Here is a 144,179-nt window from a genome sequence, read left to right as displayed (position 1 = left end):
AGTTAGAATAAAGAATTGTATAGAAATTTTATTTTTGATATAATGCAATGTTGCAATGTTATCTTTGTCACGTAATCTAGAAGTAAAATGTCGTAATTATTATTTCAACTCTTAAATATATTGATCCATAGCTTAAAACTGTCGTTTAAACATATTTTTATATCATTTTTTTAAATTTGCATTTTGTTTAAAAAAAAGGTTAATATTGGGTTTTTGACCACTGTATCCACCTAGTATGTTTTGTAATGCAGGAATACAAACAAAATAAAATATCTAAAGTTAGTTGATTAGAATAGTTTTATACAAGTACGTACGTACATGGATTTTTTGTATATGGTAAATAAATAATCTTTTGTTTACTTTCATGAATTATTTTATTGAATAGTTTAAGGTCGTGTGTATTATAGATAAGGTTCGGCTCAGTATGGAAGATTATGTATCTTCTTCCAGGTTTTGCTAGGATTTAAGATGATATTTTTAGTTATTTAATTAAAAAATGGTTAGTGCTCAATAATTTATTTGGTCTCATGTTCAGTTTTAACATTATCATGGTCTGAAATAATTAACATGGAGTTAAACGAGGACAATTTAATAATCTTTCCTTCTTAAAATAACTTAAACGGGTGGAAATAAAAGCTTTCAAAGAAGTATTTACGTGTCATAACTTAGCTGAACGTGTGGCTCATAACCTCTAAACTTATTGTTAGAGTTTTGCTATTGGGAAAAGTACATAACTTGGAGGTAATAAGTTATTATAAACTTGAAAAATCATCTTGCTTCTGTTTTTCTTTTTAACAAAGCTTTTGTCATATATATTGTAACTGTGATGTATTTATAACTGCGATATTGTACTATAAAAATCATTTGACATAAAACCAGTAAAGCACAGTTTATTGATTTTATTCAACATTTATAGCATTAAGTTGGGCATTTTCTTGCTATGATTTAAAGAAAAATTACTCCTTAAAATAAAACACACCCCTTTAACAATATGGATTGTTAAATTAAAACCCTTTGATGATAAATATAATTAACACACCATCCTGGCCACTCTTTCTTTTCGAAGCCAAGCTCATCTAAACCGGGATTTTGGTCGAATTAATTTCTTTTGTTTTAATTTTAATATTATAATCTCCTAATCTTACATTACATAATTTTAAACAATTTTTACTTTTAGTTTCTACGACCGTACATTTCGTGTTCTAAAGCTTTTATTTGGTTTACTTTGACAGAATTAATTGAAATAAAACACAATGATATATTATAAAACTGAATTGTTGGAAAAATCAGAGAACGTAAGCTTCTATTAAAACTATGTATAATAATTTTGAACAATGCTTCTGTTAATAGTTCTGTCAATTATCTTCTATTTAGTTACAAAATTGGCTACTTTAGTATCTAACCATTAATTATACTCCTAGGTATATTTCTAAACTTTGGTCTGACTATAAATTCCTACTTAAATAAGTAGGAATTTATAGTCATATTGTTTTTATATGGACTAAAATCTTTGGCGTACTTGTAAATACACTTTGTAAATACAAATAAACTTGTAAATATAAGAAACTTTTTGAGCAAAAGTAATGTAATTTTAGTCAGTAGTTTGTAATTTAGTGATGGAAACATACGCAGCTCATTTTTACAGTAGATCTAATGAAAAACATGACTATAATGTGGAATCAAAAGCAAATTGTAAATGTACATGGCCTTTCATTAAGCAGCTAAGGTCGAGTGAAGGGTTTTATTTCATTGCCAAGATCTCGTTTAGGTTCTCATTAGGCCTGGCTTCTCACGGTAAGGGTCTAGTTTCTCATTAATTTTTATCTGGAATTTTTTTATATAAGCTCTATATAGTCTGTATGATGGATCCTGTCTCTGATGATTATAAGACAGGTTGAGTCACACAGACTATACAAGACATTTAGGATTCGGTCTAGCATTTATCGGATACTGATTTGGGCATCTTCATGGCATATCAGCCGATATTTTAACAATAGAACATTGTTAAACAAGCCGACAGAGAAAATTCGCTGCTGTAAAAATTCGTTCTTGTTTAACTTACTTATATTCGATGACATAAAAGATATTTTATAACAAGGTAAAACATAGTACTGTCCATATTGTTACAAAAAGACCAATGAAATTGGGCAGTTAATTTAATTTGATAAATATAAACCATTGGTTTTAGTTTTCTAAAACCATTCCATGACAAATTGAAGTAAAGAATATCCCAAGTCTATGTTATTCAGGATGAGTTCTATTATGAATGAGGAAAATCCAATAAAAAAATTTCCCAGATGTTTTTAACTCATTCAACTTCAGGGAAATCCAAGAATTGTCACTTAACTAATCAATGATACACTCGACTTTGACAAGGCAGATCGAAAAGTATAAAGTGCTTATAAACCATTGACTCAGTCAGTTTCAACCATAAAAGTAAACACCGATAACTGTCCAGTCAGCCAGTCGTTTAGGTTGTGTACGAATCTTATCAGTTCTTATCACTGCACTAAGTGATAAGATCTTATCAGATATCAAAGATGATATCAGTGTGTGGAACAGTGGCAGTTTCTACATTGCTCTTATCAGCGTGTGCAGCACTTTCTTATCGGACATGCGGTGAGTTTAAACTTAAAAGTTTGTGTAACTATTTTCAGCTAATCTGGTAAAAAAATAAATTTAAATATATGAGGATAATCAAGTAATTTAAATGCATATTAATACTATTTTCCTAGTTGCCTTAACAGTGAATCTGTAACGTTTCTATTTTTAACTACAACAGTTCTTTTTTTTAAGTAGTCGTTCTTAGAATTGAAAAGTTCACCAGCATTGTTTACTAACATAACAGTATAGATGTAATTAACAACATGGGTAACGGACCAATAAGGTTCATAGATTGAGAGAGAAGAAGTTAAATTGTAAGGCTTTGAACTTCAACTAATCAGCTGTTTGCCAATTTTTGTTAACGATTGGTGCAATTAGTGATTGATAGTATGATTCGTTGCATCAATTTCAGTGGCAATGAAATGTTATAAACAAAAACATAACCTCTCATAGAATATTTGAATACTGATAATTAATAATTAAAAACCGGTCAGGTAAAGTAGTGTATGCAACTCGCGTAAATAGTGTTAACGACGCTCGTAGAAGTTTTTAAGGCTCTCGCCAAGGCTTGTACCTTAAACTTTCTACTTCTTTACTATCTTTACACGATCTTTGCTTAAACTACTATTAAAGCCAACAAATAGTTTAATCAAAGTTATTATTTCTAAATTTTAAGCAATAGGAAGTTTTTGCCCTATATATTTGTGATAGGAAAGTTCGCGGACTGCTAATGAAATGCTTCAGGGGTTGTAATCAATTCTGACGAGGGTGAAACCCCAAACACTACGATTCCTGTAATCAATGGAAAACCCCTACATTTCTTCACATACTAGCTCTAGTAAATTTATTTATTCTATACATATTCGCCTCCTAGATTGATTAATTGACATAAAATGAGGTTAATAACTTGCTGTCAATCAATTCTATATTTTATCGTGAGGACTATAGTTTCGGGGATAAAAACTCATTTTCAAATCTTCAGTAGTCAAATTGTCAAACATATCTTCTTTCACTTGCTGTTGTCAATAATACATTTCACGGAAACATATAGATTTACAAAATGTATGTATCGCCCTAGGCTGGCCAAGGAGAAACCAGACTTTTGGAAGTCTGGTTGAAAAAATGTATTATTGACAACGGCAAGTACAAGAAGATATGTTTGACGATTTGACCACTGAAGATCTACAAATGGGGTTTTAACCCCGAAACTATAGTCATAACGACAAAATATAGGATTGGTTGACAGGTCAGTAACCTCATTTTATGCAATATATGCAAATTGTGTCACAGTTTAATTGATATAGTAAATTGTTCCTAAGATCAATAAGTGATGGATGTCATAAACAAGAATAGCTATGCATTTTCTCTCCTTGAACGCTCTTCAAAAATATTTGCTAAATGTTTTTTTCATGTTGTCCTTGACCCCCCAGAATCTCCGGATGGAAGGGTGGAAGACATGTTCATCCCAGGATGCGAGGGGGTTGAGTCCTGCATCATGCGTAGAGGGGAAACCAAAGTCGTACATATACAGTTTATGCCTTGTGAGTATCTAGGAAAGCTCCTCTAGGTAAAGGTGTGGTTGTAAATAAATTAGAAACCACAAGGTTATCAAAAACTGCATAGGATAATATACGTTTGTTTATGACTTTTTAGTGGTAGTATTGCTTTTGAAAAGGCAGGCGTTCCCTTCTTACCAGTCCTAATGGTCTTTTAAGGCATATGCGTAAAACATTTGAAGCAAAGCCAAAGAGGAGCCATTACAGTATAAGAAAGAACTTGACTGATACATTTTAAGTGATTGCACTGGGTCATGAACCCTCAATATCACTACCTTGATTTCACAGTACATTGAGCTTCCGTCAGAGCTACCAACTCACCAAAATTGAATGATTTTTTTATTCAAAATCTTTTAAAATAATCTACAGTTAAGGATCCTTACAAAAAAATCTACTTACATCTTCATTAACAATTAATAGATAATCAGTAGCAATTATACCAAATAGAGTTCATTGATTTTATTACAAGTTTCAGCAAATAGCAAAACCATTGAAGCCAACGAGTCCTACATGACTGATTTCTAATTAGTAAGTTGAACAAGAACGGACTAAAAAAAGAACCCTGTGTCCCACCAGAATGAATGAATCTCTCGACTGTTACTGGTTCTTATGTTGAGGTCAACCATAAAGATGTAGGCCTAGTCCTTTAAAAAATAAACAGAGGTAGTTCTTGACATTTTTCTAGTCTAAAAGTGTCTTCAAATTCGCCATAGACACATGCATTATGTATTTTGCAGACAGACCTGTTGAGGCAGTGACTTCAATTGTACACGTCGAAGTAGGATGGTTCATCTTCCCAGTAACCTTGAATGAACCTAATGCTTGTCTACATAGTCTTCCTTGTCCTCTAGCTCCTTATACCAACTACGAATATGTCTTCAATATAACCATAGACGAGTCTTCTCGTACTGTAAGTATGCGATCGCAATCAATTTGTTAATTTACTGTGTACACTCTTCCTTGATAACGTCGTTTTAAGCATGCTAACCAATGTAATATAATTTTTCTAATAGGCTATATTATAAGTTATTCCTGGACTATTTCTTTATTACAATATTTCTCTATGGTTTTCTCTCTTGTAAGGACATTTTTCTATGAACTCCAAAAGAAGACCTTTCTTGTCCCTGTGTCTAAAATTATTAACTTGTCTCCTTGCACTGTATATGCCTTAAATCTTGATTTATGATTTCTTGACTTACTTCTCTTCAATTTAACACAGCTTGTTTGCACTCTAGTGTCTTTTGAACACACAACTTTAACAATTATCTCTTAATCTCTAAAAATCTTGGATTTTCTCCTAGTTGTTGCAACGTACATTGTTGTTACATTAAACAAGGTCCTTCATTGCCGAAAATCCTTAGACGATTCTCCCAGTAACAGCTTTCTTCTACTGTAACACAGTACTTCACTTGATCAAATTCTATGAGTTATATCACAATTTAATTTTTACTCCATTCTGTTTTGTCTTGACTTCTTGAAATCATTGCCTACCTTTTTGCTACAATCACAAGTTTGATGTTACCCTACCCTGTTGTCTCTTAGTTTGGAAAAGCTAACAAATTCATCTTAGTTTTCAGGCAAGATCAAATGGGAGCTGACTGATGAGGATGGAGAGGACCTCGCATGCGTAGAATTTGCTGGAGGAATTTCATGATGAAACAAATGGCGGCTGGTAAAATGGAGATGTCCTTCTTGGATAAAGAATATTGGACTAAGAAGACTATTAAGTAGTCAACTCAAGCACTTGACACATTAGACATTTTCTAGTTTGTTCCAAGGGAGCGGTTCAAACCCTGTTATTGCTTATAAAAATATCAACCTTTTGCTGCGTGTGGAAATGAATTGAGCTTAGTGTGGTCAAAATCCAGAATTGGCATTGCTACGGATTGGACAATCTTACTTTATTTGGTTCTTATTCCATCGTTAACAATTGAAGTTAAACTTTAGAATCGTCATGGCTCCTTTTCAGCCTTGTAAAGTGACAGGTAGCAAATAGTTGATTTATTATAATTTATTAAGTACGCCTAGACTAAATTATAGAGGACAATATGGCCAGTTGAAAATTAAAACAGGTGTTAGTATTTTTATTTAATTCTATTAAAATTCTTAAATTTATTCCAATAACACTATAATTTTTATTTTGGTCTCTTGTATTAGAATAAGTTTAAAAAATAGTTGTGTGTGTATGTTCGAGCCAAGCTTTATATTATATTAGTTTCCCGTAATAATTAATGCAGTTATGGGAGCTTTACAAACCTGTGTCTATATTGTCATAGACAAAAAGAATGAAATATAGACTGTCAGCCGTGCTGCAGTTACCATGGTTACCATAGGTTCTGGCGCACACCGCTGGAAACGCCGTGTAGTTACGTAGCGCGTACAATGTAACTACATGGCGCTTCCAGTGGTGTGTGCCAGAACTTATGGTAACCGCAGCACGCTGACGGTCTATATTTAGATCTATTTGTCTATGGTAATGTAAAATGATAAATTATAATTTTTTTCAAATTAAACAGCTATTTGGAATTATTTAAGTACTTAGTCCGGCAAATTCCAAATTTAAAATTAAATAAATATAATTTTGTAAGTTAAAATCAATGAAACTTTAAAAAATTATTATTTTTTTGTTTAGTATTTTTGTGATTTATTACTATGTTAGCCGTAAATTCATGTATACATTTCTTACGTTTGCTTAAATATTTTTATATATGCAGTTAACGTCACGTTAAAATAGTAACGTTAAAAATAAGGGAATATTTTAATTTTTAGTTTTGTATAAAATGCATTTTATTGTAATATTGTATTTTGTATTAGAGACCAATTATATATAAAAAAATAATTTTGTATCATGCTTAATTTAGTTGTTAATACTTAAAATAATACTTTGTGTTATTTCAAATGGATAAAAATTACAATTTACTATATTTATAAATTTTCGACTATCAATGATTTTACTCCTTTTAAGTAAAACTATTTATTCCTCCATAAGTATTGGTACGATCAAAATAAAAATATGAAATAGTTAACAAAATTGTGTCCAATGAGCAAAATAGTTTGCAATTTCACCAACACTAATAGGTGAAATTAGTTTATTAATTAATCTTATTAAGCAACTTGTGCTTAATAGGTTTGAGCACTGAAAGAAAAATAAACTTAATAAACGGGTTAAGAAGCGTTAAAGAAACTTTCGAACTTCTGGAAAGTTTCAATTACGAAGTGGAATTTCTTGTATTTTTACTTGCAAAGGAAATTAAGAATGTTCTCTGTTAGTTTTAGTGCAGGCTATTAAGAACTACTTATATAATTAGTTGTAATCAATGGTTGGATATTTATAGAAAATATAGTACATTGTATTTTTTGCATTATTTACAGATAACAACAGAAATATTAAAATGATCCTAATTGTATTACAAATGAGTAGTTAAAATAAATTAACAATATTTAATTTTTTATATATATTAAAAAATAAATTATATAATCTCAAACCTTTATGGAATTTTAAATTGACTTTTTACTTAACTAAATGGGTTAATTAGTTATCGATTACATTCCAAGTTAATCAGATGGAAAACGTAATTGTAAAGGCACAGGTGAATTCGTTCTGTATTTAAATGTACTACTGTAGCTTTAAATTATACTAGAAATCAGGTACCTCTGGTGTGAATAACCATGGTAACAAAATTATCAATTCCCCAATACTGTTTCTATAGTCAAAGGTAACAGCATAGATGAAGTAACATTTCACCTATGGTAATAGCTTGAACAAGGTATGATTTTATAATCCTTCGAAATTCAACAGTTTTTACTATTTTCAGATTGTTAAGTAACCGGTGGGGCACACGGAAGATTTCTCAGGTGCCGTTTGACGTCACTAACTGCTGACGTCACTAACTGCTGCGTCTGAAGAAACAGACAATTTTATAATTTTCTATTATTAAATTAAACTAACATAACCTAACCAAACTAACCAAACGTGCTGATAATGGAAAAATCTAATAAAGGTTTACTAATTTAAAAAATAGTTTTGTTCATAAAATACAATTATAATTGCCTAAAATTTAATTTTTTAATTATAAAATTAAACTGTCATAACCTTACCAAACCAACCAAACTTGCTGATATGAAAAAATTGTTGATAAAAAGTTAGTGCCGCCGGCAGGATTCGAACCCGGAACATTCGGAAAATCAGCCCGCAATGCTATCCACTGCACCACCGAGGCCCATGGCTCAATACCGTATCGTTGCGGTATTGGTGTTCCCTCAAAGTGACGTCAGCAATTAGTGACGTCAAACGGCACCTGAGAAATCTTCCGTGTGCCGTTTCGGTTAAGTAACCATTATGTTCAATGGAAGTAATATTAAACCCTTTTCAAGTTTTGTACTTCAAATATTTGTTCATACAAACAACTGAAATGAATTTCCCAGTAAATATTAATAATTCAGCAACAGTTGTACAACTGAAGGCAATTAATAACTTTTTGATTTGTTGGCTTTAGACGGAAGGAAGTGAGAGAACATCTAAATCGTTTTTAAAGTTCTTAGCTAAATTCTGTTTATTCCCGTGGGTAAAATCAGATATAAATTATTTTCTTGGCTGGGGAAGCGTTACTTGATAAATAACGCTGTTGCAAAAAAGATTTAAAAACTTGACAAAACTTTCAGGTTGCAGAACAGTTAACATAATATTTTTCACACGAGATATTTGTTTTTAATTTTTCAAAGAGTTTCGGATAGTGTAATACAGTTGATGCATGTATGTTTTAACCACACGAATTGTTTTTTTTTTATTATTTAAGCATCATCATGCGGTAAATGTAATTTAGAAATTAGGGGTTTTTCCTATAATTAGCTAATACAGTTTTAGTAAACTTCAAACCTTAATTAAACTCACAACACAATTATTAAATGATTTTAAGAAAATAATTAAACCTAAGAAATACGTAACGGAATGAACGACTATCAATGAATTTGTAGAACAAAATAACATTTTGGATCAAAAGTTTAAACGAATTTGTTAATTTATGTAAAATGCATACAATATTTCTTTCATAATGAATACAACTAGGAACTTCTTCAATATTGTTTGATACATTATGTATTACCTAATAAAACCACTATAAATTTATGGATCGGTCTTCTATGTCGTCTGGTTAAACATGAGTTTATATTAATGAATTGATAACAGTAATCTCTTGTTGCACAAACGTTGCATATTATTGTTTCATCCATTGTAATCAACAAAGCTTTCCTTTTATATGAACCAAGATTAATAACCTCAAAAAATTTAAAATTAAGTAAAAGAAAATGCTTATGAAAGTCGTTAAGACTCTTCGCTCCTTAACAAGGAATTATAATTTTAAATATTTTAAGGGCTTTATGTATCAAGTTAATATTAAGTTTGCACACTATCCTCGTACTCATATCAAGTGTAACACTAATAAGTAGATAACATTAAGTGATTTTATAGATTTTAGTTTTTGTAACATTACGAAAAAATATTTAATCCATTTGATTTGTGAAGAAATTTTGATATTGTGACATTGAAACTTCTGTGTGTTAGGTTAAGGAGAGGGGCTTCAGTTAATCAATACTTTAAGGTTAAAAGCACGGAAATAATCCAAAGATTAAACTAATTATTAAATGGATAAGTGGGATTTAAGTCTTAGGCAACATAGGGATTCAGGAAAGTGATAAAGAGTGATAAAGAAGCTTCAAAACTTTTAGAAAGTTTTAACTAACGGGGCCCGTTTATTTGTATCTTTACTTCCGAAGAAGATTCCGTTGAATAATTTATTCCTAGTTGATTTATAAGACTATAATTCTATCTTGAATACTAGAAAGTTTCAACAAAATGTAGTTTTATAATAATGCAACAGATTATAAAAATATGTATGAGTGAATCGAAATAATTATTTTAGTAATATTGTTTCGTGGAACTGTAAAACGATGACTAACTTATTGTTTTCACACTACATAAAGACTTGGAAACATAAATACAGCATAGAATACCCTTAATAAATATATATAGCCTTAAAATATAAAGGTGTACATACAAACTTGTTTCGGTTTTTTCATACAAATTGTCAATATTTATATTTACTAGATGTCGTCCAGTGGGCGAAATTCGACCAAAAATTAATGTACATACTTCTCTATTTTCATCCAACGCTGTAAATAAAACATGTGATTGGCATTTCGTCCATTTGTTCTAATTTTCTGTTTATATTTCATTGTTATTTCATCACCAGCTTAGCAACCCATAATTCCCATGTTATTTTTTATTTGGATTCATTTTTGTGCTTATTTTTGAGCCTATTTTAATTTATAAAGGGATTCTGCACATCTACAGGAAAATAACTTTCTAACAGTATGCATAAATTTTCTTTGCAATGCACACGAGCACGAACTGAGAAAAAAGGTTTTAAAGAAACGTGCTTGCCTATTAATATATAGATGCACTGTGTATGCAATACTCCCTGGTGTGGATTAACTTCCGCACTAGTGAGTACTACGACTATCCGCAGTACTATCCTGATAATTAGACCTAATCATTAATTACAAGGCAAAAATGTGTTTCACTATAAACTGTAGGTCCCTTAGTTGTCATTTTCTGTATGGACTATTAATTAACAGCTGTGTCAAAGGAATATGTCGGCCTTAATCACTAACAAGACTACAAGATCGCGCCACTCATCCTACACTCATCCTTCACTCATATTTGAGTTAAAATACGCACATAGTGGCGTCCTCATCTTAAATAATTGATAATTGATAATTGAAGACTACAAGATCGAGCCACTCATCATACACTCATCTCCATTCATACTTGGCTTAAAATACCTACATAGGTATGGTCGCCATTTCATAAGAAAGTATGAAAGTTGTTAGAAATCAATATTGTATCACGTACGTTAAATAGTAAAACAGATTATTAGCCAAGGCAAATTAGACTTGTACCTCCTATAATTTGATTGAAAATCAATTCAGACAAATGAAAATTCACTTAGTCTGCAGGTTTGCTGCGCCAGGGTATTAGTTTTTATCTGGATTTCACTTAGTAACTATCATATCACTGCTTCAAGTTATAATTCGATAATTTGTTTGATAGATAAATGATTTTGTAAATTATTCAAATAATTCTATTAAATTTTAAAAAAATTGGATGGGGTGGAATCGTAAGAATTGTGTCAAACATAATTCAACCCATTCAGTTCTTTCCGACCTGAATCAAAGGTTAACAGTTTTAAAAGAAGTATTGACTTACGGAACAAAGAGAACAAAGGAATCCCAGCTTCTTTGCAGATTCAGGCCATTCTTCTCTTTCAGCTCATTGCTTTTCGTGACCTTTAAAAGTTAAAGAGCATAATTAGATTCGACATCGAGACCAACCTTCACCGACACAAAGGAACAAAGAACTTCGCTGTGTTGAATTAATAATGGGAGAACTGGTGGGTTGACTTTTTGTTGAACAAGTTGTAAGTTTTACAATTTTATAGCTTAAAAGTTGATTTGGACCAAGATTTAGTATAGTTATGTCCACCTTCTGGTAAAAAATTGGCTTCTTCTTAAAATAAAAAAAGTACACCAATATAATTTACAGCATGGAAATCGTTTTTATGAATTTTTGACCGTTTAAAATCAAATTCATTCATATGTAACAGGATTAAAAAATTATATTTAGACTTCCCAAGAAATATAAAATTTTGAAGACAAAAAACCGTGGTGTAATCTGCTGAAATGGTATACCAACAACTAATTACAATATTACTATTTAAAGGTTCTTCCAAAGGAAGAGATACCATATAACATACTAATAATAACTCCTATGACTTTGGGTATGGGGAATATCTTATTCATTGAATGACAACCATATTTGGCAACTAACGCAATTAATATCATTATTGTTTTTACACTTATTACTCTTTAAACAATGCTAAATGCTCAAAATATGAATATTTCACCCGATTTATCGCAGTTGGATGAATTAACGTAAGGCTTGAAAGTAACCGTCGATTTCGACGGGTTTCACCTAGTTACAATATTTAGTGTCAAGTGAAAAATCAATCAGCTATTTGCTATAATATTACATTGACTTTTATAAAATGCACTAATACCCTCTAGTGAGATGGTCCCGAACGTTGTCTATTTTCTTAGCTTCAAATGTTTACATTACGTGGGAAGTCTATTCTGTCAATGGTATTACTAAATCCATAGTTACTGTGTTATATCAATATATCTGTGAGAACTCAAAAGGACACACTAAATATTGACCAATGGAAAACGTGAACGCATAAGCTTTCGCATGTCCTTAAAATCCACTCGGGCTAAGCTCCGTGGATGTCCGTGGATTAGATGAAGCTTTTGAAAGTAAATATTGATTGGTCACCATGTCAACTATTATAAACGATCGCACTTGACGTTAACTTTGTTTACATTTTGTTTGATTTAGTAATTTCGTTCTGCACCAAATATGTTTGGTCTTAATCAAAAAATATCCAAAAGATTTTTTTTTACTAACCCTATATTAAAAAGTAAAAATCTTTGTTAATTTGAAAATAAATTTATTAGTTTGTGAAATAATACGAGTTGCGTAATTATAGCAAAACAAAAGGGGAGCTAAAATGTAATGAACAAAGATTAAAATTAGCAGAATTAGTAGAAAGTATGGTGAAGTATGAGGAAAGATGTAGTACTTCACATGAGCCAAAACATTTTTCAATCCTTGCTCAGAACAGAAACAGTTTTGCAGTCATTTTAAGCCATAGTGATAAAATATTATATTACTACTGTAACCCCAAGATCGCACTACTCATCCTACACTCATCCCCATTCATACTTGGCTTAAAATACCTACTATGTATGGTCGCCATTTCATAAAAAAGTATTAAGAACATAAATTGAATTTCGTCCTCATTTATCATGCCTAAGTTCCCACAAATGTTGTCTGTAATATTAATATTTGTCTGTATAGTTGTACTAAAACCGAACTACAACCGTTAGACCAACTAGAAACTTGGATTACGTTAAAACTTTGACAATCACCGAAGAAAAAGTCCACTTTATTCACAATACACTATGTATCCAAGCCAGATAACATTTTATATGTACAAAATCAACTTCGCATTTGATGTTAATGAATAAAAGTAAAATAAATGTGATTTAAATTAGCTTATTTACAACAAGCAATTTGTATACTCATATTATAAAACTATCTTTTTTGTCTGAATATTATCCATGAACGTTGCAGTCCCACGTTCATGTCTCATGAGACAGTTCAGAATAACAATTAAATTAGTTCTTTTAAATAAGTTGACCCACCGAGTGTTTACTCTAAAATACTGTTTTCGTCCTTAAGTACTTTCCTGTTAAAGAGGACATACATTATTACCGACGATTTCTTTTTGACATATTGATAATTTTGTTTTCGTTTACGATTCATATTACTTTTGTTTTAATATCTTAAAACGCATTTAAATTACAAATTAAGATCTAACCTTGTATAGGCAAAAAATAGCCTATATATTGAATTGAGAAATGAAACTATTCTAAACTAACCAAACTTGCTATAGGCTAAGTTACCGTTTCAAGACTTGGCCTAAGAACTGGCTAAGACCTGGACCCAGGACCGATTAACTTTTTCGTTTTGAGGTCCCTTTGATGAATTTGGTACAAACGTGTAAACCTCCATTTATTCGAAAGAGTTCGCGAACCAGCATGATCTGGCTATGGGAACGAGGTTTTTTCTTTTTTTATGGAGAATAAGTCAACTGTTGTAGTTTGCTTGTTTATGTACATATTTTGATCAAATTTGGAAAATATATTCTTTTCTTACTAAACTACAGTAGGCCTATTATAATTTTACAACAAAAACACTTTTTTACCCTCCCTGTTGCAGCAAACCAAAATACTCGTCAACCTAATTCTATTTAAATAGGGAATAAATGTGATATTTTTAAGGAGAGATTTTAGTTTTGAACCCACGACACCAGCACGAATTCTTTACGCTTGCTGGACCAGGCAATATAAAAAACTAGTTTTGTTTGTGTTTGGTAATTTCTCCTCCATCCTTAAAATAAAGCCCATCAAAAATTTAACTCTGAAGATTTATAAAATTTTAAATATAAGTTTACTACGGGTTATCTTTGTAAGATAAAATCCTTTTTAGGAAACAGAGTTTAATGTAAGTAATGAATTAGGGTAAGTACAAATCACGAATATTAGAACAGAAACGTAGTTATTTCAAATCTTTGGGGGTAATTCCTTATCTTTTATAAAATACAACCGAATGGAAATATCGATTATTCGATAAATCAATTATTTTATTCGATATATCGATCAATATTGTCATTTGGTTGCTTTTGACAACAGATATAGAAGTCTACCCATCTTTAGAAGAAATACTCACATTATTCATCGTCCTATTAAATTGGTCAAAATCTCTTCACAGCATTGTAACTACTTTCTGTATTTCCACATCTTCAAAATAAATTGTCACTTTGACTTTTTGGCATGTCCGCACTACCCCGTAAAATCAGCAAATATCAAAACTGAAAAGCACTAAACAAACGTTGTATTTGGTTACAAATCAAAACAATAACAAAGAACAAAAAGAATAAACAAACCTATTGGAAAAATCAGCTGATCAATTAAATTTACAAAGAGTAATCAAAGACATGAGATCATAAACTTTGAACAATTACGTCACTGACCCGAATCCTACATGAAAAGAAACTAATGGTTGAAAAATAATGGTTTTCACGTTTTCTGACAGTTTCTTTAAATAATAATACAAACACAGTTACTTTTGTACCATTTGTTTATGTTTATGATCCATACAGATTTTGTTCTAATATACGGTTAAAGCAACGAATTATTTACCTTGTATTACCTGCAATAGCAAAGCGGCAACCTCTAGGCAGTAATGCATAGTGAATCGGTCTAGTTTTTGCAGGCGCATTAATTGTTTATTTTAATTGCAATAAAGGCTCTGTATGTAAACTACATAACCTTACTTAAATATAATCTCATAGATTACAAACATTTTATTTTTCTTTTCCGAGTCGTTTAGGTCTTATACCTGACCAACTTTCATGATTGAGGTCTCAAGTTGTGAAGTCATAAACGCACAAATTTCACATCAAGCAATTTCCATTTACCTTACTGCAATTCCACTAAAATGTTCCATTAAAATTGATCGATTTGATTTAAATAACAACGATTTTAATGAGTACTTAGGTTTTCTAATACAAAGAATATAAGGCATGTTTTTTATTGAATTTTTTTTTAAATAAACAAATATGCATAACTGCATTATCATAGATCCATAAACAAGCAAAATACAACAGTTTTTTTATTCTCCATAGGAATAACAAGGGAATTTTAAATTTACTCTTTATTTAAATTTTTCTGTTCGTTGTTAAGCATAGACCAAATACGCTTCAATATACAAAATTATTTATTTTTTACGCAAAACAGTTTGGAAAGAAATACCAAATTTCTTCAGCCACATCAAACCTGCAGATGAATTCCATTTGCCTGATTAGATTTACACTAAAATACAGCTTTAAAAATATTTTATTATGGCACACAATGAGAACTTTACTTCTTTCTATGCTTTAGTTGCAGTAGTAGAACATTATGGCTATGGTAGATGTGACTATAGCATTCTGTAAAAAAGAACAAAATTTTCTTAAACCGTTTTCTCTCCCATTGCAAACGCAAAGCAAAAGTATAGCTGCAAAAACAATTTTTTACTTATACGCCAACTCTGTACGAAAGACGGGTACTCTGCTAGTTAAAATTAAAATATTATTAAATAAATTACAAGGGTTCTAATGTTTTTATAATGTGTTCAACTATAAATGTAAATGTACTAATTAACATTTAAACTAGCCCTCATTGATGTAAATACTTATAATTTATATATATATATAAACCATATATAAACTAGAGGTCATTCAATGGTCGAAAACTCGACCAAATTATTTTATGTACAAACCTCTCTAATTTCACCTCACACTGTAAATAAGAAATGTGATAGCAATTTCTTTGATTTCCTGTTTACGATTTTTTTTATTTTTAAATGAAATATGCAAATTTGGCTCGAATTAAATTGAGTTGGTGGGAAAATATGCCTCCCGAAATTGGAGTGGAAAGGGATAAGGAAAATTCGCTAAAACACGAAACCCAATTTTAACCCCATAAATCACGTTTCGGGTGAATTCGGATACGTTGATTTAACGTGATTAACGCTCTCCATAATGCAGATAGACGTAATCTATCTATCTATATATTAATAGGCAAGCATGTTTCTTTAAAACCTTTTTTCTCAGCTCGTGTGAATCGTAGGGAAAATCTACGCATACCGTTGGAAAGCTATTTTCCTGTAGGTGTGCAGAATCCCTTTATAAATTTAAATAGGCTCAAAGATAAGCACAAAAAATGAGTTTAAAAATTTGAAAAAATTAACATGGATCTTATGCGTTGCTATGCTGGTTACGAAATAACAACGAAATATAAACAGAAAATCAAAACAAATGGAGGAAACTCCAATCACATGTTTTATTTACAGTGTGGGGTGAAAATAGATAAGTGAGAACATTACATATTTTTGGTCGAGTTTCGACCACTGGACGACCTCTCGTTATATTTTAATACAAGGTAGTTCGTGTGGGTGACTGGTCGGTAGGAGATGATTAGGTATATAAGCCAATCATCGGTCTCAGGTAAGAGACACGACTCTCGGCTTTGCAAATAAAAGTTTTAATGAAATGTAGACCACAAAATAAGAAAAGACTGGTTCCTGATTGGATGTTAGTAGCTAGTCATGTTCTATAGTAATACCAGAAACAAAAGAACCCTGGGCCGTTTCGAGCCGCGCAGGTTTGAATGGTACACCCCACCTACCTGCGCGAACCACGTGATCTTTTCGTTTCTGCGCAGGTTGTTTTGTTCTTGGTATATCTATAGTTACTCAAACTTCCCTGCGAGTGTCAACGGATACAGAGGACTCATAGTAAACTACCGCGGCTTTGAAACACAATATTGTCCTATAGTTTATATTACACGAATGTTATTTTTCTTTTAGCTTAGAGCTAAATTATTTTCCAACCTTAATATTATTAAATAATTAATAAACTTTGGAAGAATTTAGTAGTATTTGTTTCACTGACATCTAGCGGAGAATAGGTGAACTGGCTACACTGGGTGGTGGCATCTAGCGGCGATTATGCGAACTGCAGCCAGTACCAGTATTCACATTCTTCTTCGTCTGAATTAAATCTGTCGAAATTTAATTTCTTCCCAGCGTTGTAACTACTTTCTGTTTTTCCATATCTTCAAAATTGTCACTTTGTATTCTTCGTGGCATGACAGCCACAATGTAAACTCACCATATATTAAAACTGAATTGGTTACAATCAAAACAATACAGTACATACAACAAAAACAATAAACAAACGTATTTTGGAAGTCAGCTGATCAATTAAATTAACAAAGAGTAATAAAAAACATTGGTTCATTAGCATTAAAAATACGTCACTGGCCTGGCCCGAATCCTGTACAGAAAACATGAACATAATGGTATCCACGTTTTCTGACAGTTTTGATTGAATAATTCAAACATATTTACATTTAAACCATTTGTTTACGTTTATGTTCGGGCTATTTGACGGTAAAATATGTCCATTATTATCCATTCCGTTTCTGTTCTAATATCCAAGGTATAGTTGCACGGTGCTATGCATAAAGGAACCAAACACCATCCTTAAAGATATTTTGATAAGACTGCCATCTTGTAGGGAAATATTAGAGCTAACTCTTAATTTAAATCTTATTATTGTAAATATTAGCATAATTTGTAAATATATTGACAACACCAATAATTAACTTGTATAGATTAGTGCAGTTTTAAAGGGGTCAAGTGAACCAACAGCAATATTTTTGACTCTTGGTTCTGTTATAAATTATTAAATAATATCCATTGTAACCTTTTGAAATGATAAATAATTGCTTTTATTATAGTAACAGATTATTTACACCGTGTCACCATGGCGCCTGCAACAGCAAAGCGGCAACCTCTGGTAGTAATGCATGGAGTCTGTTTAGTCTTTGCAGGCGCAGTTAAGTTGTACTTCTATAAATTCATACACAAAAAACATTTTTGAATAAAAATAAACAATCCCAATAACATTGGTTATTAATTGAGTTCTTACTGCTATCTATAATCTATAATATTAAAACGAAACTGTGTTTTTTATTTCACGATTCTGAATCAACCACTCGACGGATTTTCATGATGTTTGTGTTGAAAGAAAGACAATTTTGAGAACTAGGGAATGTCAAAGCCATAATTTTAGTTTATGGTCCCAGTTTTTTAGAAATTAGGTTTTAATTTTCGAAAAGTCTAGCAGCCGACGCTAACATTCTAAACTATCTTTTGGTGTAATATAATTTGCTTAGCATAACAGCTGTAAACATTCGGCGTTTGTGACACAAATTCAGCATTTGGATTATAATGGCATGCATAGGGTTGTATTATTTATACTATATGTAATGCTATACTCATTGATACGCTCATTTATTTGGTAAGAGGATGACAGGCTATTTAAATATACATGGTGAAATGCTAGATGTTCTGATTTATTTTTAGAGCAGTCTTTAAAATTTTAAGTTTGTTTTAGTGCAATATAATTTGTTTTAACTAACAGCTGGTGGAATATAACAATATTCTATAGAACTATCAGTTTAGTTATTATTATGTGATTTTGCCATTGATTATAGGAGATAAGTAAGATTCTATAACCACTGATGTATACAAATTAAAGCTCTGTCCCTGAGTCTTCAAATGACAGGTTTTTTTCAAATTATTTTTCTGTTCGACTTTTTAGGGAAAGAATAGGAAAATAACAAAATTTACATGTTTTAATTAATCTCGGCAGCTTTTTGTTTACAATAAATGTTTAACCGATTAAACTTTGCTCTGATTAGAAATGGAAATATTGACATGACTACAGTTTTAGTTGACTACTCAATTCCCGTACGTAGGACGGGCCAACAGCTTGTTTCGGTAAATTTGTTAAGAAGTAATATGGCTACTAAACAAAACATTGTTATACACATAACAAATTAAAACGTATAGTGTAAATGCAATTTACTAACTAAATTAATAGTTGCTAACAAAGATGGCATCCTTAATGTGATAGTTGTATATGAGTGTAGTTAGTGTGTAATCGTATTATGCATTGACTTTTTGTAGCGGACGGTTCTTAGCTTGAATCATTACGTTTACCTTTTTCCACTAAATAAAGCGTTGGGAAGGCTTCGTCGTATATTTTAATTGCAATAAAAGCTCTGTATTTTAGAAGTAAAATTAACAATTCAACATCAAAACAAGTATGCTAAAAAAATGTATGATAAATATTTTTAACGACAGTTTTCAGCTATGATACAATATTTAATAGTTAAAATAATCATTACATTTTACTTCTAGATTACGTAACAAAGCATAAAATATTAAATGTTATAAAAAAATTGATACAGTTCTATGCTCTAATTGTTATTAGCCCCAACCTCTTTAAAGTTCAATCAATAATAATTAAAGATTGGCACGCCGCTAGGTGCGTATTTTAACCCAGGCATTAGTGAAGGATTAGTGGCGAGATCTTGTAGTCTTGTGACTTATCCCATCTTGTTCCTTAGCCACAGCTGTTATTAATATCCCATTTATGAGGACGAAAAGAAAGATTATAAACTTGTAACAAAAATACAGCAACGCAGATTAATACGTGTGTCGCACATGTAAACGGAATAGTTATTTGTGCAACTAGTGAGCAAAGTGGCACTTTGCTGCACACGAGAGCAATGTTACTGATCTCGAGTGCAGCAAAGGCCTTTTGTACTCGTAAATAATTAGTCTTTTAAACACTATACAACACGTTTTTAGGTTCAGCTGGCAACACAAATAGGTGCCCTAGAGAAAGTAGTACACGGTCCGTATCACTCCGCTAGTTTTCCGCAATGTGCTCCGCGACTTGAGAAAATAGTTCCGTATGTTTTTGTAAGTTGAAGTGGTTTCTGCACTTAAAAAAATGCTTTAACGGTATTTTCTTGTTAATTAAGATCGTAGGAATGTTTTAAAAACTTGTAAAAGAAAAGTCCAGAAAGTTCAGAAATACCGAAACTATAAACACGAAATGACAGGTTAAATAGTAGTTATAATAGTCAATCAGCTGTTCATAGTATTATTATCTTTAAGTGTTGCCAACCTATTTCCAAGCGTACACGGATAATAGAACTACGCTGTTTTGTTGGAATCCTGATGTGCGCCAAAGTATAAACCGTACGACAAAGTATAAATATGCAGCAATTAGCAGCTTTCTGTACCATAAACAGTACAAGGAATCCAACTTTGTCGGGTGACTGTAGGAAAAACCATTCTCACTGTTTAAATATTACAAGTACAACACAATCCTGATTAATGTCAGAGATAGATGAGTAATAAGCCAATCATCGGTCTCAGGAAAAAGACACGACTCTCGGCTTTTCAAATAATGAGTTGTACTTGTATTAAAAATGGATTGGAGTTCCTCGTGATGTTAGCAGCTAGTCATGTTCCAGCTACTCAAAACTCCCTGCGAGTGTCAACCGATACAGGGGCTCATAGTAAACTACTGCGGCTTTAAATCACAATATTGTCCTATAGTTTATATAACACGAATGTTATTTTTCTTTTAGCTTAGAGCTAAATTATTTTCGAACCTTAATATTATTAAATAATTAATAAACTTTGGAGGATTTAGATGTATCCGTTTCACTGACATCTAGCGGAGAATAGGTGAACTAGCTACACCGGGTGGTGACATCTAGCGGCGATTATGCGAACTGCAGTCAGTGCCAGTATTCACATTCTTCTTCGTCTGAATTAAATCTGTCGAAATTTAATTTCTCCACAGCATTAAGGTTGTAGCTACTTTCTGTGTTTCCATATCTTCAAAATTGTCGCTTTGTATTCTTCGTGGCATGTCCGCTCCGCCACGATGTAAAATTACCATATATTTAAACTGAATTGGTTACAATCAAAACAATACAGTAACATACAACAAAAACAATAAACGGTACTTCAGTATTAAACGGAGGCCACATTTTGTCAGCGCGCTGCGGCGGTTATGTTAGGTTGGGTTATCGTAAATATTATGGGTGTAGGACTTTCCTCGCTTCGTTATGAATCGAACGATACTTTCTATTATGATAACCCAACCTAACATAACCGCCGCAGCGCGCTGACAAAATGTGGCCTCCGTTTAATACTGAAGTACCCAATAAACAAACGTATTTTGGAAATCAGCTGATCAATTAAATTAACAAAGAGTAATAAAAAACATTGGCTCATTAGCATTAAAAAATACGTCACTGGCCTGGCCCGAATCCTGTACCGAAAACATGAACATAATAGTATCCACGTTTTCTGACAGTTTTGATTGAATAATACAAACATATTTACATTTAAACCATTTGTTTATGTTAATGTTCGGGCTATTTGACGGTGAAATTCCATTATTATTATCCATTCCGTTTCTTTTCTTCCCAAGGTATAGTTGCACGGTATACGCATTAAAGAACCAAACACCATCCTGATTTGAAATTTTGATAAGACTGCCATCTTGTAGGGAAATAATAGAGCTAACTCTTAATTTTAATCCTATTATTGTAAATGTTAACATAATTTGTAAATATATTGAGAACACCAATACACTTGTATAGATTAGTGCAGTTTCATAAGGGTCAAGTGAACCAACAGCCATATTTTTTACTCTTGGTTCTGTTATGCATTATTGAATAATATCCATTGCTACAATTTAAAATGATAAATAATTGCTTTTATTATAGAAACAGATTATTTACACCGTGGCGCCTGCAATAGCATAGCGGCAACCCCTGGCAGTAATGCATGGAGTCTGTTTAGTCTTTGCAGGCGCAGTTAAGTTGTACTTCTATAAATTTATATACAAAAAACATTGAGTGCATACAAAAATAAAAAATCCCTATAACAATGGGTTTTCATTGAGTTCTTACTGCTATTTCGGTAAATTTGTTAAGAATATATACGGCTACTAAACAAAACATTGTTAGGCACATAACAAATTAAAACGTATAGTGTAAATGTAAGTTACTAACTAAACTAATAATTGTTAACAAAAATGGCATCCTTGATGTGATAGTTGTATATGAGTGTAGTTATCGTTTTATCGTATTATGCATTGACTTTTTGTAACGAACCGTTCTTAGCTTGAAGTATTACGTTTACCTTTTTCCACTAAATAAAGCGTTGGGAAGGCTTTCGTATATTCTAATAGTAATAACAGCTCTGTTGTAGTTAACGATATAACTTATCATGATAGTTATACTGTATAAAAAAAATTAATACACAATATTTTTTAACGACAGTTTTCACCCATGATACAATATTTAATAGTTGAAATAATCATTACATTTTACTTCTAGATTACGTAACAAAGCACAAAATATTGAATTTTATAAAAAAATGGATAACGTTTTATACTTTAATTGTTATTAGCACCAACCTTTCTAAAGTTCAATCAATAATTTAAGATTGGGACTCCGCTAGGTGCGTATTTTATTTTTAACCCAGACATTAGTGAAGGATTAGTGGCGAGATCTTGTATTCTTTTTGTTAGTGACTTTTCCCATTTTGTTCGTTAAACACAACTGTTATTTAATAGCCAATTAATGAGGAATAAATAGAAAGATTATAAAGTCCCTTGTAACAAAAATACAGCAACGAAGATGATACGCGCGTCATACGTGAAAACGGAAAACCCAAACACACTGGTTTAATGTTATTACAAGTTTTGCCCCGGCCTAACCTAACCTACAAACTAGTGTCCTAATACCTCACAGCACAGAAAACGTACTACTATCTATATATATATAAGGCAAAGCCCTCACTGACTGACTGACTGACTGACTGACTCACTCACTCATCACTAATTCTCCCACTTCACACTTACCTAGAAGGCTGAAATTTGGTACACTGATTCTTTAGGCATTAAATAGGAAAACTAAGTGGTTTTTATTCTAATCGGACTCTCGGGCTCCGCCCCAGTGGCTCTGGAGTTTCCCATGTAAACCTAATGAGTACCCATATTTAAATGGAATTAATGAATCATAACAGCTGTTTCAATTAAACAAGTTGGTTCTGTTCTATGATGTTCAATAGCATTAAAGTTACAAGGATTACCAACAGAGTGCAGCACTATTATTTTTTTTTATATATATTTGACAACAGCTAATTTGAAACCAGAAGGTGAGTGAGCGTAGCGAACGAACTTCAACCCGGAGGCGAGGTAGCGTAGCGAACGAGCTAACCTGAAGGCAAGTGAGCGCAGCGAACGAGCTCCAACCGTAAAGGTGAGTGAGCGTAGCGAACGAACTTCAACCAGGACGTGATTGAGCCATGCGAACGAGCTCACATATGAAGTTAAACGGGGCAAAGCCCGTTACCTATAAGTAGCCTATACCTATAAGTAGCCTAGTAACCTATAATAATATACATGTATATTATAATAATATACATATATATGTATATTATAGGTTACTAGCTGTGCCCGCGAGCTTTGCCCCGTTTAACTTCATATGTGAGCTCGTTCGCATGGCTCAATCACGTCCTGGTTGAAGTTCGTTCGCTACGCTCACTCACCTTTACGGTTGGAGCTCGTTCGCTGCGCTCACTTGCCTTCAGGTTAGCTCGTTCGCTACGCTACCTCGCTTTCGTAGTATATTTTAATTGGAATATAAGTTTAGTTTGTCGTAGTTATCTACAAAATTTTTCATCAAAATTTTTATTTTAAAAATTAATAAACAAATATGTTAAAAAGACAATTTTAAGCTATCAAAATTCGTCTTCTAGATTACGTAACAAAGCAGAAAATATATTATTTATTTTGTCAAAAATAAATTATCTAGACAATTCTTTATATTAATTGTTAACACCACCATTCTTAGTAACGTTCAATCAATCAATTATTTTATGATGGGGACGCCGCTAGGTGCGTATTTTAACCCAGACATGAGTGAAGGATTAGTGGTGAGGTCTTGTAGTTTTGTTAGTAACTAAGCCCAACTTGTCCCTAAACACAACTGTTTATTTAATAGCCCATTAATGAGGACGAAAAAAAGACAGATTATAAGGTCTCTGTAACAAAAATACAGCAATGCAGATTAATTCGTGTGTCGCACATGAAAACGGAAAAACCATTTTCACTGTTTAAATATGACAAGTACAACACAACCCTCATTCAAGTGAGTGGTCAGAGATAGATGAGTAATAAGCCAATCATCGGCCTCAGGTAAGAGACACGACTCTCGGCTTTACAAACAATTAAATAGTTTTCTCAACAATGGAGTAGTTCAACGTGCGATTGAATGTGAGAGGTTAGAAGGTAGTCATGTTCTAGCTACTCACAACTCCCTGCGAGTGTCAACGGATACAGAGGACTCATAGTAAACTACCGCGGCTTTAAATCACAATATTGTCCTTTATTTTATATTATACGAATGTTATTTATTCTTTTAGCTTAGAGCTAAATTGTTTTTGAACCTTAATATTATTAAATAATTAATAAACCCAGATGGATTTAGTGGGATTTAGTAGTATCTGTTTCACTGACATCTAGCGGTGAATAGGTGAACTAGCTACACTGGGTGGTGACATCTAGCGGCGATTAGGCGAACTGTTGCACGACTGGTGGTTCAGGTTCAACTAATGTGCTGGTTCTGCGTTCCTGTTTTCGGCGCGGGAGGGACGAGTTCGGTTCCTGACACATCCACTAAAGTATTTTTCAAGGCTGAAGAGATACTGGTCCTATAGAAACCCCAGTCATAATGTGAAACACATCGAGAAGTTTTGTTTGATTTTTTGTTGCATTTTTTTGTTTGATAAGTAGAAGTATTTAGATCTTTGGCTATCTGGACTGAAGTATCGCAATATTTTTTAGGTCTCATGAAAAGACCATGACCCGATACCGATTTACTTTTTCCGTTTGGATGTCCCTAGGGCCCAAAATGTACCTAAACATTAATTTAATACATTTAAATTGTGTTCTTGGTTGCAATATGACAAAAAGGTTCATCAACGGACGAAAAGTGTATTATCAACCCTCACTCATTTTCCGACCTCACAATAATTGTAGAAATTAATTTTAATTAAAATCAAATATTACCACTATAACCATAAACATTATAAACAAATTTCAATGATTACTAAATAAATAAATTCAACAACTAAATAACAATTGATCAGCTGATAATTATTCTTCTACCAGCTGATTGTCTTCTGCAAACGCTTTACTGATATGTTGTAAACAGTAATACAGAATTCTTGGTTATGTGTGGCTCGTTATGACTGTAGGCTAAATCCGAAACTGTTAGGTTTTCAGTAAAATGACAAGAGTAAAAATGTCATAGCATTTTACGTAGAATCCAATACTAACATAAATAGTTGGGAATGCCATTGAAAAAAATTACATGCTTAGCTTTGGTTCAAGCATCTTTCTAACAGAATGGAGTTTATATTATACAACCCTTAAGGTAAATAGAATAAAAGTAAGTAAATACATGTATTTGGTACGGATTAAGCTTATTCACTTTCTAACCATGTCACAAGTTGTGTTATTCAACAAGAATTCTTTACAAAATTGGGAGTTTAAACGTAGAGAAATTCAACTAATCTATATGTATAAAAGAGGAAGTATGTGTGTATATACCCTATGGACTCCGAAACCACTCAAACAGATTGTATTGAATCTTTCAGTCATTACTAAGCATTATTCAAGGATGGTTTGTGTGAATTTTGGTGCAGATCCGTCAAAAGGGCTCCGCCCCAGAGGGTTTTAAGGGGTCCAACGTCAGACTACAATGTTTACAAATAAATATAACTAGTGTACCTGTTGCTCGAATTCGAGCAATTGCGAAGCATTACAGGCGTTATTTTAAAACGAATAACGGTCATCAATTCCGATGACTTTTTTTGGTTGTGTTGCTAGCCTAGTGATTAGCGTCTCGGACTTCGGTGCGGGAGGGACGGGTTCAATCCCCGGCACATCCACTAAATCTTCTCTTGTAACTCTCTCATGGAATGCCACTGGCGTGGACCAAAAAAAAAGAAGAAAAGAAAAAGTCGACTCAAAGATTATGGAAATACTCACGATGTACACAACAGTTAGATATAATCATAATTGTTTGTAAATATCTTATCTTTTTTCAAAAGCTGATCTTGTTTTTTAGAGTTTTCTACAAATGTTTCCCACTCATAACCGCATTAGGTTCACTATAATAACGATTATAAATGAAGAAAAAAACATTATTTCTATTTCCTTTACTTGGTTGAGTTCTATGACTTTCTTATGTTTCTATTGTTTACAAATCGGCTCTTTCAATGATTACTCAAGAAATGTAGCACAGTGTTAATTCAGTTTTATTTTTTGTGGGCCTACATCAAATTGTCCAGGATTTCGCGCTTTTTTCCATTGTACACCAACCCAAGTATCGTCTACAGATGCAATACGCTAAAGAATATCATCTACGTGCAACACGCCTACGTACAATCTCCAAGAAGTAGTAAAAAAAAGGCAGAAACTAACCTTAACAATAGACATAAGTTGACTCCATAAAAAATAATTTTAAGAGTTACTGTGATATTAGGATTTTCCACTGATTTGGCAATAGAACATTATATTGCAAAACATGACACGATGCAGAAGAAAGTCGATTTTAAAATCAGAAAAAACCATTGCAAATTCTTCACTTTGACAAATTTAGTAAATCACAATTTAAATATTAACAGCTGTTTCATTAAAAAGTAATGTAAAATTATACATATGGTCATAATGTAAACAAATCTGCTGAGGGGACTTTAAAAGCCTCTGAGGCAGAGCCCCAAGGGAATTTACCTCGTTTCTCTTTTGATGGCTCATCTACAGACCAAGACCTTTCTTTAGAGACCCCTACCAATTTGATGGCTCATCTACAGACCAAGACCTTTCTTTAGAGACCCCTACCAAATTTCTACGCCCAGCCGTTCTCTGAAATTAGCTGTGACAAATGCCCGTTTTCCCCCCATAAGAATAACATGGGATGGGAATTTAAAGGCCACTGGGGCAGAGCCCCAAGGGAATTTACCACGTTTCTCTTTTGATGGCTCATCTACAGACCAAGCTCTTTCTTTAGACACCTCTACCGAGTTTCTACGCCCAGTCGTTCTCTCAAAATAGCTGTGACAAAGAAAAACAGTTTCAAATTAATATATAGATTCTCGTGCGCGCCTGGCGGTACATATAACAACTATAACCACGTGGTTGTGTTAAAATCCGCTAGATGTCGGGTAATATGAAAGTTTCTTACAAACCCTTGAGTGAACATTAGAAATCGTTAAATCTATGTTACATTTAGTGTAAATACTTTAAGTTTAGTCAAATACTGATAAATATTGACATTTTAAATAGTTAATTAAGATTTCAGTTGATTTCATAACATATTCGCGTTTCTTTCTTCGGGTATAAGAAAGGCATCTCGCACGGTCCTTTGATATTACATTAGGCCACACTTGGTATTCCTGTTCCTTGATGTTCACTTGGTTTAAAGATAAAGAAATTTTGTATATTGCATAAGCATCGTGTAATGTACAATTTTTAAAGGCCTTCTCTAATCAGGAGGCCAATAATAATAAATAACACTAGGTGAAACCCGTCGAAATCGACGGTTACTTTCAAGGCTTACGCTAATTCATCTAACTGCGATAAATTGAGTAAAATTATACATATTTTGAGCATTTAGCTTGTTTAAGGATTAATAAGTGTAAAATAATTATATTAATTGCAGATAAATAGATACATATAGATAGATTATAGTAAACAGATAAATTTAAATTTAGTCAATACATTTTATAAACATTTTCTAACATAATACCCATACTGCCTTACTAACCTAATGATCAAAGGAGCATTTGTTTGGACAATACTTGTTAAAGAATCTTCGTTCACAATTGGGACTGGTTATTAGCATTTCTTTTCACCAATGTCCTTTGTTCCTTTGTACTGGACGGAAGTCCATTGTGTTTCCCAAACCTAATTATCCTAAAAGCTGTAAAGATCTGGAAATCATCAGATTTACATTAGTAGTGGCACAAGTGAACCTGTAGGAAATAACTGAATGAATTTCGCTCTTCGATTTTTTTATCTATCTTCTATATTATTGAACGCTACATGAAACTTTGTGAACAATAAGGCTTTTTGTTTTAAGACTTAACCCCACATACTATATACCAAAATGTTCGTCTAGGTGTGTAAATTTGCAAACTGACATTTAATTTTTGAAAAAGTCCCTTGGGCTCTGCCCCAGTGGCTTTTAAAGTTCCACGTTATCCTTATGAACACATTTGTTTACATTATGATCAGCTACATAATATAATTGCTGTTATTATTTTAGTTGTAATTTAAGGAATTGTGTGTTACAAATGAAAACAAGAAAAACATTATTTTATAACCACTTATTGTACATTGTATAATTTCACCCAGACATGCCGGGTTTTTCTGCTAGTAAAAATTATTCAACGAAATGATTGTAGGACCCTATACACACACGGTTAATATTATTGCACAATATTTCATTTTTTCCAATATTATTGCACAATATTTCATATTTCCCAATATTATTGCACAATATTTCATATTTCCCAATATTATTGCACAATATTTCATATTTCCCAACATTATTGCACAATATTTCATATTTCCCAATATTATTGCACAATATTTCATATTTCCCAATATTATTGAACGTTTATTAGCTATATTGAAGGCAAAAATCATATTGTGCAATATATTGAGTAAATACATGTTTTGGAAATTATTGCAAAATATTCAAAATATTGAACCGTGTTTGGATAGTATTGCGCAATATCATCTCAGTTCATCTGTTCCAGGTTGGTTGTTTTTGTGGTAAAATCGTGTTTAACTTGCTTAATATGAGGCGCAACTAATCGTGATAACTTATCAAACTATTCTGCGTATAATCTGAGACTGAGGAAGTTATTAGAGTTACTTTGTTCACTTATTCGAAGCTCATTCAGCAGACTTTCATGGTAAAGTCACTCCTATTGTTCCACCACTTCTTCAACCACATCCTCTTCTTCGGCTTCAGCAGGGCGACTACCGCACACGCTAGCATCCAAATACGAATTGTGGATATTTATAGTCGTGTACTGTGGATGCGATACTCCCTGGTGTGGATTAACGTCTGAACAAGTGAGTACTACGACTATCCGCAGTACCATCCTGATAATTAGACCAATTAGTATATAAGGCAAAAATGTGGTTCGGATTCCACTATAAACTGTAGGTCCTTGCTATTAGCTGTATGGGCTAAATTAACAGCTGCGTTTAAGGAATATGTCGGCCTTAGTCACTAACAAGACTACAAGATCGCCACTTATCCTACACCTCTATACATGTAAAATCAAATGTACCTAAAATACCTACTTTGTATGGTCGCCATTTCATCGAAAAGCATCACACATGATAACCAATTTAAAACTTGTATCAGCCCTGTAACTAAACCAATATAGACTTTTCAACCGTGGGTTGAACAAATTTATTTGGTATATGGTCGGTTTGGTCACTCTTCAATAATATTGCGCAATCGTAGTCCTCTACAATTAATTGATCCTGACCGTGTAAGGCCCTTGAAAGACCCCGTTACAGTCGAAACATACTTTAACAACTACAACATTTCCATTCCACCATTCAATGCAACCGATCGTTTGACAGTTCAGGTGCACTTACAGCACCTGCAACTGATTACCAAACACCTGTTGTAGTTGCAACTGGCGCCGCCAGAGCGCTCTCGCAGCTAGAGCCATACGGGCCAGTTCCCCTTGCGGAGTACGTGGCAGACCGACCTTATGGTTACGGGACTGACTGACTGATCAGTGATCAGTTTCAGTCGTTTCAGTCTTCTCTTCAGTCGACAGTTGCAGTTGAGTGTGAGACGCGTCTAACCTCAAGGTCTATTGGGTGTTGAGTTGTTCTGCGAGTTTCCAGTGTGTGATTGTGTTGTGTTTAGGATTTCCTTGACTGTAAAGGTATGTTTTTACTCGATACTGTTATTCTATTATTCTTTCCCACCGTGGGATCTTCCCAGTTCCGCTGGTTGGAGATTCTAGGCTACTACAACAATGCGATTCTTGACCCCTTTGTTGTGACTAGCTTTTTTTTATTTTAATTGATTCCAACTATTTGTTGGTCCTTCTTTGATCTGTTGTTTTTGTGTTATTATTGTGCGTATATTATGTTTATTTAGTTGGTATGCTTACCTTGTTTTGTTTATGTTTTTGTAGTTATGTCAGAGGATTCTTAGTAAACCGGTTTTAATAACTATGGTTGAGTTTGCCTTCACTTTTGATTTATAACCTTTTTACAAATTTGTGATAAAATTATTATTTTCAAATATTTCATACTGTTATGTCTTATTATCGACCTAATGTGATAATAATGTAAACAATACTTTTTTTCTGTTACGATGGATGATTTTTAATTCGGAAAACTTATCATCCTAAATGATCATCTTGAAATATAGCCTACATCACAACAACGTCGTACTACGAAGTATTTTGTCATAAAGACTACAATTTGTAGGTCCATCGACCTAAAAGAAGAGATATATTTAAAATACATTTAGATTTCAAAGGACTATCTTGAGTCAATTTAAGATAATCCTCCTGATCTTCCTGAATCCAATCTTATGCATAATCTTTCCTGTAAGAGCTAAGGTAAATGCACCAGTAGCTGACAGTGCTCCAGAAGCTGACAGTTTGAGTTTCTTAACATTATAATGTGGTCTCTTAAAAATATTTACACATGATTGCATTGTTAGAAGAACATATGTTTATTCTTGATTTGTTTACAAAAACATCAGTTAAATTTAGCCCATACTCGCTGAATGGTGGTGGTTTGAAAGCGACCCTGTCCGTACACATCACATTTAGTCGATTCCCTTAATGAAATTGTTAAGAAAGTTAGTTTAGTTTTTTGTCATTTCGCTAAATTTCTTAAATAGTATTAATGATTAGGCTCATTATTTTTATCAATTATACCTTTGTTGACAATTTCATGAAAAAATTGGGGCGTTAGGGGTTTTGGATTTAAAATTATATCAATGTCAGGCTTTGGTACACAAAAGCCATACAAGTTCCACTAGCTGACAGGGGATATTTGCTACTTGCACAATATTAAATTGGTTTCACCCATCGAAATTTGCATGCTATTTATAATTTATGTGATCTCACATTTTTATAAAATGATTTTAATTTTTTAATTTATAAGCCAAATTATCTTAAAAAATGTATATTTTTTTAAAATATATATAAAATATATACAGGGTGACAAACAAGTCTGGAATCGGTTTAATATCTTTTTAAATAAATCCGTTAGAAAATTCAAACCTTTCACATCAACTTACATGTATGAAAACTACTTTTTCCAAGCATTATCATTTTTTTACCTCTATATGTCAATGGTTTACCTTATATGTCTTAGATTTAGAGATCTTTAAATTTTTCTATCCTGATAATTGCAATAAGGTAAACGCACCAGTAGCTGACAGTATAAGAAACTATACGCACTTAATAATCCGTGGTTTTGAATAAATAGGAACTAAAGAGATATTACGGATTTTATGTGATTCTAAATTTAGTGTAGTTTTCAAATTTGTCATACAAAAAGGGTTTTTTAAATATATTTTATAACATTTTTAAACTTAATTCAACCTTTGTACGTGTTCCAGTGGCTGACAGTGAAAAAAGTGCTTGTACCAGTAGCTGACAGTCAGTTGTCCCAGTAGCTGACACTGGAACTTAAATGTATTAGCTGCTAATCCTAAAGGTTTTATAATTTATAAGACGAATAAAATCTAACTTAATAATTAAATTATAAAATCACATAAAACGTTATTAAGAAAATTTATTTTACATATTTTAAAATAAATAATATTTACATTAAAATATATATACAAACTTTTCACATCAACTTATATGTATGATAACTACTTTTTGCAAGCATTACCATTTTTTGACCTCTACCAGGGGACGACCCATGAGGAGTAGGTACATAATCTTTGATGTAAGCATAGGTTGATATGCACATCATTTTAAAGGTCTGGTCCAGTGGAGTTCATTGACGGAAACCGCGTCAAAAAAGGTTCATCCGTTACAAAATGGCGGCTGTCCAAAGTTCTTGCGGAATATACCTGCACAGGCCTTAGTATTGGTAAATACTCATATTCAACATTAGCTGGGAAATCTGAAACTCGGTAAAATTTGTTTTGAAGATTTTATAATATTAATCTATGAGCTAGTTGACTTAAAAATACAGTTTCAGCTCTCAAGCTAATGTTTAATACGAGTATTTACCAATACTAAGGCCTGTGCGGGTATATTCCACAAGAACTTTGGACAGCCGCCATTTTGTAACGGATGAACCTTTTTTGACGCAGTTTCTGGCAATGAACTCCACTTGACCAGACCTTTAAAATGATGTGCATATCAACATATGCTTACATTAAAGATTATGTACCTACTCCTCGTGGGCCGTCCCCTGGTAGAGGTAAAAAAATGATAATGCTTGGAAAAAGTAGTTTTCATACATGTAAGTTGATGTGAAAGGTTTGAATTCTCTAACGGATTTATTTAAAAAGATATTAAACCGTTTCCAGACTTGTTTGTCACCCTGTATATATTTTATATATATTTTAAAAAAATATACATTTTTTAAGATAATTTGGCTTATAAATTAAAAAATTAAAATCATTTTATAAAAATGTGAGATCACATAAATTATAAATAGCATGCAAATTTCGATGGGTGAAACCAATTTAATATTGTGCAAGTAGCAAATATCCCCTGTCAGCTAGTGGAACTTGTATGGCTTTTGTGTACCAAAGCCTGACATTGATATAATTTTAAATCCAAAACCCCTAACGCCCCAATTTTTTCATGAAATTGTCAACAAAGGTATAATTGATAAAAATAATGAGCCTAATCATTAATACTATTTAAGAAATTTAGCGAAATGACAAAAAACTAAACTAACTTTCTTAACAATTTCATTAAGGGAATCGACTAAATGTGATGTGTACGGACAGGGTCGCTTTCAAACAACCACCATTCAGCGAGTATGGGCTAAATTTAACTGATTTTTTTGTAAACAAATCAAGAATAAACATATGTTCTTCTAACAATGCAATCATGTGTAAATATTTTTAAGAGACCACATTATAATGTTAAGAAACTCAAACTGTCAGCTTCTGGAGCACTGTCAGCTACTGGTGCATTTACCTTAATCCAACTTGCTTGTGTAGGTACTATTAACACGGATTAAATAATAGGATAATATGTACCCCTTATATGATCTATAGAATCAGCTGTTGAGAGTTTTAGGTTAGTTCAGTCAGGATCGTTTTCTTCTTTATTAATTAATTCTATTTTTTTTTTTTTTTGTTATTGAACCAGTGCGAAACTAACTGTTTATAACTAACTACTTGCAAAATATTACACGAAAAGCCCTCTGGTATTTTAACCTATAGCACAACAAATCGTGACATCTAGCCTTAAAAACATTTAGTCAACTCAAGGACACTTTGTGAACCCAACATGATCAACACCCAGAACTCATACTTAACAATATGATGAGAAGACTTTGCAATATAAAAAACCTATAAGCTAACGCCAACTAAACGCCTAGAAAATGTGACATTTCTTCTACAGGAAATGCAATTTTTGTTCTCAATTTATCTAGGCTACAAGGTTTCCCAAGCTAAAGGACACATAACCCAATTCTGTAAAACATGAACTGGGTCTGTATGTTTTCTAAACAAACAAAATTCTAATTAAGGTTTGACAACCTGTACAAATAATTAGTGTCATAGCTGTCTTAATTCCGGTAGCTGTAGTGCATTGACCTTGTGCTATTATACGGGTCATTTAAACTACAAACTATGAATCAACAGTCAAGTCCAATATTAACTTAACGATAGTATTGTTTGTCTATAATAATCGTTCATTGTCTATTCTTTGTCACTGGTCTTTTTGTTCAGTGTAATAGATAACAATTAAATATCCTACTCGTGCCACATAAACAACATGTTTTTCATTTTATACCTTCTGGATCAGCTGTAAATTGTATGTATTGTGATGTAGCTTAATAATTTTAATCTACACAAAGTAAGATTATTCCTCAAATAACAGAAATGCATTCAGTCGCCTTGGGCTCATTCGAATGAAAACCCTAAAAAACGAAGTTTGAAATGACGAGAAATCTTTTATCAGTTGCATGGTGAATAAACGGACGAGCACAATATCAACTTATCGATTATCGTTTTTCTACGATAATCGATAATCGGTTAAACTCTTTTTAACTTCTGTCACAAACAAGAGGGAAACAAGTACGTATACAATGTTTACTTATTTTTAGTCTTTGCTTCTGGTCAACTTGTTCAAGACTTTGTATCTTAATTATTAGTATACGAATCCTGAAGTGAGGTATTGTAGCTAAACATTATATTTATACCAGTTTGATTTTCGCAAATAAGCTTGAAACTATAGTGTGTACACCGTAGGGTGGCGCACGGCCCCACCAGCTACCTGGGTCGGTCCTTAAGAAATATATCTGTATACAGACTATAGGCTTCTGGTACATAAACACTATTCATCAACTTAGTAGCGAAGTAAGTGTCATTATATATTTTCTGATGCGTGTAGAAATGCTGTATACTTTTTCCAAAACCTGCAAACCTTCGCATAGGTATTTTATACTTCTTGCTTATTCCAAAACCTTTAAGTACTGCACCGTTATACAAATTTTGTTTACCAGTAAGCTTATAAGCTTACTGTGTCTTTGAGGTGTTTTGTACAGTTCTAAAAATCAATTTGAAACAATTTCCGTCGCAAAAAGTCTAAAAGCTATCCATTATTGAGACGGACGCCACCTAGGTGCGTATTTTAACCCACAAATGAGTGAAGGATGAGTGTACAACTGTGGAGCCTTGTATAAGACCAGCAGAGTGTCCTGCAGATCTCTTTCAAAATCCCGGAGACATTGCAATGGTTTCAAACCTAGAGAGGTTTTACATGGAGCGAAGTCCAGCACACAGCTTCTGTTATCTCGAAAGATTCCAAACCTCTCCCCCGAGATAACGTTATCTCCACGGGGCGCGGAATGTTACAACGGTTACAACCACTTTTACAACGCCGTTATCACTGATAGCGTTTATGGGGGTTTTGTAACTTGGTGCGGCGTTCCAGTTACACTGTGGCTTATTTGTTCAAATACTCGCTGTGCATTCCTGTATCGTCCCTGGTACAAATTAAAAGGATACCACCCATATTTGTTAATATTCTTTATATTAACAAAGTGTACTCAGGAAATGTAGTAGTAGTTGGTAAAAGAATAAAATTAGCTAAAAAGCAGTACAAGAGTGTAAGAGTGCTTTCCTAAAGAATATGGTTTTCCTAAAGAATCCCCTTTCCTTTTTACAGAAGTTTACAACATAAATACGATTATTATTTGCTGTGGTGGAAATGTATCTAAAACAAACACTCCCAATGGTCCACCAATATGATCATATTTACACCTACTTGAGTTCCAATATTGCTTAATGTGTGTCAAACGGCATGTTTGTGAGGCATACTGAAGAAATACGTGTTTCCGGAGACATTGTAAGGAATCAGCTGTTGTTTAATCAATTATTCCAGCAAGGTGTTTACTTCTTAAATCCATTATCATTAAAATAAGGGGACGAATTCGTTATTTTTCAGTAAAAAAAACAATTTGAGAAAAACTTTTGTGGGAAAATGTACTCAGAAAGTGTCTGATAGGATGATATGAGCAATATGATGATGGCATGATATGTACAGTAGGCTACTGCGTTAATAATTAAACTGATTAAATTATTTTGTGAAAGATTTTTCGTAAGAGAGTCCTTCATAAAAAACCCCCAGACAGATACAATCACCAAACAATACACAATTTAATTTCGCACTTGGAAAATATCATTTCTGCAATCTGTTCGAACAATAACAAAGAGGATATTTAGTAACGTGGATGTATTTAAACACAGGATACAGAGACAGCTGTGCGTTGTGTGCTTTACGCAGGATGTACGCGCGCCGCGGCACCTGGTCGTCGCGCATGCGCAAGCACGGCACATGCGCTATGGCTCTGGCTGGTCGTTGCGCATGCGCACACAACACATGTGCGCTGTGCCTCACTGGGAGTGGCGCTTAACCACCAGCTGTCCTTGTAAATGTGTTTATGTTCAACCAAGTCATGTAATTTGTGTGCTGAGAAGTCGATAGGTAAAGGATGTGGCTGGTGTAGTGGTTAAGATTGATGATTTTTGTGTTGAAGGTACAAGTTCAAATCCCGCCAATCACTAAAATGCTTCGACTTGGTGGTTTAGAAAAAACTTTGAGTGCAGGACCACTTATCAAGTGGTAGCAAGAAAAAAACATAAAGTAATTCAATCTACGAAAATAACTTTTTAGCTAGTGGATAAAGTGATCTCCTAATAATCAGGAGGCTACTGTTTCGATCCTGATAAAGTTAATTACCTTAGATCCATCATTTTGATCACTGAACCTTAAATAAATGGTACTGCTATAGAACGACGTGGTCTTGGTAAGTGAAAAAGCTATAATCTCTTTCATTCTACTATTTTTTCTACTCATCTTTTCCTTAGGTGAATCCAAACTGATCTGCGACTAGAGAGTAGTTCTGGAAAATCCAGACTGATCCGGGGGTTTGGTAGGTAGAATTGGTCAGTTCGGACACACGCTTCACATTAAACAACGCACCTTGATTTTTTGATGCCGTACACATTCAACATACCGTAACATAACTAATTATTTCTCTGTATTGGGTGATTTCCTTCACGCCACCAGAACTGCAATGCAGTCACTTAGCCTAAATTCATCTTTTCAAAGACATAATTTGGCTGAAGAGGACATAGTCCTAAAAACAACCTCAGTTCAGTTGGGTTTCAGCTCTCAGGACTGGATTGTCATATTACGATCATACATAATAATTGTATTTGTTGTCGTGATTTAACAATATAGAATGAGAACTATCGCAGTTATCCAGATTATTATTACGAACACTAAAAGCAATACTAAATGTATCGCACAGTTTTTGCACAGATTCGATACGATGGCGTGGGAGTGTAGCCAGTTATGAATGAGCCATGGATGTTACTGAATGGGGGGTTTTCTCAAGGAAGTATACAGGAGGAATGACCGGTAAACCGAGGCTTCGGCCACGCTCCATCGTTCAGGTCTCCCGTAGTCTCCGCAGAACACGTACTGCTGTACTGCAGGGGTGGTTCTTGGTCTTTTATACGATCAAGAATTGAGATGTAGAATCTCTGTTGCCACTGAACCATAGCAATACAGACATGGGCAATGTCAATAAACCACATGACTCAGATATCCCGTAATTTGGCTATCAATTAATTATGATTTTTATAACAAAAAGTTAACATTTGGTAAGAAAACGACCAGGATTAAGAACGTATTTGGAACTAAAAAAATGTAGCCTAATATTTCAATGAAAATTCCATACAAAACAATAATAATGAAAGATCAAGAGTGATGCCTAGACAACCTAGGTATACATCAATGAAATAAAATTAGTTGGCAAAAATAATTTGCATTAGGGTGTGCTGTGGTAGTAATTTCGTTGTTTGGGCATTCGTAAAATATGTTTAAATATGTTATAGGCTTCCAAGTAGGCTCTTGTGAAGATGGCCACGTCTTTGAATTGGTGGACTAATTTATTTGGAAAACTATTAATAATTAATTGAGCAATAAAGAGTACTGTACAATAATTGTTTTAACTTGAACGTCTGTTCGTCTATTATTGTACTAAACTCAAATATTCAATCCACAATTCCTATGCATTCTATAGATTTTATGGTATTCCTCTTCAACTTCAGCTGTAGCTGAACAGCTGTAGTTGTAAGTTGTAGCTCTGCAGCTGTAAGCTGTAGCTCTCCCGCCTCCATCCTCTCTCTTTGTTCCTCGACCTTGATCCATCCACACCTCGGGCTCTGCCTGGCGACCATGACTTCGACGACCACTGGACAACACCAGGCATGCAAATAAGTCTGTAGCGTTGAATCGTGAAGAAATACTTAAGACTTAATTAATTTTACCTAATGTCTGGGCTATAACTGATTTTTGTTGCCTTATCTTAAATTTACAGTTGAAAGGTTCCCATACGAGTCTACAATCATTTTGAGTAAAAATATTACAATAGTACAAATTATGTAAGAGAGTCAATCAAATCTTTTTTATGGTTCTTCCCTAATTAAGTTGATAAACAATGTTTTATCTAAAAATATAGATACACGATGTTTATTCTTTCTGATATGAAAACATTCATCGCTCAAATTAGTTACTCTACAAAAGTACTAAGCTAATAATGACTGAACAATTTGTATCGATTATTAAATATGAAAATTCTTACTACCTTCTTGAAACAAACTGGCCAAATTAAATTTTAAAACACGGTTTTAACTGAACATTACGAATAGTATTGTAAGTTAGATGAAAGATCTCTTAAAATAAGAAAGTTTATTAGAAAACAAGGTGAAAAAATTTGAGGGATCGTTGAGAAATGTTTTGATTTTGTATATCCACCAAAAATCTACACTGCCATTTTTCCAACTCAGTATAAACTTCACAGTACGTTTTGTAAGTTAGATTCAATTCCACAAACAATTATTAAATTCTTATTGAAGCTCCTATAGCCTAACTTATTCCTTTTATATGTCCCATGATAATACGAATTCACAAGTTAAAAAGACTATTTAATAATTTACAATGTATTTAAATTATTTTAGAAGGCTGTAAATGTTTTTTAGCTAACATTTTCCCCATATTTTCCCTACTAAGCAGGTGTTTTTCGTCTCATATCCAAGACGTCACTAAGGTTGTTTGTTTACCATCTCACCCTCAGAAGCATGTGTTTACCCACCTACTGTTTACAACGAGTCGATGTCTGTATGTCCTTGAACCTCTGCAGCGAAGGATATGCGATGAAGTCAGTCTTGCCTTTCCATCTTTCTGTCGTAGCTCCCTTCTCCCATACTTGCAATGCAAATTCACTTACTTGCATAATAGGTGAACATTACGACTTTGTTTACACAGGTTGGGTAAAAATGTTGATGATCGTAAAAGGTTCTTTTGTTGCTTCAATCACTCTATTTTGTCCTGGAGGGAGTTCTTAAATGCGTAGGAAGTTCTGATCGTAATAGAAACCTATCTTTCCAAGATGAAGTTTCGTAATTATCATAACTAAACGCTATTGGCCAAACTCAAACTCAAATCTCTTTATTTTTGACAGTTAAGAATTGCATTATAACGTCAACAAAAATGTCTCATGGACAGGAATTTCTCATTCTCATTTGTTTATGAAATTTCTCATTTCTCAAGGGCATGGTTTGAACCTCGGGCCTCAAAGATAGAAACCTTGGGTTCTAAATAGCTAGGACGGCCGTGCATTGGGAATGAAACCACACTGCTATAACACAAATTTAGATGTTTACCAACAAAATAATAATGTATCTGATAATTCAATTTGTGGGTTTCCCCAAAGATAAAACACTTTTCACTATAGACCTATCACACATTTCTTTATATTCACAGTAAATGCTTAGTTGGATTTAATCTAAGAATTTTAAACAAGTCTTCAAATGGATTACTGTGGAATCAGCATTAAAAAAGGAAACAAAGCATTGTTATAGGAATCTTAACAAAATTGAGTATCAACACAAATCTTCCCCTTATAAAAGTTTCCTAGTAGTACAAAAGTATCATCGTTGCTCATCATCGAAACTCAAAATATCTTAAATCCTAGAAATTACTTAAACAAATGTAAGTATTGTATGTATTAAATATTTACTGTAAAGCTTATATTGTTGCGCAAACAGTTTTGTTCTCTATGATGTTCAACATCGTGTTCAGCAACTCTACAGGTAAAACGTCTTTAGAACACTTGATGATTCAGGTGTCAGGGACACCATTGGCGTCACAGATGTCAACATTTCAGGATCAGGTGTCCCCAAGGTCATTGATAAAGTGATCCCCGTGATAAACTCAGTACAGTATAACCTTTACTTTACATGAATCAGCTGATTAAGAAAAATAGTGTGGAAATTACAAACAGCTGTAAAACTGTAACCACTGTGCATTATTACAAAACCCCGTTGAAGGAATCTGAACGCATGTTTGTGTATGCTTTATGAAATTCCCTCTAGGATAAAGGAATCTTTTAAGTAATAACAAGAACACTGACCTTCGATCTCCAAGGTTTGGATTAAAATCTGTTTAATCACTAATTTCTTTTAGTCAAATCGCCACGAACCGGTAAACCTTGCCTTTAGTTCAGGTTGGACCCCCTGAATCAGGAGAAGATTAAAAAAAGCAACTCGTCCCATTCCAATGGAACCCATTAAGTTATAACCCGTTCTGAAAAGTAAACCCGAGAATTATACATAATGTAAATAATATAAACTTTACACAACGACACATTCGTATATGAACATACATTAATGTTTTCTTAAAATCCTCGAGGTTGACTTTTCTAACAAACAAACAAATAAATAAATGTGTGAATTTTAACACTGTTCGGAACAGGTTTTTTCCTCGTGTGACGTGTTTTCCGCTCTCACTTGTTTGTTTCATCTTATGTTTCACATTAATATGTCTGCTTTGCTTATACAAACAGCTGATTGAAACAGACTTTCGGTTCTATAAATAACTGAGACAGTTCTGTTATAGTTGATTGTTTTGTATATATTTTCGATTATATATTAATTTGTAATTAATATTAGGCTTAAGCTGAGTTGTTATAATAGTCAACCTAGTAATCTGAAGATTATCAGGTTTGGTTGTGAAAAAATAAAACTAGCCAAGATAATTTCAAAAAGGACCCAGCTGCCCTTGATCATTGTACTTTTAATTGATGATTCTAGCTAAAGAAATTAATTCTCACTCAATCCACACTCATCTGCCATTTAAATCTGGGATAAAATACGCCTTCGTTGAGTTCCCATCTCAAAATAGTTATAAAATATCCAAAAACATAAGTTCTATGTGTATATTTGAACCATACAACCCTAAACCGCTTCAAAATAATTAAGAAACTGTCCAATCAGCTGATCGTATTATTGTTGACAATTAGTTGCAATCGTTCTTTAACCATCAGCTGGTATGATTATTAATGAGCAGGCTATCTTAGAAGGGATAAACCCAAACGAATAAATAATGAATGCGAGGGAAAGGCAAAGGAACTAAGGAAAATAGCGTGTGTTTAGTGTAGAAATAACAATTTACTAATCAAATTAGATTTACGGATTAAGGTTGAAAAATTAAAGTACAGAAAACTGTATGAAAAACCATCCCATCTTTTAGGTTGTTTCCCTGATTTTATTTTACTACGGTTTGGTTGTTGAGATTTAACACATACCGGATTTGAAATCAGGTAATCTCATCCATTATGAACACGTTTTTCGAATAGGATGCACTTTTTGAGCAATGTATACAATCTAAAACAGAATATTAATTTAAGATGTCAAATTTCGTTACTTATGTACAGTAAAAGAATATTTTTACTATTTTCAATTTTTTTACATAAATTTGGGGGACCTAAGAAACAGGGTGATGTGCTTATAATAATGATAATAATTTTTTATACCTTGGTTTTCGTGAATTACGTTAATTACATTCGTGTAGGACTCCCTCGAATTCCTATCCACTGGTATCATGATTAAGGAATTTTCTATTGCATGAAAAAATGTGTAGGCTAAGTCTAAACTATTTAATTATTCAATTGCCCTATGGATAATGGAGAACTCTTTCAAGGTTTCTTTTTATACAGGAAACGATATATCATCAAACTCAAAAAAGCCGACCATAACCGACTATTGTTTGAGAGAAATGCCTGTAACCCATTGTAAGAAACTCTTAGGCCTATTTCACGGTCATTCCGAAACATCTGGCACTAGCAACCAGATGTGACTAAGAAAAGAAATGTCACCGCGCCTAAAGTGCACCCTTGTGGTACTCCCCGACGGTCCTTCCAGGAACTCGGAGACGCTTGGGGTGCGCCGCTTTTGGCACGTGTGCCGCTGAATCAATCGACCTTGAAGTTCCAGAGGGTAAATAAACAAGGGAAGTGGTGGATATGCGGGTAATCACGAAAAAGAAAATTTGTGTTGTAACGCAACAACGAAAACTACCATAAAAATCTACCAATAATTTTTATTTTATTGGCTACCTCTCGATTTTCAGCCGAGCACTATATTTTATCCACTACCTACCGTAGCTATAGATTAAGTTACTGCACCACCCAAGAATATTAGAACAGAAACGGTATGTATCATAAACATAAACAAATTATGTCACTGGCCCGAGCGTAAACATTTTACTAATATTTGAATGGAACTTGTAAACCAGCTGTTTAGGCATTCTGGCGAGTGACGTAATTTATGTTTATGTTTATGATCCATACAGTTTGTTCTAATTATCGTGACACCACCTATGTGAAACGAAAAATTATTTCTTTAGCCAAGTAGTATCTTTTCAATTAAATCGACGATCCGACCATTAATAATAATTCGTCCATCAGCTGATCACTTACATGTTTTCATACAGTCTACAATAGTCCAGCTGTTTTGTCGATGCGACAAGGTCGAGCGATCAGCTGTTTTGTCGCTGACATAACCTCACTTTCGCTCGCGTCACCTGAGACATTTCACGCTTATTGATAAAGCATAGAGTCATCGACTTGTCAAGGAAGCCATTGCAATTGTCATGATACTCTGTGTATTTATTTTCCCACAATACATTACTCGAGTTACCTAATATTGTCAAATGATAAAGCGTTTCTAGGTTATGCGAGTTTCTATGTAAGGAAATGTTTAGGAAGATTTCTTTATTGTTGAATGTCGTGTTGAAACTTGAATCCTAAATTCTGTAATGAGTAAGGTTGTTTGATCTTTTATTTTAAAAGCGCGATTTTTCGTCTTTTTAAATAAACCTTTGAAAGTAAGACCTAGAATGTTCACAATGACACAAATTGCAATAAAAAAAATTGAGGATTTGAACTAAAACTTGTTTGGTAGAGTTTCTAAAAACAGAACGAATACAGTAAGCTGTTTTGGAATTCATCTGTTTACCGTTTTACCACCGTTTATCTACTGCACAAAAGAGGTCATCTGAATGTTTTAGCATTGTTATGACCTTTTTTAGGCACCGTTGCAGCAAACCTGCATCACAACACAATTAGCTTATGGAGAAACGTAAATATTTGCTTTGGACCGATTTATTTAGGCCTAAAATAGGATTTTTGTGAGTTCAGTGGAAGCAATCCTATGTTATTTAAGCTAGTCATACATAAACATCATTAGTGTGTCTGAAAATTCGTTAGTCCGCTAGTTAGAACTGGGATATTTTAATTTAGATAATCTGATGAGCTGATCAATGAAATACTTGTGTTTTTCGTACCCTTATCAATATCAATTAAAAGGTTTTTCGTGTATTAGGTACAATTTTTGTTTTGTAATCAGGTAGGCTACATATTCTATTTATTCTTAACTGGAGTTAGTTGTAATATTCCAAATTTTTTTTTGTAAAAATGCGAACATTTTAATCTTACAGATTAAAACTTTGTGTATTCAAAGCCAATGAATAGCATTACTCCAAAGGCTAGACAACCATTATTTGGTCTAGTTTGTTTAGTCCAAATGTGTTTGGCAATTAAACTATCATTTCCCTGCAGCATTTTGAATTCTCGCGTTCTATACGTGATCTTTAAAGCACAGCTGCGAATAAAATCCGTGTTTCTTCTATTCTAAACAAAATGTGTGCATGTATTTATAATTTTACATGTATAGTAACCAAAATAAAGCTTGCGAAATTTTTCATCTCTAAATTCATTGTCTAACTTTATAATGAAGATGGTTAACCGGAGCTTAACTTGTACAACTATAGTCTGTGAGATGGAACCTGGCCTCCGTCTACCCGGGACTAGCCAGATGAAATGTTTGGAATTTTAATCCAATGTGTTAGGTTAGCATTGGCCAGTCCTCAGATAGACCTAGGGCCAGGTGACAGGTTCCATCTTACAGACTATAGTTAACATTTCCAAATATTCTCCGATGCTACGGATTGAGTTGTTTCTAACAGAGAGAACGTAACTGTTTCACTATAGTCTGTATTTAGAAAGATAAGTGCTGTAGAGATACGGTGGTTGTAGCGGACCGTAACTGTTCACTCACGCTACAGACGGACAGACAGACAGACACAGACAGACAGACAGATTCTGTACTTGGTGATCAGTGAACGGACTAGAGCGAGTGGAAACAAGACTGTGGAAAAATAAGGAAAAGTTAAGTGAGTGTTTCGCAAATATATGATGTCGTAAGTGTTACAGGTGCGATTATGTTTTACGATTGACTTAAGAAAGTTCAAATACACTTCTCGTCCGGTAAAAATTTGACGTGTTTTGGTGAGTATTTCATGTTGGTTGTTGTTCTTGACTAAATTATTTTAGTAGCTTAATCTAGCAAAATTTGCTAATTTTAAAGGTTTTGTACGTGTTTTTACATAATTGACTTTGGTCTGAAAAACTGTTTTTGTTACTATTTTACCCTCATTTTAGAGTACTGTACACTTCACAGTAGACCTATTTACTTATGGTAAATAGATTTGAGATAAATTCATTAATAGATAGTCGATACAGTGACAAAACTAACTATAACATTTTCTGCATATGTACTTTATACCTCAAAATTACTTCAGCTGATCCTATAAGTATTACAAAATCGGCTATAGAGTATGAGTTAGGTATTGTTGGTATGGTATGGGTAGAGTATTGTTTAATCTATGGTTTTACCTGTATAGCGTGATTATACCGTTATTGTTTTAATTCGTAACAATCTGACTGATGACAGATCGAAACCGATCGCCTAAATAATGTCTTGGAGACCTTTTATGGTCACATAAAAAATCGTGTTTGGCAACGTATTTGGTTGTACGCATTAGTTTGAAAACCTCTGAAACTCAATGAAATTTTCTCATGAACACAAATCTAACAAGAACAAGGATTCTCTCTATTATTTTAATTCACTTAACGACTTCGCTATTATAATAATACACTAATTGCTGCTCGCACATTTGCCTAACAGACTCTTAGCCTAGATCCAGTTGGCCTAGAGGGGCAGTCATGTGAACCGGCCTTAGGTGCTCACTGTGAACCAGGCCGCGTGTTTACATTACGGGTAGTCTGGTTACGTGCAAGTAGAGCACGGCCTAGTAAGCAAGGACACTGGTACCTATAGTAATGTAACATGACTGTACCAGTATCACGTTTTTCAACACATGAAGTAGGATAAGGGTTTTTCGTAAAATTAAGTAATTCTGCCGTAAGCATTTTGTGTTTTTAGTAAGGGTGTAAGTAAAAGGGTGTGTTGGTTGAATAAGGGTCTATAGTCTGTATAATGGAACCTGTAAGCTTAATTCATCTACCTGGGGACTGACCAATGTAAAGGAACAGGTAGATGAAGGTCCATAAGGCAGGTACCATCATACACACTATAGTGGCTATTGGTAGGATTTGAACTCAAAACTTTAATACTTAACCATCCATTATTCATTTATATGAGGACATTGACCCATACTGATGTGTATAAGCTAAATATGATTGCAAGGATGATGTAGAATGAAGCGAGATGATCTGTGTAGCTTTGTAACTGTTTTTTCTTCATTTGAAACCTCTGAAAATGCGTCATTTGAAGAACAGCTGTTCGATGTTTTTATTGTTGTTCACCTTATCAACAACAAACATGATCTTGCCATTATTTATACAAGGTCTCTCAATTAGTGACAATGCCAACGATAACGTACATCGTGTGTGGGAAAATTATGTTTGGTACATTATAAAATGCATTACTTTCAACATAACACGGTGAGATATACAGGGTGTCCTGCAAGTAAACTGGAAATTCGCATAGTCGGCAGGTTTGCTGCAGCGGGGGTATTTTATTCTTGGATTGTTCCTTAACCGATGGATGTGAAACTGTTTGAGTTTGTTATTGTAGAAGAAACATATGTTGGAAAAAGAATTACTTGGTCTAATTACAAACAATTTTCAAATCCCGGCTATTTAAATTTTGATAGGCTAAGTTAAATTACTTAATGGCTGATTTCATGAAACAATTTGTAGAACACTTTTATTTATCACTTAAATTTCCTATCAAATACAATAAGTTCAAAATGTTCGAATGTTTAATGGATGGAACATTACGAATTTAATGAACTCCCCAATATTTAAAAAAAGCTAAAACCGTAAACTAGAAGGAAATACCTAGACTCGGGACCGATTTCCTTTTTCATTTTCATTAACCCCAGATACCAAATCAGTCGTTTAAATTAGAATATATGTATTTGTTGTATCTATATACTTAAAAAAAATAAACGTTTATCAGTAACATCACTTTTTCAGCTGTCATAATTGATATATTTTACAATTGGGTTCTGAAAATGGTTTGGCAAAAACCTGGTTGATTTTAAAACAAGAAAAAAGTACATACATATCGACGTCTCTAGCTGATTTTTCTTAGTTGCAATATAAATAACTACTTTAGCCCGAAACGCATATTAAAAACATCTGTTTAGCCAAATAATTATGAAAAATAATCGAACATGAAACAATCGGGAGCGTTTCATAAACTCCAAATTTCACAAACTCCAACGCTTAAAATATTAAATGAACAGAGCGGTTCATAACCTCCAAATTTCATAAGCTCCAAATCTATAACATTCAAATAATCACTGGTTCACAATGTCCAAGTTTCACAAACTCCAACGTTTAAATATTAAATAAACAGAGCGGTTCATAACCTCCAAATTTCATAAGCTCCAAATCTATAACATTCAAATAATCACTGTTTCACAATGTCCAAATTTCACAAACTCCAACGTGAAGATACCAAATAAACAGTGCGGTTCATAATGTCCAAATTTCATAACCTCCAACGGTACAGTCTGAGCCAGAAGTCTCTACAGTGGTTGCCACAGCTTATTAAACGGCCCCAAAACTCAATGTTCCGCTTCAAAATAACTCGACATTTAGCCTACTTAGACTTAAGTTATATGGTTGAAACTTCGTATGAGTGAAGTCAATAAGTCTATGACACTATTGGTTTTAATTAAAAGCTTAAAAGTTAGTATTTTCTATTTTAAATCTTCAAATAAAGTCGGTACTTTTAAATGAGTTTTAAAATATGACATGAAAAAGTTCGTCGGCTGCTAATTTTTTTATTTTTTGGTCAGGTAAGTTAAAAAACGGTGGATTTTGTAGCTAAAGAGTTGAACCTTTTGGATCATATTTTTTAAAATTTTTAGCTGGCGTAGTTTGGTTGTAATTTAAATTGTAATATAGGGGCTACCCGCCGCGCCGCGTGGCGTCATGCGGGCAGATTCTGCCTACAACGTCACTTGTAATACAGTTTAGATACTCAAATTTGGAGCTATACAGGAAAGTTACTAAACTAATTAGAAAAACACGGATTACGAGTCACACTCAGCTGTGTGACTCAAATATGTGTTAGCACATAATTTGCAAATCAAATTACATATTTATATTTTTAATAGCTTTAATTCAAGCTTTCAGCTGAGTTTCTTAACTGTTCCGTCTCTCAATTAAAAGCCATTACAAATATAGTAAGAGATTTTTTTTACCGATGAAAAATTTTAAAACATATAAATTTGTTTTATAAGTATATTTTCTATTAGCTGTTAAAATTTCATGATGATTACATCAGTAGTTTTTTTTTGTTATGTGTAAAAATAGCCCTTTGTTAGAAAAGTGCCGAAAACCTTGTACTTTATTTATTCTACCCACTAAAAGGACGAGAGTTAAAACAACATAAAAAGGTAGAAACTAAAATACATAAACGCAGAAATACATTTTTATAAATAGGATTTAACTTATTCATCATATTGTAGGTATACTGGTCAAGTTTCAATAAAAGTTCATACTCGAGTATTTACACTTTTTTACTCGACAGCAGTCTCGTTTTCTCCTTGCAACTTAATGTGGGTAGTTCAATAATGTTAAAGTTTTGACAAGGTGATAATTTATATTTGGATTTGCCTTTTCAGTGGAGAGTTAGGCATTGTATACCTTTTATTTACCAAAAAAATGCGTAATCACAAACAGTGGAGTCTTTGACTGTCGTATAAAATATTAAGGTATGAAGTTGTTGTTGTAACGATTATTGCATATTCTATTTAAAAATAATGTTCAATGTAAATAATTCAACAAGTTATTAGATAGGTACCTTTTATAGTTTTTAGTTTCTATTTAGCAAATTTCCCTATAAGGAAGTACAGTAGCTATTACCGTAGATGGCATGGTAAGACCTACGCCCGGGACCGATTTACTTTTTGATTTTGATGTCCCCAGAGGCCAAAAACACCATTCGTTAAAATTGTTATATATGTATATACTAGCTGTACCCGCGGGCTTTGCCCCGTTTAACTTCATAAGTATTCGCATGGCTCATTCACGTCCTGGTTGAAGTTCGTTCGCTACGCTCACTCACCTTTAGGTTGGAGCTCGTTCGCTGCGCTCACTTGCCTTCAGGTTCGAGCTCGTTCGCTGCGCTCACTTGCCTTCGGGTTCGAGCTCGTTCGCTGCGCTCACTTGCCTTCAGGTTAGCTCGTTCGCTACGCTAACTCGCCTTTTAGTTGGAAATTAGCTGTTGTCATAAATTTAAAAAAAAGAATAGTGCTGCACCCTGTTGGTAATCCTTGTAACTTTTATGCTATTGAACATCATAGAACATAACGACAGAACCAACTTGTTTAATTGAAACAGCTGTTAAGATTCATTAATTCCTTTTAAATATGAAAAATTATAAAGTTAACATAAAAGTTAACTAAAGAGCCACTGGGGCGGAGCCCGAAAGGATTTTTGAGATAAGAATATGCTTTAATGTTAATCGGGAATGTGAGCTATCATCATGCCAAATTTCAGCCCAATCCGTCCAGTAGTTTATGCGTGATTGAGCAACACACACACAAACACACACACAAACTCACAAACTTTCAGATTTATAATTAGGTTATTAGTAAGATAGATAGATAGATTTATATATATATATATATATATATATATATATATATATATATATATATACTAGCAGTTACCCGGCGCGCTTTGCTGCACTTAACAAATATTATTTTAAATGGCAATTAGTTCATTACGACGAATAATAAAAGTGTATACAAAAAAAACATATTTTACTTAATTGCTAGTGGATGAACAATGTTTTTTGTTTTTTCATTAGGTGTATAAATATATAAGTTTTCAGGCGTACCTACCACCACGTCAGCACGCAACATACAGCTGTCCGTGTGAAAGCATGCATATTCTAAATTTAAACCGACGACAGTCAGGGATTGCCCTGGTGTCTTAAAATGGTTATTGCGAAAGCAAGACACAAAGGAAATTTTAGTTTCTTAAATTCAGAGGGTAATTCGGATGAAATCATCAGTATTCATGTGATTAAAACTATTTCTCCTTTAAACTTACCACTGATAATTCTTGCTTCAATCATTTTTGGTGTCAATTTTAGCGAATTTCCCTATAGCGAAGTAAGCTATTACCGTAGGTGGCATGGTAAGACCTAGACCCGGGACCGATTTACTTTTTCATTTATTGATGTCCCCAGAGGCCAAAAACACCATTCGTTAAAATTTTTATATATGTATATAAATAACGATGTACGGATGGATAATGCTACTTGATATTTAGATTCAGTGATATCACTACCTGCCGTCCCCCCTCCGCGCCACTTCGTCACGCCACACGTTTTGTGAAGTTTTACGTTCATTTATACAATTTCCATTATGTACGGACTTTGTCTCGTTATTATAACACGCATATGACCTTTGACTATTAATACAATAGTTCTTCTGTATCCAATAGTGAATGATATAACATACAATTTCCCAAAACTTACTACTGTATTATTAACCAATCGTTTCAATTGTTTTAATTTAAAATTCTCATAATGCAACTGGTTAAATGATATATAAAATTCCAAAGTGCAAATGATAAAATCCACGTCATCTACCAGACAAAACTACTCTTAGTTTTTAACATTGCCGTTATTAACTCCGTTTAGTGATTAATTTCAAATGAATGTAGGATAAGTAAAAACAGTCGATGATGCGTAGAACCATTGCAATAATTAAATGCTGATAAGTTTCCTACTCTAAATACCCTACTCTAAAATATTTACCTAATGTTACTTTTTAAATTCCGATAAATTTAAAATGTGGACCATTAAAAAAATATGCCGGCACCACCCATAGTCACTGGGCGACAAAATCTCAGGACTGGGTGACACTTGTGTCGCCCAGTTAACATGTTATTGTATGCCCTGAGAGGAACCATACTACTCTTGCAGCGTTAAAATAATTATAATATCCAAGAAATGTTCAAATCCATGATATTGATTGAGTAATCCATTATCTTGACTTAAGGCTTCAAACGTTCAATGGCTCAAATTAAAGCCTATAATTTACTGATTATTTTGAGTTTAAAACATAGAAAAAAAAACATAAACAATACTAGAAGTATTGATTTTCAATGATAGAAAGCCCGTATATAAAGATTCAAGTTAAAGAGAATACGAATTTCACAATATATTCTTATATGAACTACATCATGTGAAATGTTCACAAAAATCCAATATTTTCCAAATGTAACACACTGTTACTCATAAACAAGGAAGTAGCTTTATAAAAAAAATCAACTTAAAAAAAGTTTTAATTTGCAATTACATGCTGAAATCACAATAAAATACAAGTTGTCAGATAGAAAATACTAAAGTTAATTTTAATAAGGGAAAATATTGGGGATATTTAAAACAGCGGATTTGTATTTGTTAAAAGAAAATAGTTCATGCTTCCTAAATGTTTTCTCTAAATCTAATAGTGTCTGAGAAAGCAACGTTAAAATAAAAACGTTCGAACCACTGCAGTTTCTAATTTTATATTAAGGGTATAGTTAAAAATTACTCGTACAGTAATCAAATAAACAGGGTAACGAATTGAAGGATAGGTACAACTATACTACAGTATAAGGACGCCAAATACGCGTAGGTACAACTAGGTTGTTGTCCCTAGGAATCGAGGTACAAGTAGACGGCGGTACAACGAGAGGGCATACATGTCTAGTTGTACCTACGTCTAGTTGCGTTGGTTGTACCTACGACTAGTTGTCCCTAGGTATCGAGGTACAAGTAGACGGCGGTACAACGAGACGCGTTCTCCCGATGGACTAGGGTTGGGACTGATGACTCGCCCAACCAAGCTAGCAGTGCGGAGTGTGGGAACTGTTGTGACAATTAGATTAATGTATCTGCAATCCTAAAATGCTATGGGAAGATAGGGGAAGATAGGGGAAGATAGGGTTAAACAGGACCACGACGTAGAAAGTAGTGAAGGAAGTAGTTAATGTGGCAGAGCAGAATGAGGGAACCGTTTGTGGCAGTTAGATTTATGTATCTGCAATCCTAATGTGCTATGGGAAGGGAGGGAAATAGTATGATTAACGTACAGAAATCTTGGGCAAATTAAAAAAACGATAAACAAAAACGTGTTTGGAAGCATTTAAGATGTATGCATGATTATACTTAGTCAACTGTAATTTGTACTACTGTATACAAATAAGGGAAACATATATTAAGATTTGTACCGTTGGCTATCGTTGAAAGTTGTCACAAAAATCTTGTTAAAAGCTGGTATGTATCGTACAAAACATGTATATTTGGCAAATATTTCGTTATTCAAAATTCGCAAACTGGCTCTTTACTCCTATATGGAGTGAGTTATCGAGTACAGCATGAATCACCCAAAGCACCAGTTCACCATTGGGAATATCCTTCAAGGCCTATGCAAAGAATTCATGTTGATTTTGCTGGACCATTTTATGGCCATTATTTTCTACTAATTGTGGATGCCTACAGTAAATGGCCATAATTTTAACCATTTGGTCCAGCAAAATCAACATGAATTCTTTGCATAGGCCTTGAAGGATATTCCCAATGGTGAACTGGTGCTTTGGGTGATTCATGCTGTACTCGTTGACATCCCAAACAATTTAAAGTCATATTCTCAATGTCTGCATCAATTTTAGGCCACCAAACATACGAACGAGCTAGTCCCTTCATGCGAACTATACCCACATGAGCCTCATGAAGTTCTTTCAAAAATTAATTCTTGCACGAAGTTGTTTGGGAATCACCACACGATTCCCTTTTAATAAGCATCCAAGCTGAATTGACCATTCTTGTTCGTTAGAAGACATCGGGTGATGGATTGGCTCCCCTCTGATTAGTGAGTTTCATAAGTTAAGTCTATCGACGGGATTTGTCTGAGTTTTCATTACCATGCTATCTCTAAAAATAGTGTTCTCGACTATAATATCGCGCTCAACGTACTAATTTTTATTTACCTTATGGCTACATTATTGATCATATTTGTAATAACCACATTGAAATAATAACCATGTGAATCAGCATTATTTGACGTAGGGGTTGAGACCGTTATATTTAAATTTGTAAACTGTGTAAATTGGTGCACGGTTACGTGTGCCAGGTTCGCTAGTTTTTATTATTTATAAAACATATTTTAGTAATACCAACCAGCTTAAATTGCTTACAACAATTAATAACAAAACTTCAATGCTCTATCAATGAATTTGTACATTGCGAACACTATGTTTTCAGTTAAAGATGTATTACAGCAGTTCTAATTACATTAACCTATATGTTTTGGACTAAAAACCTTTAGTGAAATACCAGCTTTCGTTTGAGCTATTCATTATTTACCTAAAGCACACTGCTGACTCACGATTCAACAATAATTATAATCGTTTTAATACTTATCTGCAATCAATGATACGTAAATCAACATTTATTTCATTTTTATTTGTATTTTATTCCATTTATTTTGCTAGGTTAAACAGTAATATCACGAATTTAAGGATACACATTGCAAAGGAGTTTTTTCCCGAATTATTTTACTTCCGTGTTTTTTATTGTGAAGTGTCACACAGTTTAATGAAAGTCCATCCTAGTGAATGAGTAGCTGGTGTATTATTGAACTGTTGAACATTGACAGGTTTAATTATTAAGACACCAAGAGTTTGAGATATCAATCTTTGGTGGGATTCCTGTATTGTGTTTGGTGATTTCAGATAAACTGTGCCTAATTTACAATGAAAAAATGCATCGCATTTAGTAAAACAACAGCAAACATAAGAGCTAGTAATTCTTAAATTAAATTTACCAATTGAAAAAACAACTACTTAGAGATGGAGAACATTATCTCTGGTCTTGATCTACTGAAATACGAGTTAAAGGATTGAATATCGATTTTATTTATAAAAAAAAAATAAGCGAAATAATTCATGATAAAATTGTTGTTGATTGTGTGAGTCTAACAGTAGAGGACGAAGATTATCTCAACTTGAACATAGTGCGTAGTATCTATGAGCAGAGGACTTGAAAAATTATATTTAAGTTTTGATATAATATCATACGATAATCAGGAAAAGAACCTGTATCCAAGAGAATAGTAAAAAGCTCACGCGCGCGCACTGTTTTAAGTATGTTGTGTACATTTGCGACTTTTCGGGTGCTTCATATTTGGCGCCAGAATGTGCCTTGTTGACCTTCATTATTTTTTTCTCACGCCCGTCCATAACGGATTTATAGTACATCCGCTTGACTAGTTACTGATATTTTAATTCACTCCACAAAATTCTGCCTTAGTACAGTATTTTGTTAACTCTAGACTTCTTTGATTCCTAACAGGACCAAACAGGTGAACAGGACAGTTAGGTGATAGGTCATACTGTCAATATACCTGATTATATAAAAGTAATATCGATAAATAAAATAAACTACAAATGTCATTTTTTATTTCCTGAACCACGAATAGGCAATAACAATACATTAAGAATGAGATAACAGCTGGCTGGAGTGTATGTAATGTATGTAACGCAACTGCAGGTTTGCTGCGGCGGGGGTATTTTCATTTTAAAACATATGTTTACGAAGTCTACAAAATTATTTTACTTTGTTTACATGTCTTCATATTTCAAGCGTATTATTGTGTTGAAGGAATGTTTAACAATCAATAGCCACTTTCACTAATTAATTATGGATTCAATATTAAATGGAAAACTCCTGCTTTGTTTTTATTTCAAAAACATTATAATGAGATGATATATTCTAAACGTTTCTGTTACACAAAATACAGTTAAAATACAGTTAAAATACAAAATACAGTTGAAGCATAGACATGAACATTTGACGCTTACTTTAGTGTTTAATCAATATTTTGTTTAAAGTGGAATGACCTCAACGGCTACTCTGGAACTAACCTGAGAATTAAACTAAAAAAGTTCGTAGAGACAATATATTTTTTCTCTAAAGCAATTACTATGACAAGTTCCAGTGAGCGGGATTTATTAATTTTGTTTGGAGAAGGTTTTAACTAGGTACATTCTGTTTCAAAAAGGAAAAGGGGTTAAGATCATATAGACTAGCATGCATAGTATGAATAAAGTACAGGGCAAAACCTATAACAATAATATTTTGAGGTAGTTTCCTTTTCTTTATATGCATGTCAATGCTGGAGAAACGTAATTTCGTGATTGGTTTCGACAAATGGGTAATCAAACCCTAACCATGCACTGCAGTGGCAAAAATGTTAGTCGTGAGCCGTTGATTAGCTTTTTCAAATATAGATGAATATAAACTCGTTAAATGTTTTAAAATAAAATTATAATATATCAATTGAATATAACATGTAATACTATCTAACAACTAAATGGCTAAAGAGGATGAAGAAACAAATAAATAGGTATTGTAATGTGGTCTCAACCATGGTCTCAACTATGAACCCGCTGAACGTTTTAAATAGGCCTATTTCGATAGAATGTAAAGTCAATCGCACTTTTAGCAGGAATTCCACCACATAAACTTAGAATAAGAGTAGTTTCTATTTTTGTTTCTATTATTTGGACCAGAACCAAATCTAGGGTAAAGTTTAGTCAAAGGGATGCATTTACACTAATTTAGTTTACCTTAACGAAAGGAGAATAAAAGTAGAAATAATAACTGGGCCAGGTCGCTAATTCAGTGGGTTTTACCAAGAACTTAAATTATCTCCACATTTCACGAAGACAATTTCCGAAATTACAATCGGGAAAGCATTTATATCAAAAAATTTTGTTAACTATAGACTACCGGTAAGCATTAAAATGCACAAACATACGCCTGTAAATTAAGTTACCATTCTTCGTAATGTAATGACATATTTGATGTAATATAATGATGATTAAATGCTAGAAACTCAGTTTCTATATCCCGCAAACTGATGCTGAGCCGGCCAAACTCCTAGCGCCAATGCCGCGCCAAGCGATTTTAGGCCTATTTTTAATCGCTTAAAAATGATACAAGCAGGCTCCGTATCAAAAAAAGCTTCAAATAAAAAATAAAATTCATTCTTTGATCTAAAACTTTGCAGCAGGATTTTTTTTCCTGACCAAAAAATAAAAAAGTTCCTCGCTTACTACATTTTTCATGTTTTTTATGGTGTTAAAAAACAATCATCTGTTTTAATTTGCCTAAATAAATTATAACAATTATGTTAAGGTAAAAACTAGCTACATAGTAATGAGCACTGGTTTTTCCAGAAAAATAATATATCAATTTGAAATTTTTATGTTAACAAATAAGTGCAGCAGAGCAGGTTGAGTGAATGTATGTTTGTGTAAAACAGAGAGGTTCATTCGGCCCGTCCGCCTCGGTATCCCGATTGACTTATGGCAGAGACTGTACCGTTGGAGCTTATGAAACTTGGAGGTTATGAACCGCTCTGTTTATTTGATATTTAAAAGTTGGAGTTTGTGAAATTTGGACATTGTGAATCGGTGATTATTTGAAAATTATAGTTTTGGATTTTATGAAATTTGGAGGTTATGAAACGCACTGTTTATTTAATATATTATCGTTGGAGTTTGTGAAATTTGGACATTGTGAAACTGTGCTTATTTGGAAGTTATAGTTTTGGAGTTTATGAAGTTTGGAGGTTATGAAACGCACTGTTTATTTAATATTTTAGACGTTGGAGTTTGTGAAATTTGGACATTATGAACCTCACCCAAACAATCAACCCATATGACCTTGATCCTTCGTGCAATCGTTGGTTATAATCCATCAAAGCAAGCACCATAGTCATACTTCATGTCTAATGTACATCAACCAACTCGCCGGTAATTGAGTTAATTAAGGCTAATTAATTAACGTCTATCGCTTAATTGGTTCGAGTTGATGCAAAGGCAATAATTGATTAGTCTGTCCTTACCCGTGTTTAGATGACCTGGTTTTGTGTTGTCCGTGAAAACAATGTTTTGATGAATTTGTGTACGAGTTGATGTTGACAATTTTTTTGGTTTCCAGAGACAAAATTTTTCTGTTTTTTATTGTTGTATAGTCTGTATGATGTGACCTGTCTCCCAACCTGTCTGGGACTGGTCCAGGCCTTGAACTTTTTATTAGATTCCAGGTAGATGGAGTCTCAGGAGACAGGTTCCATCATACAGACTATAGTTTATAATTTAAATACAGTATGTATACATTGGTTTGCCAGACATTTGGTTTTTCTGTTATTATAAAGTCTGCAATTTCGCAGTTTACTAGGAATTTAATTTCGGTGGCTTAATCTAGGGTGTCTACTCCTATCAAATAATATCCAAAGCGCTCAAGTCATTGAATTAATCAGATGATCGGGTTGACATTCTATTTATATTTACCAGTTGTATGAAATTTTTCATTGAAAATTCTTAATAACCCTCTCATCTATTTTTCTGTTGTCGAAATAGTATTTTCTATTTTTGTTTCCGATACATACTTCGATAATTATGACAAAAAAACATCTAGGACCTTTATGAGACTTCCACAATTAAAGTATTAAGTAAAAATAAGCAATAGAAGTTTAAGGTTACACCTCGGTACTAACCTAACCGAACCTAGCCTTAAATAACCTAACTCTTGACAGAATTTGTAGATTAATCACAACATTTCAAAACAAACTATCCTTTTGATCTAGTTTAGCTAAAAGTGTATTCGAAATCAGTAATTAATCGATAGCTTAACATTTGTGCGTGGTTCAGTTCAACTTCTCTCCACAGATAAAGCTTGACTTGTTTGTGACTAAATTATTATCGAATGTAGTTTTTTTTACAGCTGTAAAAGAAGAACCTGCAAAAGAAACACTTATAAATGTTGTTGTGTAAATCAGATATTTCAGCCCCATTTCTTCACTGGTCACAGATTATCACTGGATTTCTTCCACTCAACAAGTAGAGCATCTAAATATTCAAACCATCAAATGTACTAGAACAGCCTAAACGGTAGAAAACTGCGATTCCGAATTTTCTCCGTCATGCTTTCTTCCCCGGGGAACTCTGCATTGATAACATCAGTCATGTTCTGCTGCATATTCCGAAACACCATCAGGTCGGCGAACAGGTGCGAGTGAGAGGGAGAGAGATATAGACTTGGCAACGTCGCAGTGACGTCACAACCGGTCTTTCTCCAGGTTCTGGAGTCCAGCTCCAGTACAATGAGTCACGTCTGGACAAGTTTGAAGATTCTGGAGTATTCTGTTTACGATGTCCTGGAAATCTTCATTAAGATGATTCCGAAGAAGCTAAGTGTTCTTCTTCCCAAGCGTTTTTTAACGCATCCATTTGGGGCGTTGGGTTTAAAATATTTATATGGATTACAGCTTAAGCATGAGTCATTTACAAGCTCAAGGGACTTAGACTCCAGTATTCTACACACAACTATACTCTTTGAAAATTTACTATAGAGCGATTCAGAAGATAGAGTCAGAGGCTCCAAGTCATAAACTAATTTGGAACAGTAGGTTGGTACATTGAATCATTGAATGAACATCTGCAACCCCTTTCAAACAAACCCAATGGAAACAGGAAACTTAATTTTTTTTGTGTTTACGTCATCGGCACTTTAGTAAGGAAACGGTCCAAACCCTGGGCATCCCACTATCTAACATCAACCTGTCACATAGCAATATTATTTGGTAGTCCAATCCCGAATTGCGCCTGAATATAGAACTGGTCTCGATCTGGACCGAACCAGCAACCCTCAGATTTGAAGGTTAGTATTAACAACTGTGTTTTCCCAGGAGATTTAGAATCAACAAATTAACTGTGGTTCTTTTAAGTTCGTGAAGACAAAAATAACGCTCAGGAAAATCATTTTCACACAAAATTGTCCGTAAAGTTTTTTACTTTCATAGTCATCCGTATTTACGTTCTTCGTTATCGATGAGTTTGATTTATTTTATTTTGCTTTCAAAGCCCCAAGTGTTGCTGGCCAACTTTCTTCACAACGATTTAAATGTGAATTGTAATTTAACAGCTGATTTTTAGCTTTAATGTTTGTACACAGTGATATTGTAAACAAGAAACGCAACAGTTTATGAAAAATGGATTTTAAATAGATCACTTTTTTACTATTGAACCTGACACTTGAGGTAGGTAAACCACTCTCTCTGGTGTAGATACAAATTCAACAAATTATCTTTTAAGTAAATTATAGTAGTATTACAGTAGGTAGTAGTTTTATTCGTCTAATATGTCTAACCATAATCTTTGTAAGGTATTGAATTATCCGTTTTGTTTTACCTCAGAAACAAGGGTTTGAACCTTATTGTTGCATAATTTGGGCACGGGGGTACCCTAGTGTATTTTAAATATCTACGTAGGATTCCTTTAGCTCCAGCAAAAATCGTTGAGTTGGTCCAGAGAATGGGCACCAAGTGATGAGCAGGAAACGGATATAATTGGTGATGCGAATTGCTCAGAGTCCATAACCTTTCTTGCACCACAGCCTTGAACGAGTCAAAGACTCTTCTTTTGTTCACAAAATCTTCGCCAATCTTTGTTCTGCAAAGATTTGAGGTTAGTTGTGAGACCATTCAGCAGAAACTTTACTGTATGTCTATTATGGTATACAGTGTTGTCTAATTGTATTAGTGTACGCCTGCTCAGGACATTATTATACATTTGCATTCCCACTAAGTTAGTGGCCCTACTGCCTATCCCTTCAATTATCAATCTTTCTTAGCTTAGATCAATCCGTGAATTAGCCCATCTCTAGGCCCAGGAAAATCAGGTCTCTAGGCCCAAGGAACTTCTTCTATATTTGCGAATTCTCGCATATGATTGTTGTTGTATAGTCGTCTTTAATATTTTCACATAACTTTAATATATTTTGTCTCCCTCAATCAAGTCAAACCTTCAAGCATATATGTTCTTAAGCATTAATTAAACAATCCTCAAATTAATGGTTTTAACAGTTTGTCCAAAATTATCATTTTTTTCAATATCCAAATTGAACAGTGCTAAGGATTTCTCGTCATATTGTAAAGTCCTATGCGTATGTGTGGTGTGTATGTGTTCGATTTTGGATACGTTTGAGAGAGCTGAAGCCTACTAAATATTTCTCTCAAATGTAAGCGTATTGATTACAACGTATCCATTACTCTTTTGTTTATCAAAGACCAAAGGATGACTTGGAAGTTTACGAATGGATTGTAGCATTTAATCAAAATAGTTCGTTCGTAAATAAATAAACAATAAAGAAATGGTAAACAACAGCACGTTTATGTAACCTTTACATAAACACCTTACTATTGTCTTCAGCTGCTCCTTCTGGAGGATAAATCTACTAGAGTAAGTTTAATCAATGGCTTAACTCATTTGTAAGTTCTCGTTTCTTAAGTTTGGCAACACTGACTGTGTTAGCCAAGGCTATGGAGCCAGACAGTGTTGCCAATTGCGTCAGACGCAGACGTAAAAACCTGGTAATTGCGACAATTGGTCAACTCGCGCCGGCTTAATGTGGACAATGGTTGGTGGAAATCGTGTGAATTACTGTAATTGATTCTTCTTTGTTGCATCGACCTAACAGCTGTTTTGGGGACAAGCGAGGAAATAGACAAAGTCAAAATCTATGAATCGTAATATACTGCGTACACTGTTTCATTGCTAAATATCTAGTCTAACTTTGGAAAACATATTTCTTCCACAGATTTGCCATCATTAAATCGTTAAATGTAATCTTGTCTAGTATAATGAGTGCGTTTTTTTTAGTTATGTTCTTTTTATACTAACTGTAAATCTTTATGTCCAACTATTTTCTTCTCTCATGAAATTTAAAATAAGTTCTTGAAATTGCGCTTATGTAATTTAAAGTCACATTAACAAAATGTCAAAACGCAGCCCTCCTTTTCTACAGAGATAACTAAATTACAATTAATTGTCATCCACTGATGAAAAAATGACTATTCTATTAGATTATGTTTAATGTAGTGCAACACAGTAGTAATAAACTAAATCTTTCGATTTCGCATATTATTTTCAACTGAATACAAGCTGCTATACTCGTGCTTTGCAACGGGAAGAAAATGTGACCTAGAGAGCTAAAGTAATTCTGATGTGTGTTTTAAAATACTACAACTCTATGATTTAGTTTGAAAATATAAACTGATATAATAGTGTAAACCTACTTACTTTCCGGCAATGAACTCCACTTGACCAGACCTTTAAAATGATGTGCATATCAACCTATGCTTACATTAAAGATTATGTACCTACTCCTCGTGGGCCGTCCCCTGGTGAAGGTCAAATAATGAAAATGATTGCAAAAAGTAGTTTTCATACATATAAGTTGATGTAAAAGGTTTGAATTTTATAACGAATTTAGTTAAAAAGATATTAAACCGTTTCCAGACTTTTTTGTCACCCTGTATAAATTACAAAATGAAACTTTGATCAATACCTTACAAAACGTATAGAACCTTTCTTTAAAACCAAACATAACCCTCCTAAATCTACATAAAACGTCACACACATCTTTTTCGAGTAAATAAACAAACACCAGTTCATTGTACTGACCATCTAATTCATTAACTAATTCAATTAAATCATGTAAACTTTCGAAGCATGCCAGGCGTAGCCCTTTGGAAATCAGCCTGTGGGGCAGAGCCCTTAGGAAATTTGTCCATATCAATACTTTTTGGCAAATCTACACACTCTAAGCTTCATTTTGATGCGTCATATGCCTATATTTTTATTTGGTAAGTGGCCTTAAAAAACCGTTTACATAAAATTTTATTGTATTACTTTAATAATATAACAGATGTGAGCCATTGATAAATTTTGTTATAATTCCCAACGGTATAATCAATTTCGAAATCATATCTTAGAATTCAGTCCACATTCGTCGAGGGACCACATAAACCAGAGACTGAAAGTGTGAAAGTTCCAAGAATGTCGGTGTTGAGCCTGGATATTGTTTAGTTAAGGTGTTGTGATGGTGAAAGACACGGTAAAGATCCTACATCAAAGAAAGGGGAAGTGTTTGAAAGTGAAACTAAACTCTGAACTGCTCAGGGAAAATAAACTACCTGAGTCCCCTCGCTGCTGCAAACCTACGTGGTGGGTCGATTTTTTATTTTTACATTGCTATTGAATAGTGCAAGTAGACTTTTTATTCAATTGTAAAATCTAAAACTTGTTTAAAACTATTTCATGCAGGTGACGTTTGAATTAGTCGTTGAAAAAATGTTCTCTTTTATTTTAGGGTAGATTTTATGCCTTGTGCTCTACTCTTTGATTGTTACATGATATTACTATGATCAGCTGATTGACTATCATAACTACGATTTAACCTGCCATTTCGTGTTTATGGTTTACGTTATATTTTCGTTCAACGCTTGGTTTGAACATAACCTAAAGTGTAGTATTTGAAAGATTAATAATTGGTCCTAAATAATGAAGTCAGTGAAAGTGATTGTGAATATATGTGTAAACCAGAGGAAATATCAGAAACTGTAAAACAAGTTTCATTAAACCTGTTAACTGAAAAATCAAGAAAGAAGTATGAACTAGCGTACGAACTGTTTTCCTCTTGGTGCGTAAGTGTAAGTTACAAAATCGTCAGAAAATGTGTTATTGGCACATTTTGCAGAACAATCAACTTGTTTATTCTGTTGTTACTGATTATTACTGTTTATACTTGTACTCTTGAAAATAAGTAACACTTAGGCCTACTTAAAGATACTACGACTACAATCAGCTGGTTCATAATTTCCCATTCCATTCAACGCTTGGGTTAAACCGATTGTGCAACACGAGCGCAAATGTCCTTTCTCACTACAGTAGTTACACAAATAACTATTTCCATACACCTCGTCTTAAAATTGTATCGTTTTAAATTAGTGCATTACTAAAACAACTCTACGTACACTTAGCTAAGCACTATAATTAATCCATAGGGTGAACCATTGATTAAACCATTTTCACGAATTCTATAGTACTTGACGTATTTTATCTACAAACATATCAAAGGGTGCGCAAATCAAACAATGCAAGCTTATAAACAAAAAGTACCTGACAATCAAAACAATGTTTACTCAATCTGTTTCCAACTTCAAAGGTAACATACAGAGAATAACGATTAAAATGGCTGCAATGTTGACATCAGTCAAAACTGTATTGGCCCAATATTGTTCAACTCAGTTCAAAGAATCAAAAGAAATGCTTCATTGTTCAATTTGTTTGAACTGCTGTTTCTTTTACAAATGGAATACTACAGAATGCTCTGTACCTACTGCTACTATTGTGTATTCTGTAGTTATTGCGTATAAAAATACGACAGTATACATCCCGTCATGTTAAAGCTGTGGCATTAACTAATCATACTCCTTTAATTGACCTTTAACAATTTTAAGGCTAGTTTCATTTTGTTTTTAAGGGAATTCGTCGTTTACTCTGTAGTTTCTTATAGTCAATGTACATTTTGGAAATTGGCTGCTGCCGTAGGTCTCTAAGACGTAGACCCGGGACCGGTTTACTTTTTCGTTTTGACATCCCATAAGCCAAAATACTATCTGTTCAAATTCATATACGGTACAGGGTGTCCCTTAATAACTCTTAATTAAAAATCCAAACTGCGATAATTAACATTAGAATTAGTTCTTTTGTTTGAATTTAAATTGTACTACCAAATGTCACTAAGTTAAAAAAGAAATGGTTCTATGCTTCTACTATGTGGGCGTAGCACTCCAGCCAGATGCTACTGCCAACAATGACCCAACTTTCTCCAAACAGCTGATTGTCGTTTTGATTGTTGATTGTAAGGTCAACATGTGATTGTCGTAGGCGGAGTCTGGTCGTGATCTTTCTCTGTCTCTGTTCAGGTCATGGCCTGGTAGTTGTGTCTCGCTTACCGTGCCACGGTTCTCTACTTCATATAAGTAGAGAAAATAATTTGCTTTTAATTTCTCTGAATACGTTCTATGTAATCAATCTTTACAGTGAATAAAATATTAGGATAATGCCCTGCTATCTGTTCTGTACAACCCTGATTTGAAACTACGTATAATAATATAAGGATTCAATTGAAATTAAAAATAATAATTAATAACTTCTGATAGAGACTTTTAAATAGACTAATAAAGTATATATCTACATAACCTCAATTCTCATACATACAATCAAAATAGTGTAATAATTCCTAAAATGCTCTTTAATTTTTTTTTAGATCTTTACAGTTATTGTGTAATGTGCTAATTATCATTGAAAATTAAAATACACTAGTTCCCACTCGTTTTACCTATTGCCTCATCAGAAACATCAGTATTTAGGCTATTAAAAATTGAAATTGAAGCAAAGCAAAATAAGCTGTATCAATCTATTTTACTACTAACATTAAATAAACATAAATAGTCACAGAGATTGAAATAAATTAAGTGATTCGTTTGCTCATGCCTAAGTGGAGAGAGCATACAATTATTAATAAACTATAAACAATAATGGACATAAAAAAGGCCTATAAAAACTTTGCTTTGTTATAATAAAACGTGCAGCAGTATGAAAGTATTAAGATCAAAACCCTAGACAAATACATGAACAATCTATCTTTATAAATAAAATTAGAGTCAAATATAAAAGTCTTTACTTTTCATGTTGTTGCTATGGGTTATGGTATTGAAAAATTAATTATATACCCACCGTTAAGGCTTGGAAGGAATCCCCAAATCAATATATAAAATCCCTGTTGGTCATGTGTTGTTCTTGAGTTCATTTGCAAACTTTGTGTATAGTTTTAGATTAATTATTCCGGTAGTTTGGTCGTAAGAGCGTAAAAAATTCAAATTCCCACATGTAATATTGAGGAACTACTGGGCGCGCCTTCAATATAGTCAATGCAATATAGCAGCAGTGCTGTCCACATATTGCTTGCGCCGTTTTGCAGGCGTTAGTGTATTGTTGTACTATTACGGGCTGTGGAGCTTTCTATAAAAAAATATATATATAGATAATAATTTTTCATAAAGGTGAATAAATATTGCAATACTAGTTGATTTGTACAAACCATTGCATATATGATCGAATATTGTGTAATTATTTGAATATTTTGTCTAAGTACTTTCTTACGACAACTTGAGGGAAGGTAGGAAATTATGGCTTTGTTTGATTACAAAATCAAAAACAATAAATGATGTTATTCATGGATTTATAGTTTTATACATTTTTCTCAATGCACTTTTTTAAGATGTTATGTCGTATGTTTAACCGCCTTAAGCTATATTTTAGGGTCTATTAATTTATTAATTTTGTAATAATTCTAACAGTTTATACTTCAGTCATACTATCACATAGAAAATATTTCACCATGCTACTTCCCGTTTTAAATATAGAATCATAATGTATGAGCAAATTTTACAATAAGTTTAGTTTTTACAAATCATTACGTTTAAAGTTAAGTAGTTTAAGAATTTTAGTACTGTTGTCTCTTGCAAACATTACCTGTCAGTGGCACGAAGAGAAAGAAGAATATTTAATTTTGCTCCTCTTACATTTAACCTATGAAATATTTCATTTATGTGAACAGTTTTCAATATTTTTTTTACAACAATTGTTTTACAATAACTTGAAATTCGTGTACAACACGGTGGATTGTTGCAACGTATCGGAAACATAAGCCATTATTTTCACCGTACACTATTATCTTCGAAGACGAAGATTAAAATTCTTGACAAGTTGTCAAAGCATCCTACATTACCGAATCATGTTTACCATTTTACGGTTGTTTGTGTATAAGACAAAGGTATATACACAATTTCCTTGCACAAAATGATGGGCAAAGCACTCAAATAGACCATACTATGCAAATAAAGAAATTTATATTTTGTAAAAATATTTTAATACAATAAAAAAATGTTTGTTCCAGTGGAGATGCGATGAGCGGAGCAGACTTGGAGGGGAACAGGAGTGAGGTCCGTCCCTTGGCCAGTCTAGGAAACGAAACATGCTTCTTGGACGCCATCCTGGGGGAGATCCTCCAGCCGCAGCTGTCAGAGGCCGTGGCCCGCGAGAGAGCCTGGGGGCGGCGACGCGACGTGGCCCCCTCGGCACCGCCACTGGAGGTCGAGGAAGTTGAGGAAGTGGAGGATGTTACTCCAATAACTCTAGGAGAATGGGAAGTAACAGCTCCAGAAGAAACTCTGGAGGGTGAATCTCATGACGAAACCACCTTGGAAGAAAGTAGTTCTTCGGAAGCTACCAGCGCAAGACTCCTGGAGTTGGTCACAGCTTTGGCCGACACTCTACCTCCACCTCCTCCCGACCCTTGCGAGATGACCAGGTGCGACTCATGGCAGTTCTCCTCCCTCGTGGATGTCCCGGTTCCTGACCATCCCTCGGGAACTTCTAGCCCCTCTACGTGTACTAGTTTCGAGTCCCTCTCGCGTGCCCTGGATGGCTTGTCTACTAGAGCGTCCATGTATTTGCAGAGGGAGCATGCCACGTTGCCTCCACGGCCTAGGTCTGCGTCGCCTTCAGTTCCGGTTCCACCTGAGGAGGAAGACATGGATAGTTTTGTCACAGCTGTGGATGAACCTGAAGATAGCGAGGGGTGAGTTGAAATTGGTTTATGAGTTATGTTGATTTGTAGTAATTAATTGTTGTATGGTTACCGTTTTATAGGTAGTAGGTTTTACCACTGTTGACATTTTCTTCTTGTCCAAGGGTTTGGTTTCCCATTTTAGATAGCATGATTTTATATTTTTTTCTTTCATGTGCTTCATGAGTTTTGGTTAGCCCATAGGGGGACTGTTCTAGGACTTTGGCCTAATCAGCCTTGGGAAGTTTTGCCTTTATAAGTCTTAAGTGTAGGCTATAGCCAATGTTTTATTTATCTGCTAATTTTACTAGAAACAGTCTTCTACTGTAGGAAGGATGATGTAAACTCAACAAAGTAGAACGAGAATAACTACTATTTTAATATTTAACAGCAAATTTAGTCAACCTTTTGTACAGAACGATTCAGTGTTTCGTTGCTGAAATACTGTAAACACAATAACCAATAACATATATACTAAAGTGTATTCGATTCCCAAATCGGTGTATACATATGACTAGTTTTACAGTTAATTGCAAAAGTTTTGGAAACTACTCGAAATAATATAAAAATAGTAGACATACTTGTACGTGTGTGTGTGCGTGTGAATACTTTTAAACTCATCAAATTCCATCATAAACGCATATTATTCCTCTTATTCACGTACGAGTAGATCAAACCAATTCTATCCTTGGTTATACATTCAGTGAAACTTTAATTGTATTCCTACATCATGTCCTATAGTACTTCATATCTAGCTTTGTAGTTTCGCCTTCTACTCCATGATTGTTTCACTTCACACTTAATCAAGTCAATAACAAGCAAACTCTGATAAGACAATATATTGTATACTTGTCTCGAAACTTCAACGGGAACATCGCGCAACAATTTGAAGTTTCTTCATTGTTTACAAGTAACAACCGCTCATTCTCTTCTGTTTTACTTCAATTGTTTATTGTTTGTTTATTAGTGAACAATGGTTTACAAAGTGTTGATAAATTTAGATATTTTCAAAATTAGTTGTAATGAAACTAATCACACATTTTTTGTGTAAGCCGAATCTCATAGTGCAATATGTTTTCCTTAAATCCAAATTTGATCATAAAATAAAACGTTGTTTGTAAATTTGTGATATGCTAATATTGAGAATATATCAAATACGTCAATATCAATTTTTACAAAATACCACCATCGCAATTGATGCACAAAATACCTCTTTTTTATCAGTCGATTTCTCTGTTACCACTTTTAATTTTAATTTTGGTTTACTTAGTATTTAGATTATCTCTCTATTCTCGTATTGTGGCATTCTTTAGATGTCTTTACTTTTGCTGTTAGGGCATTTCCGTTTGTATTGTAGTATACTTGCTTATGACGAAAAAAACTATGATCTTCCAGCTCTGTACTTCCCAATAAATAATTATTTTAAAAGCAGTTACGTCTATATGTTTGTAAAATAAAAACTCCTCATTTAAAGTTTGTATTGTGGTGTTTAGCTGAATTTACACTAGCTGTTTCAAGAATTGACCTCACGAGGCTTTAAAATTAAAACTCGAATCTAAGACAGTACTACATAACTCGTGCTTTCAAAGCAATGCCGTCATCATAGATGATATAATACCCTATATGAGTTCATTTATGCCGTCATATGCTAAATGCTATAATTGTAAAAATTCCTATCCATTCCAAGTGTATATTGTGGTGTTATTTAGCTGTTAATTTTCGCTGTTTTACGAATAACTCTATTACCACGGATACTATAACAGAAACTTTATGGATCATACATAAACAAATTACGTCACTGGCCCGTAAGTAAGCCTGTTTGTTTAATTTAAATGTAGCTGTCAAAAAACGTCCATACCAGGTTAAGGCTATTAGTTTATGATTTGGGCCAGTGACGTAATTTGTTTATTTATGATCCATACAGTTTATTTTCTAACATCCATAGCAATTACGAGGCATAATAATTTAAGTACAGTATCCGAATCTCACTTTTTTCTCTAGCTTCTACATTTTTGTGTACATATTAACGATATAGATAAACTAACATATGCGAATAACCGCAAATCGACCACAATGTCATTGTTGTAGGCCGTCTCCAAGGCAACCGCGGGTGCGCAGTCTCAGCACTGGTAGCCAAACACCCAGCGATCCTCTGGCCAAACCTTCACACCGCTGGTTACGGATGTCCATGCGGAGGGCGAGGCCCTTCAGACTCGACGAGCCTGTAGCGCCGGTCGCACCACCTCCTGGAACCTCTCGACCCAGTAGTGCCCCGGTGGCTTCGACCAGTCGTCCATCCCGGGGGCGAAGACGGAGGATCAGTTCTTCGACGAGCAGACGACGCGAGAACGCGCAGAACGACCCAGTTAGTCCCGACCACTCGTGGACCTCCCATCCTATCAGTGATGACGAGAGTGTGGAGTCTACTCCGAGGAGGCAGCCTAGGCCGGAGAACCCGTTCAGGTAGGAGTTTAAGTTGGTGGAGGGATTATGTATGTAGGTTTTATTTTTGTATTTGTAAACAGTCGAACCTCTAAGACGAATTTCAAGGGGTTGGTGAAAAATTCGTATCATCAAGGTATTCTTAAAGAGGTTTGTTTTGTCGAGGTTTAATACTGCCGTTATTCATCTTATAGAGGTTTCTCTTTCTGCCAAGGACTGAGGAAGGAAGAGGGATGGGTGGTTTTTTATGTTGAGACAAGCTTCTGTTTGGAGGCTAAGATCATGATAAATTCGTTTTATAGAGGTCGCATTCGTTTTGTGCTAAGAGTATTCGTTGTATAGGTTAATCAGTCCTAGCCCACGTCACAAATAAATTCGTCTTGAATTTCGTCGCATTGACCTTTATGGAAGTTTCAAGGGGATTTAAAAAATCGTCTTATTGAGGAATTCGTTTTACCGAGTTTCGTATTAACGAGGTTGGACTTAGCAAAGTAGTAGTTGATATAATGTCCACCTTGTAATGGGTAAAACGGTGTTTTTTAAGCGTTGTCCGTCACCAGTTTTACTAATTTCAATGGCCAACTATCAAATCCGACATCAAATTGAAGATAATTTATATTCAACAAAAATGTCTGTCGGCACATATTACTTTTTGTCTACAAATACGATGAGTGTTAAAAACATTCAGATTACATTGAGCGGTACATAAAAAAACATTATTCCGGTTGGACATAAAATTCGAAAACGAATAAACGCAGAATGTACAGCCCACACGACGCAACTAGCTGTACATGATTTTTTTAGTTTTGAACTACTGGGATTTCAGGATAGTGTTTTATATTTGGCCGAAATCACGATGTCAGAAACCTGCACCATAATTCCCCTTCAACCGTGAATAAAGCCAAGACTATTTCTCTTTTTCCGTCCCATACACTAAACACGTATCTAAAAATTACGCTAAAACACCAATTAAACTGGTTACAGCTCACTTTTTATCAAGCAAATTTATTTTCTAGAATTAAATTAATAACGAAATAGAACGTAATGTATCGAATGCATATTTGGTACCTTCAATACCATGTAGGCAATAAGTGTTGCTATATTGTTGTGTGTGATGCATCTATAAAGGCTTCAGGCGCTTCAATTATTCAATTAATGAATAGAATGACGAGTGTTTTGGTCAAAATTACCCTACTAACAAGTGACATAAAATTAATTGCCAACAAAGAAATAAGATAAAGCAAAAGGACCTGGGTTTTAGGGATTTTCCTAGGTTTTACTTGAATAAGAGAAAATGCAATCTGGATCAAATAAACTCAGACCTCTTACCCAAAATTAAACTTAGGAACACCTAAATATCCACATTTTTGTAGGTTATAGTGAAAAGTTATTTGGGTTTCTAGTGCCATACTGGAGTCTTATCTTGTTCAAATGAAAATCCTATTCAAAAAAAAATTCTTAACTTAAACATATTTTATAATAGGCTATTATTTTATTTACCTACACAAAAGCTTTTAGTTTACGCCTGCAATAATTAATACAGTGGAACTGCAATGTGTCGTGGCTAACATAGATAATGCAGGAAAATCATTCAGTTTAATCAAATGTTCGTAATGTAGGCCTAATCATGAAAATATGCGTTAGCACTGCTTAATTAATTGCTATTCATTGGATAAAAAGTATTTTTATTGCGTTAGCCTTATAAAAGCGTCAAATTGATGCCTGCAATTGTTTAAATGCAATCCGTGCAACTGTAGTGTAGTGTGAAGTATTGATGGAAAATGCAGGCGTTTAAAATATTCAGTCAAATCAATTGGCGTGTGATTTTGTCTGTGCAAATTTGCTCTCCATTGCTTGATGAGTTTTGTTCCTATGTACCACGCAATGTAGTATTTTTTATGGTAAATAAATTATAAACATTTTTCATTTCTGACTGTCACTATACAGTTAATTGTGTCTTTTATGCAGAGGTGTAAATAATGGGAAATAAAAAAATTAGTTTCAAATTTTAATTTTATGGTTTTATATTATTGATCTATTTTACTACATGTATAAAATGTCAAAATATTTCGTATCAATGTTTGACGTCTCAAAGATTTTACTAATTACGAGATAATTACATACTTATCAATCGTGCCATCAGAATAATTATGTACCTCATCTTTGTAAAATTATTTCTTAGTTTCTATGATTTGTGGCAGTGTTAAACGAAGCACTTAAAAAATTGAAACAAAGTAAACTTATTGTACAGTTTAACCTCGATAACAAGCTTCAGGAGATGATAAAATAAAACTTGTTACTAAGGTTAGAGGTTTGTAATGATATGTAATTAAGGTCTTATGAAATCAAGGGTTTTTGAAAATAAGTCTTGGTATCAAAGGACTATTGTTATTGAGGGTCTCCTCATTGGGGTTCCACAAAAGTTAGCTGAAACAACCAAACTATATTTCATTCCATCTACGACCCTAGATGCAAGAATAAAAGTTAAATTACGTGTTTTTGATCATTGGCTAAAAATGATTCTGGCCAAGAAACAGCTGATCTTAGTCATAACACAGCTGTCATCTTATCCATTCAACACTACTATAATATCATTTTGAAACTCTTCATAAAGTTATTGTCGTTGTGTGAAATTTCAGCTAAAATGCTCCAGCCAAGTTTCATGACGCAAAGACATCTGCCTAATTTCTCTTTTAGACCTAAATACACAACTTGTATGTTTGCCATTAAATTTCTCTGGGAAATTTCACACAGAATCATCACTGTGTTGGCAACCCTGTTGGAGATGGAGCGAAACTGATCGCCCGGTGGGTTTTTGCCGGGTGAAATCCTCCGACAGTCGTGCAGTCATTTGTGTAAACATTCAAATAGGTGAATCGATCGAAGAAAGCAAAATGGTCGAAGCAGCAAAACCAAGGTAAACTATCTGATGGGTGGAAAGTCGTTGTGAATTTTCCGTCGATGTTTTTGTGAAATCAAACGCATCGCGTCCTTGATGGATCAACAAACTGAACACTGTTTTGTTGTGAAACTTTTGGAAACTGAGAATATTTCCGTCTTATCCCAATATAAAATATTTTTAAAGTCATTGACATTCTGGTACTTTCAAAGTTACCATGTTGAGCTTTTAAGTTTTGATTGCTATTATCCATGGAAAAGGCAAAATTTTTATGTTTAGTTTATTTTACTTTATTATAATTTGTTTATAAACAAATAGTTTGGAAGTAAATTTCAAAATTGTATGTTTGAAGATAATAAATTGAAAACCCCTTTTTTGCCCCGTAACGCCCCCTCAAAACCCTGTTCCTATTACGATCATGCTGGTTTGCGAACTCGTTCGAATTAATATAGGTTTACACTTTCATACAACATTTAATCAAAATCTGTTATTTTTACTTTTACACATTGAATCGTTGAATTTTATTTAGCCTTCTGGAGATATCAAAAGGAAAAATGTTATCGGTTTCGGTAAACAGTCTTAAAATGAGACCTACTACAATATTTACTTTCCCATAAATTCGCTAAAAATCATAAACCATACGATTCTCAATCTAATCAAGTTTGCTAAACCTAAACACCATTAATTTAGACGTACAAATTTGCAATGACACCTTCCAACTTTCGCTTTCGAAAGCTAAAAATACAATTACATTGATGACCGTGACATCTGATTCTTGTTTGTCCGAGTCATTGTCCCAGTTCCCTGGTTTGTTTTGATCACTCGGGAAGTGTAAATGTGTATTATAACTTGTAATTTAACATGTGGGAACCGGGCCACCTTGTGAATTTACTGGACAAACAATGTGTTGGCCGTGGTCAACCAAAACAGGCAAAAATGCGATTGGACTGAAAATGATGAGCGACATTTGTTACCTTTTTGGAAGACGGGTGTGGACTATTACTGTATCATCAATTTGATCGTGTACCCAAAATAAGCCTTGACCAAAATTATAGGAAATTGTGTTACCTTAAAAACAAGGCAGGGCACAATGAACTGGACATGTTTAAGTGAACCTCCCCTATATAGGGAAGAAGCCATTCTGGTGGCATGGTTAGACCTAGACCCGGGACCTATTTACTTTTTTTGTTTTGATTGTGACCAGAGGCCAAAAATACCATTCGTCACAATGTTTAAATAAGTTTGAGTCCGTGAACATAATAAGTAGTTGGTCTGATTTTGATGAAATTTGGCATCAACATGTAGGGCTAGATACAATTTGAATGAGTTCACAAACTAGCAAGATCGGATCATGGGAACAATGTTTTGAAGAGTTTTGAAATCTTAAAATGGATTTTCAACTTGTGTTTAACTTGTTTTCCTTAAAATATGAAAACGCCCACTCATTACAACCATTGTATAGAGCTTAAATAATAAATAATTTTGTATATTGCAGCATTTTTGTACGATTGAAAATAAATATAACCTTACATTTTAAATTATTTCGTTATTTGTTGTGTTGGAGAAGTACTGTATACTGTTGTAGTTTTCTTCTTTATGGATTTATTAGGATCAAAGTTGGTAAATTAATTTATTTTGTACTATTCAAGCACCTTTTTCCTTCCCTGAAGCAGTCAACCTTATTGGATCTAAATTAATTTAAATAGGAAATAAAGCCACCCCAATGATCTCAATGTATGTTAGTGTCGTAGTTTGTAAAAAAATTACGGAAACGCTGCTTAAATTGACAGCTAGTATTTGTCCTGAAAAAAATAATGGCAAATATTTTCCAATTATTGACGGAAACATTACATTATTTTTTTAGTCAATAATTAAGTCAGAAATTGTTTCATACCGATTTTAGTCAAACATACAGGTCAGAAAGTCTGTTAGAAGAACACGCAACATAGCATCCACAACCAATGAATAATAATAACCATTGTTTACAACCATAAAAGGTACAACAAACTACATCTGTAGATGTAGATAGCTATTGTTTGTTCCATATTTGGTTGCAACAAGTCGTGTACGTTTGTGAGATACCAGTTAACTCTTCGTTGTCCTGGTCAGAGATTTAGTTAACAATAACATGAATTGTGTGAGGATTTGAAATTACTTATCTATATGTAAAAAAGAGGAAGTTTGTATATATATATATATATATTTGAACGTTATGGACTCTGAAACCGCTCGACAGATTGTAATGAAACTTTCAGGTATTATTAAGTATTATTCAGAGATGGTTTGTGTGAAGTTTGGTGCAGGTCCGTCAAAAGGGCTCCGCCCCAGTGGCTCTGGAGTTTGCCATGTTAACCTTATGAGTACTTATATTTAAATGGAATTAAAGAATCTTAACAGCTGGTTCAACTAATCAATTTGATTCTGTGTTGTCCAATAGCATTAAAAAGTTAATAGGTTTACCAACAGGTTGCAGCACTATTATTTTTTTAAATTTATGACAATTGCTAATTTGCAACCGAAAGGTGAGTGAGCGTAGCGAACGAACTTCAACCTGGAGGCGAGTAAGCGTAGCGAACGAGCTCCAACCTAAAGGTGAGTGAGCATAGCGAACGAACTTCAACCAGGACGTGATTAAGCCATGCGAATACTTATGAAGTTAAGCGGGGCAAAGTCCGCGGGTACAGCTAGTTTATTATAAATCCAATGCTTGCAAGTATGGACCAAAAGTTGGTAAATTTACTGGGACTTAAATGATCTGTATGTATGTAGGTAAAGGATAGATGTACCTTTTTCCCACAGTATGTCAGTTTTCTAGCAAAATGGAAATAACTATATATCAACTCATAATTCTTTATTTGGCTGAAGAAAAAAAGTGATGTGTGTTTTCTGACGGGTATATGTAAACGTTTTAAGGGGAGCACATGTGAATTAGACTTCAATGCTACTTATATGGGGTAACAAGCTACTATATCGGTACCAATATCTCGGAAAATATTTGAGATATTGATCTGACATTTGTTGTGTGCTCATATACATGTTAACAAGTAAAATCATGCAAAATAATTCATCTATGGCATGTAGTTAGAAAAACAAAATATTTTCAAATTTGTTTATTTTTTATTATTTTTTTTAAGTTTTGGAAATCACAACTTAAACTTTTTCTATTGATTTTATTATTTGTTATGTTGTATTATGTTATTTCTGAACACGATATGCCCACTTTTAACTGAAATAAAGCAAAAAAAGCGTGACCTCCTCTATAGGAAGAAGTAGCATAACAGGATTTGTGTGCAATCCCTTTTAAACTCAATAATGCCGTCAACTTCCACCCAAGCCGTATTTAACCTGGTACCTGGTGTTACTGAATAACCAAAACCAAAGCCAAAACCGATAGCACGGAAAAGCTTATACCACACCGTAACAGTCAAAATTGATGTGTAGACCTGGGGCCCATTTCATAATAAACTACAAGTTACAACTTGTAATCACCATTAGATTTGCATTGGGCGATCAGCTGATTTACTAATAATATTAGTTTGTACTTTATTATAAAATGGGCCCCAGGACGTATGGTAGATACTAGGTAGGTTTCCAAATAGTAGCTGTTATTTCCGACGAGACATTTATTTTATAAGCCAATCGTCGGTCTCATGTAGGAGACACGACTCTCGGCTTTACAAACAATAATTGTTAAAGTAAAAGTAAAAGTTAAGTAAAGAAAAACCTGTGATGATAGAAGCTAGTCATGTTCCAGCTACTCAAAACTCCCTGCGAGTGTCAACGGATACAGAGGACTCATAGTAAACTACCGCGGCTTTAAATCACAAAATTGTCCTATGGTTTATAATTTCCAAATGATTGTTAATCTTTTAGCTAAAGGTTAAATAGTTTTAGTACCTCAATATTATTAAATAATTAATAAACTTGGAATACTGGTAAGGATTTAGATGTATTTGTCTCACTGACATCTAGTGGAGACTAGGCGAACTCGGTCGCTTTGGGTGGTGACACCTAGCGGTGAATAGGTGAACTGTGGCGCGTCTGACGAAGCTAATGTACTACTGTATATTTATTGCTTGATATTTCGCCAAACTTTTAAAAAACTAATTCAATCGAGTGAGTCTATGTATTCTATTTTACTTCTCTTTATTTGTACATTAGGCCTAAAAAACTGGGCATAAAACCCCAGTTTTGACAGTAACCAGGTAATTTTAACTCTCTGTTAGTTAACTGCAGGTAGCACTGAATGATAGAATTGCGAGACGTTGACCGCCTTTGTACTAAAAGATAAGTACTAAAGTACATTGTACTTATTACACTAGGGGAATAGGGGATTGTGAGATTGTACATGATTAAAGCCAATGGTACCAACATAACAAAAATTGTACTTCTCGATTTTCTGGAAGAGTTGCTGTGTCAGTGCTACCACTCCCTCCAGTTGTATTTCTATCTCAGTGATAAAAGCACCTTAAAATTTGTATCTGATTCTTAAGGATTATAAATCTACAAGGTCATGTTCAATCTCTAATTACATTCACCTACGCAGCATTAAATATCTAATGACCTCTAATTGTCCTAGAACAGTTTTGTCTCGTTAAATTCTAGGAGTGGCTCCAATAAATTCCAATCAAAATGAATTCTCAGTTCCTATGGTCAGTGACAGTAGGTCCTGTCCTTAGTTCCTGGTCGCGCCCTTGATTTGGTTACGTCATCGATGTAGCGAGAGAGAGAGAGAGAGAGGGAGGGGGGGAGAGAGAAGTGGGAGTCTGAGAGAGCGCATGCGTTGAAATAACGCCGGCGCGTTGTCATTGCGCAATCTCTTGGTGTATTCAGTCTTTGTTTTGTGTGAATAATTTATACTTTGCCACATTTCCGTTATCATCTGAATTTTGGTAAAATCTAGAAAGAAATTTACAGAACACGGTAACTCTGTTGACATATAAACCAGACTTGGCAGCGACGATCAACACCTTCCGCATACTTATCAATACAAGATAGTCTACAGCTCTACAAACTAATCTTTTTCATTATGAATTTGGTGAATCTAGAAAATTAATAGTAACCATCGCAATGAACTATACATAATAATTGCCAAAAACATACCATAAGCCCATAAGGTTGTCTTTGGCAGATTTTTTTATAACTAGCTGCTGTACCCGTACTTCGCAACGGGAAGAAAAAATGGTTTCATGATCATTATCATAGATTTAGACTAAATTAATCAATTATAAAGTTATAGATTAAATAATCCTACCCCATGGATGTGTAAAATACATTTAATTTCTTTGCATAAGCTGTCTGAAATTGTTAAATGAGCATTATGCAATTCTTGTTTACATTGAAATGTCAAAGCAAAGATAAGCATGCCATGGAGACCAATCAATATTATTTACGTTTGAAAACCTCACCTTAAAACTTTAGACATCCACGGGGCGAAGCCCGAGGGTAACTCGAGGAAGTGAATAGGCCTATGACGTTCTTAAGAACCATCTTTGTGGTTAGTTTTGGCTATATTGGTTTAGTGTTTTTGTCATGGACAGCCACCAAGACAGACACCATATCAATTTTTATAATTAAGGACAATAGATCCATGAGTATGTTTATTCATATAACGGCCACTGATGGCAAAATATTCTTACTGGTTTTATCCAACCAATTATCGTAATTGAATTACTCAATTAAGCTTCTACAGGGTAAATTTCCGCTTACAGCGCCGCGAGCAAAAAGATTGTCCATTTTAAATCACTATCCGTTATACGGGAAAACTAAAAAATAGCGTGTGGAAAGTTCTACGATTTGTTTACAAGTGATTAACTCTTTTATCAGGTCACATAGTATCTAAGACCGTGTTTGGTAGCGAATTTTAAAAGGGTTGACGTATTGCGGTGACGCACGTGAAAACTCACCACTAACTTTTAAGATTAGGGATGTTTTTTATTTCCTCTCTATCTACGTTGACTTTGAATAGTTCAAGTAGTAATCTTCCGATTCTCTTTAGAGTCCTATTTCTATGCGTGTTATATGGTGGTGACGTATGACCATCGATGTATAATATATGACTGCACTTATGTCGACTAAATATTTATCTCTTCTCTAAAGGTTTATTTTATGGATCTTGCATGGACATTTTTTGTTTTAGTACCAAAGAACAAGCGATAATTTACAAATAGATAATTTTATCTAATACTAAATTATATGATGACATTGTTTGGAAGTTATGTGCGCACCACCTAAGGACGAAGGAGCTGATGGGATTGTTAATGAACGAAAAACATATAAAACCCAATTATGTATCTTGCTCATTTTTAGATAGTTATACAAATAAATAATGATTTTTATCAACTATTTGTGCTTATTCTGAGATGTTAACAAGCCAAACGATACCAAGAGTAGACCATCCTAAATACTAGAGGGACAACAATTTAGCCAACACTATCACACTCAAATGATGTTAGATGCCACATAAAAAAGGCTTCAGACAAAACAATATGATGAGCTGTCTACACGCAAAGTCGATGGTTTTATCGGGTAATATATGTTGCCAAAATACAGTTTCGTTTATCGTTGACAAATCCCATGACCTTGAGCCATGTCAGATGCATCGCTGTGGTCGAGAAAGGTGAGATAAGTCAGTCGTGCTGATAGCCAGTGACCTTGAGGTTGCAGCTGATAACGTTGATACGCGCCGGCGACTGTGGCGTGCCACAAGGTCGCGGTCTAGGACCGATTTTCTTTTCCAGCACGAGCCACAAACCACGTAATAAGTGTATGCTGTGGAAGTAGGTTAGGTGATTTTAGGACTGTTTCTGGTGTTGACATTGGGCTGGTAAAATGTTGAGAATAATTATGGGGTTTGAAGTACTTAAACCTTCATTAATCAGGAGTAATAGAAGATCCCAGTCGTCCGGATGAAAAGAAAGTTTGGTGAAATTAAATTAAATACATATGAAGAAATTCAGCAATACATTTTCGTAGTGTTTTAAACTTTTGTACATAATAAAACACCTTTTGTACAGGAAAAACTCGAGAAAAGCTATTGTATTCTAAATTTGTCAAAGTGTAAATTACTAGCATTACGAGTTTAGTGATGTTTTTATAACATATAAATTTAATGCTTACAAACTGCTAAGAAACTGGTTGTATGGGTAAATCGAAGTCCTTTTTAAAGGGGGCCGAATAAAAGATGCTTTACAAATTCTAATTTGGTTTAATTTTTTTAAAATGTATTAGTACTAGTATAAGTTTCTAAATTTGGATACTGAAAAGCCATTCTATGTGGCTGGCCCCCACTCTCCTTTTTTTTTTTTTTTTTTTTTTTTTTTTTGCTCGAACGTGGCTCAATTGAACATTTTTTATCATTCTAAAACTAGACACTATGAGAATGGAATGTCTATACCTCTTCATTGTGCCATTGTGTCCACAGTATTGCTAAAGTTGGATAGCAAATGCAAATACATTGCTTGAACAGATTTGAACGATACATCTTGCACATGACCATTCCTTTACCTGCAAATCATTAATTTTCAAATCAATTCGGATTAAGCGTTGATTTTGTTTGAAAACTCCCAAAAGAACGTTGACAACAATTAAGTAGCCTTTATCATTTTTGACCTTGACACTACCCTTCAGTCTGTTGATAACACTTATCACTTCTGCCTTCCCTTCCCTTGATCCCCAAGCACATCTCCGGTTCCTCCTTCTTCCTCCAGATTGTCTGCTTCCCCCATTATATTTAGTTTCCGGTCAGCGCCCATCCTTCTGTCCTTTACCGTATGGTTAATGACTGCTAAACTGTCATATCCTGGTTACGTTGCTTCCGAGGAAATCAAGGAAGTTTTAATTTTACCTACTAAAGTTTTTCTTGGTTATATCATTCCGTTAGAGACAGATTACTATAGTTGAGAGGATTCGTCATGTTTTATTGAAGACTTTATTGGCCTCATTCTTCCTGGTATTTCCTAACGTATTCTATGTGGTACGGTGTTTAGGTTTGGGTAAATCCATCCTGAGTTTGAATCCGGCGGAATAGGCCTAATCTTGGGATTTTCCTGTTACAATTTGTCTGAGCAAAAGCGATGAAAGTGTACAAGGACTAAAATAGTTGTTTGAGTTTTCAGGAATGTTTATTTGTAGGATTAACCTAAGATACTGCAGTAGACTTCAAATATTCACATTGTATACTCTGAAGTCTATTTCGATGCTTGTCATGTTGTTTTCTGTCACAACTGAGTTCACCGTTTTCATAATCCTGAGGTAACTTTTACAATAGTGCTGTGGATTTACAAAAGAACGATCTATTGTGTTTTGTATTTGGTTTATTAGGTCAAAGTATTTTAATATGATGAATATACATGAACACATAAAATCAATAGTAAATATGGAAACGCACTCTATAATGAGACAGAATTATTTAATGTTTTTTTCTGACGAGTATACATGGTGATGACAAATCTACATAAAAATATGTCTTTATTGAAATTCATAATACAAGGTGTTTAGTTTTTATTAATTAGTTTTAAATAAAGGAGACATTTTTTAGTAACAGTAAAAGTTTCTATTCTCAAAAACATAACAACAACTTATTTGTAAACAGATGTAAGATAAACATGAAGAATCATATGTTATTTTAAAAGCATAGAATATTAAATATCTAAACATCTTCCCCTTTGACAAATTCAATTTTTCTTTTTCTTATGAAAAATGAGTTTCTTCTGAATTGTTTTCCATTTTTATATTGCACTACGTATGATCTTGGAGTTTCACCAACTTTTACTATGATAGCTGGCTCCCAGTTCTTGGTCCGAACATCTTGTACATAAATGGGATCCTTTAATAAGCCTGTAGAATGGGTGTCAAATGTAGTGATAGTTGAAAACCCTGATGGCTCATTGATTCTTTGTATCAACCCTAATCTAGTGCATGCTTCAAGCCCTAAGATAGGTGTGGAACTGCCTTTTACTACAATACAATCCATTATATCTAATTTCTCATTCGTTTCTACTTTAACAGTATTAAATGTAATACCTTATGATATCATTAAGAACTCTGGCTTATCATATAAACTAAGAAAAAGTAAGGTACGACTAGAAGCATATGGTGGCTTTAAGATAATACCTTTGGGAGAGATTACTGTTCAAGTAGAAACGAATGAGAAATTATATATAATGGATTGTATTGTAGTAAAAGGCAGTTCCACACCTATCTTAGGGCTTGAAGCATGCACTAGATTAGGGTTGATACAAAGAATCAATGAGCCATCAGGTTTTTCAACTATCACTACATTTGACACCCATTCTTCAGCCTCTTGTTGTTTTTCATCAATATTATACAAAGGTTGAGGTTTGTCTTTGTTCTGCCTTGTTGCTGGAGCACGTTTCTTCAAACAGACGTTGCTGAAATGGTTTGGCTTCTTAACACCAATTACAAAATTTGCCTAATGCAGGACAGGTCTGGTTATAGTCGTGATTCCTTCCACATTTCCTACATTGGTGTTCGGAAATGTTATATGATCTTGACTTTATCTGGTCAGTACTGAAAAAAGGAACCCGGTCGTTTTCTTTGTTTATAATCTTCAGATTATTTTCAGCAAGCTCAATACTCTTGCAATATTCAATAATTTTGTCTATTGATGCATCATCCCTTAACAAACGTTCCTGGGTTTCTCTGGAAAAAATTCCAAGTGCTATCTGTGCTTTCATTAGTTTAGACTCTTGATCTTTGAAATCACAAATCTTTGCACGATGCCTTAAGTTAGCTAGAAACTTGTCAAATGATTCTCCTTCAGATTGTCTGCATGTGATAAATTTGAAAACATCCATAATTTCATTCTTTTTTGGCAAACAATAATTTCCCAGAACATCCATGATGGATTCTATACTTTCATCAGTGACATCTGTGACTAAAGAATTGTACAGCTGTAAAGCTTCTTTACCCATCAAATTCTTCAATCGTGCCACTTTTACAGGATTGGGTTTCTTCGTTGTCTCTGTGGCTATAAAGTAGTTTTCAACGTCTTCCTTGAACTGCTTGAAATTTTCTGGCATATTGCCTATTAATGATAACTTATCTGGTTTATTGAATTCCATTTTTGAGCAGTCACAAACAAAATATAAATACACTCAAATGCACGACTGCGCCATGTTTAGTTTTTATTAATTAGTTTTAAATAAAGGAGACATTTTTTAGTAACAGTAAAAGTTTCTATTCTCAAAAACATAACAACAACTTATTTGTAAACAGATGTAAGATAAACATGAAGAATCATATGTTATTTTAAAAGCATAGAATATTAAATATCTAAACACAAGGAATTAAAAATTAACCTCTCGCCAAGTTTAGATAACATGGAGTCAGTCAGTTCTTATATTTTAGTGTTCCAACAGAAATATTGTTTTGAATGAATTATAACAATGTAAGAACCTAATAAAAGAAATAATTTTGCTAAATCATATAAATAATTTGCATCCATGAGCAAACGATCTACATAATTAAATTAATTCTATTCCGATGACACTAAGGGACACTGAGATTTTATGTTTATACCTATAATATACATTTTACTCGGTAAATAATTTTGATCGAAGGGGTCCTTTGGTATGGATCTTAAAATGGTTGTACTAGCCTACATTTAGGATCTTACCATGATTATGATGTTAGCCATAGACAAATAATGAATGATCATTCTTCTTTGTGTGTCGGATATGCTATTCAAATTCGCCAAAAATTTGAGGTGGTTAATAAGTGAATCTATAGCAATTCATCAGCTGATTGACTAGGGAAGCACAATTTGATACGAGGCAAACAGGATGTGGGTATAAGGGTGGAATGTGGGAGGGGATGGTTTGTTTAAAGCCCACCCAGCTGTTGCGCCATCGGTGTGGTCCGAACATAGGGAATATGATAGGGTTCGAAATTCACACATATGTGGGGCTCGGTGGCCCGAGTGTCTGGGAGCGCGGAACTACAATCCTAGAGTACTGGGTATAAATACAACAGATCACCAATGGATTTGCGTTGTGGTACTGGTGGAATTTTCAGTAGCGGAAGACGTTAGGAAAAAGTATGTCAAGTCAAATTGTATCCTCTGACTGGGTTCCCCATCGCTAAAAGGCATTGGAATATTTGTGTGTGTCAAAAGTTATTTTAACTGTCACATCTTGTTCATAGTTTTTGTTCTTGACATTCATGAACCAGACAAACCTTTCATTAAGCGGTATTTATTGAACGAAAACTTGTTTGGAAGAACTTGTCGGTCTCTAAAACGTAAAGGTAGCTTTTATAACAGAATTTATTTTTAGGAAATGATAAGTGATTAACCTCTGTGTAAAATTTAAGATTTTGGTTAAGCAGTTTAGGTGTCACCCCGATCCGAGTTGACTAAACAACACCACAAAAAGAAAGAACCACCTTTATTTTATATTACAAAATTTATAGTGAATATTTTTGACCATCAAGCCCTAAAGTATAAAATATGAAATAAACCTCAATGCAGAAAGAGTACACATCCATTAGAGGTATTGTAGTTGTATGGATTAGCAGAGCAAAAGGTGAGGGCCATACGATCAGATGATTAATATCAGATCAGCTGTCGCAATGGAGGTGTCAGATGGTGAAATAAATCGAACAGCTGTTCTATGTCCATTGTTGTTGGCCGAGCATATGGAACCAATAATAATTAAAACTACTACGATAAGTTTTAAAATAACAAGTCTCAAATTCTCTCTAAAAATTTAATAAGCTCCACTTTTTGGTCAAAAATTCTTATAATTTGGGTTTCAGTACTGGTAACTGTAACTGGTCTTTTTAGGTCTCAATGATATGAAAGTATGAATGAAAAACTTTTCCAGCTACATACGATTTTGAAGTACTTTCTGAGGTAGGACTGAAACACCGTTTAATTAAACAGGAGTTTGTGCAGAGGGTGATTAATATTTTATTCATTGTTTATAATCAACTTAAAAACTACTAGAATAGTTAAATCTATCTGAAACTACAGCCTCTCCTCTTGTATTAAAATCAAATATTAATGCACAAATTGACGAATCCGCCCTAAAATAAGGGAAACAAATTTAATCAACATAAAAACACGAAAACGTCACCAAACTCGTCGGATGAGGATTCCAATTTTCCAATAGACTAATAGAGTGAAAAGCCTTCTTGCTCTATCCAAAATCAATTTGACTCCTAAACCTCCTTTTAACCTATCAACAATAACTCTAATGATGTAATATTAACAATCTGCATGAGTAACGTCTACTTCGACCTTTATCTATGCTACAATAGACTTATAACTCCTGTGGAGAAAGTGTTCAGGATACATTTCAAGGAGACTTGATCCTGGAAGGATCCAGGTTGGGTTAAGATTATATCTTCATTACCCTTCTCTTTCGTTCATGAAACTAGTTGGTGCAACCTTCCATTGTCATGCTAAATGAAGGTAATGATATAAATGCGTTTAGTGGTCGATTAATGTCTTGGGGAAAGTGAAGTTGACGAAGATTTAACACTTTAACTGGAAGGAATAAAATTATATTCTTCTACATCCTGCTCAGAATTCAATAAGGTGTGCTTGAATTTTGACACAAAAATTCTCTTAAAAAGGTATACATAAATTCATAGCCTTGTTCTTCATAAATTTAAAAGCTCAGTTGCAAACCAAAAGCTTGATTGGTTACAATATAAAGAGCTGTCGAAATCTAAAAATAATTTTTGCTTCTTGATTTTTTCGGAATATTTGATTTTTCAAGTAATGTTTCTCAGTCATGCCTAACATGTTTGCACAAAATAGTAATGCAATCCCTTTGGAGTTTAATATTCTATCTAGCAATGCAAGTTATATTAAAATATCCTGTTTATTTTTCAACCTAGAGATCAAAATGTTTAACATTTACACTGAAAACCTAAAACCTATTTTTACGAATAAAAAGTGAGTTTAGAAACTATGCAAAGGAAATTTTTTCTAGTTTTGATCCAAGGAACCATTTCTCGAAGTTGGTCAGGGTTCCCGTGAAACATAAGATGTATTTATAAGATGTTTTCTGTTTTCTTTAAGATCTTGCCAAGAATAGGATCAACCAAATCTGGAATTCAGAGTGAAAGATTTAATGGAAACCTTGTTACTCTTTTAGTATGTCATCTTCATTTTTTTTCAACTTCAAGTTCTAGTGTCCAGAAAATACAAAGATGCCTAGCTGATTTTTTACAGTTTATGTACCAGCTGTGTCTAGTTTTGACTATCAAAAAGCATTATCAGGATTATGCAGGAATCAAACATTGTGCGGATTTGCAACCATGCAAGGCGTGAAAACCCCCTTTTCTCTTGGAGTTTTTCCCTTCAATTTTTGAACTGAAAAAGATCCTGTGTTCAAAAAGAAAATATGACACCTTTTTTCTTTAGCCACCAATGAAAAGCCCAAAGTACAGCAGTTTCGAGTTTCTAACTTAAAAAAGTTAACATATCTGAATTAAGCCAGGTTACCTAAGACCTTTCCAAACACTGTGCAGTTTATGCAAGGCGTCAATTCGTTCCACATTTTCACACACGAGTGCGCCCTTGATTGCCCGGTGGCGCCTAATGGATAAATGTCTAATGGATATCCAATAACGTCCAATAGAGGATAACGTGACACAACGTTAACGTGTGCAGCCTCCAATAGTGTAACGTTTTGACGTTATGGTAATCATCTGCTTTGTTATGTCACCTCGTGGGCTGTATGCAGACAATGAGTTCATCAGCTGAAGAAGATAATTAGGTGAAGGTCGTTATGGTAGGAAGTGATTTAATTGTCTTGATCGTAAAGTTGTTAATTGGTTTCGATTAAGTGAATCAGTGAGGTTTTATGTTCTTGTATCACGGTTGATTCTGAATGGATTTTTTTTGTTTGCAGCTGGAATTTCAGATGAACAGGGTAAAGTTTGGTTATAGTTTATTCTTTGAAGATGTAATGGAAAAATTTAGGGTTGATTTTCTAAAATCTAGGGAGTAAAATAAGTTTTTTTACCCTTACAGCTTTAATATGAGATAGCTAAATGATTTGATCATGGAAAAAGCAATAGCATTTGTCCTTGATTTTTTGACTTGATTAAACGGTTTTGGCTAAACAGTAGATGTTAGTCAGTAACAAAGCTACACAGTACACAGATCATCACACTACATTCTATACTCTACGTTCATTTTTGGCTTGACAAAATAGGCCCTCTGGCCTACGTCCTTACAAAATGCGTCGCTAAGTTCTACAAACTTTTGTTAGGTACAAAGAAGTTTTCCTTTTGGAAGTATACTTAAACAAAGCTAAAATTGTTTCCTCTTCGTGGTTAAGTAGGTTTCCAAGAGCTAGGGAAAAATGTTTGTACAATAAACTACCGTAAAAGTCCAACAGTCTATAACCCATTCAAACTATGACCTCTTGAGCGAATTTCTTAAGAGCGTGGTCAAACCATAAACAACCTAAAACACTCAAAAGGTTTAGTACTCAGTAACCATTTGCATTCGACTATTTTTTCATCCTATATGCATGCGGAACCTATGTTAGCGTAGCTAGTAATCTCCACAATAAACCGCTCCAAACATTCAACATTCAATGGTTCAACACTCAATAATCAACAGTTTGTTTTTTCACACCCTGTGTATATTCTACGGACCGTGACAAAGTCCGGCACCCTGATGCAACTGATCCGCTTGCTAGGCTGGGTTGAGAAATGTGCTGGCCTTGTCTTGTCTGTATCCAGGCTCGCCTAAAGTCACTTTCTACCAGATGTGTCCTCCAGGACTAAGGACTTACATGTCTGGCAATCGTAACTGTGCTATGTCAGTGAAATTGTGAATTATCCGTCAAAAAAAGGTTTTATAAGTTTATAAAGAAGAAGGTTGGGTTGCTGAGTGTTTATGGTGCTTGTTTGGTAATCAGAAGGTGCAATATTGTGGAAAAATATTGTAAAACATATTTTAGCTTTTTGATTGATATTAGAATAGGTACCAGCTTTTCTTCATCATCGGAGTATTAATGGTTCTGATCTACAATGTTTATAAGGAGTGAGGTGAGCTAGTTTTTTTTCCTTTCTGACTACAGATCATCCCTCCCCCTCCCACCTTCCATTTATTTTATTCGAATTAAGTTGAAAGCAACAAAGTGAATTATTTGGAACATCCACCACTACCAGCCTGTTACGGTATCTTTATCTACTAATGTATTAACCTAATTTGAACAATCAAAACTAGTGAACATCAGTGAAGTGGGTCAGATTCATTTAAGCATCCTACAATGATCAAGATACAACTTGACACGTGCAATATAGTAGTCTGCACGATTACTAGAAAAATACCCAGTATGGATCATAAAAATCAACAAATGACGTTTTTGGCCCGAAAATAAACATTATTTAACATTGGTTAAATGAAACTGCTAAAACATATGTTCAATGCTATTAGTATAGGATTCGGGCCAACAACGTCATTTTGTTTATGTTTATGATCCATACCGGGTATTTTTCTAGTAATCGTGGTAGTCTGCTTTTCCCGATCTTCGTAATGAGTTAAATTCTTCGGAAATGCAGAACATAATTTAAAATCTACTGTAAAACAGCTACACATGCGATTGTGAAACAAACCTCAATTGTATCACTTCTTTGGTATATTTATCTTGGATTTAATTTGTGGCAGGATAAAACTAATACAGTAATTTAAACGAAATGTAAACAATGAAATAAATAGTAATCCTAGCCTAACTGGTTCACTGAACAGTTTAAGTTTGCCTGCCAATTAAAGGTGTCTAGATTCTTAGAAAAAGTCCTACGTTTATGATGGTTCGACACTTCAATCAGCAGATTTTGAGAATTGTGTTTATAATTAATTGTTCTGAGTGAAGAAACAGCTGATTTTAGTCAGTAACGAAACTGTACAATGTTCTCACTCTATTCTACTCTTGCCCTAAATTTTTCGTTATCGTGGTGGTCTTTTGTGGAATTTCAGCTAAATTTATCCAGTTGTTTTCGTGAGCGTGATAGAAAGACAGAAAGTTAAACAACCCCCTTTACATAGTTTTGGAAAGAAGATTTCGTATATACTAACTCATCATCCAATCCATCCTAAAACAATGAACCCCTCAAAATCACCCGCGATTTTCCAGCTCATAACGATCCACCAGTCTGCCAGTCATCCAGTCATCCAATGTCCTCCGAATACCAGCCCAGTAGACAGCAGTTAGCTAGTCATTGAGTTTATGGCAGCTCAGCCTACCAGTGTAGAATGTACCGTTGCACGTTTTATAGAGCTGTAGGCCATATTGTGTTGAGGATCCAGGTCGCATCCATCGACATATAAAACTAACTGGATCGGCTGCTAGGCTCCGCGACCCGAGCCAACGACCGGGGTTGCGTTTTCGATTTTGCAGGCGTCATGTGGGATTAAGCGTCTCGCTGCGCCACATCTTAGCATTGTCGCGGCCAGGACGATGCACTTTATCCAGCCCTTTACTCTCTACTAAAACGATGTAAGGCATTTTAATAATCAATTTTCATGAACTTTTGTACCAGTAATAAAAGTGTAAAAATAACCCTGTAAATAACCGAGTTTTTTTAGTTATTAATTACAACAATTAATAAATATTAACTGACGGCGGATATTTCACACTGAGGTTCCTTAACAAATATAATTTAAATTCCGATTTTAATTTTTTTATGATGGAATCTATATAAATCTATATAGATTAGATACAAATAAGTTATCGTTGGTGTTGCACCTTATTACAGCCGTATTCAATTTAATTGATGTCTTAACTGTATAAGTTTTGCTTTTTCTGTCTGGATTCCAAAATGTTCGTTTATGCTACGACAATGATAACTCATTTTAGTAAAACATTTGTTCAGCAAACCATCATGAATCGTTACGATTTACGTTGTTCATGTATCAATAGTTCGTGGCCTATTTTGGTAATCTATAATAGTACTTCATTTCATATTGTAAGCCGTCATTTTGACAGCATTTCGGGTCATCTTCGGTCTAAGCAAATATAAATTGTTATGATAAAATTTTATGATTTTGAGAAAGATTTCAAATACTAATTTTATATGTACTTGTTATGCTTGAAGCGTTGTAAATCCCTTAATTAAGTTCTGTATTTTTGTGTGTATGTCTGTTGCTAACGCATTAGTGTCCTTTTTCTCAATGTCACGAAAAAAAGGTAATGAAAATGTCAACCCGATTAAAGTGTTAAATGGTGAGGTTGAGGCAATATTTTAAATACTTTTAGCCATTGTGGAACTAACTTTCAACTATAGACTTACCTTAGGGATATGCCTCATAGATCTAGGCCTATAAAGCTCTTTTTAGTTTAATCATTGGATTTAACATATGGACCAACACGAGCCGCGTGACATTTAATTGCGAAGCATTTGTTTTGGCTTGAAACTGTCAGATACTGTAATTGCGAAGGTTTATTAGGTAATAGTTTTGCCAGCATAATCTGAAAATATGCAAACCAACTGCTGTTCTTAATATAAGAAGGTTTCAACTGACTACTATAAGAGCCCCGTGCGTAGAACGGGCACACCGCTGGTAAAAGTAATAAAATATTACAATTAAGAAACCTTTACGACTTTGTTCTTTCTTCACTTACTACTCTAACGAAACCAATTAGGTTTCAATGTTACAATACAAAATAGTTAATGTTAAAATGGGTTTTATCAGTTTCTCGTAAAATACCAAATATTCTGGGGTAAGGTATTAGTAAGAACGAGGTTAGATTGTATAAGAACATTTTATTTAGGAAACTTTGTAAAACAAAGAAACATATTTAGCCTAAACATTGCTAAAAAGAATAAGCTTATTTAATTTCTGCCGCATACCAAGCTTTGACAGAGAAGCTTCTGCTGTTTTACGCTTAGAAATGCTGTGGCATATAATTTTGTTAAACATAATACCAATTAATTTGATTAATTTCATGTCATGGCTTTCCTCGCCAAATTCATTATTACCTTTATGATTAAGAAAAACGTTACCAGCAAAGGTTCGACATGCTAACAAAATAGTTTTTGAGGGAGGTTATTGTAACACGCACGTGCGCCCAAGGTCAAGTGTCGAAGACACGGTTTCGCGCGCTATATCCCACATGCTGCCTTCAATTTGCCCATGCGGCAACCCCGATACACTCCTGTATTGGCTCGGAAAGTTTTACACGACCCTTACGGCCTGCGCGCAATCCAGTTAGTTTTATATGTCGATGGTCGCATCACGGTCGTGACAAACACTTCTGGCCAATTCTGGTCTTCGAGGCTGCCGCGGTGGTATCACTGTGGAAAATAGAGGGCGTAATGTAGTGTGGGTGTAAATAAGGTGTAAAATAGAATCGCCCAATCGTCCCATTTCATTATTGCATTACTACTGCGTAGTGACGGACACATTTTGGTCGTGTGTTTTGCTCAAGATGAAAGGGAGGTGAGTGTAGAATGGAGTGAGATGATCAGTGCAGCTTTGTTACTAAGATCACTTATTAAAAGCGCAATTATAAAAACAAACTGATGGGCCCCCAGTTTTGACCCATAAAAAGCTACTGAGTTTTCTCATGATTGAACTATAATAGTGACACTATATATGAATATATATATAGTGACACTATGATTCATAGGTGAGCACTGTAACTATCCAGTTTTGATTCAACGATAAGTTTTTGACGTTTAGGTGCGAAAACTATCACACATAACGTGAGTTTGGATTTATACACACTTCACGATGTTCTTTTCTTTTGAAGTTTATTGACAGAAACGTGCATAAACATAGCCTACTTGAGCACATCCTAGCATTTGAAAAGGTGCCACCCATCAAAGTCATACAAATTCTTGGTTCTAGACATTCTACAAAATGTGGCCATTTTGAATCTTGATAGGTCTGTGTTGTTCTTACTGTAAATTTCAAAGGAACATTGTTATCTTCAAGGTTTTATACTGATAAATTTAAACGTCTTGACATATTTCCATAAGGTTCAAAATACTACGAAACTCAAAATGATGGATTTGTTGGTTCGGGTGGTTATTGATACATTGAAACTTATAGTAAGATCCTTCATAGTAAATTTCTTTATGGGTCTCTTTAACAATTTTACAGTAATAAATTCAAAATTCTTGAGTGATTTCGTTGGTTCTTTATAGTTAGTTCAAAATTCTGGATATAAATTCAGAGTATGTCCGTATTTGACTGCACGAATCCTTTATCATGTACTTCCCACTTTGTCACCTCATCAGTCATTCCATTTCCTATGTGTCAACCCGGTTGTTCCGTTTCCCAGTTCCCTGTGTCCGGTTCCCTCGTTCCTCTTTGTTTCCCAGCTGCTCCCGGTGTTCCCCATTTCTCCGTTTACCGTGTCATTACTACTGTAATTGTCCATCCGTTATTCTGCGAGCCCAGTGGCCAGGTTCAGTGGAGCCACTGTCAGGGATTTCATTGATGGGAAATTCATCTGGGATATTTCCCTTTTTGGAAGATTGTGCAATGCTGGATGTTCTGTGAGGTGTTGTTTTGAGAAATGGATGTACAGTAGACCTAGCGTTCAAGCGATTACAATGTCAAAAGGATGTGAAGTTTGCCCAAAAGGCCGAAAAGAACAAATCAAAATGTCTGCAGTCACCCTTTTAGTTCTAAGCAATTGCTGCATATTGTCAAATCAGACAGCGGAAATACTCATTTTGACTTTGAAAACACAAAATTGAAAGAACTCGGAATAGAAGGAAGGTCGTAAAACTAAACACACGTTCCCAATTTATTTTTGAACTTTGTATTGATTTACAGATCTTTCATAAATATAGTGTTTAAATTTATCGTTGTTTTGACTTATAATATTTTTTCCCAAAAAGAGGTTATTGGTACCCTATCACTCAATTCAAAACCACAAGCTACCCTTGAAAATGTTTCAAATTCATCACTCTTTGAGTTGGTTTTTAGACTAACGAAATTATCGGAGTGTTATTTCAAAACCCACAACCTTGAGTTGCCCCGACAAAGAGTTCTAATTTCGCAAGGGTTGATTTACTGTTGAAGTCTTGAGGAATGGCTGCGAAGAGCCACAGACAGATGGTGACCTCAAAGTGACCTTTAGGTCGTGAGGTCGTACTTCTCCACGACCACGACCAATACACCATAGGAGACCACGACCAAGACATGATATAGTCGAGTTTGTCTTATTTGGTGTCTGTTATGCAATGAGGTAATTGGATGAAAGGGAAAGATTTTTCAACACAGTGAAAAGTATGCATCTAAATTCCTAATTCAAACATGTCCCTTGAACATTATTGTTCGTAGAACCAGATGATCGAGTAAATATGTAGTTGGTAAATGTTTCCAGCCTGTTTTTGGAAGTCAAAGACAAATTACATGCTTTTCCAATCGTTTACAGTTGTTTCATAAAACTTTGCTGTGTAATAGAGGTTGTTCTAGAGAATCTTGATTTTTTTTGCTGGATGAAAAATTGTTCATCCAGAATGGGAATCTTTTACAGTTGGATAAAACGTTTTCGCCGTGTAACAGGGGTTGTCTGAGTACGTCTTGAATCATTTTCTGGATGAGTCTTTCAGGGGTTCCGGTTCTAAGAAATGCTGGTTATAGTTACCCACAATTTCAACCCGAACACTGGGACAGTTTTCAACCGCAAAAGTCAACCGAACCGAAGACTTGACAGCCTTGGGAGCCAAGATTGATACTATTTATATAGTACATAATGACATCATTTGTACATTACCCTGATTTTCAAGATGTACATTTGCAATAACTGCACGTTCTTGTGAGTAAACTGTTCGATTCTGGCGTTCATTAAGCAACTGGTGCTCACCATGTGCCAATGGTCTTCTAGATTAGATCATGTTAGATTATTACAACGTGGACACATCAGGGTTCTGATTTAAATGCGAGTGTGAGTGAAGATTGTCGCAGAATGAGATGATAATCGATTCAGTTTCGAACCACCAAAAAGCGTCTGACACTTTTTCAGGATCGAACCGATGATCTTCCGACCACCACTGTTTCCATTTTAGCTACCCCAGCTGAGCAGCAGTTGAGCTGAGAGCTATTATTGTAGGGTTGGAATTCCTTTTCACAGAAAGTCTTGAGAAAATCATAATGAGCAGTGGATTTTTAACCCATTATTGCGACTTTTACAAAAAAAGACAAAACTCTGCAATTTCCCACAGAAAAAAACCACCAACACTTGTAACCATCTCCGCATAGTTTCGACTCATAGCGATCTCTCGCAATTAAACCCGCATCATCCACGCCGCGGGACTCGGTGAAAATCAGTTCATGAAGCAACATTTCTTCCTAAAGTCTGAATAGAAGCTTTCACTGATCAATTTCACTTTCGCGATGAAGGGACATTGTCCAACAACAATGTACAGGGTCGAGACGTGAGCTTGTGGTGTCATAGTGGAATTGTACAGATTGTTGCAGAAGCAGTTGGAAATGCGATGAACAGAGCAAGCAATATTACGTGCCGAAAAAGTGAACTTTAACCAACGGAAGGAATGATTTAGACTATGTAAAAGCAGTTCTTTGGAAGTTTGACTAACAGAGTTTTAAGAAGTATACCGTAACGTGCTGAAAAAGTGAATTTCAACAAACGGAAGGAATGATTTAGACTATGTAAAAGCAGTTCTTTGGAAGTTTGACTAACAGAGTTTTAAGAAGTATAACGTGCTGAAAGAGTGAATTCCAACAAACGGAAGGAACTAATTCGATGAAAGGAAGCAGTTGCTTTGGGAATTCGAAACAGAACTTTAAGTATTACGTGCTGGTATAGTAAACTCCAACCAACAAAATTATTCAATAGTTTATACTTTTACTTTCTTTCCCTAAACATATAGTAGGGCTATTTGGAGAAAGTATTGTTTTCGTCTAAATTTTGTAATTCGAGTTTTGGATGGAAATGTACGAATCGGGTCCCTCTGAACCGAAAAAGTGGTTTAGGAAGGAGCTACAGACTTTACTTTACCTGTGGTCCGCTTTTGAAAAAAATGTAAGTATGTATGAGTCTATGGTATGGTGTACTGTATCTCCAGGTGTTGTTGTAATTATTTGAAATTTGGATTTTTTTTAAAGTTATTTTCCATAAAACTCCATAAAATCACGTAAAAATAGTATTTTCACAAAAACGGCTTGAACAATTTTAATTGCAATTTATTATGTTATGGTCCTTTACTTGAATCAAAATGGTACACCAGATGCTGTAAAAATTACGACTTAACTTAGATTTTACCCATAAAATATAGTTTCCACCACTGCTGACCCATTATAATGGGTTTTGACGAGCTAATGGGAGAAGTGTGTCTCAGATTGCTGATACAGTTTTTTAGATAGTAGGCCTAAAGATCAACTACTTGTCTCAAAAAACTTATATGTGTGGACTGTGGTGGTCCAAAAAATGTAGTACCTGTATCGATAATTATAAAATATCACTTAGGGAAGTCAATGATGACTGTAGTTATAAGATCAACTTCGTACTATTTTGTCGCTCAAAGCAATGTTTTGTTGAATTTTCCAATCAGGAATTGTTACAACTGAAAAAAAAAACATTGTACTAACATTATATTGATTGGTGGGATTTAAGTCTCGTACTGCGACTAAACCAGCTCTCTCCCCGTTATTCCGTGATATTACCACTTTTACAAGGCATTGACACTGGTCACATTAACCTTCTAATCGTTTCCAGGATACAAATTCCGACATCCAGTACGCCGCTTTACAGTTAGTTCTCGTACGTTTCAGATGTAATCTCTTACTAGAAGAGATTCAGATTAAATAATGACGTTACCTGTGAGATTTAAAGTAACCGAAACCAGTTTCTTTCCGGTTTGAAATAATACGTTACTCCTAGATGTAACAGGTTCTAGGTGTTATTTGTTATTTATCTGTGTATCACAGAATGGAGGTTCAACAGTATCTTTACCGCCTTAATTAGAGTTGATAAGTCTATCTGTTTCCTAATTATCAGCTTATTAGTGTCAGTTACCTGGTTAAGAGTAAACATTTTGAAAGTTGTTCTACATTTAGTAGGGTTCATCCCAACGTAAAACGATTTAATTGTGACGGTATTTTTTTACGAAACATTAGAGATGAATAGTTACGAGTTCGTGTAAATAGGCTAATAAACATTTTGTTTGTAATATAATGTGCAGTCTTGCATTTTCAATTAGAAGGAAACGTAGAGAGGGACATAATATATTTATCAATGTTTTACCTGAGAAAAATTTAGCTTCATGGTGTTTTTCTGTAAGATAATCCCCGCTTTGGAATTGGAATAGTTGAGCACTTAATTGCCTTGAGCAAAAGATGGATTTTTCTAATCATTTTTCAATTACAAGTAATTTGTCTGTAGCATCTTGTTCCACGAGTGTTTATTATTTCTTAGATTTCGATAATCCTCTTTTGGTGTTCTTTCTTAGTTTGTTTTCTTGCGTCGGGTGGATTGAACCTCAACGAACATTTTTTCGACATATTTTTCAAAACACAATTTACATAACTCCTATTTTCCATTTGCAAGTATTCTCTACTACGTCCACATCATAGAGTAACCAACACAAGTAGACTTCTCATCCCGTTGTAAATTTTGAAGCTCGTTTTTCGTATCTAGTTCATGTCCGGTGACCCTGGTGGCTATAGTGTCGACGAAATTTTGTTTCTATTATTTTAGTTTTAATTTCATGATTTGTACTTTACTGTTTGGTTATATAACTTGAGGAAGAGTTATTGTTTATGATTAGATCTTTTATTTGGTTACGAGGTTTTAAATTACTGAAAATAACAAGAGACAAATTGTAAACAAAACACGACCTCTACAGCGCACCGGACAGAACTAACAATAAAATTTGCATCAGATGTTCCATAAGGATGAGAAATCTACTCAGGGAGTATGTTTTATCTACGGTCCTTATCAATCATAATTGAACCCACCAACATTTCAATCAATGCACTCATCTGCTCCAATCTATCCCCATGTATCGCACGTGTTATTACCGTTATCAGCTGTTAACAGGACATTCGCTCTCCCACTCATGTGAGAGTGGGAGTGATGTTGGAATGGACTACTAATCCCATTACAGTAGCGCTCCACGTGGTGGCAGCAGGAACTAGTGATAAGTCCACGATGTGCTGCGTACACACGCACACACAATACACACATAACACACACGTGCACGTGCACACAATAGTGGGGACGCCGACGCACCGACGCAGTATCACACGGTCATCTGTGACTGTGACTAGTTCATCCTTCCTGTTCAAATTGTACCAGATGGATTATAATCGCCCCTCTGTGGCTCTGTAGGGAACTAAACCGTGATGAATTTAGTTTGGAAAAGTACTTTTTGTTTGAAGCAAAAAGGGTGGGTTCAAGTAGTTATTTAGGTTATTAAGTTGATCCCCAGGGTGACGAAGAATCCTTCGATCAATTTAATGTTTGAGTTTTTTGTATGTTTGAAGTGTTGATTTCACTGAATAAACTAATAATCATAATCAATTGAAAATTTGAATAAAAAAATCCCTTTATCAAAATTCAGACTTGTAATGCACACAGATTTCAGTATTGTTTAATTGGTTTTTGGTGGAGATGGGCTAATGCATGTTGCTATCCGTTTTTGAATGACCAAACCCAATAGAATTTCAGAAAGGTGAATGGTTCAAGCCAGCGAACACAGAATATTCTAAAGTCGATTCTTGACAGTTCATCGATCAATAAATCACCCTGGCTAAAGAAATGGCTGATATAAGTCAGGAACAAAGCCACGTCTATCTTCAAATAACCAAACTCAATAGAGCTTCAGAAAGCTGGGTGATCTAAATCAGCGAGCACAGAATATTCAACAGGGCCATTTTCATGACCATCCAGTGTTAAATGAATCGTCCTAGTTAAAAAATAGCCTCTCTTAGGCTCTTAGTTACAAAGCTACACAAATATCCCCACTCCAGCAATCCACTTGTTTTTAACTAAGCTTGCGTTCATCTTCTGCCTAAAATAGTACATTTCCGTCTGAAGTGAAGCCATAGAATATGCCTTGATTACAAGTTGAGTTGGGTGGTTTACTAGTTTATGTCCCTTCAAGCACAACTGAATCTGACAAGATCTCTGATTGATATAGGTCACGGAAGGGTGTGACCCGGACATGTTCAGAACTGCCCTTCCGCTGCAGACCCGGGAAGTTCACGATGCCCTTCAAGGCACATTGTTGTCAGCAATACACAATACACTTAGACAATACAGCCAAGTCAAGGCCATTGTTCTTTGTGTCAAATCAAATTCATTGTATCAAGTTTGTGGTTTACTGTTTGTGATATGGTTGAAATTTGTTTGATCTTTGCAAATTTCGGAGGATTCCGCGAGGAAAAGAAGATCTTTCCTTGAAAATGTATGTCAATGTAATACAGTTATTCTTGCTTGATTAAACCTGGGGTTGAATTCTTGAAAGCATTTTCTTATCAGTTTTTATCTCGTTATGAAGTTAGTTGTTCAAGAAATCCTTTCATTCACCATCTGGATCCAAATAAACGCTCTTAAAAAAAGTATTTCGTTGTTTTTCTTTCTCTTTTCATCGCATCTCTGGACGTCATGTCTTTTTCTGCCTAAAATTTCGTATTTCCCTGCAATTCTTCATGTAATTTTTTCCTTTACCGTTCAACACCTTCTATTACCTCTCATGTACGCTAGTTTATATCTTAGCTCTTAGACCTCAAAAACGTGAACTTTATGATCATGAGATTTTAGGTATTCTCTTTAAAATCTATTCTTCAGCCCAAAGTAATTTGTGACTTTAAGAACACGCAAAGGCTCAACAAACACTTTCTATTGACTCATTTCTTACACGCCCTACAGTTTTCATACATCAAACCTTTGACCAAATCCATTTCTTCCGTCTTACAATCTTCCATCCATGAACTTTCAGTTTTTTCAGCTGATTCTCAACATACCGCATAGGTTTGGATCGTCACTCGTCAGAATGCCAACCTGCTACATCTGGTATGTCGCTCGCCATGTTCAAGTACCAGTAGAGCACGGGAACAATGGCGGGAAAAAAGCAGATTGGCGGGTCGTTGACAGTGTATGGGAGAGGAGGCAGGATGTTACACCGCAATGATACGTCTCGTCAATTGCACCGAGCACAGGTTCAGTGGCCGCTGCAGACTCTGTAGGTGTTTCCGGACTCAGTGTTGAAGATTGTTGCTCGGTTTCAAGAGTTTGTAATTCGTGCATTTTCCTTTCTTGCAAAGTACAGCTGTGTTAGAGATTATTCACTAATCAGAATTGGCCTGCTTGATCTTGAGAAAGAAGCTTTTTGATGGTACAAAAATCCTCAATAGCCTATAAAATAAGTTTCAAACTGATATTTTTCATAATGAATCTGAACCTATCACTTGCTTATGCTTTTCAGAACGTTGAAATTTCCAAAAGGAACAGCAGTAAGTTAAGTCGAACGTCTTGCAAAAACAGAAGCTTTTTTCGCAAGTACCGGATGAATTTCAGGATGCCTATAAAACAGTAGTTTTAGAGAGACGAGGGGTGTAAATGCCCCCAACCATCTGTTTCATTGTTTGAAACGCCAAGTGCGACAAAACAGACAAAATTCGAAAATGGAAAAGATTTTCAATTGAGAAAGAGTTTTAAAATATAAGAAATTTTAAAATTTTGAATCGCTAAGATTTTAACTACCAAGAGTTTGTGAAGGTTTTGCATTCTGCCATTGAAACAAAATCTAGAGTAAAAACAATGCACGGTCGGGTAAACCCACAATGAGTTCTCCAAAAACCAGTTTGTGAGACCGTTACCGCAAAGCAGAATTTCGTGGCTTGTGAAAGTTAGCCCATCTCTTCACCGAGAATCAAAAGTCTTTATTGTCATCAATTCAAAAAGTATTGGCATTTGTAAAAAACTACTCTACTTCTATTACCAATAAAAAAGTAAATTTTCCAACTACAGTATATACAGATTTAGTTTGTTTGCAAAAAATGTCCCTGCTGTAATTTACTATAGTCTGTAAGATGCAACATGGCTCCTAACCCTAGGTAGACGATGGGCCGCCAGGTTCCTTCATGCAGACTATAGTTTCAATCCAAATCTTAAACCCCTTTTATGAAGGGAAATCCTATCGTGGAGGTAAGAATGGTAATCTATTTTCCTTAACAATAAATTAGAAAATCGGAGAAGAATCTACCAACCATAAATGTGTCCTTATATAAAAACAGCTGACTTAACTCAGCTCACTTTAAATTGACAAATTTTTTTCTGTAAACAAACAAGTCTCGACAAATATTTATACCAAAATACACAACCCACACAACAAACGAACCAAAACATCTGTTAAGACAAAGTGTGTAGGCAACTGCTACAGTAGGATTGAGAGTCCTTAACGGTGCTCTTGGTAACGGCAGTGCGTCGTCCCCAGTTCACATCCAGTGCCAGCGCTCAGTCGATCTTCGTCGCCGTACCAGTGCGGTCGAACCATGTGGCAGTGGTTGTGCGGTTATTGTTGTAGTTTGTAGTGTTGTGTGTAACATGGATTGTTGATTTTAGGTGAGTCTCGTTTTGTTTTTTATTTGCTTTGAATTTTTTATTTGATTTTTGAGTTTTTTATGTTTTGCTTTGATTTTTGTTGAGTTTGATATATATATATATATATATATATATTTTTTTTGTAGGGGTTGTAGGTTTAGTTAAATATTTACGAATTTGTTTGTTTAATCCACAAAACATAAATTTGTGTGATGGAAAATTGTAATTGATTTTGTTTTAACTTTGAATCAGTTCTACAATACAGAACAGAAAGGTAAAAGATACATGTTAAAGATAAGGTAAGTTTTATGGCTGTGTAGTATGCCTGTTTGTTGATTTTTGATCAGACTTTTCCGTTGTTTTCTCTCTCTTTTGAATGTTTTATTTTATTGTTTTTGTATCTTGGTATTATTGTGGTCGTTGTTGAGTTTATGTATAGATTATAAGTGAAAAACAGGCAATAGACAGAGATTAATTTTTCTATGTATTCACAAAAAGTAAATACGTGTAATGGTAATTTATTTTATTCCGTTTTGATTGTAGAGAAACGAAACCTTTTCCAAACAAAGATATACGCATGATGCAATGATAGTTGAATTTGAAGTTTTTTATAATAGTGTATGGGTGGTTTTATTATCCGTTAATACGATTATTATACATTTGGAAGGGATTTAAAAATATATTCGCTGATTTTACTACTAAACTTATTAATTTTTTTGTACGTTTTTTATGTTTGCTATCCTGCCATACTTGCATCAGCATTCAGCATTGTTGCAATAATTACACAACGTCAATTTACAAGTTGAATGAAGTTATGTCGCATGAAAAAATACTTTCGATTAGAACTATTAATTTTATTTAAACTATAAATAGATATGGAAATTTTGTTACACCAATCTGTACTTTAGGTTAAGATTTTTTATTTCTTAAAGTCTTAAAATAGACTATTGTGGGATTCATTGTAGAGTACTACATACAAAACTTATTTAATAAGTATAATTAATCGTTGGCCTTACGAAAGGAATATTACCTACGTACAAATATTTTACATACGTTTCAAGTAGAAACTTCACCAATAACTTTATTAATTGTGTTGTACAGTACACCCTCATAAATTCGAACTAATTGAAGATCTTTATCCATCGGATTACATTTAAAAAAATAATTTTGACGCACCAACATTTTACATACATTAAACACACTCAAATACTTTCTTTTTTAGTCGGACGTAAGATTTTCCCACCGGATCCTTACCCGTTTAGTCACCGGTAATTTGGTACTATTTACCCGAGTCACCGACGAGTGAAAGTGTCACTGTATTTCGGTCGCTCGATTTCGAGTGACTAATCGATTAAGTTTTCTTTCTACGGAGAAAATACAACAAAGCCACAAAGAGTAAACACAAAGGATCTTGAAATACCGTTGCAGCAAACCTGCAGACTAAGTGAATGCCTGTTGCTATAATGATAACTTTAGCTCAGTGAATAAGGTTTGCTGCTACGAAAAACAAAATTATTTGAATAAATTTGAAAACAAAAATATGAAACGAAGTAAAGGAATTCCTTAAAGGTCTAAATAAACATCTAGTCCTTTGTTTAATATTAGGCTGGTACAATACCAAAAACATAACTTTTTTATTATTGTTATTAGCAAACCTGAGTACTAAATGAGAATAGTGTGTTTTAGTCATGAGTCCAAGCATAAATTTTCTTTGACTATATGAACCAATGATGAATCAAACTCAATAACGCAACTAGAAAGATGTTTTAATGCAGGTTTGCTGTGAAGGGAGTACAGTATATTTTTATATCTCTTGTAATTTTAAATCTACGTTTCTTAATACCATTTTAACTGCAAAAAAGTTTGTACCACCGTTTGGTGGCGATTCAAAATAAAAATAAAACATACAAAAGACTGAAAAATAACTAAATACACTTTGATTAAATACAGTACTCTAGGCATTAAAAATATAAAATGGTTTTGGTCCCTATTTTGCTCACTAACCCATACCTGTATTCTAAAAGTGGCCATTGCTAAACAACGTTTTTCCTTACCATCGCCTAAAATAAAGGATTCACTATGTGATAATTATTGATTCTGATTCCGTGCCTATATTTAGCCTGTTGTTTGGCAGCCATTGTCACTATTGACTCCTGTATTGCCTCTTTGTAAAGCCTTGTCATTACTTAGTGAATTCTTTTGTCTTCTTTTCAATCAGACAGCATGCATTGTGCGGATGAATGGGCTGTTGTTTATATGCAGATGTGTTATATAAGATTTGTGAACAGGAAATGTCCGTGTTTTTATGTTTTCTGTCACTAAATTTGTTTTGAGTTCAAACAAAATATAGAAAGATTGATCTCAAAGTAATCTGAATTAGGTAAAGGGATTATAGAGTTTAACAATCTGAAGTTACCCGGTTCGATCCTGAGAAAAGACAATACATATTTGATAGTTCAAAACTGGACCCAGCTGACCTCAATTTGGCTTAACACGACCTTGATTTAAAAAAACAGCTGATTTTAGACAGTAACAAAGTTTTAGACACTCATATTTTTTGGGTTTGTTTCATAAATGGCCGACATCCATATATAAACCTAAAGTACCCATGAACTTTTGAGAAAACTAAAAGTCACACCCCATAAACCATATACTTAAAATGTTCGTCATGACGAGAAACCTTGCGCAAAATTATCCATTATTTCATATATGGCCTTTAAGGTCGTAATTCCTTTCTAAAGAGAACTTTCCATATAGCCTACCTAATGTTAAAAATACCTCAGCTGTACTTATTTGTTTGTTATTCTTTCAATTTAATACCTTATTAAAATCAGGTGTGATTATTTGTTTGTATTACTGTATTCTGTTTTGTTTATTTCAGCTTAACTTAACCAATCAATAGTTTTATTAATACTTATGAAGGCAAACGGGGTGAAACCCCAACAACAACGGAAAAGGGCACTGGCCAATAACAAGATCCAGGTAGACGAAGGGTCAGGTGTCAGGTTCCACCATACAGACTATAGTATCATCAATAACGTAGGCTACTCGTCATAGTTTCGATTTCCCACTAAGTTTCTCTACCTTATAGTCTGTATGATGGAACCTGTCTCACAAATCGCCTTCCATCTGGGTTCAGGTGACAGGTTCCACCATACAGACTATAGTATCAGTAATGTATGCTACTCACCATAGTTTTAATGCAAGTTTATCCAACAGAACATTCGCTATCCAAGTTTCTCCCTACTATAGTATCATTTACTAATGAGGCCGCATTAAGGGTGATATATCGTCCCTACTAATAGCCATATAATGAAGGCGATCCCACATCAGAACGTATGTTAAAGATACTATTTATGGGTTAAATAATTGCCGCAAATACTCTGGTGCGCAGTTGGATTAACGACATTAAATTTAAATTAACAGTGTAATGGTAATATTTGAATTATTTTCAATGTGTTAGTGAACTCTCTGTAATAATGATTGTGTTGAGCGAAAAAATTGAACATTTTATGAATTAGTTTAAACTAGAGGTCGTCCAGTGGTTGAAAACTCGACCAAAAAAATGTAATGTACATCTATTTTCGCCCCACGCTGTAGCCTAAACAAAACATGTGATAGAAATGTCTTCTATTTTGTTTTGATTTTCTGTTTATATTTTGTCACTAGCATGGCAAACCATAAGGTCCATGTTAATAAAAAAAATCCACTTTCGGCTTAATTTTTTCGTATTTTAATTTATAAAGACATTCTGCACATGTACAGGCAAATAAATATCTTTCTAACACAGTAGGCGTAGATTTTCCCTGCAACGCACACGAGCTGAGAAAAACCTTTCAAGAAACATGTTTGCCTATTAATAAATATATAGGATATTTTATTGATTTATGTGATATAAATGTCAATTATTACATAAATAAATTAGTCTCTTCTGGTTCGGACGGCTACTTAACTAGTCGTGCCAGCTAGAGAAAAACTGTCTCCATAACTCATAACTTATTAAAATATTTAAATAAAAATTGTAATCATAATATATTAATTAGAGATATTTTGCTGATAGAGGAACCAAAACTTTTGGGAAAGCGATTAAACCCCTCAAGGGAATCGATCCAGTTTTTTCTTGCAACGTCATCCAAGACGCTAACCACTAAGGTCTGTATGTTGGAACCTGGAACCTGTATCCTGAACCTACGTCTACCTAGACAATTGTTTAATCCCAGACCAGTCCTAGGTAAACGAAGAAGGTCAGAAGACATGTTCCATCATACAGACTTTAGGCAATATCAACCTGCAATCTCATTGTGAAGACATTTAGAGGGGAATTATTTAGCAATAATGAATCCATCTTATCCATATGTGTTATATATCTTCCATTACACAAAATCAGAATGTCTTATATTTCTTCTAGACCATCTTGGATTTGTGTGATTTGTAATTTAGCCTGGAAGATTTCTGCACTGAAATTAAAGTTTGACGTATTTTCCTGAAGTCATGTTTACCTCGACAGCAACGCATATGTAGGGGTATTATCAATACAAAAGAAGGGGGATTATTCCAGAAAGAGCCTTCAAAGGACGTATACCTAATGGAACTTTGACGTAACCCCTAACTATCTATAACAATATATAGTGTGTTAAAAACCATTAGTTAAAATCGCAATCTGGAATGATAGCAGTCTTTTGAACCTTCTAAAAGCCTCTTAAGCTTTCTCCGAACCGAGTCAGTTAACTCGGTTAGGTAACAAATAAAATATTAATTTTGCTAAATATGCTATAACAAATCCATATTATGCTTGTATTATTTTAAATGTCTAATAATAATACACATGTACAAAATATGCCTATGTGAGTATTTTAAGCGTAATATTAATGCCAGATGAGTGTAGCATATCTTGAGATTTCAGTCCATAGAGCAGAAACTCCCCGGACTGGGACCATTGGAGGTGTTATAGGACCAGGTCCTCTTCAGCCGGGAAATTTTTTTTAACAAGTTGGGCTTGCCCTACGACTTGGGTCCTTTTCGGAAACCCCATGATTCAGGTATCGCCGTTTTATTTGAAGAACCCAGGCAGCTCTTGGGGATTTCCTCTTCAGACCGATTTCCCCGTCTGAACATCTGGTGACCGTTAGGTGTTGTAGGCGAGGGGAGCGGGGGAGGGGAAGATACCAAGGACGTTGATAAGGCGACATTGGGGTCAGGTTTCGTCACCGACACAATACACACTCACACGGTGAAAGGAGTTATCTCAGTCGGGATCAAGGTCCGGGGAACAGTAACGGTGTAGTAGCTGAAGTAGGCCTGAGTAAGGGGAAAATGACTTCGGAAATGGTCAGAATCAGGATTGCAATGTAAATTAAGTGAAAAATAGCATTGTTGCTGTTAAATAGAAGTGTAAACCATTTGGTCGCCAAGCCAGTTGACCGTCATGTTAAATTTGCGGTCAACTAGCTTGACGACCAAATGGTAATAATCTGTAATCAAAATAAATTTAGCATTTTCTACTTTATTTACTACTTCAAAGATTGAAGGCAAGTTATTTGCCATTGAAAAGTAAAAAATTATACGAGAAACCACTTGAACGTCAAGATGGTATGGAAACTTGTTCGACATGGGCATGATGATTAAAAAAGTCAAGTGAATATGTACATTTTCCAAAGTTTTGGGGTTTATGCCTTTTGTAATCCACCTCAAAATAAGAAAAATATGTTGAGCGACACCATCTCACTTAAATGTGATCGAACAAATATCAAAACGTGCTTCTGATTTCTCAAAATAACCAAATTACTTGCACTGTCCAAAGGTGTTACTTAAACTTACAGTGATGATAGTATCATTTAAATTACCAATAGTGCAGTAGTTATAAAAACAGCCTAACGTGAAATGGCTTCAAGCATCAAACGTTTTGACGTCATAGTATACACATGTGTGACACCTGCCATTTTAACTGTCATTTCAGATTGATGTATCTGTTAGTTCCAAACCTATCTCGTGTAGTCGTTAATTGTATTTGAAAAGTTTAAAATTTTAAAAACTGTTACAAGTTAGAGTTTAGAAGGTTGGAATTGGAACAAAGCTATCAATCTAACTCTGTGTCGTCTTTAAAAGTAGTTACAACTAAAAGTTTGACAAGTTAAACAAGTATTGTAGGCACAATAGTGTGCTTATATTTTAATTTATGTTTTAAAATGCCCCCACATGATGTTAATAATCCAAGTCAATATAATGTAGATGTCTTCAAGAAGAACTAGTAGTGGGCCCTACAAGGTGGTATAAAATTTAAAATGAAAACATCACCAAAATTAAATCAATTTTTAATTTTATTAGGCCTTTCGCCAGCTATGCTGGCATAATCGGACATCAGTTTTGTGACGAGTCTTATGATGTCTGGCGAAAGTCCTCATGAAATCAAAAAAACTCATTCAATATTGGTGATGATTTTATTTTAATTTTTAAAGTAGGTAGTTTCAAATTATTTTTCATATTTGGATTTTCTCTGTATAAAACACAAGTACTGTAACACTGCACAAAAACTCACATTGTTCTATTTCTATTGACACGCAGTATGCTATACTTAAGTAAATATTAAAAAATTTATTTTATAGTGAAATAATCCCGTGTATACTTGATAAACTCCTGTCAATTTGGATAATACCTGTTAGGAATCAACCCCATATTTACCCATAAACATAATTATACCCCAATAATAAATCTTACTCTTATAAATATAACTGGAGAAACCCATAAATATCACTCTAAAACATTGTAGAGGCTGTTACTAAATGTACATCTCTCGAATTCTACAGAGACATTTCATCCGCCTCAGGAGACTACTTAAGAAACCGTTTGTTTACCTCCATTTTAACCTGTGTTTATTTAACATTCCTCTTGTTTTTAACCAAGATATTCAATTGCGATACGGTAAATATTTCACTAACTGTAAGATTTCAGTTGTAATAGCGATGGATTATTCTAGAGTTGATTTTTGTTATGTTACACCAGTTTTTGAGAATTAATTGTTTTGATTGTTTTGGAAATGTTTTTGGATAAATTTCTTGGGGGTGTCCTAATAATAGAATACATTCAGACATTTTTTTGTTCTTTCTTAGCGTAGATAATCTTGAATTGTATTATTTTGCTGTAATATCAGAAGAAATATTTTATTTTTAAATCGTTATCAAAAAACTATAGTCACTAAAAAAACGCCAATTACATAGATGGACCGAATCATGCCTTTAAATTGATTCATAAGAATGATAATTTTCACAATCTAAAAGGACGAGAACAGTATTATGTATGTTTCATTTGGATTAAACAAAGAAAAATACAACCAAATATCCAATTCGAAACCAGATCCAGCTGTTCTTGATCATTGGGCTTTAAATAAATGATCCTGACTAAGGAAACAGCTGATCTTAGTCAGTAACAAAGAAACACAGGTAATCGCATACCATCCTACACTCATTCTCCACTCATATATTTGGGTTAAAATACGCACCTAGGTGGCGTCCCAGCCTCAATGATTGATAAATGATAATTGACTTATTAAAATACCAGAACAAAACCAAGGTGTCTTATTAATTAACTTAAAAGGAAGCAAATCAATGAAGAAATAGTATACTTAGAAAATAATTACCTAATACCAGTAATAATTACTAAATTAGTCCATAAAATAATGGCACTAAAATATTTATAAGTATTATTTGTTTTATTTTCTTATCGAGGCTCTTAAACGACTAAAACTATTATTAACGTTTTTATTGGTCTTGGTAGCAAATTAGGAGCATAAAAATGTACTTTTACAGTTTGATAAATTGTAATTATGTACAGAAAATCTAATAAATATAAAAACATACATTTTAATAGGTTGTAATTGTGTTTATTAAAGTGCATATAGTACAGACATTAACTTATAGAGTTAAATAATCTATTAATAACACACCGTAATGAATATATAACTCTCAATTAATAGACATTGAGTTACTTATATTTAAACTAACCAACTAGCCACTTAGATCGAAGATAGACTGCAATAATCCAGTAAACTATTTTGCAACTCGTTATATAACGTTTTGTGTAATTTTCTCGTCGTTTAGTAGAATTTATGCAAAGTTTCAAGGCGATCAGCTTTTCATGCGTAACTATTTTAAGAAGCGCGAACTTCAGATTTTCCACGGTGTTTTCTGCAAATGTGTTGCGCGCTGTTATACAACTTTGTAAACACAATTAGCGTTTTCTATTGTGTTTTACTTTGTATCTGAATGCTTTCATTATCAACTAGTTGCTTTACCAGTGGTTCGTAAGAAAGACGAAAAGAATAATTAACATGGAAAAATGTACAGCTTTGAGTTATTAAGTTGTCTTTTAGGTTGATTAAATCAACTTCTTAGTGGCTGAGAAATTAATAATGTTATCGAAACGAACGTTTAAATATAAACATTGAGGTTTTCTGTTGTCCTGGAATATTTATCTCCAAAATCTCCCCCTCAAAACTTTGGACATACAAAAGGCGTAGCCCTAGAGGTCATAAATAGGCCTACAGTATGTTATTTCCGTGTTAATGATCTACATTTGTTAAAAATGTCAGCCCAGTCGGCTCAGTAGTTTTTGTTTTACCCCTGAACAAATGCGCAAAAACCACATTTTTTGCAATACAGTACCAGTATACTTAAAAATATTAATGTCTTCAAAATGTGTTTCCATAGGAATCTATATCATAGAAATACATAACTAGGAAAAGTTAGTTAAACAAATTGTCACAAAATAAGAAATTGTATGTCTTGGAGACAAGGCAGCCAAATAAGGAAGTAATTTTAGCGTGCAATGTATCACTGATCTTAGTAATAGTATTACTAATGGTGAAGCAATATTCAAACTAACCAAAAAAATGGTACCCTTTAATGTGGTTTGTTATTGTTCCTAGTAAAATCTTCTTTATATAATCATTTAATTGTTATCTAAACAAAAAAGAACATAACAAAATCTGTGATGAAACTTCCAGTAAATCGATTAGTGCGATCAAACTATTCGGTTCGATTATACATAGGATCGATTTAATTATCCGTGAAAACCAGTGAAGCAACGCGTTTATGTAAGATCGGCTTCTGACGAAGCAATGTGACTTCTGCGTTTGTGACGTCACCGAGCTATTTAACTTTACGTCAAGGGATCGTGAACACACTTTTGCACTTTGAGAGATGGTATTTTTCCAACGCTTTTTGTTATGGTTTACACACTTATGTAATTATGTGGTATTGATGTTGTAAAAAATTGGATGTAAGATTAAATTAGCGTTAAATTTATAGTGTGAAAAATAGCGTTTGAGACTATGTTTAATGTTCGTGATTAACTATTTGGTGTTTGCTTATAGCTCGTGTTATTATTTTATATGATTGGGAATATAAGAGAAACCCATCAAACCCTAGATAAAACTGTTTTTAAAATGACGTTGCCTCATATTGAGATAGCTAATATGCATAACCTGAGATCGCCGCCACAAAAGAATCAAACTCGAAATGAACTTGCCAAACCGAGCTCGAAATGATCCAACTGAGCTCAAAATTAATTACTAAACTTAGCTCGAACTTACTAAACTGAGCACGAAATTTCCAAACTGAGCTCGAACCAAGCCAAAACAGGGTTTTATGTTTAAAGCTCAATATAAAGTGCTGTCTGACCTTTAAACTTCTGGAAAATGTTCATTCAAACTTCAATGTCTATAAGATTACGTTACTATGAATAAGAAATGTGTAAATATGCAAAACACTTCTTTCAGTTTCTAAAACCATTAGGAAACCTCTACTATCACCCGTTTTTCTAATCCATTGTCTACAATAGTGCATTGTTGATATCAATCGGTTAAGCGAAAACCACACTAATGGTTACAGTAGTCGCCTTCAAATGTGAAGTGGTGGGTTCGATCCCCGAGCAAGACAAATTCTGGACCTGCAATTTGTCATTACTCATTAGGGATATTAATTGATTATTATTCCAAAATATCGTTGATAGAAAGTAACAATTTTGACATTTTAACCGTTTCCTTTAAAAAAAATATTAAACAAACACACAAGTAACAGCTACGATGACCACCTTATTGGCCAACCAGACACTAATGTCGTTCTGCCATCGTCCCAGTTCCATCGTTCCTAGTTCCAACTCTGGTCACGTGACAGTTCCAGTTCCCACAATCCCTGTCACAGCGCACGTTGGCACGTTTGTGTTATGCCACGTCTGTACGTTAAACGTGCTTTCGACTTCGTGTGGTGCTTAAAGTATGTGGCTTTAAAAAAGGCCGCCACTATTGAAATCTTACCTCAAATGAAGGTGGCTTAAATTGTATAATACCCAATTTGTACATGTAGCCTAATAAACAGAAATTAATATGTTTACTTACATTTTGTAAGTAGACGAACATAACAGTCCTTTCCATCAAACGCAATAAACTTTGGTTGACTTTTTTGGGCCTAGAGTGCGGCAAGAGTGTCCAACCTAACCACACCTATAGTCTGTTTAATAGAACATGTCTCCTGTCCCTTCTACCTGAGACTAGCGCGGGCCTTACGATTGGGCCGTCCTAAAGTTCTATTATATAGGCCTACATCGATGGTTCCATATAAAAATATTGGAATTAAGGTTATTATTCAACATGTTTGTAATTTACTAGATTGGGTTAATAATGTCAACTTATTGCTTGAATAAAGCTGAAATAATTCCAAAAAGTATGGTTTTACACAATAATGTTTGCAATACGGAGAATTACGAGTTAAATAAACTCTATCTATTGAAGATGGATTTTACAATTCGCGCGATTCGATTCAAAGCAAACGCAAAAGGAGGCTTTTAAAACTTCAAAGCACTTAATACTTCTTTAACACATACATTACGTCTTTCCCTCCTCATTCAAACAGTTAAGTTTATCCTTCTGTGATTTATACCTTTGATATTTTTAGATGTTCGGATTTATCTTTCCATCTCCTTAACGGTTATTTGTATCTCTTACCCCTTAAAATACGTTGCTACTTCAACTTTTCATTCCCTACAACTAAATATACATGAATGACCAGATCTGCTACAAATTAAAAACTGTCTCTCGTGTTTTAAGTAATTTTCTATAGGTATGCTACAGTACATGTAATTGGCAAAAAAAATTACCATGTTCTTTGGTGATTAGTGTTTTTGTAAAGGAACAGCAAAAAATTATAGTCTGTAAGATGGAACTTGTCCTGGCCCTCCTTCTACCATCTGGCCAATCGTTCAAGATTTGGCCAGTCCCCAGGTAGACGAAGGTTCAGGAGACAAGCTCCATCATACATACTATATGTCTTGGTACTATCATAGAGAAAAATAAATAAATATAGACTGTCAGCCCTGCTAATGTTACCATAGGTTCTGGCACACACCGCTTGGAGCGCCGTGTAGTTACATTGCGCGTATGCCGGAACTACATGGCGCTCCCAGTGGTGTGCGCCAGAACCTATGGTAACTTCAGCACAGCTGACGGTCTATATTTAATTCTTTTTGTCTATGGTACTATCTAACGTAAAACGTGTTAGAAGAGAAGATTGCACAACTCTTCTGTTCTGTACTGTTAGGAAGCATTGTCTATCACCACCACAAATTGTCCTAAAATTTATCTCTGTCCTTGGTCATTGGGCTTTTAAATCGGTCCTGACAATGAAACAGCTGGTCTTAGTAAAGCTACAAAAGGCTTTACACTACATTCTACACTCATCTTTTACTAAGGCCTATTTCATGTTCTATTCATGGCCTACTTACCGTTGCAGTACGTACATAGGTGGCGTCCCCATCTCAAATGATAATGATAATTACTTGAGGTATAAGCATTGAGTTTGAATGGTGCAAGACTTATCATCATACTGTATTGTGAAATCTGAAGCCTTTTATGATGTTTGTTTGCTAAGCTGTCGACATTGTAGATTTTCCGATTTGTACTTTACTCTTTGGCTTAGCTCAAAGGGAAACCTCCGTTCAAGGATTCAAGGATATCGTCTTCTTCAGCCTTCAGAAAATAAAATTTGGTCAGGAATGTCATGTCTCCGACTTCTTTATAAATTGAATAATTTATTTACTTCTTTTACAAACTATTATATTCCTACTCACATTTTTAACCATCGCAGCTAATTTGACCCAACTTTTAAGGAGCTGGTTTGCATCTGACAGATTTTCACCAGCATTTTCTTGCAAATCCGACTTCCAAGCTGGTCTACTCCGACCACAATCTCTCTGGACCCTGACCGAGACCTTGTGTAGGCCGGACCTGATCTGGACACCCAACATGGCGTCCAGTCCAGTGAGTCCACTGCGGTGTCTCGTGGGCGAACAGCGGTAAAAATAGAGCATCGACCTTGAAACTCAATCCTGCCTAGGGCTTCAAGCAATGCCGAGTACCTTATACTTCAAGTTGTGTATGTGCTAGCTAGTAAATACAAGTTGGATTTTCGTACGTGTACAGCAGTTGGATTAAATTTGGTTTGAACCGTGGAAACAGCTATAGTTTGTTCAAAAAAAGAAGGCGGAAGAAGGGATCTTCCTGCGGCCAATGAGTAAGGTAGACCCCATCCCTGACCCCTTTCGTTATTTGAATAGACTATAATGGACAGTGCTCAATTGGTAATACGATAGTCGCCAGTTCGATCTTGAGAAAGTAAGAACGTTTTTGTGGCTCGAAAGGTTAGAATCAGCTGATCAGGCAGTAACAATGCTATCAGCTGATTCAATAGCATCTTCGTCATAAAAATACACCCTTGTGTCGGCCGGGTATAAATCAGTCTTTATGAAAAATGAATATTAAAACGCGTTACATTGGTTCACAACCTTTAGAATTACGTACAAATTACGTTTGCTTGAATCGTCTGCCAAAGTCAAATGGTCCGGCAAATCCAACTTAAAATATTTAACCACGATGCTACAAACTGCCCAACACAAACCACTTACCGTTGACCTGTAGGAAGGCAATGTGCGGTCAATATATTGACCAGCGGTCACCAAGCAGTATCTGATGGCACACGCTCACCTAACCTAACCTACTTACCGTGGTCTACTTTTGTAGGCCTTTGCTACGGACAAGCGTTACTTAATGTTGTTTCACAGTCGAAGAATACGACAACCTTGGGTTCGCTTCTGAAAAGAAATAATTATAAAGTACGTTGTGACGAAATAACTTCAAAAATGTGTTGAGCCTGTTGAAAGGTTTTGTATGGATTTTATGCACCTTGAAAATGTCGGCAGTATTACAGTAGTAGCCTTGGATACTGCAAGTACATTTTTCGTCCTCTCTTGAAACGTTCAACATGTTTATTTTGAATTAGTTTGTCCTCTAATTTTATTTTAGATGAAGTAATTATTTTAAATAAATTTGGGTGCATGAAAAAAATAACTTATATATATACATATATATTGACGCACAAACCTTGAAATGTAGAGAATTCCAGCAAACATCTACTTTCACCTCTTTTATCTGGTAACCTTAAAAACTTCAACCGTTTGACGAGTACAACTTAGTTTATATTGCATTTGCAGATTCATACTCCACGTGCTCAAGTTCCTAAGTATTTTCCACTTAGCCTAACACAATATTATTATAAATTAAACAATATTTTTTTCAATTATATTATAAAATGTGTATGTTTCTTTCACTTCCTGAATTCCCAGTGAAATCAAGAAGGCTGTGAACTTTGAGGTTAGGTTTTTAAGTGAGAATGAGAATGGAGAATAAGAATCCTGTCATTTTACATATACCTAATTCACTTGCTCAGGTTCCCAAGTATTTTCCACCTAGTTATACAATTATTTTCAATTATACGTGTATTTTTCTTCCACTTACTGAACTCCCGTTGAAATCAAGAAGGCTGTGAACGTTGAGGTTAGGTTTGTTAGTGAGGATGAGAATCAGATGCGAGATATCGAGGTGTATGAACTGTGATCACTGGAGCATTCAGATGCTTCCGGCCTGTTAGACATAGAGGTCGTCAACTTATGCATAGAGGTCATAAAACTTTTAAATTCGGTTCCAATATTTCGGACACTTTTTACTTAGCTGTAGACTTATGAAAAATCAATTACAAATATTAATTGGCAGCTAGTTTGAGTTAAGAATTGAAGGCGGGTTCACACTATGTAGCAAAACATGATCTTTGTGGCATTTTTTAAATGTGGCGAATGTTAACATTTCTTATAGTATCTGCTATAACAATTACTAGCATACATTACTTGTATCTTACCATCACACTTTGGATAACACATTTTAAACACTTTTAGCTCAAGCTACTTGCAAAAGCCACACACTAACCTTCATACCAGCCATAGTGGTTAGATCTGGGGACTTTGGTCCCCGAGTCAAGGGTTCAAATCCCGCCAATCACCAATGGATTTTATCTAAGTTATGATGCCACTTAGACCTAGCCTGAAGTTATGTGGAAAAACAATCCCGTTGGAGCCTAGCGTCCTAGGTGAAGGGAAAACTACACCAACCATGCCTACGGAAATTCGAATACACTCCACCCCTAAAACTTCCAAAATATTTATTCTTCATTATATTTTACTCTAACCTTATTAAATTTCAGAAATACCGTTAATTCCCTTCAGGATGTAATGCTAAACTGTGCTTTTGCTAGGTTAATGTCTGTTTTCACCACTTAATGTGATATTAATGAACAAGTACGTGCCAGTTTCAACAGTTGGTCAACATGTTGTGGCTCATTTGACTCTAATTGTTGCCTTAAGTAAAATCTCTTCTATTTGTTACTTTGTACCTTGGTGTAACTAGGTTCTAGTGTATAATGTAGTAATGTAGTGCGACGGTTAAATTGTGAAAAAATGTGCTTACGTTTTTTAAATTAATTTTGTGAGTGTTTACCTCTTTACAATGCAGCGTTTTGTACGGTAAGCCTTAAGTTTTGTAAATTTAGAATTTCCTGTTTTTATTTAGAATAAACATTTCCAATACATTTCGTTATATTTTGTGAAAAACAACCGGATAAGAGCTGTAAGTAATGTTTTGACATATTTCCGTTACGCCGGCTTAAAGAAGTACTTTGACAGATGTGTCAGTTGGCAGTTATTTTGGTCTCGAGCGTAAAAGGTGTAAGTGTTTATAGTGTAGGTAGTTATAATAAGTTTTGACGTTTTTTTTATATTTGTTAAATCACATATTTTTATTAATTTAACAAAATTGTTTTATTTTTGAGTAGGCTATATTCAATTTTTAATTTATTTATTTGGAAGGAAAAAAGCTACAATGAAAATTTAGTTACAGCATTATCTTTAGGTACTACTACATAATAAACGGTAGACTTAAAGAATATTAGAATAGATTGAAGAATAAGTGCCGACTCTTTTTTCTGTTTACTACTAAGATTTCTCATTCAATTTTAAAATATGAATATACGAACGGTCACGTCCAAAAACGCTTTGTTGAAGCAATTGTTGCTTTCAAATTAATTTATAACCATTGTTGTACATTTGATTTTGACCCGGACAACGCCGGGTTTCGATGCTAGTGGATGATATCAACGTACTGGACATAAACATAACTTTTTTCAGACGATCTATACATATAGTAAGTCTGTATAGAAGTATAGTTAATCCATGTCATGTTTTATTGGTGCCATTTTATTAATTTTCTTGCTAATCTAGCATTGAAAAAGTTTGGTAAAGACCTTCTAAAACGTTAACAAGTTCCCAAAAATATTAAGTTTATAAAATAAAACTTGATTAAACAAAATTAAATTTAGGCTACATGTAAAATTTTATAGTGTTCAAAATGGAAAACCATCCATCTTTTAAAACTCAAATTCTATGTCTAATTTATGACTAATAAACCTTATCGTTAGATTTTTTTTTAATTTTTAATGTATTTATTTAGTTTTTCAAGAATTATGGTGATTAAACACACATAAAACAATATTTTAGTAATATTTTTTAATAAGTCAAAAAGTGATACCTCATCAACAATATCGCAGAGGCGTTGGCCTGATGACTATGTCTGAATCTATCTGACATGAGGCCTATAACTGATCAGCTGATTAAGTTATCTTACATCTGTTCTGTTATATAAATAACTTTCTGACTACCTGTCAATAATTTTACAATCCAAATTTAGAATTATTTCTAGATTTAGACACACTCTTGTGTTAGTAAATCCCGCCTTGAGCACTACTTGCTACTTTCCAATTTATGTGTGATTTTTAATTATATAACTAACGAAAGTCCTTCTGTCATGTGTCTAAAGTATATGGATGTATCTCTAAGGAGGTGGTCAGCCAATACAACCGTATTCATCCAGAATAGGAATCCATAAACATTCCTTCCTTCTTCCTATTTTCTCAATGATTAACCAGAATCCTCATCTTTCTTTTCATCTTTTACATCAATACTGTATATCCAGGTTCTTCACCACTACCATACCACATCCAATCTCATGCTTTACGTCCGAATCCTATTCACAAAGATGAGGTTGGGCAAGTCTCGATGAAACTTCTGAGGCTTACTGTCTCTCATACAGGCCAAAATGCCACCCTTTAGGAGTATCTTGAAAGCACATGATAATTATAAGGGGGTGGTTGTGAAAATTCAAAATTACTTTGAGCCTCTTAGAATAATTAATTGCATCTATGTCAGATATTCCTTGCACCTAGTACATGTAGGTTGGGAAAGGCTGAAAGCTACTTCTTCTGTGTCTCTTAGAGATAGAGTATAGCATCTAGGTCAGTTATTCCTGGCTCCTTAGGTACATGGAAGTTGAGGAAGGCTGAAAGTTACTTCTGTATCTCTTAGAGTTGTATCTAGTAAGTTATTCTTGGCTACTTAGGTACGTGGAGGTTAGGGAAGGCTCAAAGCTCCTTCTGAGTCTCTTAGAGTTGTATCTAGATCAGTTATTCCTGGCTCCTTAGGTACATGGAGGTTGGGGAAGGCTGAAAGCTACTTCTGAGTGTCTTAGAGTTGTATCTAGTCAGTTATTCCTGTATCCTTAGGTACGTGGAGGTTGGGGAAGGCTGAAAGCTACTTCTGAGTGTCTTAGAGTTGTATCTAGTCAGTTATTCCTGTATCCTTAGGTACGTGGAGGTTGGGGAAGGCTGAAAGCTACTTCTGAGTGTCTTAGAGTTGTATCTAGTCAGTTATTCCTGTATCCTTAGGTACGTGGAGGTTGGGGAAGGCTGAAAGCTACTTCTGAGTGTCTTAGAGTTGTATCTAGTCAGTTATTCCTGTATCCTTAGGTACGTGGAGGTTAGGGAAGGCTCAAAGCTACTTCTGAGTGTCTTAGAGTTGTATCTAGATCAGTTATTCCTGTATCCTTAGGTACGTGGAGGTTGGGGAAGGCTGAAAGCTACTTCTGAGTGTCTTAGAGTTGTATCTAGTCAGTTATTCCTGTATCCTTAGGTACGTGGAGGTTGGGGAAGGCTGAAAGCTACTTCTGAGTGTCTTAGAGTTGTATCTAGTCAGTTATTCCTGTATCCTTAGGAACATGGAGGTTGGGGAAGGCTGAAAGCTACTTCTGAGTGTCTTAGAGTTGTATCTAGTCAGTTATTCCTGTATCCTTAGGTACGTGGAGGTTAGGGAAGGCTCAAAGCTCCTTCTGAGTCTCTTAGAGTTGTATCTAGATCAGTTATTCCTGTATCCTTAGGTACGTGGAGGTTGGAGAAGGCTGAAAGCTACTTCTGAGTGTCTTAGAGTTGTATCTAGTCAGTTATTCCTGGCTCCTTAGGTACGTGGAGGTTGGGGAAGGCTCAAAGCTCCTTCTGAGTCTCTTAGAGTTGTATCTAGATCAGTTATTCCTGTATCCTTAGGTACGTGGAGGTTGGGGAAGGCTGAAAGCTACTTCTGAGTGTCTTAGAGTTGTATCTAGTCAGTTATTCCTGGCTCCTTAGGTACGTGGAGGTTGGGGAAGGCTGAAAGCTACTTCTGAGTCTCTTAGAGTTGTATCTAGTCAGTTATTCCTGGCTCCTTAGGTACATGGAGGTTAGGGAAGGATCAAAGCTCCTTCTGTATCTCTTAAAGTTGTATCTAGTCAGTTATTCCTGGCTCCTTAGGAACATGGAGGTTGAGGAAGGCTGAAAGCTACTTCTGAGTGTCTTAGAGTTGTATCTAGTCAGTTATTCCTGTATCCTTAGGTACGTGGGGGTGCCTTTAAGATACATGGAGGTTCTAAGGTACATGGAGGCACCTCTAAGCTACACGTCGGTTGAGGAAGGTTGAAAGGTACTTCTCTATCTCTTAGAGTTGTACCTAGGTAAGTTATTCCTGTATCCTTAGGTACATGGGGGTGCCTTTGAGATACATGGAGGTTCTAAGGTACATGGAGGCACCTCTAAGCTACAAGGCGGTTGAGGAAGGTTGAAAGGTACTTCTGTATCTCTTAGAGTTGTATCTAGGTCAGTTATTCCTGGCTCCTTAGGAACATGGAGGTTGAGTAAGGCTGAAAGCTACTTCTGTATCTCTTAGAGTTGTATCTAGGTAAGATATTCCTGGCTACTTATATGTACATGGAGGTACCTCTAAGCTACATGGAGGTAGGGGAAGGCTGAAAGCTACTTCTGTATCTCTTAGAGTTGTATCTAGTCAGTTATTCCTGTATCTTTAGATGCATAGGGGTGCCTTTAAGATACATGGAGATTCTAAGGTACATGGAGGTTCTAAGGTACATGGAGGCACCTCTAAGCTACACGGCGGTTGAGGAAGGTTGAAAGGTACTTCTGTATCTCTTAGAGTTGTATCTGGGTCAGTTATTCTTGGCTTCACAGTCCAGTGAGAGGCAGAGGTGGGTGGAGAGATGCACTCCGTCGTCCGTACTGCCTCCAGGACTCTGGACCTGTCCTGCGACCTCCTGACCTACTGACACTCACTTCCTGCTTCAGTCTTTCTTCCTTTGTTTCCTCAAACTTTTTTTGTTTTTAATTGTTGACTAGTTGCTCTAGTTCATGGCTAAGGAAGAGTTTTGAGTTTTCTGCTTCTGTTGTTTGTTAAATGAATTTTGTTTGAACTCTTTCATAAGTTTTATTATTGCTAGTGAATTATGATCCAGCCTCCAGTGTGCATGTAGGGCAAATATTAAATGAGGTCAAGTGCGTAATGAAATGTAGACCAGTAGACCTTTGATACTGAATTAGCTGAAATCTTTAGCCAGAAAAAAATAAAAGCTTTTAGTGATCATCTACTGGGCTTTGTTTGACTTTAACTCCCTGATATGTCACATTATGATGTGATTAAAGCTTTTCACAGGATTGAACCAGCGACCTTTTTATCACCATCTAACCACTCAGCTTCCTTATGTAAAATTGGAAACAAATGGTGCTGATTCCTCTTGTAAATCGTGGTTATTTAAAATTTGCTTTGTTTTGTGTTTTTCACTGCAAACGCCATCAAGTTTTCAAAATGGTTAACACTTTTCCCACCATAGCTAGACTTATTAAAGGTTGTGTTTGGAAAAATTATAAAGATTTATTTTAAAACCGTTTCAATTTAAAATATGAAGCTGATTTACACACCTGTTTATCGTAATAACAAAATTCAACTAATCCGTTTGACTTTTCCATTAACTACACCTTTTCACGTTCACAGTAGTTGTATGACATTACATAAATGAACTCCGAACCAAAGATTAATCTTTAACATAACCTATGAATACACATATAACACAATACCAGACCCACATCTCTGAAAAAACCCGATATTTTAAACTACGAAAAAACAGTAAAGAACCATCATACGCAACTGATAAGTGATAACAATCGGAAAAGGCGACATGCGGTTCCTGTATGGATGTGATAAAGCCTGCCAAATATAGCTCAAGAGGTGTCAACTGAGAGAGGCTTCATGTAACCACTCATTGCCTGCCTCTCTGTGAATCAGTGTTTCTCATTGTTACTGAATGGCTTGGTGTGCGAACTTGTTACTTATCGTACTCTGTGTTAAATCTGTACACACGTGTAAGTTTGTTTTTCTCTTTTATATATATAACTTGTTATTTGTTGTTTGTTACTCTGTAGTGTATCACTTTTATACCAACTACTATTTTACTTTTTCTCCCAAGTGTGAAGTGTAGTACTTGGTTAATATTTGAACATGTGACAGTTTTAAGTAACTAGTATTAATGTTTTCTACATTCAACTTCTTTAATCAGCTGTTGTTTATTTGTGACTGTTCTTAACTTTAGCTGATGACATGTTCTGTACAAATCCCTATAAAACGTTTCTCAAATTGTTTCTTGGTTCCTTGAGAAGTAACAATTGTGCTTTCATAAAGACTATTTTGTTCTGGTTCAGAATTTTTCTAAAATATCGGTATAGTAATTTTTATTATTTGTAAGAGTAAGAGGAGGATGAGTGCTAAATTATGCTTTCCTCTACTTAATAATTACTTGTTTATTCTAATTAAACTTAAGTTTTAATAGATATGTCAGATATAAAAGGAATATAAAGCTTCCTGAGTATGATAAACGTTAAATAGTACTTTATGGTTTATAGTCAAACGGAATGAATTATTAATGAAAATTCTACATTTTACTGTTTTTACATCATAAATGTACCCCCAAACAAGCATAAACCATGTGTAGTCACTCAATCTTCTCTGTAAGATAATGGTTGTACAATCTCAACTTGACATAATAAAACACAGTTCAAGTTGTTGCGATATTATTTTGACAAGTTCAACAAGTAGAAAATATCTTGACCCTGTTTAAATCTGTGCTGTAGATAAAGCCAAAATATATGTCACTACATATTTGTTGATTGATATTCACAGGGTTTAAAATGTGTTATGTTTATTAAATGAATTGCTGCATAATATTGATGGCTTGACAACATATTTCGGTTGTAGAATGAGTTTTGAGATGGAATGTACGTTTCCATGTGTAGCTATTAAAAAAATTATTTTTCTAGTCGCCAACTTGTTTATTATGTACTTCTAGACTCTCAACTTAGAGTAGAATTTATGTACTCTAAATAGTACTTGTTGTTAGGGCTCTTCCTTGCTTGTCACAAGTATATTTGCCACATAACATACCATAGCAGAAAGCGCACGGTTGTCCCATAAGCGAGTTTCCTCTATACCTTACCTCTCTGTCAATTTATGTATCTGCCAATCCTAAAAACTATTTTGAACACCCCTTCAACCCAAGGGTAAAACATCAGAGAAAAGAATTAAGTTACCAGCCATTTCTATGTCAGCAGCACTTGCTTCAGTTACACTTCTTGGTCTTACCTACAGATCACTCAAAACTGTGATATGCAGCTGCCATTGTTAAACTCAGCAATCACTAAGCTTGTACCTCAGAGAAGTAAGCAAGGAACAGAGAAAATATCCAGTGGCATGTTTAAGTTGTGTCTAGCACTAATGCTCTGGTGTCTAGGGCAAAGTCCAACACCACCCCCTTGCCATCGAGTACTACAACATTCGCGGTAGCTGAAAAACCCTGTGTGATAGGAATTTCGCACAGTGCTCGTCATTCGGGCTCTTCATTGCTCGTCGCAAGTATACTTCAAGAAAACATACTAGAACTGAAAGCACACTGTTGTCCCATAAGCAAGTGTTCTCTCTTCATTTTCTGTGGCAATGTGGCATGTACCTTACTCTTACTCCCATGGCCATGGATATCCTAGGTGGTATTTGGCCAATAAGTTGCCATCCCTCCCTTTTCTCTGAATCTTCTTTCCTTGCTCTCAATTTTCGCAAATCTTTCTCCACCTGGTCCTTCCATCGATTCTTGGGTCTTTCTTGGGCAAGTACCTAGTGGGCATTGTTAGGCACTAGGAACCCAACAACCTAGCCAGTTAGGTGGGCAATGAGCATATATCCCTGCTCATCTGTTATTGCTTAATCATAAGATAACACTTCTGTGTATGTAGCCTAAACGTAGTGTTTGTTTGTTACAGTGTGTATGAGATGCCACGAGACTGTGGCAGTGTGCTGGGTCAGTGGCCTCATGGCCTCAGCTCAGTGTTGGCCTCTCTGGGCTGCACTCTCGGCCTCTTCAACATCAGCAGGTTCGCGATACTCAGCGTTCAGTTTGGTGGTAAGTGTTTTTGAAACGTTGTGAAAGGTGTTTAAATTAAATTAAATGGGATATTTCCTTGTGGGCTACTCGGTTATATCTGTCAATATAGGATGTACCTATGTGGAAAAGTTTGATAAATTCTTTGAAAGTGTGTTTCAGATTAACTTTTGCTCCACATTGCTCTAAATTTTCAACTTTCTATCAAAGAATAAAAAAAGTATTTTTGCTTCCGTTTCTCTTGCTTCAAGGTTAATTTACTCTGTATAATGTTTTGGATTAAGGTGATAGTATTGAAAAACAACCCTTAAGTCTATTAGTCCCAACCAGTTTCTCCAACTGCTATAGTATTTCAGTGAAGTTATACTTACAAACTCAAACAGTCGATGTAAATTTGACAAATTTGTGAACAAAGATGCTAAACTCTCTCAATTGATAAATTTGAAATCATACCATTTACTAGGCAGATCAAATATCTATTGGTGACTCTTTGATGATGGTTTTATCTGGGTTCAGTATATATATGAACAAAATATGTTGTGGCAGGAAAGACCACGTTTTTACCAACCGTCTCTGGCTGGATTGTAGCAATATTCCTTAAATCTTTGATGGCAAATTTTGCTCTTCAGGGTAATATTTTAAATTTTAATAATGTATTTAGAAATTATAGGTCAAGACAATATTTTTCTACCCTAAATGTTCAGTAGAATACTTACAAAAGAAGTGTCAACAAAAAGAATGCAAGCGACAGCACTTGCAGGTTCCTTATAAACCCCTTGAACACAGCTTGTTAAAAAAACCAATATGTCTTACATCAACACTTTACATCAATAGTATTTACTAAGTTATCCTGCAGTAAGAGTTGTATTAATCCTGTGTGTTTGTTGCAGCCAACTTCTTCCTACAGTTCCTCATCATGTCGGCGCTTGTCGGCATTCCTCTCTTCACCTTCCATGTGTCCCTTGGACAGTTGCTGGCCGCTGGCACCATGGACATGTGGAGGATATCCCCAGTGTTTCAGGTTGGTAACCATGCATCAGCTACAACGTTTCCCTCAACGGTTTATTGGCATAGTTTTTATCTTTGATATTCTACAAGGCGGGGTACTTTTGGTACACTACACGTTTAGGAACACCGATATGTTTACTACAGTCCACTTCATTTTAAATGTATGCAAACACCAACACAACCAGCAAGATTAATTAAAGAACATAATTAAAACACACCCAAGTGGTCTGGAAGCTACTGAGCGAGTGGAAAAAGCATCGTGTGAACGAATACAAGCGCACTCGCCGACTTCCCAGCTTCTTACACGCTGGCGTGAAGCTTGTAAACTCGCCCCGTGTGAACCGGGCTTAAGAGTCCTTGGAGCCTAGATGTGCTTAAGTCACAAAACAATTACATAACAAAAAATTCTACTCTTATAGTTCCTTAGATATTTAAATTACAATGACTTGATATTTGATTAGCCATCATGAACTCTCTTGGAAAACAATTACAAATCTACTTTACAATGAAATATTCTCATCTAATAGTGTCCCGGATATTTAAATTACAATAACTTGGACAAAAAATATTTTTGGATGATAACACTTCAGCACCGGTTTGAAATTAATCTAAGATGGCCGCTAGCCTTCAAGGATTCTTAACAGGATTTCACCTAATGTCCGCTGTCCTGTTGCAGGGTGTAGGCATAGCTCTACTCCTTTCCCAAGCTCTCCTGGGTATCTACAGCATAGTAGGAGTATCCTGGATGTTTATATACTTCAGAGACTCCTTCATCACTAAGCAGGACATTTACCGGTGGGCCGAGCCTTTCAACGCTTATAGAGATGGTAAGTTTCAAATTTTAATATCAAACATAGTAGCTTAGTCGTAGGGTAGTCTGATAACCAAGACATAACTGGTTCAGACTAGTCTGGGCTATCTTATCTTTGTATGGGGCTTGTTAATGGGGCCTGAACAGTGTTTAGGAACACCACACGGAGTAGTAAACTTAGGAAATGACCAATTGAAACTATGTAAGGGTTCAAGTCTATAGAGTTATTATGGCCTTATCAAGAGTTACCCTTTAAGTTTTAGCGTTTTAGTTATGTGATTCATACATAAGTCCTACCTTGTGACCACAACAACTATGAACAAACATTTAGCTAACAGCTGGTCAATTTAAATAGGGTTTTTTTCTACTTCAGTATACAAAAGTCAATAATTATTCTACTCTGAATCATTGTTCACATCACTTTATGCTAGGGGTTGCAGTATTGTCATTCAGATAAAATCTATTGGTGATTTGGCCAGATTTGAACCAGGGAACCAAGGGATCAAAGTCCTGCGCTCTACCACTTAGACCAGCTTGCTACCCCAAAAGTCAATAATAGTATATAGATCCATAGAAAAGCTAATTGCTTAAACGAAGAATAGAGAATTTGGATCCACCAAATGATAATTAAGAATGTAGTTCAACCCTCCGCCAGTATGATTGCAAACATTGTTCTCATTGGCTAAACATCTACTCACAAGAGTCACTAGTTTGATCCCCGACAAATACAGAAAAATTTTAGGGAATTTGAACACATTCGGTGATTATGATGTAATGTAAATGTGTTGTAGACATAAAAAAATCCTTACAAAACACCACTACCACACTACTTAACTAATTATGTTACAGACGGCCAGTCGATGCTATACAACACAACGCCAGTCAAGATAGAGGAGACGGTTCCGGACTACTTCAGCGGAGTTGTGCTCCAGAGGAACCTCAGCAATCCTGGAGGATCTCCCGGACATCTCAAGTTCCAGGCTACCTTCAACCTAGCCGTCGTCTGGATGCTAGTATTCATATCTCTTAGTAAAGGTAGGCTTGCATGGATTCTTTATCATAGATATTGATATTATTGGTAGATTGTTCTTAGTTGCTCAATATATGGAGGATTTCTTTGAGGGGAGGGGGCTTGTGGTATTGGTTTTGTTACACCACGAGAGGATGGCTCGGAAACCCACAATATATGAAGTTTTGTAAGTTGCAAAAGGCATGATGGAACCTTAGTCTTGGGATGGTAAAAAGAGTACAAATTATTAATAACGTTGGGTTCCAACGTAACGAAACGTAACGTTTGGGTTTAAACCATTGAAAAGCAAATGATTTTCAATGGTCAAACAACATACAAACACAAACTTAACTATCGAACAAGGAACATTTTTACATGTAAAATAAGCCGTGAGTATAAATTATACTATTTAATTACCATATCATGTTAGCGTTAAACCTTTGACCAAATTTAAATTCAACCATAAACAAAGGAATAAATATAGACTGACATCAGTGCTGCAGTTAGCATATGTTCTGCCATCCACCGCTAGGAGTGCCAAAAAGTTGTTGTGGTGCACAACGCTGCATTGTATGCTGGTAGCATATGGCGAGGAGCCGACGATGGCAGCGAATCGGACACCGAGCATGCCACGGCATATCGCGAAGACTTCCTTTGACAGTCTATATTTATTCTATTTGTCTATGCTTTGACTATTTATTGAACTAGACAGCCCAGCGCCATGTTGATGTTGTCGTCAGTTTTTAATTCAATTGGACGTAGTTGATGTGATCAACCGACGTATTGCACTGATATAAATCACTGGTTTCATACGATTATGCAGGTTTTTTTTATCCAAGTCAAACTAATAAGACGACTTCTTGTAAGATATATGTTATCAACTATCTCAGTAACAAAGAATAAGAACAAAAATAGAATTTTAGACACTAGCACATTTTATGACTGGCGCATAGAATTGTGATGTTTTGAATAAAAAATTGGCAACAGCTGATCCATATAGATGGAATGTCTACTTTGCAGTACTCAAAACAAAAGTCAACACACTGGCTACTTATGATGTTGTAGACTGTAGCGATTTTAATATTCCTATACCAAATTTGCTTTTACAATTAGGAAAAACAAATCTGATTGTTTCAGGTCTTAAATCCTACGGGAAGGTGGTGTACCTGTTTTCTCTAGTCCCTGTTTTCGGCATGTTGCTCTTCTGTTCAAAGTTGCTCGGTTTCATGCCAGCGGACCCAAAGTTTCAGTTTCTCTTTCCGGAAACTGAGTGGAGCGAGTTCTTTCTAAACACAAAGGTATTTCTTGAAAATTTGTTGTAAAGCGATTACTTCGTGTAGGAATTTTGAGAACTGTAGAATGTTTTTGAGTTGTATTTTTGAAGTAACGCCACTTTGCACTGAATATTTCCTAGTTTTAAATTTAAAGTTTGATAGTTCTATAATTCACATACCATTTAGGTATTCGTAAAAGTTTTAAAAACTACTGATTTGTTAAAATTGTGCACGTCAAATGTTAATCATAAAGGTATTTAGAATAGTTTCATCAAAAAGAAAATTTCAATAATTTGCATACTCAACAATGTAACCATCACCTCCTTTGTTTTATAGAGTTGGGTGGCCGCAAGTACGGAAGCCTTCTACACGTGGGGTCTGCTAGGGGCTGCTGCGATGCAAGTTGCGTCTCACAACCGTCCGAAGCACTACCTTCACCGAGACACTGCCATCGTCATCGTCTTCACTCTGTCCATCCTAGCTCTGTCAGCCTTCCTGGCCAACTCTTGTACGCAGATACTGCTGGCCCACGGATACATTTACTTGCCTAGCTCGTTTGGTGAGGAATATTGCTATACTGATTACGATGTTTGGGTGTTTTGTTTGCCTAGTAGTTAGCGTATATTGCCTATTGTCTATTGGTGTGAGAAGGACTGGGTAAATTTACTGTATAACCACAAAAAAAGCTTGGTTTTGATCGCTTTCCCTCTAAAGTTAGTAGGGGTGATTTTTTTTTTACCAAATGTACAGACCCACCTAAAATAAACATCACACCGCTAGATTTAAGTTGAAAAGGTGAGTGTACTATTAGTTACCTCTCAATACACAAATAATTTTTATCCCAGCTGAAATACTTATCGATCATAAAATTTTTGTCAATCATACACATTAATCAATGCACTTGAGGTACTTCTTTATAATACTGATGAAAAATATTTGTCAACAGAACGCATGTCCACATACGCATTTCTGCACCCGGTGAAACAGCCGCTGCCCCACGCGTACGCAGGGACACCTGTACGATGGTTGACACATTCCCAGTTTGTGGTCGGAGAGGCTGTAGCCATGCCAGGGACCAACCCTCGACAACAGAGCGGCTACCAAGCGCTACGATTGGCCACAGAACTCGTTCCGTCCACACTCGCTCTCATCGGAGCTAACAATCTGTCCCCGTTCTGGTCCGTGTTGTTCTACTTCGTTCTCATCTTGTTCGGCATAGCACAACAGGTGGGTGTGTTTGTAAAGGTGTCTGAAGTAGATTTTTGTTAGTTGAGGTTAACACAGATGTTAGTTAGTTTTTTTGGAGGTTAGTTAGTTAATTCTAGAGGGGTTTGTTAGAATTGCATTTTGTCCAAACCAAAGCACAAGTTCCTAATGTTAAACAAGTTATTAAATTGTTGGTGTATGACTCAGAGATTAGATCGTTAATTCTAGAGGGCGAAGTTGGAATTGTACTTTGTACAAACAAATGAAGGAGTCTCTAACGTTGAACAAGTTAATGGACTGTGTTAGCTAATAAAATGAATTAACATCAACAGTAAATGTTATTTTAGTGGCACTGAAAATCTATGTTATTCTAAAACCCTCTATTCGAAAAAAGAATCAACAATACTTAAACCAGTGAATGCTTTAAGTTAAGATACATGTTGCATTATTATATGTTCTATTCTTTGGTTGCAGTGATTTTCCAAAGATTATATGATTTATACATTGTTTTGACTTTTACAGCTGGCAATTTGGCATTGCCTGATCACTGGGATCATGGCAATAAACATTAAGAAACTGAAGAACTGGGAAACGACCATAACCTTCTTCACTTGCGCCTGTGGTTTCATACTGGGCCTTCCAATGGCCACCCAGGTATGTGTTACTGCTGTATTGTGTACGGAGATAAAATTAAAATTACCATCAAACTACCATTGTAGATCATCATGTCAACTTTTTACCTATTCTGTTTTGTCAGAAAAATCAAATTACAATTTTTGTAGAGATTATTTCTAAACTTTAGTTCTTCTCACATCTTCCTAACAATTCACTCTTAATTTTCAGTTCGGCATCTTCGTGGTGTACTTCCTCGACTACACTGTCGGCGGAGGCTGGTGGATCTTGTGCCTCTACCTGGTGGAGATCATGGCGGTGTTCATGGTCCGAGGCCGTCCGTACAGTGGGGAAACTGTAGTGACAGCGTTGTTCTCACGGGCTGGATCCTTCTTACAGAACTTCATTGCACCTCTACTCTCCTTCGTGTGGAACGTGATTCTGCCTGTGCTTATGATGGTATATATTTTTTACATGATGACCACAGTTGGAATATTTTTATCAATTATTTTTTATCAATTATTTAAGATGGGGACGCCACTATGTGCGTATTTTAACCCAAATATGAGTGAAGGATGAGTGTAGGATGAGTGGCGCGATCTTGTAGTCTTGTTAGTGACTAAGGCCGACATATTCCTTAGACACAGCTGTTAATTAATAGCCCATACAGCTAATGGCAACTAAGGGACCTACAGTTTATAGTGGAATCCGAACCACATTTTTCCTTGTAATTTACGAATATTAACATGGCTCCAGTTTTAATTTTTTTTTATATGTTTAATTTAATCTCTCTAGAAATCCATAAGTTATTAAGACCAAATATATATCAGTGTTTAAGCAAAATGTGAAATATTTAAAATAACTGTAGTGTACAGATAAATTAGTTTAGATGTTTACTACATATAACATATGTTAAGTCTTTGGAAAACAAAAGACGTTTGGTTCTAAAGATGATGTCATAAATTCGTAGCAAATAAAATAGCCTAATAACTGATTAGAATGTCTGTTGGTTTTATTGTTCCTGAAGGACCTATATATGTCATTGGACTTAAAATTGTGAAGTAACAAACAGTTGATGTAATATAATTACAAGATCAGCTTTTAGAATTTTCCTTCACAAAAATCATAAGAAAAACCCCATTTGTTTGAAATACTCGAAGAAATTTAATATAGGTAACTAATAAGTCTAAAGATCTTGATCACATTGTTTAATCTATTTCAACTAATCCGCTTTCATAATAAACTACAATAAACTAAACCCCATCCCTCTCTGCAGGTAGTTTTCATTACAATCTTCAAGAACGGACAGTTTCGAGACTGGTTTCGCTGGAGCGCTCCGATGTTGTACGACTACTGGCCGTCGTGGTCCCGTGAATTTGGATGTCTTCTACAAATACTGCCTTTGTTGACGATTCCATTCATCGGACTTGTGCAAAGTTGTCGTTATCTCTCAGACGGGCCGCCGGACATCTTAGATGTAAGTATTAGATACTTGGCTAAGTAATGAGTAAGTCTTAGTATGTGTAACTACCTAAAATATTTATTGTTTACTGGCAGACTTTTCAACTACAGGAAGGTTTAAGGTAGAGAAACGTATCAAATTCAATATTATTATTTGAATTTTGAGATGTTTTAAGTCAAATCTTAATATTTGTAATTGAAAAATCGGTATTTTTAAAGGGAGCCTACCAGTAGACCGACAAGATACTTGGTCGTCTGGCCACTAGACCGTCTTTTTTAATTAAATAGATAAATACTGAAAACCAGTACGTCGACAAGTTATTTCATCGTCATTCCAGTTGACCGGCCTGTAAAACTAAATTATTATATACGAGAAACCTACTTGTCGTCAATCGACCCGACCGACTTACCACTTGCTCGTCTTTTAGGTGGGGATAGGGGGCAGAGTGGGAGGAGCTAACCGGGGATTACCCAGGAGTTTGAGGCGCTTCTCGTGGTTGAACCACGTCGCTCGAGGCTAGAAGCCAGTCTTGCCAACTGAAAGTAGCCTAGCTTCGTCGAACACTACACACTCGGCGTGTTTATACAGTCTGGAGTTTAGTTTACGTTGGCGCGCAATTCTAATGGATAGTTTCGTCGTTTCTATAGCAACCGTGAAGTGACCTCGTTCTCGCGCATTCCTCTGCCTTTGTATTATTTAATCTGCTTTGAAAGATAAGACTCGCTTATGTGCATTGACTATTGAATCAAATAACAATATCATTAGGGGGTTTTGATCGTTTGTTTGGATAAAACTACGTACCGTATATTGTAGAATTACATTTGTAGTGTGGTAATATGGTGTATATATATCTATCTATATATTAATAGGCAAGCATGTTTCTTTAAAACCTTTTTTCTCAGCTTGTGTGCATCGTGGGGTTAATCTGCGCATACCGTTAGAAAGCAATTTTCCTGTAGGTGTGCAGAATCCCTTTATAAATTTAAATAGGCTCAAAGATAAGCACAAAAAATGAGCTTAAAGATTTGAAAAAATTAACATGGATCTTATGCGTTGCCATGCTGGTGACGAAATAACAACTAAATATAAACAGAAAATCAAAACAAATGGAAGAAACTCCAATCACATGTTTTATTTACAGTGTGGGGTGAAAATAGAGAAGTGAGTACATTACATATTTTTGGTCGAGTTTCGACCACTGGACGACCTCTCGTATATAATTAATACGCTACATGAAACTTTGTCGGTTGAACTCCTCCGCCATTTCTTAACCGATTTTATCCATTGACATCTCATTGGAAAGAGCGTGTCGCGTAGATTTGCCAACTGGCCTTACATTTTTTACAAAGTCCCTTGGGTTCTGCCCCAGTGGCTTTGAAAGTTCCCATGTTATCCTTATGAAGAACATAATTGTTTACATTTTGATCAGCTGTATAATTTAATTACTGTTATTTATTTTTCGATTCAATGAAACGCATTGAGTAAATTTATTTACTATTTGAGTTTGTGTAAACATAACCCCCAAAACGAAAACGGACCGTGTCAGTATGGTTGTATCTTGAATTTATATATTTATCGTTGCTTTGTGTCGCTATGACAGATCGTGTTAGCATGATTGTAACTTAAATTTGTGCATTTATCGTTGTTTTGTGTAGCTATAATTTGTTTATTTGTTGTTTTTTTCTTTTAAATGCCTCCGACGCGACAACAACGAAACATAGAAAGGAGGCGTACACGTCAGCACCTGACCCTGGACAATCTCAACTATTAGGTTACGAATGCGAGCTAACACTACCCCTAAAAGACTTTTCGTTCTCAATTTGACCCTCTATCAATGACATGTGTTGCCTGTACAGCGAGGCATTTTGAGAAGGAGAAAACCAGCCGGAATGCTTAAGGTTTATCAATAACGAAGATCAGGGATTTAGGTAATCAGGGTCTGAGTTACACAATGGTAATATTTGAGTTGACTCTTTTTAAACTTTGAGTTAAACTTTTTTAAATATGACTGTTATTGGTTTTGAAATAACCCCTGTAATACTTTGCAATTGCTTGAATTTGAGCAACATGTACACTAGTATATATATAGGACCTGTGTATAATTTTGGGTAACATGGAGGTCAATTTACCTTGTGTAGGCCTATATCAAAAAAGTTTAATATCTTAAATTAATCCAAACGATTCATAGTAGCCAACAGGCACAAAGTATTGTAATTATGCAAGATGTTGTAAATTTCAAACATGTGTAACAGTTAAGTTTACTGCAACAGTAGTTCGTTAGGATTGCCTATTTAAGTAAGTTGTTATTAGGTGTATAAGTCGTTCATCAAGCGTCATGAGAAACGAAATCTGTTATAGAAGTGAAAAAATACAGTTAATCAAATGGTGCTGTATATAAAATATCTGCAAATAAAATCAGAGTTTTGTCTGTACACTGTTCAGAATGACATATTTTCCTCCTCGATAAGGGTTTACCTCCTCGCAAGTTATGTCAAAAAAGGTGTAATTGTAATTTTACTAAGAAAATTAAATCCAAAAAAAGGACTGGTTAATAGAACCAGATTAATGGCGAAAGTTATGAATGATGAAGTCTTGAAATTATTACTTGAAGTTCAGCTGGAAAACGAGTGTTCCTCTAAAATTCGTCCTCGAAAAGTTGGTCTTTATCTGCTAGAGCTGCATCCCCTGCTTACAGCATGGGGAATTGTACGTAACAATTTCAAGATGCCGCGCTTTTGATGATCTAAAAATAATGGTTAAAGAACAACGAAACCAAGGTCATTTGGCTGAAGACGTTAAGAGTGTTTACAAAAAGACATGGTATGTGAAGAGTTTCTTATTTAACATTTTAAAAGTAAGATAAACATTTTAACTGGTCTGTCAGTCAGTATTCTAAGCCTACTCTGTTAAAACCTTTATCAAAACAGTATTGAGCTTAAGATTTTTATTTACGGTTAGTTAAAAGTTAAGCGCTTAAAATTCTTCCTTTTTAGCGAATTTCCCTATAGGGAAGTAGCTATTACCGTAGGTCTCATGGTAAGACCTAAGCCCGGGACCGATTTACTTTTTAATTTTGATGTCCCCAGAGGCCAAAAACACCATTCGTTCAAATTTTTATATATCTATATATAGAGATATATATATATATATATATATATATATATATATGTGTCCATCCGCACGATAACTTGAGTAATTTTTGTCCGATTTTGATAAAATTTGGTTTGAAGGTGTAAGGCAGGATAAACTTGAACGAGTTCGCAAACCAGCATGATCGGACTATGGGAACGGGGGTTTATGGGGGGTTTTATGGGGTAAAAATAGGTTTTTCCCATTTTTGGCCCTAAAAACACAAAATTTCACAATTTATTTTCAAACCATTTTGTAGAGCTTAAAAAAACAAATAATTTAGTATATTGAAGCGTTATTATGCGCCTAATTGTTACGGAGAAAATTCAAAAGAATTGTAATTTTAAAATTCCCATGTTATTCTTATGGAGAATAAGTCAGCTGTTGTAGTTTGCTTGTTTATGAACATATTTTGATTGATTTTGGAAAATACTTTTATTTCTTACTAAACTATTTATAAAAAAAATCTTTTTTACCCTCCCTGTTGCAGCAAACCTAAGTACTCGTTAAACTAATTCTATTTAAATAGGAAAGAAATGTGCTATTTTTATGAAGGCATTTTAGTGTAAATCTAATCAGGTTAATGGAAATTCGCTTAGTCTGCAGGTTTGCTGCGGCGGGGGTATTTTGTATTGAGAAGTTAAAAGGTAATTAAATTTTTTTAATGATTTTTAAATAGGTACTGTATAGTTAATATTAACTGGAAACAACTAGTCTATACTAGAGTAACAAATTACAAAATACAATACAAAGGAAAAGGGCATTCCTATGAATGCTATTGAGCATTGATTATTTAATGTATTTGGGTTTTATGATGTATTACTAACCAAAGGAATACTTACTAACCAACCGCGATACCAGTGACTTAATAACGGTCAACAGATGTTGGGTATCACGAGCTTAAAGGATCGCTAGACAAAGTTGCCCGAATCGCATGGATGGTAAAATAACTTCTGGCGATGTCTAGAGAGATTGTTATTTAGAACACATGAAATCCTTTCTATAACATAAATGTCGGCTAATCGTGTGATTCCAAGTACTTTCGCCTGATTTGAAACATATTTCCAAGCCCGTGCCAATATTACTTGTTTCTGTTCGAAAAGGCCATTGCTGTGAGAATATCAGGTAAAACTAACATAGAAACTTGAAAAATACAAATTAACAATAAATTGGCAACATAATAAATAAGGAGCATTACTGATATCGCAAGTAAAACAAAAAAGACTTAACTATATAAGTAATCGCAATGGGAAGAGAACGCGGAAGAAAATAATGTCTGTATATGCTGTATATGCTGTGTATGCTAAGATCTGTATAGTCCTTGCCTTATATAATTGACAAATGCTTATATTCGCTCCAAACAAAAAAAATACCAAACCCTTCAAATATTTAAGTTGACGGGAGCGGGACCTACCACTTCTAAAGAACGCCACCGTGTCTGTCATCCCTATTCTCTTACTTAAGAACACCCCTAAAAACCTTCACCGAATAGGTAAGGTACTATCGTAAAAATAACGAGGAACTTATATAAATCAGTTTTAATTTACAATTCTCTGGACGTACATCACTGTGAGATCCGAAGTCTTGGGGAAAGTCCACGGGTGCAGGACTCGCCACTAGGGCGGTCAATATCTTCAAAAGAACGCCACCGCGTCTGCTTTCCCTAACTTAACAACACCCTTATAAGCCCTAAATGAATAGAGACTATCATAAATATGACAAGCACCTTTTACAACTTCTTTCCATTTCCAATCAACCTGACCTGTCCTTCATCGGCGTGAGAACGAAAGTATTGGGGAAGTCCAGAGAAGCCTAGAACTGCGTAGATGAAAGAGAAGCCGCGTTGGATGACCTTGCCACCCCTTCGCATACCTTCATCAGCAATATCTCATAGTGACTTTTTACAACGCAATTTTTGTTGTCAATTTGTCTGATATGAACAATTTAAATATTTCAAAATTAACTAAGCGAATAGCTGATTATAATTGATTATTTTTATTGGTATTTGTGTAGCCACAATATCCGGATTGAGCGTAGTAAACGAACATCAACCAGGACGTGTTTGATTGATGCGAGCGAGCTCATCTTGAAAATGAAAGACCACAATAGGACCACATGGTATATTGGATTAAAATTTGCACTGGTTATCAGTGTTCGTTGACTTTGGAAATAAGTCAAACGTCACAGTGTCTAATGCTATTCAGCAAACATTCCACATAATTAGTTCCACTATTCGATCAACTTGAAATGCTTACATTTCTTAATAACGCTGCCATTGATTTTTATCGTATTAGCTTATCTAATGGCATAGTAAATACAACCCAAGGCTTCACCTGCGGTGAAGCAGCCATAAATATTTTACAGTACAGTACATAAGAAATAAACAGAGTATTACAATCATGACAATAATCATCCGTAGTGGCTTAGCCAAAAATGACAAAAGTAAGATATTATCATCATTGTGTCACGCACAGTTTAAATAGACACAGTTTAAATTTCGATCATAGTTAGTTGTAATAAACATTATGAATCGGCATATTTTGGGGTAGGAGTTAAGAATTTTATATTTGAATTTCAACGCAAAAAATCTTTTAAAATCAATATTTGATTTTCTCCGTAATTTTCTCTCTACAGCTTAAACCATACATTTTCGAGACTTTGAAAATACCAAAATCGTATTCCTCACCTACTAAAACATACATTTCGACATACGGATCAATATATTTGTACAATCCGTTCCTTAATAAAACCCTATATATTTTCATAATCGTCGCGCGAAATATAAGAATTTGTATTGACCTTATGGCTACATTATCGATCATAGTTGTAATAAACATTATGAATCGGCATATTTTGGGGTAGGAGTTAAGAATTTTATATTTGAATTTCAACACAAAAAATCTTTTAAAATCAATATTTTATTTTCTCCGTAATTTTCTCTCTACAGCTTAAACCATACATTTTCGAAACTTTGAAAATACCAAAATCGTATTCCTCACCTACTAAAACATACATTTCGACATACGGATCAATATATTTGTACAATCCGTTCCTTAATAAAAATCTATATATTTTCATATTCGTCGCGCGAAATATAAGAATTTGTATCGACCTTATGGCTACATCATCGATCATAGTTGTAATAAACATTATGAATCGGTATATTTTGGGGTAGGAGTTAAGAATTTTATTTTAGAATTTCAACACAAAAAATCGTTTAAATTATATATTTGATTTTCACCGTAATTTTATCTCTACAGCCTAAACCATACATTTTCGAAAGTTTAAAAATACCATAATCGGATTCCTCACCTATTAAAACATACATTTTGACATACGGATCATGGTATGTCCGATTCGTGGTTTAATTCGATTCGTTACAAATTATTCAATTAAAATGCAATCAAAAACTACTTTCGGCCAGATATTTGGTTGGAATGTGGAATATCTTAGCTATTGTATAAAATTATAGCTTAACTAGTGTACATGTTGCTCGAAATCGAGCAATTGCAAAGAAGTACAGGAGTTACATATAAACAAATGACTTGTTAAAAAACTAATAACAGTCATAATTTCCGATGATTTTAAAAGAGTCAACTAAAAGATTATTAACTAATGGAAATACTCACAATATACATAACAGTCCTATTCCAGTTTAAAGGGTTATTTTTTAACTATCAAACTGCCCATGGACGGGAAATGGTAAGCTTACAATTTAAGTCAAAATAAAAAGTCTGTCAGCTTTTATAATGTACTGTACCTAAGTTATTTAGCCAATTTGTAGACAATAAGGTGTAGGCTACAAACTCTACAGAACTCTCATGCTTCCATGGGGAGCAACTAATTATTAATATTTAATTCCTGACAACAGCTGGAGTTTCAAAACAATGTTTGTTTCCCGTGTTAATCTTATGGAGAAATACGAAACTTTAAAGGGTCCCAGGGCCTCACTCTCTAATTATTTACCTAACAAAAGTTTCCTGCACAACTTCACGTTACGCTCTTTCCAATGACACCAAAAACATGTCAATCGGTTCAGTAGTTTCGGAGGAATAATTGTCACAAAAATCCTGCTTGCGTATTAAATAAGTACTAGTGTCCCTGTTGCTCGAAATCGAGCAATTGCTAAGTATTACAGGTGTTATTTTAAAACGAAAAACGGTCATATTTTTTATGACTATAAAAGATTCGACTCAAAGATTATGGAATACTCAAGATGTACATAACAGATCGATATAATCCACATTTCTTGTAAATATGTTATCATTTTTCGAAAGCTGATTTTGTTTTTTAGTGTTTATAACACACATTATTTCTATTTCTTCCCATTGGTGATGTTCTATGACTTTCCTATGTTTCCATAGTTTGCAAATCGGCTCTTTCAATGATTACTAAGAAATGCTGCACAGTGTTAATCCAGTTTTCTTTTTAGTACTGTATATAAATTTATCCAGGCTCTCTTGTTTTTTCCCATTGTAATAATTACGCCAACCCAAATTAAAATAGTAACTGTGGCACTGGCAAACTTAACTGTTAAAATTAGCAAACTTACTGACTGTTTACAATTAACATATGCTCTTCTTCTCACTTTTAATTTCTGACAACAGCTGGAGTTTCATAACAATATTTGTTTCCCATGTTAATCTTATGGAGAAATACGAAACTTTAAAGGGCCCCAGGGCATCACTCTCTAATTATTTCCCTAAAAAGAAAGTTTCCTGCACAACTTCACGTTACACTCTTTCCAATGACACCAAGAACATGTAAATCGGTTCAGTAGTTTCGGAGGAGTAATTGTCACAAAAAACCTGCTTGCGTATTAAATAAGTATATAGATAGATGTGACTGTGGACCCAATTTTGTACTAAACACACGCTGTTGTTTGATCTCGAGTAGCCGACCCAGTGTTAGCATCAAGAGGCCAAAAACTAGGAACGTAGCGCCAGCCACGTCCCTTTCACTTTCAGCAATTTTACAACCCTCGCCAACCCTACACATCCAAAGACAGAGAGAGAGAGGGAGAGAGACAGTAAAACAGCTGTCGAAGTCGATCGGGTCGACCTAGCCTCGGTCGTCAACTCGCTTTCTTTTTCTTCGCCTACAAGCGTTTGAATAGGGGCGCGGGAAAACTACTTGTGTGATGCGGCACGCGTAATACCGGAAAAGGCCTTCGGGTAGTTCTAGAGCGCCGCCAGAATTGGGTCGCTGGAGTCGCGTTTTAGTTGCCACTTTACTATTGAAGATTCTTAAGTGGCAAAAGAGTTTATGACGAAATATACCCCCACCGCAACAAACCTGCAGACTATTTAATTTCTATTTGCCTGATTGGATTTACACTAAAATGACTTTTTGAAAATATCATAGTTATTCCATATTTAAATAGAATAAGTTTAACAAGTACTTAGGTTTGCTGCAACAGGGAGGGTAAAAGTGTGTTTTTTTTGTAAAATAATAACATTTTATAAATAAATAAATGATTTTTTTCTAATTTAATGCAAATATTTTCATAAACAAGAAAACTACTACAGTTTACTTATTCCCTGGTGTGAGTGAGGGTATACATTCAACTCTAGAAAATACGCTGGTCAACGAACGACAAAGAGCCGCCGATGTCTAGAGTTTCCTTGGATGGGTGGCCGACCGACCGGTGGTCATAGGGTGACGACACAAAGGGGGTGGTAGGCGGGTATCCGTGTCGGCCAGTGAGTCAGTGTTACCGGTGTTACTTCAAAGATGAATTATTGCCGTCGGGGAATCCCGAGGTAGGCGCGGCGCCGCCAGCTCGACACTTGTTTCGGTCACTGGTCTTGGTTGATTGTTTCGTTTTCGTTTTACTATCTTTTGATACTTTTACATAAACGATATAGCCATGATATATTACTAATGAAAATTCAATAAGTACATTGCACACTATAAAAAAAAAACTTACATATAGGATAGTTCATGTAAACAGTTGTTGCTTAAATCGTTTAGAACTCTGGCCACGTCTATATTCTTCATTAGAGTGAACTTAACTGCAGGCTATTCAATAGACTGTGAAAAAAAAACTGTGAATGATTTTATGTACTTGGTTTTTTTTTATAATTATAGCAAAAGCTACCAATCTTTGTCATCCGCGTCATAATTCTTGAGCTAACTACTTCTGCAGTGATATACCTTACACGTCACAAAACTGTATTAACCCTAGATCCAGTACCTCTGCTCCAACTAGTATTATAACATTGCCGTCCAGGAATCTTTGAACATATAGTTTGACAATAATTGCATGGATAGTACAGCCGTTTCAAGAAGGATTTATTTACTATATGTTCTTAAAACTGAAATTAATTAGAAATACTATTAAAATAAATTAAATTAATTAATTTGATGTGAATTTAGCTTTAGTTAACAACACTCATACAAGATCATAAACATAAACCAAATACAATTTTTTTAATAGAAACGATTTGCAGGGTCGTCCAGATGAACTTGGAAATAGTACCATAGATAAAAGGAGTAGACATACTCTGTCATACATACATGTCTATACTCCTTTTATCTATGATAGTTCATTAGAAAATCTGAATATACAGTAGTGCCGTGCATTTGAAGTACTTACTCAGAACACAGACTTACTTGAGGACAGTTAAACAATAAAACGCAAAGATCCACGGAAGTAAAGACTAAATTATTTAGTAAAAAAAAAACAAGGATGCGTCAGTTAGGGCCAGTTAGACAATTGAAGTACACAGAATTGAATCACCATAGTATTGTCCACGCAACAACGTGAGAGGATAAAACATGTACTTCTTCAATTATAATTACATGTTTCTGTGTAAAACCGAAGACGTCTACAGACTTTACTAAGAAAAACTTCTCCCCGGTAACACAGGCAATGGGAATTCCTTCTAGACAAGGTTTTCAATAGGCCTACAACAAAATCATAAAACAAAAGATGTTTCTCAGGCTAAGTAGCACACTGTGCACTTCAGCAAATAAATAGTTTACCGAGATAACTATTGCTTACCAAGACAGCAGTGTCATTTAAGGAGAAATAGTACAAACTAATGTCACCAAAAGTCTAAATTCATTCTTTATTTTATTTTTTTAAGAGAGGGAAAAATAGACAACAAAGCTTTAAATAACCGGTATTATCAATTTGTATTTATCTCTCAATTGAATAAATGTAACGGTAGTTACCTCACCACTGTTAACAATATTTGACCCTCCTATTACATAAATATGTTAGTTAATTTAATATTCAAACTCGTGTACATGTTGCTCGAATTCGAGCAATTTCAAAGTAATACAGAATTTATTTCAAAACGAAAAAAAGTAATAATCAATGAGTTTAAAAGAGTCAACTCAAAGATCACCAGTGTGTAACTGCTGGAGATACTCACGATGTATATACAGTAATCAACATTTCCTGTAAATATTTTATCATATTTCATAAATTGGTATTGCTTTTTAATGTTTCTACAAATGTTTCCTGACTTATAGCTGCATAAGGTTGTCCATGTTTATCTTATTTATTGATAAACCTATGTATGGCACCACCCTTGTCGCCAGCAGTAAGTTTACAAATTTCAGTAATTTTTTAATAAAGATAAACACTTTTTTGATCATATTAAGGACTTCCTGTTGTCTGTAACAATTTTATTTGTTCAATCGGCGTATTTTTATTTATTTAGCTAAATAAAACATTTATTTCATTGAAGTAAACTAATATAGGCCTATTTATATTCACTGTACTGTGTATAACAAAATATCGATTGAGAAACAAACAATTACACGTAATAAGAACCTCGCTAGTCCGCTGCATTGTGATAGCTGAAAATCGTCGGAATGAAAACCGCCGCTACAAGATACAGAAGTTGGTACGCCTGCAGTGCCCTCCACAGCTGCGCGCGCCGCTGGCACTGCCGCTCAACACATCCCCACCTAAAAGACGAGCAAGTGGTAAGTCGGTCGGGAGGATTGACGACAAGTTGGTTTCTCGTATATAATAATTTAGATTTACAGGCCGGTCAACTGGACTGACGATGAAATAACTTGTCGACGTACTGGTTTTCAGTATTTATCTATTTAATTAAAAAAGACGGTCTAGTGGCAAGACGACCAAGTATCTTGTCGGTCAACTGGTGGCCCCCCATTTTTAAAACATTATTTCCAGCAAAACAAAATGCAAAAATATTGCACAATAGACAGTTCAATGCTAGACAGACACAAAATTATCGTACTGATTATTTGTATGAAGTAATGTTATTGCAATAGCTCATATGGAGTCTGGCAAAATGCTACTTTTATATATTATTTTAATATGTACAGAATTTTTTTAGTATTTTTTCCAACAATTTCTGACTAACACTTTATGCATGTTGCAGCGTATCCAGATGCTGTATCGGCCGGAGATGGGCAGTGTAGCCAGTGTGTTGGACTTCACCGCACAGACAGACGTAGAGAGCAGCAATGCAGCAGTTAGCAACGTCGCAGTCGAAGACCCTCCCCCCAAGTACACACCTCCCCCCTCCTACACCACCGCTACTGGCGCGAGGTACGTGTTGCATGTCCTGTCACGGCTCACTCCTCGTATCTTGCGGAGAACTAACCGTAGACCCATGCTGCACAACAGCTGATTGACCGTAGACGTGTGCTTCACTAACAGCTGATTAACCATTGTGATTCTCAACAAATGAATAACCATAGACTAAACTTCACATTACAGCTGATTTAACTATAGAACTGCACTTCTTACAACAGCTGATTAACTGTAGTGATTCTACAGAAGCTTGATTAGCTTCTAGACAAATAAACTGAATAACTGTTGACATCATTGCCATCCAATAACTGTAGATTGTACATCACTTAACAACTGACTGTGATTTACTAAGACATCTGACATAGGCCCAAGAAAAAGACAATGCAAGGCTTAGTATTACTGTAAGATTTCATAAAAAAACCACACGTTCCGAATAGGATTTATAGCTAAGAAAATGTTATGCATGGTCAATCTTTACTGACAGCTTTGTATATAAATAATGCATTGAAGAAGTGCATAGTTTTTATACTCTGTGAATACAAAATATGCCTGTTCGAGTAGTTAACAAGAGTAGTAAGACAAGAAAATATTTTGACGACAAAAAATCTATTAAGAATCCCTTAACCTGCAAAAATGTGCTGTAGACTTAAACCCGGACTTAAGCCTCCATAAGATATTTTAGACACAGAAAGACTTCAAAATTAATTGATTTTATTCCAAAAGTATACAAAACTCTTTCTGACCAAATTCGTCTCCAAATTAGTGAAGAATAATGAATGTACAAAATAAACATACAATTGGTAGCCTCTCCACTTTTTTGCTTGTAATTATTTCTTTAGTTTTATACTTAATTTAAAAAATATGTAGATCCACTTATATTTAAAATACAAATTATTCACAGTGTACTTTTAACTATGAAAGTTTTCTTTTTTTTTCTTTTAAATCAGTTATTTGCCTATGTGTTATGAGCTTAGCTTTAGATTATTTAGATATATGTACAAATGAAAATGACTTACTGTGATATGTATCAAATGACAATAAAATCTTGTATTAAAATTTCTTTCATTTGTGCTTCACTGACTAACCAACCATTTGAGTGTGCTTCACTTGAACTGCTTATTAACCTAGACCTTTTTATGAACATCTGAATAACTGTAGATAATGATTCAAAAACAGCTTATTAACTAACTGTAGACAATGATAACAATGTTAAAACAGCTGAATAACAGTAGAAAATTATTAAAAACATCTGTGATTCAGTAATAAAGCAAACACTAAACTGTGCTAAAGAAACAGCTGTTTAAGTGCAGACAATGCTACAATAACAACTGAATTAATCATGGACTGCACTAGACTTAAAAAAACACTTGTATTATTTACGGTTTTGGGAGTTTTATATTATGTAAATAGTGTTGGGTTTCTTTTGGTTTTTTGCATGTACACTATTTTAGTACACAATGTAATAAAGTAGAATGTAGGAGCATGATTGTGTATTGATTTTGATCCTGGTTTAACTCAATCCAACAGTAATGGCTGAACCTAATCAATATCTACCTGTTGGTTATAGATTTCAGATTTCAAATCGATAACTAAAAGTAGTTATCAACTTTCACTTGGCCAAGAAAAAGTTTGTAATAAATTAGTTGTTGCTTTAAATGTAAATGTCAAACACTTTTGTTATGTTTAAGTATTATCTCAGTGCCAAATATTCTTTGAAATTGGTCCGGAGGTTCACTTTCTCATATGAAAAACTGTAGAAAGTATTAATCACTATTAAAATCTAAATTTAATGTTATACACATAAAAATACTGAGTGTTTATGCTACCAACCGATCAAAATATCCAATAAAAGTGTTGCCAACCATTCTTATTAAAACTAATCATGCATGCCATTCAAAACTTTTCAAAAAAACTTATTCAACTACCAATGTTAAACCGAAGCTACCAGCTATCCGGGACTGTACCACAAACGTTGTTCCAGGATTGCCAAACTCTTACGGCAGAGTTTTAGACGAAGCATGCGGCGGATAACGACAGCGATCGGCGGAGAATCAAGCGTGCCGTCAGCCCGGCCTCGGCTGCCTCTCCCCCCACCACCAGACTATTCCACCGTGTTAGTGGAAATGCACCAGAACCAACACACGGACCATAGTGAAGTGATAGTGAATAGGACAGACCATTCAACTTTGACCGCGGATGACGTGGCCACAATATTACGCAGCAGTATACGCCGGCCGAGAGACAATGTGGTGGAAAGTTCGAGTTCGGAGAGGTTAGTGGATGCGGCCGCGCCCATCAACGAAGACTCGATCGTGTTAGAAACGGTTCACATAGATAAAAGCCTGGATCTCCACAGGCATTAGGCAGTGTGGAATATTTGATCTTGTAAATATAAGGTAAGCTTGGATGGTTCGACTGATATAGTTGATTGTTGATCAAATTGATACGGTCTTTGTTACTGAAGTGTTTCTCTGGTGGAATGCGCAACAAATTATTTGTACTTGACCAAATAAGAGAGACAGTGAAAAATACTTTCAAGCGTAAGATAAAAGTATAATCAATCTGGAAATTATAATGGAAGAAAACTGAACTAACCTTACGTGTATCTAGTCTTTCTTCTATTTTGTGATTTTAATACAAAAACAATAATAATCAATTTAGAAAATTAATTTTAGTCTCTAGACTCTATTCAGTGAATAAAATTTTACAACCTAAAATTTTATCTTGGTTAAAACAATTTAGATTTTTTACAGCTCAACCTAACATCAAAATCCAAACGCCTGTGTTTCTACCAAACAATTAAACTGTAACATATTCTCTTCTTCGTAGTTTGGTAACTGCAAAAACTTAAGACAATTCTATGTCTAAATATTGACTGCACACATAATTATTATTATTTAATATAACCTAACCTCAAACATCAAACCATTCCAGTATTTGCTGTAAACTGTGTTAATTGATAACTATAAAGGCATCTTTTCCTACGTTTTGTCTCTAGAAGTCTGTTTACAACAATCAACCGACATCAGTCGAGTCGTCCAAGCGATCAATGTCTCACCAGTGCCTAGTTTCAACTCATCTGTGATAACATACTGAAGTACTGAACATTTCCGTCCCATGCCTTTGTTAGCCAAAGCAATAGTTTTGTGTTCATAAGTGCGTTTTAGTTTACAGTGTGACTAGATAGACGTAGTGACATGTTTAGCACTCGTACAAAAAAGCTTGTGTCTGCTTTGTATTGTAATTTATTTCGTTTTAAAATACCGACCTTGCGTTTAGTGGATTGGATTGTAAAAGTAAAAAACATCACAATTGCAAATGTAGTTTAACTGTAAGACTCCCTTTTAATTGTCAATTATGGAAGTGTACTTGATCTTAAAATTTAGTGGTTTGGCAACTTTTATGGTCGACTAACTTGACGAGAGCTCAAAGGTTGCTAAGAAATTCGTTGATCAAGTTGGCAAACCAAAGTGTAAAATTGATTCATGTTTTCTCACTTTGTATTAAATGTAGCACAAGTTGCTCATGCCAATGTTAGATCTCAGCAAACAACGAGAACCTACTATCACTAACGAACAGACTTGTAAAACGTACTAACTTTACTGTTTGTACTGTTGCTTTTAGAGAAATCACTAAATGTATTCATGATTCCACCTATCGGTTAATTTGCTTGATGGTTCAAGTTTGGTTAGAATCACAAATGTTTTTACGAGTCAAATACAAGTAATGGTGTAAAAAAGATGTTTGTATGTTAAATTAGTTAAAATATATGAACAGTACCCCTCGGTTTCTCAAATTTGGATTGAGTTATGACATTATTTGTAGATTAATATATTTAGTAGAAACAATACTATAACTAAATTTTCAAGTGTCCCTAACAAAATGTTTTAAGTTTAAGGAAATTTATAGGTAAT

The 144,179-nt window shown here is 34.6% G+C and overlaps 2 protein-coding genes across 2 annotated transcripts; both read left to right on the top strand.

The window, feature by feature from the left end:
* The first annotated feature begins 4,039 nt into the window (after window positions 1-4,039).
* LOC128991383 (NPC intracellular cholesterol transporter 2 homolog a) lies at window positions 4,040-5,941 on the top strand. Its single transcript, XM_054414189.1, has 3 exons — window positions 4,040-4,145; window positions 4,898-5,070; window positions 5,731-5,941. The coding sequence occupies exons 1-3, from the start codon at window positions 4,061-4,063 to the stop codon at window positions 5,812-5,814; spliced, it is 342 nt and encodes a 113-aa protein (XP_054270164.1). The 5' UTR covers window positions 4,040-4,060; the 3' UTR covers window positions 5,815-5,941.
* A 24,268-nt stretch (window positions 5,942-30,209) lies between these two features.
* On the top strand, window positions 30,210-143,019 carry LOC128991889 (sodium-dependent transporter bedraggled). The gene is made up of 15 exons (XM_054415152.1): window positions 30,210-30,315; window positions 65,703-66,386; window positions 68,463-68,837; window positions 121,115-121,254; window positions 122,124-122,254; window positions 122,918-123,068; window positions 123,902-124,087; window positions 125,199-125,359; window positions 125,672-125,894; window positions 126,282-126,562; window positions 127,064-127,195; window positions 127,385-127,612; window positions 128,430-128,630; window positions 140,111-140,280; window positions 142,247-143,019. Exons 2-15 carry the CDS (start codon window positions 65,713-65,715, stop codon window positions 142,626-142,628), a joined length of 3,435 nt encoding a protein of 1,144 aa, XP_054271127.1. The 5' UTR covers window positions 30,210-30,315; window positions 65,703-65,712; the 3' UTR covers window positions 142,629-143,019.
* The last annotated feature ends 1,160 nt before the right edge of the window (window positions 143,020-144,179 follow it).

Source organism: Macrosteles quadrilineatus, unplaced genomic scaffold (genome assembly GCF_028750875.1).
Source record: "Macrosteles quadrilineatus isolate MER2022 unplaced genomic scaffold, UCM_ALF_1.0 Scaffold_4__1_contigs__length_99947679, whole genome shotgun sequence".
Lineage (NCBI taxonomy): Eukaryota > Metazoa > Arthropoda > Insecta > Hemiptera > Cicadellidae > Macrosteles > Macrosteles quadrilineatus.
The sequence above is the reverse complement of the archived record's forward strand: the minus strand, read 5'-3'. Positions and strand labels throughout refer to the sequence as shown.

Coding starts and splice junctions, on each gene's coding strand:
- LOC128991383 (XM_054414189.1), top strand. CDS start 4,061: ATGTTCATCCCAGGATGCGAGGGGGTTGAGTCCTGCATCATGCGTAGA. Junction 4,146..4,897: donor ACATATACAGTTTATGCCTT/GTGAGTATCTAG, acceptor TGTATTTTGCAG/ACAGACCTGTTGAGGCAGTG. Junction 5,071..5,730: donor TAGACGAGTCTTCTCGTACT/GTAAGTATGCGA, acceptor AATTCATCTTAG/TTTTCAGGCAAGATCAAATG.
- LOC128991889 (XM_054415152.1), top strand. CDS start 65,713: ATGAGCGGAGCAGACTTGGAGGGGAACAGGAGTGAGGTCCGTCCCTTG. Junction 68,838..121,114: donor AGGCCGGAGAACCCGTTCAG/GTAGGAGTTTAA, acceptor TGTTTGTTACAG/TGTGTATGAGATGCCACGAG. Junction 128,631..140,110: donor GGCCGCCGGACATCTTAGAT/GTAAGTATTAGA, acceptor TGCATGTTGCAG/CGTATCCAGATGCTGTATCG.